The sequence below is a fragment of the Ranitomeya imitator genome, chromosome 3, assembly GCF_032444005.1.
Source record: "Ranitomeya imitator isolate aRanImi1 chromosome 3, aRanImi1.pri, whole genome shotgun sequence".
In the NCBI taxonomy this organism is placed as follows: Eukaryota; Metazoa; Chordata; class Amphibia; order Anura; family Dendrobatidae; genus Ranitomeya; species Ranitomeya imitator.
This window is the reverse complement of record NC_091284.1, coordinates 666779241-666923419: the sequence shown is the minus strand read 5'-3', so window position 1 is coordinate 666923419 and position 144179 is coordinate 666779241. Positions and strand designations below refer to the sequence as shown.

At 44.6% G+C, this 144179-nt stretch overlaps 1 protein-coding gene across 2 annotated transcripts; it reads right to left on the bottom strand.

The window, feature by feature from the left end:
* Window positions 1–45039: 45039 nt before the first annotated feature.
* NR4A1 (nuclear receptor subfamily 4 group A member 1) lies at window positions 45040–133057 on the bottom strand. 2 transcript variants are annotated; one of them, XM_069758308.1, is made up of 7 exons: window positions 132818–133057; window positions 53008–53822; window positions 51558–51687; window positions 50789–50940; window positions 50463–50665; window positions 49891–50069; window positions 45040–45977 (listed from the first exon to the last, which is right to left on the bottom strand). In XM_069758308.1, the coding sequence occupies exons 2-7, from the start codon at window positions 53818–53820 to the stop codon at window positions 45721–45723; spliced, it is 1734 nt and encodes a 577-aa protein (XP_069614409.1). In that variant the 5' UTR covers window positions 53821–53822; window positions 132818–133057; the 3' UTR covers window positions 45040–45720. The 2 variants fall into 2 exon arrangements, with proteins under 2 accessions (XP_069614409.1, XP_069614408.1); XM_069758307.1 differs by lacking the exon at window positions 132818–133057 and adding an exon at window positions 55374–55504.
* Window positions 133058–144179: the final 11122 nt, after the last annotated feature.

The window sequence follows — 144179 nt, the reverse complement described above, 5'->3', positions numbered from 1 at the left end:
GCACCCCATGATCCTGTTTGCATTGGCAGCTGCTGCCTGGCACTGGCTGCTCCAGGTAAGTTTATCATTAACTAGGATCCCCAAGTCCTTCTCCCTGTCAGATTTACCCAGTGGTTTCCCGTTCAGTGTGTAATGGTGATATTGATTCCCTCTTCCCATGTGTATAACCTTACATTTATCATTGTTAAACCTCATCTGCCACCTTTCAGCCCAAGTTTCCAACTTATCCAGATCCATCTGTAGCAGAATACTATCTTCTCTTGTATTAACGGCTTTACATAGTTTTGTATCATCTGCAAATATCGATATTTTACTGTGTAAACCTTCTACCAGATCATTAATGAATATGTTGAAGAGAACAGGTCCTAATACCGACCCCTGCGGTACCCCACTGGTCACAGCGACCCAGTTAGAGACTATACCATTTATAACCACCCTCTGCTTTCTATCACTAAGCCAGTTACTAACCCATTTACACACATTTTCCCCCAGACCAAGCATTCTTATTTTGTGTACAAACCTCTTGTGCGGTACGGTATCAAACGCTTTGGAAAAATCGAGATATACCACGTCCAATGACTCACCGTGGTCCAGTCTATAGCTTACCTCTTCATAAAAACTGATTACCATAGATTGGTTTGACAGGAGCGATTTCTCATAAACCCATGCTGATATGGAGTTAAACAGTTATTCTCATTGAGATAATCCAGAATAACATCCTTCAGAAACCCTTCAAATATTTTACCAACAATAGAGGTTAGACTTACTGGCCTATAATTTCCAGGTTCACTTTTAGAGCCCTTTTTAAATATTGGCACCACATTTGCTATGCGCCAGTCCTGCGGAACAGACCCCGTCGCTATAGAGTCCCTAAAAATAAGAAATAATGGTTTATCTATTACATTACTTAGTTCTCTTAGTACTCGTGGGTGTATGCCATCTGGACCCGGATATTTATCTATTTTAATCTTATTTAGCCGGTTTCGCACCTCTTCTTGGGTTAGATTGGTGACCCTTAATATAGGGTTTTCATTGTTTCTTGGGATTTCACCTAGCATTTCATTTTCCACCGTGAATACCGTGGAGAAGAAGGTGTTTAATATGTTAGCTTTTTCCTCGTCATCTACAACCATTCTTTCCTCACAATTTTTTAAGGGGCCTACATTTTCAGTTTTTATTCTTTTACTATTGATATAGTTGAAGAACAGTTTGGGATTAGTTTTACTCTCCTTAGCAATGTGCTTCTCTGTTTCCTTTTTGGCAGCTTTAATTAGTTTTTTAGATAAAGTATTTTTCTCCCTATAGTTTTTTAGAGCTTCAATGGTGCCATCCTGCTTTAGTAGTGCAAATGCTTTCTTTTTACTGTTAATTGCCTGTCTTACTTCTTTGTTTAGCCACATTGGGTTTTTCCTATTTCTAGTCCTTTTATTCCCACAAGGTATAAACCGCTTACACTGCCTATTTAGGATGTTCTTAAACATTTTCCATTTATTATCTGTATTCTTATTTCTGAGGATATTGTCCCAGTCTACCAGATTAAGGGCATCTCTAAGCTGGTCAAACTTTGCCTTCCTAAAGTTCAGTGTTTTTGTGACTCCCTGACAAGTCCCCCTAGTGAAAGAAAGGTGAAACTGTACAATATTGTGGTCGCTATTTCCTAGGTCTATTAGATAGTATTCGGTCTAAAAGTGCTGCTCCTCTGGTTGGATTCTGCACCAATTGTGAAAGATAACTTTTCTTGGTTATTAGCAGAAACCTGTTGCCTTTATGGGTTTCACAGGTTTCTGTTTCCCAGTTAATATCCTGGTAGTTAAAGTCCCCCATAACCAGGACCTCATTATGGGTTGCAGCATCATCTATTTGTTTTAGAAGTAGACTTTCCATGATTTCTGTTATATTCACCTGCTTTTTCTTGCAGGTCCGGTACATACAAGTTACCCTGTGTACAGGGTGGGCCATTTACATGGATACACCTAAATAAAATGTGAATGGTTGGTGATATCAACTTCCTGTTTGTGGCACATTAGTATATGGGAGGGGGAAAACTTTTCAAGATGGATGATGACCATGGTGGCTATTTTAAAGTCGGCCATTTTGGATCCAACTTTATTTTCTTCAATGGGAAGAAGCTCATGTGACACATCAAACTTATTGAGAATTTCACAAGAAAAACAATGGTGCACCACCACATTATGGGTGTCAGTGTAAGGACTGGCGGAATGCACCGAGTTAATATAGATGTTATAATTGGTGCGTTCGCAGTGCGGGGTCCACCGTGCAGGAGAGAACCTGCTGCTAGAAGATGGCGGCACTATATTGCAGTATAACTGAACTCAGTTACTTCACAGAGTCGCACTGCAAAGAACACGCTGTGCCCTGTTAGCGTCACAGAGGAACACAGCTAACTGCTGAGCTGATGGCAGTCAGTGGTCACGCACACAGAAAAGCACACAAACACTCCTCTCCGGTGGAACCGGAATTCTAGTGGCTATTAGCCAGCCCTGAATACATTCATATAAACTCCTCACCAGAGGTGCCGGTATTCTACGGGTTTATTTCCACCAAACCCTATCCCCATACAGGCGCGAACACAAATAGCAAGCTCATAACATGAAGTGATACTAGCGCATGCGGCCATGCGAACCTTTTATAGCTGCAGCAGCTTCAGGACCTTCCTAGAGGACCAATGAGAGCTGCAGCAGTACCTGAGCATGTGATCCCTGACCTCCATTGAGAGGCCTTACCTTGGGCATGCTCAGAAGGGAAAAAGCAGGACAGTCCCAGAGACGTCTGCTCGCTACTGACCGGTACTGGCTACAATGGCTGAGCCTGGGAAGGCAGCAGAAACCATCCGCACAGTATCAGGCTGAGCCAGACGCTGGGACTGACGTCTCCACTGAGCAAGCTCCACTGCGGCTGGAGAAGAATGGGAGACCGCAGCGGAGATGGCTTGAGATTCCCCCTGTGCAGAGGCGGGAACTCGACCCCTAACAGTCAGGTCCGAGCATTCCTACATGAACAGTTTCCTGGAAAGTGCAGGACCACACATGTGGTGATGTGTTTCTATTATACTTTTCCTCTGATTGTTCTACTGCTGGTTTTGGCATACAAATAATGAGGTAAAATACGGATCAAATACTGAACGTGTGAACGTGGCCATAGGCATAGGTTTGCGATTCACACTCTTACCCCTTGCTCTGAATGGAAAAATGTACCCCCTTCCATGAAGCGATTTAGCTAGTTTTGTTGGTATATCAATAAGATGGTGTATAGCAGGGGTGTCAAACTGCATTCCTCGAGGGCTACAAACAGGTCATGTTTTCAGGATTTCCTTGCATTGCACAGGTGATAATTTAATCACCTGCAGGGAATGTTTCCAGCACCTTGTGCAATGCTAAGGAAATCTTGAAAACACGCATGGTTTGAGGCCCTCGAGGAATGCAGTTTGACACCCCTGGTGTATAGCAAAGCAGCGTATGACCTTATTGTTCCATTACGGTTTTTATATAACACATGACATGGGATTGCAGGTTTGACCATAAACATAAAATTATCTTTTCAAATTTAAAAGGGATCCCTTTTAGGTTTGAATTGTTGCTATGTTCTTCTGACAAGTATTTGGGGAAATTAATAGGTGTTTATAAATTAAATTATTTCTTGTCGATCATGTCAATTCTGTAATTATCTAATAGGAGTTATTATTTTTTATTATACCAATGTAACATGAATACACAACAACTCAGATATTAATATACAGTAATATGTTAAAATGGTTATCTGCGAGATTTTATTAATATAAGCTTTGGTATAATTTCCATTCTGTTAAAATTAATATCAGTTTTACGTCATGTTTTAAGAACAATGTGGTGATAAAAAACATAGTGCTCGTTCCATATCAGGGAGGCTGTACGGCACCTTTGAGACATGATAGTGCCTGGAAAGTTGCTCAGCGTTAGGTGAAAGTATCAGGATCATGCAGGCGCTAGCCTCAGAGTTGCCAGGTGACATATTCCGCTGGGGACATAAGTCTCTATGTGTGTGACGGGTTTATGTCAGTGAATACAAAGTTTCTTGCCCCCTGTGGTGCAGTTGAGATCCATCTGAGTAAATGTCACTCATCACTCACCATGTGGATGGTGACATGGTCAAGAATCCTCCAGGCTAGAAACTTTTGAGATTTGATACATCTGTGGGCATGATTGCATACCAACCTATCATACATTTCAGTTTTTTTCATTGAAAAATATTTTAATCTTTTAGCTTTCTATTACAAAAAGCTCATAATTATATTTCTTATGTGATGTGTGATTTTTACATAGGATTCTAGTCAATTTGTCTAGTTGTCATGATGCCAGTAGCGTAGGTGGGTGTTTCTCGAGGCTGCACGCGTTCTATTTTTTGAACTGTATTTATTTGTGTGGGTTGTGATTATTTTTCCGCCCATTTTTTGTGATTGTATATTGTTTATTTTGTAGTGGTTTGTGGCACGGTTGCTATGGATTGGGAGGCTCGTGAGGCGGCATGGCGGGCGCAGTCCCAGAATGTTTTTTCTTCAGGGGAATCCACCACTCCTGATTCCGACTTTAATAAACTTTCATCTGAGATAACGGCAGCGCATCGGGCAGGCATCAGACTCTGGTGGAATATTCGGAGCTTGGAGGAGTATGTTAAGATGAATATTGCACCTCGAGCTTTAAGAGTATCTATATTTCCGGCTTGGGAACCTTCCCCTGGTTTTCGGACTACCTGGGAGCAAGGACTACTTAAATGTTCGGGCATCATTATGCATATGCTTTTGGAACACGATAGAGAACTCCTCTCAAACACTAAAGTCAGAATAAAGGAGTTGGAATCCAAATTGACTAAATTTGACGATATCACCCAGGTTCAGCCTTTTAAGGTCAAGTTGAAGGGGACCATGAGATAATGCTGAGGAAGAAATCCAAATTTCTTAGAGATCGAAATGATTTTGAGGCACAGAATGCGTTTAAATGGAAACATCAGGGCAATCCAAGGCAGGGCCCTAAGACTCGGAATATTGGAGACACTGCACAAGCGGCTTTAAGAGGAACGGATGGCACTTCGGAGAGTGATTTTTTATCCTCAGCAGACAGCGAGCCCGACGTCAGGTCAGAAGGGGGCGGAAACGCGGCATTCGTGCCAGCACGGACAACCCGGTTTGGGGGCCGTCGGCCGACAGTACACAAATCGTACAGAAGTTATCACAAATAGACGTTCTCCAAGGAGCCGGAAATCAGCCTTCGGCTGACCAGGTAGTCTCTGATGTGGTACAGGTGGTTAATCTGTCTGACTATGTGCTTTCTCCTATTGAACTCTCTGTGCTGCAGCAGGGTCTTACGTTTTCCCCAGTGCATCCGTTAGACAAGTTTACACTTGTCAAGGATCTCTACTTATTTTGCCGATGCCTTGTATTGCAGGTCCTTCACAACAGACCACATATGATGGAAGGTTTTGATCAAACAGAACAAATGGTATTCCGTGATCTTTTGCAGCTTTTACAGGAGAATGAGCCGGATGGTGGTAAGAGTCCTTTCCCTTTTAAAAATAAATCTAATGTGGCACCTCCATTCTCGCTTGTACCTGCTATTAGGGTCTTTTTTGAACTTACAAAAAAAGATATCATGGCTCTACGCCCTTGTCCTTCCACCATGGGTAATTTGAATAGTGAGGAGAAACGGGCCCTTAATGGACTTAGATCCAACACTGCTTTCCTCGTTAAGGAGGCGGATAAGGGCGGCAATGTGGTACTGTGGCCCCATGTGCTCTATCTGGAAGAGTCCCAGCGCCAACTTGGTAACAGTCGTTTTTATAAGAGGCTTCCTTCGGATCCAACGGGGGTGTTTGCCACTAAGTTCAGACGTCTCCTAGAAAGAGCTAAGGATTTGAATATTATTGGGCATCAAGAGTTCAAGTTCCTGTGGGTTGAAGTTCCGATTACGGCGACATTTTATATGTTGCCGAAAATCCACAAGAACCTACACAAGCCACCAGGATGGCCTATTGTGGCAAGTATAGGTAGCTTGTGTGAGAAAGCTGGTGTCTATGTGGATTATTTTCTTCAACCATTGGTTAAGAGCTTACCCTCATTCGTTCAGGACTCGTCGCATTTTATTCGCATTTGTCGGGAGGTTTCGTTGCCGTCTCAATTTTTGTTGGTGACTTGTGATGTCGAGTTTCTATACTCGAACATATGTCATGAGGATGGTGTTACGGCTGCCCTGTAATTTTTTGACGAACTTGGACAATCAGATTGTATGCATGACTCCTTGGTGGTGGATCTTCTGGAATTCATTATGAGGCATAACTATTTTTTGTTTGACCGTACTTACTATCTTCAGACCTCGGGGGTGGCCATGGGTGCTAGATGTGCCCCGGCCATTGCTAATCTTTTTTTAGGCTGGTGGGAGGCCACCATGGTTTACCCCCTCGAGGATTTCAGGGACCATGTACACTTTTGGAGTCGTTATATCGACAATGTGTTTTTTATTTGGGAGGGGGATGAACAAGGGTGTTGTAAGTTTATAGATTCTTTAAATAGGAATGTACATAATATCATTCTTACTTACTCTTTCTCCCCCATGACAGTCACCTTCTTGGATCTGCAGGTTCTGGTCAGTGGCAATGGGCTGTCTACCAAATTGTTTTGTAAGCCCACTGCGACCAACAGTCTACTAGACTATAGAAACTTTCATCCTAAGCACACCAAGGATGGCGTCCCCATAGGGCAGTTCCTGAGGACCAGAAGGAACTGTACCTCTGATGAGGACTTTCGGATGGAGGCTCGTGGGTTGACGGACCGATTTAGACAGCGGCATTATCCAAAGAAGAGTATTTCTATGGCCTTTCAGCGTGCGGCGGCCCATACGCAAGAATCATTACTAGAGCCTCGGAACAAGGTACGGGACGGAAAATCTAGGTTTATTACCAACTACAACGATAAATGGCCACAAATCCGACGTATCCTCCAGAAACATTGGGGTATTTTGGCCACTGACTTGCACACGTCTTTGGTGGTAGGAGATCGGCCTCTGCTTACAGCCAGGAGGGCCCCTAATTTTAGGGACCTTCTGACAAAGAGTCATTATAAGAGGCAGACCACTAGGTTACATCGGGGTGTGTTGTTGCATGGGTCTTTTGCCTGTGGCAATTGTAACATCTGTCCACATATGGCTCCGACCAGAGACTTTTTCATCAGCCCCAGGGATGGTAGTAAACACAGGCTACGCTCTTATATCAATTGCAAAACGGCATACGTCATTTAGGCTTTGGTTTGTCCCTGTCAATACATCTATGTGGGCCAAATCTCTCAAGAGTTGCACCGCAGGGCCCAAAAGCATTTTTCTACCATAAATTTGGTGGCCGCGGATTCCCTTAAGGGCAAGGTGTTGACCCCGGTGGCTGCTCACTATTTAGTCCACCATGGTGGCCGGGTGCTGAACACAAAAGTAATAGGTCTGGAAAGCCTCCAACTATCTAATAGGGGGGGTGCTTATAAACGGTCCCTCTTACAAATGGAAGCTCGTTGGATCTTTAATCTGGGTTCTGTTGCTCCCGCAGGTTTAAATGAAGAGCTGCTTTTTACTGGATTTCTGGGTTAATATGTTGCCGGATGTCAGCCCTTGGATCTCGGGAGTCGGATATGGAGGATGCCTTCTTTGTTTTCCATTGAAGTTTGTGATGGGACCTTTGAGTACCTATGGATTACGGATTACCTCATGGGAGTGGCCTTTTTGTGGTCTCTATGCACTTGTTGTACTGTTTGATCTGGCTTTCTCTTCCCTATTAGGTTGGATTGGGGTGGTTGAAGGGATGTCTTTTGTTGTGTTTGATACAGGTTTGCCTTGGCCCTATTTATGGTTTTCCATGGGCTTATAGATATTTGGGTCTTATTATTATACTAGTTTCTAGGACTGGCTCATTAGGCAGGCTGACTGGCCATTTAGGTCCTATTATAGCATTAGCCCTTAGTACTGGCTCATTAGGCAGGTGGATAGTCTTCTATTCTCATTATAGGAGTACCTCTTCTTTCCCTTCTGGCTTATGCATGTGTATTGCTTCCTCGAGTCCGTGTTGCCCTTCTTTACTTCAGGACGTATCTGCTGTTATAGGTTATCATGCCTTATAATGTTTGTAAATGTTTAATAATCTTTTATAAATGTCTTGGTATTATATTATATTGCAGGTTTTTGCTATATTGAATAAAATATGTTTTGGGCAGTATGGGCTTGTGTAGGACTCATCTATGTTTGTGTGACTTTTGTATGTGGCTGCCTATGATGGACTATAAAAAGACACCTGTGCACACCCTCAAACAGTCTGACTCCAAACTCCACTATGGTGAAGACTAAAGAGCTGTCAAAGGACACCCTAAACAAAATTGTAGCCCTGCACCAGGCTGGGAAGACTGAATCTGCAATAGCCAACCAGCTTGGAGTGAAGAAATCAACAGTGGGAGCAATAATTAGAAAATGGAAGACATACAAGACCACTGATAATCTCCCTCGATCTGGGGCTCCACGCAAAATCCCACCCCGTGGGGTCAGAATGATCACAAGAACAGTGAGCAAAAATCCCAGAACCACGCGGGGGGACCTAGTGAATGAACTGCAGAGAGCTTGGACCAATGTAACAAGGCCTACCATAAGTAACACACTACGCCACCATGGACTCAGATCCTGCAGTGCTAGACGTGTACCACTGCTTAAGCCAGTACATGTCCGGGCCCGTCTGAAGTTTGCTAGAGAGCATTTGGATGATCCAGAGGAGTTTTGGGAGAATGTCCTATGGTCTGATGAAACCAAACTGGAACTGTTTGGTAGAAACACAACTTGTGTTTGGAGGAAAAAGAATACTGAGTTGCATCCATCAAACACCATACCTACTGTAAAGCATGGTGGTGGAAACATCATGCTTTGGGGCTGTTTCTCTGCAAAGGGGCCAGGACGACTGATCCAGGTACATGAAAGAATGAATGGGGCCATGTATCGTGAGATTTTGAGTGCAAACCTCCTTCCATCAGCAAGGGCATTGAAGATGAAATGTGGCCAGGTCTGTTAGGAGTCGAGTTTCCTCTGCTGCACAGGGGGAATCTCGATCCGTGTCTGCTGCGGTCTCCCATTCGGTATCGGCCGCAGTGGGCTCTGCTCAGCGGAGACGTCGCTCCCAGCGTCTCGCTGAGGCTGATTCGGTGCATAGGGTCACTACTGCCTTTTCTGGCTTTCCTATGGTACCCTGCACTGATCTGCGGCGAGCGAGCCTCTCTGGGACTAAGTCCTTGTTTACTCACACTGAGCATGCCCAGGGCAGGGTCTCCCATTGGAGGTCGAGGGCCACATGTTCGGTCACATGCTCAGGTGCTGCAGTACATTCCATTGGTCCTCCTGGAAGGTCCTGAAAGGGCAAAACATGCTCAGGTACTGCAGCACTTTCCATTGGTCCTTCTGGAAGGTCCTGAAAGGGCAAAAACTTCAGTAGCAGCTTCCTGTGCTGCAACTATATAAACTGCGCATGACCGCACGGCCATGCGCTAGTATTGACTTGTAAATATGTGTGTGTGTTGTGAGTGAAAGTCGCTCTTTAAATAACCCTCCCTATTGAATGTCTGTTCGCGGAAGGTGTATGTTTGCTATCTAGCGCCTGACTTATCCAACAGCACGTAACACACATCACAGCGTCCAGTTGCTGTGTCCGCCAGTACGGCGCCGTGCGCTTCCTCTGCGCTTTCCTTACCCAAGCCTGGGTGGTTAGTGGCGTCCGTCAGTGCGGCACCGCACGCACTCTCGTGCCTTTATTTACTATTTCAATAGTTTCCTTACACACCCAGTTGCGGTGTTGTGCCAGCAGTGGTCTAATCGGACTTCAATCCTAGTTGGGGTTGTGTTCGCTGACTTATTGCTCGCGCTCTATGTGCGGTACCGCGGTCCTGTGACGCAACAGGATCGCTTCCTTCACGCAGGGTGAAGTTAACCCTTGTATGTATACTTATAGTACCGCCATATAGTCCGTCTTACTTAGCAGCAGGTACTTTCCTGCACGGTGGATCCCGGGTTGCGAACGCACCAATTCCATCTAATAAACTATATATTTGGTGCGTTCCGCCAACCCTAACAGGGTCTTTCAACATGACAATGATCCAAAGCACACCGCCAGGGCAACGAAGGAGTGGATTCGTAAGAAGCATTTCAAGGTCCTGGAGTGGCCTAGCCAGTCTCCAGATCTCAACCCTATAGAAAACCTTTGGAGGGAGTTGAAAGTCCGTGTTGCCAAGCGAAAAGCCAAAAACATCACTGCTCTAGAGGAGATCTGCATGGAGGAATGGGCCAACATACCAACAACAGTGTGTGGCAACCTTGTGAAGACTTACAGAAAACGTTTGACCTCTGTCATTGCCAACAAAGGATATATTACAAAGTATTGAGATGAAATTTTGTTTCTGACCAAATACTTATTTTCCACCATAATATGCAAATAAAATGTTAAAAAAACAGACAATGTGATTTTCTGGATTTTTTTTTCTCAGTTTGTCTCCCATAGTTGAGGTCTACCTATGATGTAAATTACAGACGCCTCTCATCTTTTTAAGTGGTGGAACTTGCACTATTGCTGACTGACTAAATACTTTTTTGCCCCACTGTACACTTTTGTATATACTTTTTGTGTATACTTTTTTGGCCATCTTGACCGCTGGTTGCGGTTTATAGTGGTGGGCTGTTTCATTCCGGGTACACTGGGGTGTCCCTGCGGAGGTACTACTATCACTATCTAAATTATCTCCCCCATGCATCCTTGCACGGGCGGCTTGTTCTCCGTTCTTTGAATGGGAGGCGGAGTTTTGCTTGCGTATACCTATTTCATTTTCTATGGGCACACCATGTCTGTTTTATTTCCGGGTCGCCGGGTGGTTTCCATGGGGTTGGTATTAGTATTCTTGTAGTTTCTATCTGCGCTTTTGCGCAGGCGCACACTTTCTCGGTCCTCGCGATGGGGGATGGAGTTGTATTCATGTGCGCTGTCTCCACCCCTCTTCCTATTAGCGCTTACTATGCTCTGCGGCTGCGTGAGCCTCCTGCTCCTTCCGGTTGGCCGTGCCCTCCCACACCGGTATGTTATTCATGATCATATCGCTTTATATATAAGTGTGATGCACACGTCTTGCAGCACATTCCCTGACGAAGCCCGGTTCGCCGGGCGATACGCATGGGATATCTGCTTGCACCAGGTTGTATGCTAATTGGGATTTTGTTATGAGCTTATTGTGTGCCGTCCTTATGGCAGAGTGCCTTTACCTCATGTCCAGCCTATAATTAGGATTTTGATTACAACTCTGGCTATGGTCGTCTACTTGTGGGGATGTATTCATTTATTTATTTTTTTTCTTCTCCCCCCTTTTTTGACCTATACAAGTGGCTGGTTAGTCCGATTATGGATACATGGGACGTTATAATATGAGCCAGTTAGGTTTAGGTATTGTTCTGGCCTTATTGTATACGGCTATTCAACCTGTGTTGTATTGTTTTTGGTGTTTTAAGTATGTTTTAATTGTTAGTGTGTTTTAAGATGTGTCAATAAATTATTTTTTGTTATTCTCATTATATTCGTTATCATTTGGATGGTGTGCATGTGGTGCAGTGATGCTTTTCCTTATATATTTTTTCAGTGGCCGACTGCAGTCTCCCTCCTGCAGTGAATGGTATTGCCTGTCTGACCTGATGATGAAGCTTAAAGGGACTCTGTCACCTGAATTTGGAGGGAACAATCTTCAGCCACAGGGGCGGGGTTTTCGGGTGTTTGATTCACCCTTACCTTACCCGTCGGCTGCATGCTGGCTGCAATATTGGATTGAAGTTCATTCTCTGTCCTCCATAGTACAAGCCTGCACAAGGCAAGGCAAACACCCAAAAACCCCGCCCCTATGGCTGAAGATTGTTCCCTCCAAATTCAGGTGACAGAGTCCCTTTAAGCTTTTCCTGGGCTGCAGTTCTGAATCTTGACTCTGTGCAGTGTGCACGCTGGGTCCTAGTGCCATTTCACTGACACATAGACACTTCCTGGTCCTGCCTGCAAACTTCATCAGTAAGTGGGGATGGAACTTATTAGGTTTACTAAATTCAGGTATGTCTCTGTCAGGTGAATGTGAGACCATTGGGGTATTGTGGGGGATGAAAGTGGGTGAGGGAGGACAGGGTACTTGGGGGGTGGATGTGAGACCATGGGGGTATTGTGGGAGAGGGGAGACAGGGCACTGAGGGGTGAATGTGAGGCAATGGGGGTATTGTGGGGGAGGGGAGACAGGGCACTGGAGGGTGAATGTGAGGCCATGGGGGTATTGTGGGGGAGGGGAGACAGGGTACTGAGGGGTGAATGTGAGGCAATGGGGGTATTGTGGGGGAGGGGAGACAGGGCACTGGAGGGTGAATGTGAGGCCATGGGGGTATTGTGGGGGAGGGGAGACAGGGCACTGGAGGGTGAATGTGAGACCATGGAGGTGTTGTGGGTGAGGTGTGGACAGGGCACTGAGGGGGTGGATGTGAGATGATGGGGGTATTGTTGGGGCTGAAATGGGGGAGGGGGACAGGGCACTGGGGGCTGAATATTATGTTTTGTTATGTTATTTTATTATATGTACTCCATCACATGTAATATTTGCTGTCTGGGGGGGTAAGGGGCTTTTGATACGTACCACTTGGGTCTTTTATGAGTCTTAGTATAAGAAGCCCCATACAGTAACCAAGAGCTGCATCACATTTACAGCACCACTCTAGTATTTTTTTTTTTATTTCACTGCTGCAGCGGAGCTGAAAATCCAAGTCCCCTACCCTCTGTCTAAGGCTAAGTTCACACTGCGTTAGTGCAGTCCGTTCAACACATCCGTTAAACGGACTGCACTAGCGCAAGTGCCGACGTTTGCACAGCGCTAGCGCAGATGGAGCATCTGCTAGCTCCATCTGCGTTAGCAGTCACGGACCCGGAAACGCTGCAGCCTGCGTCTCGGGTCTGTCACTCAATGTGGGTATGTGCTAGCGATGCGTCCGCCATTGAAAGTAATGGCGGCGTTAACGGACTACGTTACACCGTGTTATGCTGCGGTGTAACGTAGTCTGTTAAACGGGTCACACTAACGCAGTGTGAACCCAGCCAAATACTCACCTTCAGGGGATTTCATTGGTTTTCACCTCGGCTCCGTCTCCTGCATTATTTCATGGAGCGGTGCAGAGGTCACTAATCATGTAAGTCTATGGGAGCCTCGTTCTGGCCTGTTCCTCGCTCTCATAGTCTTACATTGAGCGCTTGTGACATAGCTTCTCACTTCTGGCCAGTTAGAAGCTGCGCTCACAAGTTTGAGCCGCCGCACTGCAGCAGTGCCACAAAATAGTGCGCTTAAAGCACCATTCCAGCGGTACAAAAAAAACCCTGCCAGAGAGGTGCTTTAATAATAAGCAATTTTTTACTATAAAGTTGATAAAGGTTTGGAATAAATGTCTGCAGTCACTTTATATGACTGCAGACTGCCAAATCATGATCGGGAGCTGCGGGCCCATCATACTGTGTATAAGGGGGCTGCGGGCCCATCATACTGTGTATAAGGGAGCTGCAGGCCCATCATGCTGTGTATAAGGGAGCTGCGGGCCCATCATACTGTGTATAAGGGAGCTGCGGGCCCATCACACTGTGTATAAGGGAGCTGTGGACCAATCATACTGTATATAAGGGAGCTGCGGGCCAATCATACTGTGTATAAGAGAGCTGCGGGCCAATCATACTGTGTATAAGGGAGCTGTGGGCCAATCATACTGTGTATAAGAGAGCTGCGGGCCAATCATACTATGTATAAGGAAGCTGTGGGCCAATCATACTGTGTAAAAGAGAGCTGCGGGCTATCATACTGTGTATAAGGGAGCTGTGGGCCAATCATACTGTGTATAAGGGAGCTGCGGGCCCATCATACTGTGTATAAGGGAGCTGTGGGCCAATCATACTGTGTATACGGGAGCTGCTGGCCAATCATACTGTGTATAAGGGAGCTGCTGGCCAATCATACTGTGTATAAGGGAGCTGTGGGCCCACCATACTTTGTATAGTGAACTGTGAAGGCATTAAATTGTACATATGGGAGCTGTTGGCCCATTACTCTGTATATAGTGGGGCTCTGGGGGTCATTATACTTTCTATAGTGGAGCTCTGTCAGCATTATACTGTGTAAAGGGGAGCATTGGGCTTATACTTTCTATAGGGGAGCAGTGGAAACATCATACTGTGTAAAGGGGAGCAGTGGGAACATCATACGGTGTATAGGGGAGTTGTAGAATCAGCATAATGTGCATAGGGGAGCTGTGGGTGTCTTATACTGTGTATATGGAAGCTTTGAGCTCACCATACTGTGTATAATGGAGCAGTACATGGGGAACTTAGGGGACATTATTAAATGTTAAGTGGGCACTTAAGCATCATTGTTATAGGGGCACTCAGAGTATTGTGACCATCAAAGTTGCATATGGGGTATTATTACTTTCTAGGTCAAAAATGTGGAGGGCACTACCAAAGGGCATTAATATTTTCTAGGAGGCAATTTTACTCTCTAGAGAGCACAAAGGAGTCATTATTAGTATGACTATGTAAGGGGCACACAGTGGTGGCATTATTATGTGGGGCAGTAAGACAAGCCGTTATTGTACCATACAGTAGGTGCAGTAATAGGGAGACATATGGCAGCAGCGGCTCAGTATTGGGATATCAGCAGGATGAGGAGTTTGTGCAGCATGGGGAAAGATGGGGACAGTGCAGGAAATGTGAGGAGTCAGATGGAAAAGATGGGAAAGTGAATGACTCCATCAGAGAAAACGTCAGCTGTAAGTCATCATCTATGACTGTAGTGTAATCTCTTATATGGTCTGCAGAACTGGTATCTACCACTATATGGTCACAATATGGCGGTAAAATCAATGTTCGTTTTTGTATATAGATTTATTTTCAATAACAGAGCGGTCATATTCTGAGTTTCCACTATATTCACAATTAGAGTGCGCAACCATAACTGTAATTAGGGTTAGCTGGTTAGGGGCCCACTCAGGTGTTTCGCCCCCCCTAAGTTGAAACCCTAGCTACGCCTCTGCATGATACATTATAATATTGCATAATAAAATTTAACAGCTGATAGTCACACAATGCAGTAATGGAAGAGATAATAAAAAAAGAGGTGCTCCCTGTGTAAAACCGCAGGATGATTGTGAGAGTGTTGGGATGAGACCCGCTCACCTGGGTTAGTTGAGTGCAGCAAACACTGCTGTTCTGGCCGCTGCACTCACTGCTCCCTGGGTGGAGAGGAAATTACAGAGTGTAGGAGAGGGATTGGTGATGGTGTCTGGGTGCTGTCAAGGATCAGCCTGCAAAAAAATAATAGTGCCATAGTGGTACAAAGCAAAAAAGTTATGATTTTTTTATTCTGCCTCGCAAAGATCACAGTAAGGCTAGGCGCACATTCATCCTGCACTCTGCACTGAGCGCTTGCACCCGGTTTTCCGTGTAAATCTCTGAAATACGTGAATTAGACAGAACCTCTGGCAGAAGATTCCTTATAATGGAGCAGATGGAAGCACTGTAGATGCTGTCCGTCATTTTAGGATTTCATAATCTTCTGAAAAGTACACCGCTAAACAGAGGCCAGACTGAGTCCAGAGTAACTCTGTTGCCTCACTATAGTGAATGGATCCCTTGGGGGTTTCATCTGAATCATGTCACTCAAAGATTTAGATGGAAACCCCAAAGTAAGTGCTCAGCGTAGAGCGTCGGATAAATGTGATCCCAAACGTTATGTAAAATGTTCACAATAAAAGCTTCAACTCAATCCACAAAAAAAGCAAGTCCCCACTCAGGTCCATCACCTGTTAATGGAAATATTGGGGGCTTCCACGTTACTGGTAGTACAAAAGCTCTGGAAAAGTGAAATGGCTTCTCCCCTGCCAGAAGAAATTCAGCAAATTCTCCACTCCCAAATCCAAATGCCTTCTGAACCCCACAGTGTACCTAAACCACATATTGTGTCCACGTTTGGCATTTCTGAAGCGATGAGAGCCCGCCTAACTTACGGGAGCATGCCTCCAAAAGCACTGGCTGGGCATAGTGTACTGGTGACAACATACTGGTCACTACAGCGTACTGGTAACTATGACAGTTTGCAATTTTCACTCAGCAACATTCATTGCTGCTTGTTTCTGGAAAATACCCATGGAGTCAAAATCGTCACTACGCTGTAGATAAATTCCCCCACGGGTATAGTTTCCAATATGGGGTCACTTGATGGGGGATTCTGCTCTTCTAGCAATTAGGGTTTCTGTATATGGAGTCTGCACACTGTTCTAGGAACATCTGCGCTCCAGGAGGCAAATATCACTCCGTTCCTCCCGAGTCTCTCCGTATAGCCAAGTAGCACTGTACAGGCACATATTATGAGGTATTGCCACGTTCAGTAGAAATTTTGGGACAAATTATGGTGCCATTTTTACCACCTTGTGTTAAAATGTAAAATCTGGGGCTAAAACTAAATTTTGGTGGTAAAAATGTAGTTATTTTTTCTTCACTGCCCAATGGTATAAAATTCTGTGACACACCCGTGGTGTCAATTTGATCACTGCACCCCTAGATAAATTCATTGAGAGGTATAGTTTGTAAAATGGGGTCACTTATGGAGGGTTCTGCTATTCTGAGACCTCATGGATTCTCCTAGTGGGTCATGGCACCTGCAAACTTTTACAGTAAAATCTGGCGCTCCTTGCCTTCTGAGATTTGCACTGTGCCTGAAAAATATTTCCCGATATAGGGTATTGGCGCACTCACCAAAAAATGGACCTCAGTTTGTTGTAAAAAAAATTCCTATTAATACTTAGAAAACGTGAAAACTTGGGGCTAAACAACATTTTAGTGATAAAAATGTAATTTATTCTTTCTTCACCGCTCAGTGGTATAAAAATCTGTGAGGCACATGTGGTGCTAATATGATCACTGGACCCCTAGTTTTATTCATTAGGGAGTGTAGATTGTAAAATGAATTCACTTATAGGGGGTTTCTGTTGTTCTGGCACCTCAGGGGCACTGCCAATGTGACATGGCACCCTCAAACCATTCCAGCAAAATCTGAACTCCAATATGGCGCCTCTTCCCTTCTGTGCTTTGCACTGTGCCTCAAACGTAGTATTCCCTCACATATGGGGTACGTCAGCAAACTTAGGAGAAATTGTTCAACAAATTATATGGTGCAATTTCTCCTGTTACCCTTATGAAAATGCTAAATTTGAGGCCAAAATAACATTTTTGAGGGGAAAATGTGATTGTTTTATTTTTACTGCTCAACGTTACAAACTTCTGTGAAGCACCTGGGGGTTCAAATTGCTCACCATGAATCTAAATACATTTCCAAAATGGTGTCACTTGTGGGGGATTTTCAGTGTTTAGGCACATCAGAGGCTCTCCATACGTGACATGGCATCCGCCAATTGTTCCAGCAAATTTTGCATTCAAAAAGTCAAATGGTGCTCCTTCCCTTCCAAGCTCTGCCGTGCGTCAAACAGTGGTTTTATCCCTCATATGGGCTATTAGCATGCTCAGGAAAAATTAAATGTTCTTTTTTTTCAACATTCGAAAAATTCCTGTGAAGCACCTGGAGGGTTAATAAATTTATTGAATGTGGTTTTGACCACCTTGAGGGGTGCAGTTTTTAGAATGGTGTCATTCTTGGGTATTTTCTGTCATATAGATACCTCAAAGTGACTTCAAAAAAATGGTTTTGTAAATTTTGTTGGAAAAATGAAAAATCGCTGGTCAATTTTTAACCCTTATAACTTCCTAACAAAAAAAAAGTTGGTTCCAAAATTGTGCTGATGTAAAGTAGACATATCGGAAATGTCACTTATTAACTATTTTGTGTGACATATCTCTGTGATTTAAGGGTATGAAAATTCAAAGTTGGAAAATTGCGAAATTTTCACCAAATTTCCTTTTTTTTTTTTACACATAAACTCAAGTAATACTGGAGAAGTTTTACCACTAATATGAAGTATACAAGTAACATTCTCAGAATCAGTGGGATCTGTTGAGGCATTCCAGAGCTATTACCTCATAAAGTGACAGTGGTCAGAATTGTAAAAATTGGCCCGGTCATTAACGTGCAAACCACCTTCTAACTCCTCTGCTCCTCTTAACCAAATAAAGTTAAGGGGGGAAAAATTGTCTCCGCTCTTGTAATCTCTCTACATGCTCCTCTAACCTCTTCACATCTCCTCCCTGTTGTGAATTCTGTTTTCGGGCTCCCTCCTGTGGTCATGAATGGTACTTCGGCTGGTTCTGTCCATGGACTTTCTCTGATGCCTGTGGGTGTTTCTGAGTTGCCTTCCACAGGTGACGAGGCTAATTCGTTAGTGGGCTGCTCTATTTAACTCCACTTAGATCTTTGCCCCATGCCAGCTGTCAATGTTGTAGCATTGGTCTAGTTCGCTCCTGGATCTTTCTGGTTACCTGTTTCCTCCAGCAGAAGCTAAGTTTTGCTTTGCTTTTTTCTTGTTTGCTATTTTTTCTGTCCAGCATGCTTATGTGAATTTTGCCTTGCTTGCTGGAAGCTCTGGGACGCAGAGGGGCGCCTCCGCTCCGTTAGTCGGTGCGGAAGGTTTTTTTCCCTGCACTCTCTGTGTGGCTTTTGTAGGGTTTTGTGCTGACTGCAAAGTGACCTTTCCTATCTTCTGTCTGTTTAGTAAGTCGGGCCTCTCTTTGCTAAATCTATTTCATCTCTGTGTTTGTGATTTCATCTTACTCACTGTCAATATATGTGGGGGGCTGCCTTTTCCTTTGGGGAATTTTCTCTGAGGCAAGATAGGCTTATTTTTCCTATCTCTAGGGTTAGCTAGTTCTGAGGCTGTGACGAGGCGCCTAGGTCATGATAGGAGCGCTCCACGGCTATTTCTAGTGTGCGTGATAGGATTAGGGATTGCGGTCAGCAGAGGTTCCACTTCCCAGAGCTTGTCCTATGTTAATGTACTATCAGGTCTTTCCTGGTGCTCTAACTACCAGGTCCACTATTTGTCCTAACCACCAGATCATAACACCTCCCCTCATCAAACATGCCCCCCCCCCCTGAATTTTGATGACTAAAAATGTTTGTGAAAGCGAACACGAATCCGAAAGTACTACATTTGTGCCGAATTTGAGATTGGCAAATGTTTTTTGAACACGTTAGCTCATCTCTAGTAATATACAGTTTTTTCAGTACATACCTAATATAAGAATATTTATTTCAGATGACAAGTGAAATATATTACTGAAATTTAGCAGCTAATGTGGAAAGAAGAAATATTTTGAATGCATAAGTGGTATTAATACAAGTACTGTGCGAAGTCTTCCACAATATGTAGAGTCCATTATATGCATTGGGTTTCAAGTTGAGAAGTTCTTTGGCTTAATGCATATAGTTTTATAATAGCAATTTATGGTCTACAAACTTAAAACTCTGTTGACAAAAGAGGTGTTAAGGTTAAAATAGTTACCCCATTGGTTAGTGGTCTGGGAGGAATCTATCCTTTCCTGGGATCAGGTTTGTCACTTCACATTGGAGCATTGCAGCTGTTAGGAAATCTTTGCTGGGACGTTCACAACTTATTACTGTCAGATACAAGACATAAGGCTTGGTCGATATAGCATTAGCAGATCCTATATCTTATATATGATTGCCTAGAATACTACTTCCTGCAATTTGTGCCAACTTCCGTGGCTTTGTCCGGAGCTAATGTCCGGAGCTAATGTTCGGAGCTAATGTCCGGAGCTAATGTCCGGAGATAAGTGACGTCAACAGTGTCCAGTGTCTGATTGGTTGCCGCCTGCTGCGAGCGACCAATCAGAAACGTGCCGTACTGTGACACACTCCGCCCGCCATTTTGGTGTGATTTTTGAATTTTTACCTCACAGCAAGTTTCTACTGCGTGGAGGCGGGCCCAGTGACGTTGCTCTTCAAGCTCCTGCCGAATTTCAAGTATATATGGATTCTAGACTCCCGATTCTTTAGAATCGGGCTGCCATCTAGTTATACATATAAATGAGATAATTTAACCTTTGTGCACCAAACTATATTGGCATTCCAATGTCTCTTAAAATTTTCAAAATCTTTTTTGCACACTGTATCGAACACCTATTTCAAATCTGACATTTATATGGCTGTTTAGTGGTTATATTAGATGAACTGTAGTTCTAATATTATAGTAGTGATATAACATTATTTAGAATATGTAAAAAAGAAGGACAACACTCGGTGTAGGGGAGGTAAGAAAATATCATATAAAGTTACAGTATAGCACTGTCATATGCGTCTTGTGTTTTTCTTATTAAATCCAAAGAAACATTGTGAATCAAACGTGAAACAAAAATATTAATATCAACTGTAGCTTCTCTGAAAGTGTTCAACTGTGACTTTTCAAATTTATAATGTTTCGGCTCATCCCAAGCCTTGTTCACATACGGTCACTAAAATAGAGATAAATTAGGATCAGTATATACAGGTGCTTCCCACAAAACTAGAATATCATCAAAAAGTTAATTTATTTCAGTTCTTCAATACAAAAAGTGAAATAAACACTTGAAATAGATCATTCTGTTTGTAATGACTCTAAATAATATATGAGTTTCACTTTTTGTATTGAAGAACTGAAACAAACTAACTTTTTTATGATATCCTAATTTTGTGAGAAGCACCTGTATAGTGATTATGGAAAATGTCGAGATCCATTTTTGGATTTGTGGCAGCTCTGGTTCCACTATAATTTAAATGTAGCTTTTTTTCCTTTCAGGCTAGTGGGGGTTAGTGTCAGTTTTCCTTGCTAGCAGCGTGCTGCAGCTGCTGAATTGCTAGGTCAGCTTATGTGGGTGGTGACCACTCCCACCATCCTTTAAATAGTCACCTGATGCATCAGCTGAGTGTTGGTGCTAGAGTAATGCAGACCAGCCCTGGAGTGTGAAACTTTCTGGTGTTAGCACTGTATTAGCTACTTCTGGAGTTCAGGGTCCTGTTTCCATGTCTTCCATGGTGTGGAGCTTGGCAGTGGTACCTGGAGTTAAGTTTTGTGTTTTTTACCTTGTCTGTCTCGTGCTTGTCACTACCCCCTGTATTTCTACCATCTGCAGTGGTGAGGCTAACACCTTTGCCGGCCAGTGCCCTAGCCAGGGCAGTATGAGGTGACAGCAAGGGATGAGGTTTGTGATGGGGGAAGGACCCGCTTAGGGCATTAGGGGAGGGCAGGGCCAGGCTCAGGTTGAAGCTCAGGAGGTGTCCTCATTCCCTCTTTGTTAATGCTTTCCTCTCCCCTTTACCATCCTGTTGAGTGTGCGTTGTCGTGTCTGCTGACCGACAACCCTTGTGGTTGTGACAGAAAATTAGCAAATGGTTCACAATACTTATAATATGTAATTTCTAAAATATAATAATCTCCATATATAGGATTACAAAGTTTGATTCATAATCTTTCTTTGGAATTAGTAATAAAAACAAAAGAAGCATATGAGAGTTCTGTATTTTGACTTTCTATAACATTATTTAGACTTTAACAACACAAAAATTTCTAAATACACTAAATTGACCAACATATTTTGTACACCTACACATTACACCTACTGGAGCTTTTATGACATCCCTTTCCAAATCCATAGGTATTAATATGCAGTTGTTCATCGCTTTGCAACTAAAACAGCATCCACTCTTCTGTGAAGGCTTTCTATAAGATTTTGCAATGTGTTTGTTTGAAATTTTGCTGACTCATCAATAAAATTATTTGTGGTGTCAGACTTTGGTGTTGGTGGAGAGGGCCTGGCTCGTATTATATATTCTAGTTGATACCAAAATTGTTCAATCTGATTGGGTAGAGGTCAGGACTCTGTGTCACCAGTCAAGTTTTTCCACATAAAACTCACCCTACCATGCCTTTCTGGACCTTGCTTTGTGTTCTGCTTTACTGTCAATACTGAACAGAAAAGGGCCTTACATAAACTGTTTCCACAAACTTGGAAGCATACAATTGTCGTCTAAAATGTCTTGGTATGCTAAAACCTAAGATTTCCCTTCACTGGAACTAAGGAACCTAGGCCATCACCTGAAAAACAACTCCATATCCCTTCTTCACCAAACTGTGGTCAGTCAGTTAATGTTCACTTGACATTCACCAAACCTAGACACATCCATCACACTAGCAGGTGGGGAACTATGATTTGTCACTGCACAGATGATGTTTCCACTTTTCCAGGGTCTAGTAGTGTCTTGCTTTACATCACTCCATCTGACACTTGACATTTTTCTTAGTGATGTAATGCTGGCTTGCAGCTGCTCAGCCATGAAAACCTATGCCATGAAGCTCTTGGAGCACAATTTTTGTGCTGATGTTAATGTCAAAAAGTGTTTGGGTAGACTGGTCAGGGGGCGTGGCCTGGATCCGAAGCCGAGCGGATGCATCTGACACGAGCTCCTCCGGGCATCTCCAAAAAAGCCCCGGATTGGACACCAAATCCCCCCACAATATCACCCAAATAGGTGATTAGAGGCCCCCTTACCTCACACCACCTGGGCGCTGTGCCAGGAGAAGCTCAGTGACGGAGGGGTGCGGGACGGCGCCTGAAGCTTCAGGGAGGAGAGACGCCATTGCCTCCTACCTGTGGAGCGCGGGAGGAGAGCTCACCAGCTGCAGCAGCGGACGGGATTGCGAAGTCGGTGCTGGGACGTGAGGCAGGGAGGGAGACCGCGACGCAGCACAGAGAGACGCCGGTGAGTGTGGGAGCGCCAGCGGTGCAGGGAGAGGACGCATGTTACTGCGGCGGCCATTTTACATCAGAAGCCACTAGGAGCAGACAGGCTCGCGGTGCAGGCCGCATATAGCGCACCCCTGTCATCTCCATTGTCCCCTCACATCCCACTGCTCCATACAGTGCACACCTTGCCTGGCAAGAGGACGTGGAGCTGCCTGGGGCTGTGGTGACTCTGTCCTGGATCTCCCCACCTCTTTTTGCGCCAAGAGCGGCAGCTGCACAGCATACCAATACTAATAGTAACGCTGCTCCTACAGCCCCACTCAGAGCTCATAAGGCACCAGGCTATTTCCCTACACACACTGGAAATCATAATAGGGGAGAGGCAGTTGCTGTTGAGGGAGCTGGCTGTCTAATGTAGCTCGCCTCACTGATCCCCCCCACAACCATATTCTAACTACCAAACCTACTGGGGTATATGGGAAAATCCAAAAGACGGTCTGGTTTATACCCGGATTCTGAATCCCACTCTGATAACATGGATCGCTTTTTAAATACAAATAGCCAACATAGGAATACAATAACCAAGTAACATAGTAACATAGTTAGTAAGGCCGAAAAAAGACATTTGTCCATCCAGTTCAGCCTATATTCCGTCATAATAAATCCCCAGATCTACGTCCTTTTACAGAACCTAATAATTGTATGATACAATATTGTTCTGCTCCAGGAAGACATCCAGGCCTCTCTTGAACCCCTCGACTGAGTTCGCCATCACCACCTCCTCAGGCAAGCAATTCCAGATTCTCACTGCCCTAACAGTAAAGAATCCTCTTCTATGTTGGTGGAAAAACCTTCTCTCCTCCAGACGCAAAGAATGCCCCCTTGTGCCCGTCACCTTTCTTGGTATAAACAGATCCTCAGCGAGATATTTGTATTGTCCCCTTATATACTTATACATGGTTATTAGATCGCCCCTCAGTCGTCTTTTTTCTAGACTAAATAATCCTAATTTCGCTAATCTATCTGGGTATTGTAGTTCTCCCATCCCCAAGTCTTCCACTAAGGGCTTGAGTGACAGCTCCTTTTTATGTGATTCGTCGGCTTCTCGGAGCTCCCCTGACAGAATGACAGATGAGGGGGAAGACAGCAATGACTTCTTAGATGACGTGACTGTCCGTGATCTTAGCAAATTTATTAGAACACCAAAAAAGACTTGGAAGTTTTTGCCTGCCGTATAGAAAACTCCTATAAAAAAGAGCTCCATGCCCTAAAATCGGAATTCACGTCCCAAGTGGAGGACATAGAAAAGTCTCAGGAGGCCATTTTGCAGGAACTGCAAACCCACAGAGAGGTCATTACCAGCCACACTCTGCGACTGGAGGAGATGGCGACCGGAATGGAGGACTTGGAAAACCGTAATAGACAAAACAACATCAGAATACGTGGTCTTCCTGAGTCTGTGGGCCCATCTGATCTAGATTCCACGGTACAAAAACTGTTCCTTGAATTATTAAATGATGAGGAAGCAGGGTCCGTAGAGTTTGACCGTATACATAGATCACTTGGACCTAAACCATCTTCTGAATCGAGACCCAGAGATGTCATTTGCAGGATACACTATTATAAAATCAAAGAGGCCATCATGATGGCCGCTAGACAGAGGGACACCATCACCTATTGTGGAACTCAGATTTTATTGCTATCAGATCTATCTAGGCGCACTCTGCAGCTCAGAAAAGCGCTACGGCCCCTGCTATCCCTCCTTAAGGAAAAAGACATCACTTATAGATGGGGATTCCCATTTCAACTGATAGCCTTTAAAGGGGGGAAGACGGCCATCTTTCGTAACTTAGGTGATCTAACTAACTTTTTGGGCACCACCTGCGAACTACCAATGACTGATCTCCCCGAGTGGCCTCATTCTCCCCAACTTCCAGATATCCCTCCTAGATGGCTGAAAGCACAGCGCACCAAGCAACATAAGAAGAACGGCTCCCCCGCATGTGGAACACACTCTTTGCTGACTTGTGGACCCAGTACCCACTACTAGGATAATCCTGAAGAATAGTTGGTTTGCCTATCTGCCTAACTGTTTATACTGTTAAATTTAAATCTGAATCTAGTCCAGACAAAACCGGATATTAGTTAACAAAGTTTGGTTTAATATTTTATTGTTTAGGTTGTGGGGGTGACGAACAGGGGCCAGTTTTCGTCTTCGGCTTCTTTCCACCCTGATTGTTGTTCTTGGTGGCCTCCCACCAAGTGACCACACAATGATTTCTCATTCTCATTCTCGGTGTTTATTCACCATGCATTTAGTCTCTCTCTACTACTTTCAATTCACTTGTCTCTTCTTTTTTTCACCCTTCGTTCCTCATCCCTTTGCCTCGCTCCCATCCCAACGAACACACAGAATTCTCCTCAGGTTCTGGTCCGGATGTCCACACTACCAACTCATTGAAATAAACACTAGTCATGACTGGAATTAAATTTTGCTCCCATAATGTTAAAGGGTTGAACGTGCCCGAGAAAAGGAGACAGATTTTGTACTCTAATCATAAACAACATATCTCAATTCTGATGTTCCAGCCGGGGTGACTCCTAATAATTACTACCCAAAATGGTTCCATAGTACCAATCCTTGCTCCAAATCTAAGGGAGTGTCTATAGGCATCCATAAATCTTTTCAACCTGAGATCCTTGACTCATTAATAGCCATGGAGGGTAGATATATTTTCTTGAAGGTGGCCTTGGGAACACGCACCATTATCCTAGCAAACGTCTATTTCCCCAACCAGGGCCAACAGAAATTTAGTTATACATGTAAACGACTCTTGGAAAAATTTGCAGGCGCACTGACGATAATCCTTGGAGGTGATTTCAATCTCCCAATGGATCCCCTAGTGGATGTCTCATCAGGTAGAACCTCTTACCCTTTGGCTTCTATTAAAAAAGTGAGGAAACAGTTGCACGACTTGCGTCTGGTGGATGTGTGGAGGGTTCTCCATCCGGGCACGAAAGACTATAGTTTTTATTCTCAAGTACACTCTACATACAGTAGAATTGATTACTTTTTCATATCCCATAGCCTGTTAGACTCTGGGGTGAGGGCAGATGTGGGATCTGTGCTATGGTCCGACCACGCGCCCATTTATTTTTCGATTCAACTGGACCCCTCTGCAAGATCTGGGTTCTCACGGCGGTTAAATGAAGGCCTACTGCAGGACCAGACCTGTGTAGCGGCGGTGAAGCACTCAATTGAGGGTATTGTGGCGGACCATGCTGGGGACCCAACTTCCCCCTCCATGGAATGGGAGCCACTGAAGAGCGTCCTACGGGGTGTGTTTATTTCACAAGGAGCACGTCTTAAGAGGGAGCGCCTGACAGACATTGCCGTCCTCTCTTCACAGATACATAAACTGGAGATGCAACATAAAAAAGATCTTTTCCCACATACCTTATCAAACCTGTCCACAGCTAGACAGAAGCTTCTCACAATCCTAGACCAGAAGTCCCGATGTTTTAGAGAAAGAATTAGAAGTCGTTTTTACCACCTAGGGAACAAAAGTGGCAAACTCCTAGCGAGGGCCTTACACCCACGGGGCCCACAAACATATATCTCACACATCAAAAACGGCGAGGGCAAAAAAGTTCACAGCCCTAAAGACATTCTATCTAGTTTCTATGACTACTATAAGTCCCTTTACAATATAAATGGCCAATTTAGGGATCTTCCCACCCATACCTTACAGGGGAAAATCAAATCCTATATTCAACAAAATAAACTACCCACGATTTCTGAGGAGACCTTGGCTGATCTAGAAAATGATTTTTCTTTAGAGGAGATCTCCTCCATGGTCCGGGACCTAAAAATGGGCAAAAGCCCAGGTCCTGACGAATATACAGCAGTTTTCTCTAAACAGTTCTTAGATCTATTGGGCCCTCCATTTCTCACAACATGCAACTTTGTTTCCTCAGGGGGCTCCTTCCCTCCACAGGCCCTAACCGCTCACATCACAGTCATCCCAAAACCGGGAAAAGATCCATCCCTCTGTAGCAATTACCGTCCTATCTCCCTTATAAACGTAGATGTAAAAATTTACGCTAAAATGATCTCAAAGAGACTTAGTAGTATCTTGCCCTACTTAATTAATCAAGACCAGGTGGGTTTTGTACCCGGAAGGGAGGCAAGGGACAACACTATCAGATCCATTTCCCTGATTGACAATGCAAACCGAAGAGGTGATCCGTTATGTATCTTATCGATTGACGCAGAAAAAGCATTCGATAGAGTGGGATGGGATTTCATGTATCAAACATTGGAGGGAATTGGCTTACAGAGGAGGGCATTGTGGAGTGTCAAGGCCCTCTATGAATTTCCTTCTGCTCAGGTAAAGGTGAATGGCTCGTTGTCAGACCCTTTCCATATACGAAACGGCACAAGGCAGGGATGCCCTCTGTCCCCCCTGCTATATGTACTAACCATGGAACACCTGGCAATCACCATTCGTAACAATCCATCTATAGCAGGAATGAGGAGCCAATCAGAAGAGCATAAATTGGCATTATTTGCTGACGACGTATTTATGTATGTTACCTCTCCCATTACTAGTTTGCCTAATATCTTATTAGAATTACACAGATTTGGTGCACTAAGTAATTTTAAAATAAACTCGCATAAGTCCGAAATACTAAATGTTTCATTGCCATCCTCTTTAGTCTCCCAGTTAAGCTCTTCCTTTCCATTTAGATGGCGGTCTGACTCCCTCGCCTACCTGGGTATAAGATTGACTGCTAAGTCACTACAATTATACGACGCCAATTACAAAATAGCCCTGAACAAGGCGGAACTTGATCTGGAGAAATGGAACAAATTAAATCTATCATGGCTGGGAAGAATTAACGCTATTAAAATGGACTTACTGCCACGCCTTCTTTACTTCTTACTACTTTTTTCTACAGACTTAAGGCAGCAATAACGAGATTTATTTGGTCAGGAAGGCGTCCACGCTTAGCATATCATCTCCTGAGCAGAACTAAACAAACCGGGGGGTTGGGTCTCCCAGACTTTTCACTCTACAAAAGCGCATCCCTTGGGACCTGTATTCTAGATCTATTTCACCACAAACTCAGTAAAAAATGGGTTGACTTAGAGATGAAGCTCTCGGACCATAACCCTATAGCTCAAATCTGGAGGGAGGGAACCACGAACGCCCAACGAAATGATCTACCCTTTATCACAAGAAATCTAATATTATTCATTAAATACGGTAATCATAAGCTTAACACTTCTTCTATACCAGGACCCCTAACTCCACTCTCTGACAAGCTAGACTTTCCAGCAGGTCTTGACAAGGCCAATTTTCTACACAAACATAAAGACAACTATCCAATAGTCTATGACTACACGGATCAGGCCTCGATAAAATCCCTACAGACGATTTTCGCAGGAACTGAACCCCCACCGGGCTCCTGGTTCTTCCATAAACAAATTAAAAGCTATCTCACCAAGCTGTCTAGACAAACTGACATTTACAGACAGCTTACCCCCTTTGAGTCTGCGTGCCTGAGTGGGGACCCTCTGCCTCATACGGTATCATTATTATATAGAATGTTCCAGAGTCACCAAATAACCTCAACTGATTCCACTATATTTTTCTCTAAATGTGAAAGTGAAATAGGCAAACCACTGACACTGGAGGACCGTTGCAAAAGTCTCCTCTTCACTTTTAGATCTTCATTGTGCTCAGATTATCAGGAAAGAAGCTATAGGCTTTTGTCTAGGTGGTACAAATGCCCATCAAATATTCATATTATATTCCCCACCACCCCTGACATTTGCTGGAGGTGCTGGGGGGACAAGGGGACATACTCACACATCTGGTGGTCCTGCCCGCCTATTTACAGCTTCTGGGAAAGGGTCTTTGAGCTTCACAATAAAATGTCTTTCCACAAAATACAACCTACAATGGAATTGGCCTTACTATCTATATGTGACCTTTCCATCGCCAAATTCAAGAAAAGTCTGCTACGGCACTTCCTAACGGCAGCGCGTAACCTGATTCTCCGTTATTGGAAGCAATCAAAATCTCCTTCATGCGCTGATTTTGTCACAGAGCTCAACCACATTTTTAGAATGGAGCAACTGATTGGTCACGACACAAGAACCTCGGATAAAGTATTAAATTCTTGGTCTCCCTGGATTACCTTTAGAGAGACTGAAGAGCTGAACAATTGGTTACGCTAGTTAGCTCAATCGGAACCATTAAAACCTGTACCTATCACTTTCCTCGAAAATGGGACAAATAATATAATACCACGAAACTACAGACCCAAGTTTATCCGGACCGGATTCCAGACTCCTATCCCTTGTTCCCTAACCCCACCTCCCTATCCTCCTTTCCCCTCCCCCCCCCCCTTTTTTTTTTTCTTCTTCTCTCTTATTTCTCCTTTCCTCTCTTTCTCTTTTTCTTTTCTTCTCTCTCTTACTTCTCTTCTTTTCTCCTCATGACCTAGGTTATAATCAGATTTCCTTAGGTGTCAAGTGTTATAGAGTGCCTAGACATCATCACTCCCATTTGATAACTAAATAACTTTTCCGAATTATATGGAAACAGTATAATGGGAGGTCAGGAGACGTAATATCAGTAAAAATTTTATTTAAAAATTAATGAATCTTTAAAGTAGTTAAAAGTAACATGTTCACAGGACTGAAAATACAATCATCAGTTTTCAACACTCCAACTCTCTTTAGGAGTCAGTTATATTTGCATTTTAATAACACAAGAGAGACAAATATTGATTACAAGCAAAGTTGTTCATTTATTACATTCACCTTATACCTTTGTATGTGAGTATAATTGCAAATTATTATTTTGAATCTTATGTATGTTCATATGCAACTTAATAAACTTGATTTACACAAAAAAAGTGTTTGGGTAGTTGTTGAGTCAGCAGTGTGTTGGTGATTATGCCCTACAGAGTTCAACACTCAGTGATCTTGCTCGGTAACTTTATTTGGTATTTCGCTTTGTGCTTGTATTTTTGTGGCTCCACTTTTAAAGAGGGTCTTTCACCATTTTTTTTCATGTTAAACTGGACACACAATATAATGGTGGCTCTGAGCAGATAAAAACACTTTTTTTTCATTTCGCCTCTTCATTATGTCCCACCTTATAAGTTAATTTTCATTAAGTCCAAGTGTGCGTTATCAGAGAGATTTTACTGGGGTGTGTACTTGAAATTGCTGTTTGACAAGGTCAATTCTTGAGCAGTCAGAAACACAGAGGAGAAAAAAAATCATGCCCTACAAAAGTTCAGAACAGGTTTTTCCTGTGTGAGATATAATGACCTCATAATCAATTCTCAATGCACAGGGATGAGCAAAACTGGCATAAATGAAATTACTGAAACCCCTTTAAATGGAATCTGTCACCCCTGAACGATTTTAAGCTATTACTATGGACATAAAGTTAATAAAATTGTTAAAATAGTCTTACCTTACCTATAGCTGCAGTCTGGATGTTGAGAAATGCACTTTCAATGTTTTATGTTAATGATTTCTTCTAGGTTCCGCAATCCCTCGCATGTGCCGTTATGGGTTATGGGTGCCTAATCCTCCCTTCTATGGGCAGTGTCTTCATTCTGCTTCTGCGCAGGCAAGTCTCTGTTACTGTGCCTAGCCACAAACCCCCCAAACAAAACAAAACACAATGCCTGAATTGCTGGTTTTAGTTAATTATGCGCTGCAAAAATCAGAATAGAAAGCGATAAAAAATTAATGTCCCACTAAAAAAGCCATCACATGACTCTGTTGGCAGAAATATGGAAAAATTGTAGCTCTCAAAATATGGCGATGCAAATTCTAGGTTTTGCAAGAAACAAAAAAAGCGTTTTTAGTGTGTGACAGCAGCCAAGCAAAAAAAGATATAAACTGGTATCGCTGTAATCACACCAACCCAAAGAATAAAGTCGTATAATCACTTACACCGCATGAGGAATGGCGTAAAAAAAGTAAAACCAATTCTTCACCTGCTGTTGATTTGTTCATTCGGTCTCCCAAAAATCGCAGTAAGGCTCGGCTCACATTTATCCTGTGCTCAATACTGAGCGCTTACACCAGGGTTTCTGTGTAAATGTCTGAAATATGTGATTCAGATGGAATCCACAGTGGAAGATTCCCTCTAATGAGGCAGATGGAGGCACTGTGGACGAAGTCTGACCTATGATCCGGCTGTATCCATCTTTTTAGGAGTGCATAAAACCACGGTCAACCACAGGTTTGTGCATTTCTGAAAAGAAAGACACCGCTGAACAGGGGCCAGACGGAGTCCAGAGTAACTTGGCTGCCTCATTATAGTGAATGGATCCCTAGGGGGTTTCATTACATCATTTGGAGATTTAGATGGAAACACTGATGTAAGTGGTCAGTGTAGAGTGCAGGATAAATGTGATGCCAAACGTTATGTAAAATATTCCAAGTAAAAGCTTCAACTCAATCTACAAAAAAAATGCAAGTCCCCACTCAAGTCTGTCATCTGTCAATGGAAATATAGGGGGCTTTCACACTACTAGTAGCACAAAGGTTCTGGAAAAATGCTATGCCCCCCTCCTGCTAAAAGAAATCCAGCAAATTCTGTACTCCCAAATCCAAATGCTCCCTCCCTTTTAAGCCCCACAGTGTGCCTAAACCACATTTAACCCCTTCACGACCTCCGCCATACTATTACTGCGGAGGTCGGATCCTCTGCTTTGATGTGGGCTCCGGCGCTGAGCCCACCTCAAAGCCGGGACATGTCAGCTGTTTTGAACAGGTGACATGTGCCCGCAATATTAACTACGGTAGTTAAATGCCGCTGTCAAATGCTGGCAGCGGCATTTAACCAGCGCTTCCGGCCATCGGGCCGGAAATGAGGGCATCGCTGACCCTGTCACATGATCAGAGGTCAGCAATACGTCAGCATAGTAACCAGAGGTCTCGAGGCTTGCTGATGCAAGCCTGCAATTCAGCTACATAGCAGCAATCTGATGATCGCTGCTATGTAGCTGTGCCGATCCAGTGGTGCCAGCTTCTAGCCTCCCATGGAGGCTATTGAAGCATGGCAAAAGTAAAAAAAAGTTTAAAAAAATATGAAAAAAATAAAAAAATATAAAAGTTTAAATCACCCCCCTTTCGCCCCATTCAAAATAAAACAATAAAAAAAAATCAAACTTACACATATTTGGTATTGCCGCGTTCAGAATCGCCCGATCTATCAAAGAAAAGGATTAACCTGATCGCTAAACAGCGTAGCGAGAAAAAAATTTGAAATGCCAGAATTACAATTTTTTTTAGTCACCGCGACATTGCATTAAAATGCAATAACGGGCGATCAACAGAAACTATCTGCACCAAAATGGTATCATTAAAAAGTCAGCTCGGCACGCAAAAAATAAGCCCTCACTTGACCCCAGATCACAAAAAATGGAGACGCTACAGGTATTGGAAATTGCGCAATTGTTTTTTTTAGCAAAGTTTGGATTTTTTTTAAATTACTTAGAAAAAACGTAACCTAAACATGTTTGGTGTTTATGAACTCGTAATGACCTGGAGAATAAAAATGGCAGGTCACTTTTAGCATTTAGTGAACCTAGCAAAAAAGCCAAACAAAAAACAAGTGTGGGATTGCACTTTTTTTGCAATTTCACCGCACTTGGAATTCTTTTTCCCGTTATCTAGTACATAACATGCTAAAACCAATGATGTCGTTCAAAAGTGCAACTTGTCCCACAAAAAACAAGCCCTCCCATGGCCATATTTACGGAAAAATAAAAAAGTAATGGCTCTGGGAAGGAGGGGAGCGAAAAACGAGAACACAAAAACGGAAAAGGGCAAGGTCGTGAAGGGGTTAAGCATCCACATGTTTGGCAGGGGTAGAATTTCTAAAATGCGGTCACTTGAGGTCTTGAGGGGGGTATTCTGCTCTTCTAGCTCTTAGGGGTTCTGTAAATGTACACCAGGAGGCAAATAGTGCTCCGTCCCTCTCGAGTCTTGCAGTGTGGCTAAACAGTACTGTACAGTATTGCCACGTTCAGCAGAAATTATGTGACAAATTGTGGTGCTATTTTTACCCATTTCCCAGTGTGAAAATGTAAAAACTGGGGCTAAAACAACATTTTTGTGGTAACAATTAAATTATTTTTTCTTCACAGCCCAATAATATAAAATTCTGTGACACAACCGCAGTGTCAATATGATCCCTGCACCCCTAGATTAATTCATTGAGAGATGTAGTTTGTAAAATGGGTTCACTTATGGGGGGAGGGGAGACTGCTGTTCTGGTACCTCAGGGGCACTCTCAGTGGGTCATGACATGCACAAACCATAAAAGTGATATCTGCACTATATTATGGCGCTCCTTCCCTTCTGAGTTTTGCACTGTGCTTGAAAAGCAGTTCGCGATTGCATGTAGGATATTGCCCCAATCAGGAGAAATTGCACAAGAAACTTAGAGGTCCATTTTTTCCTATTAGCCTTATATAAATATAAAATTTGTGGCTAAAACAACATTTTAGCAGTAAAAATGTAATTATTCCTTCTTCACCTTCCAATGGTATAAATTTTGGCGAGGCACAGGTGTTGTCAACATGCTCACAACTTCCCTAGAAGGTTTAAAATGGTGTCACTTATGAGGGGTTTCTGCTGTTCTGGTACCTCAGGGACTCTGCCAATGTGACATTGCACCCTCAAACCATTTCAGCAAAATCGGAATCCAATATGGCACTTATTTCCTTCTGAGCGTTGCACTGTGCCTCAAAAGTAGTTTTTGAAAACTTCTGAGGTATTTGTGAACTAAGGAGAAATTGCACAAAACATTGTGAAAATAAAAAAATTGGGGCTAAAAGAACATTTTTGTGGTAAAAATGTGATTTTTTTATTTCCGCAGCTCTAGGTTATAAACTTCTGTGAAGCACCTAGGGGATCAAGGTGCTCCCCACACATCTAGATACATTCTTTGAGGGGTCTAGTTTCCAAAATGGGGTCACTTGTGGGGGTGTTTCCACTGTTTAGGTACATCAAGGGCTCTCCAAATGCGACATGGTGTCCGCTCTCGATTTAATCCGTTTTTGCGTTCAAAAAGTCAAATGGTGCTCCTTCCCTTCCGAGCCCTGCCATGCGCCCAAACAGCATTTTCCCCCACATATAGGGCATCAGCGTACTCAGGAGAAATTACACAACATATTTTGAGGTTCAATTTCTCCTGTTATCCTTGTGAAAAAACAATTGGGGCTAAAGTAAAATTTTTGTGAAAAAAAGTAAAATGTTCTTTTTTCCTTCCACATTGCATTACTTCCTTTGAAGCACCTAAAGGGTTAATAAACTTCTTAAATGTGGTTTTAAGGACTTTAAGATTATGTGCACACGCTGCGGATCCGCAGCGTTTCCGCAGCAGTTTCCCATGAGTTTACATTACAATGTATGGGAAACAGAAAACGCTGTGCACATGCTGCATAAAAAAACGTGCGGAAACACAGTGCTTTACATTCTGCAGCATGTCACTTCTTTCTGTGGATTCCGCAGCGGTTTTACACCTGCTCCATTAGAAAACCGCAGGTGTAAAACCGCAGTGAAATCCGCGGTAAATATGCAATAAATCTGCAGCAAAAACGCAGCGTTTTTGCACTGCAGATTTATCAAATCCGCTGCGGAAAAATCCGCAGAGGACCATTCTACGTGTGCACATACGCTAAAGGGTATAGTTTTTAGAATGGTGTCATGTTTGGATATTTTCTGTCATATAGGTCCCCCAAAGTCACTTTAAAAAATGGTTTTGTAAATTTTTGTTGGAAAAATTAGAAATGGCTAATCAACTGTTAACCCTTCTAACTTCCTAACAAAAAAAATTATGTTTAAAAAATTGTGCTGATGTAAACTTGGCATGGGGTAAATGTTATTTATTAACTATTTTGTGTGACATAGCTGGTTTAAGGGCATAAGAATTACAAGTTTGAAAATTGTGAAATTTTCCAAATTTTCACCAAATTTCCGTTATTTTCACAAATAAAGGCAAGTCATATTGAACAAATGTTACCACTATCATGAAGAACTATATGTCATGAGAACATTTTCAGAATCACTGGGACTCATTGGAGCATTCCAGATTTATTACTTCATAAAGTAGCACCATTCAGATTTGAAAAAATGAGGCCCGGTAATTAACCTACAAAGTGGTTTGGTCCTTAAAGGGTTAAATAATATAACCACTCAAAATTGATTGTGGAAGTGCTTCCCTAGCCACAGAAGTTTGATCCAATTATCCCTGCTGTGCTCTGCTCCATGTTCAACTTAGCGAAAGGTGCTCAGCTAATAGCATGTTACATAATGTTGTGTCCATTAGTACTGATGAAACATTCAATAATAAAAATAAAAGGAATAAAAAAAAATTAAGTTAAAGGTTTGTTTCTTAGTTTTCTACTGAGTTTTCCCCTCAATTATTATTGTCATACAATGATCAATTATTACTTCTATACAGTTATCATTCTTACAATGCTTAATCCCTTCATGACATATGACGTATATTTACATCATATGTCGTGTACCTGCTTTTGATGTGGGCTCAAACGCTGAGGCCGCATCTTTCCTCCCACATGACAGCTGATTTATTCAGCCATCATCTGCCTTTAACAGCTGTGGGAGGAGTGAATATTACCAGGCGCATAACTTTTAATGAATTTGGTGCATTTAACTCTAGCTTTCTTTTCATTAAAACTATTGTTAAAAACCAGAATTATTGAATCGGGGCCATAGTGTTTTAAAGTAAATTGGGAGACAAGCATTGGGTTTTAATTCAGTCTAAAGCTATGTGCACATGTCTTTATTAGTGTTGAGCCACCCCCCTAGTGTTTGAGTTCACTTCGGTTCGGTTCGTCGAACTGGGGCGTGTTCGACGAATGTTCGACGAACACCGTCGAACCCCATTGAAACCAATGGCAGGCAAACACAAACACATACAAACACATGGAAAACACATAGAAAACACCTTAAAAGGTGTCCAAAAGCTGACAAAGAAAAGTCACAACTACATATAGTCATGCGAAAAGAAAAGAGGTGGAGGAGTAAAAGGAGGAGGAGAAACAGATATAGGCATTTCATGCCCTTCTAAAATCAAGAAAGGCTGGAGTAAAAATCTTACATCACCCTACCAACACCCAGACGTCGTGACAAAAAAATAAAAAAATAAATATCTTTAGGTAGAATGGCGGCAGGTCCATTCAGAACACTTTCCTTAGAAGACATAGTGGTACCCCCATTGGGAGTTGTGCCAAAAAAGGAACCCAATACATTCAGACTAATCCACCATTTGTCATATCCAAGGGGCAGGTCAGTAAACGACAACATCGATGCAGAACCAAGTACAGTACTATGTACTGTACCTCCTTTGACGAGGCAATCAGGCAGGACAAGAAGTTGGGAAGGGGCACCCTAATGGCCAAAACAGACATTGAGGGGGCGTTCCGGTTACTACCTGTGCCTCCGAATAGTGTCCTCCCATTGGGCTGCTTCTGTGAAGGAGCATACTACATAGATCGCTGTTTGCCCATGGGGTGCTCCATATCCTGCTCACTATTTGAGGCGTTTAGTTGCTTTCTCGAATGTGTCGTCATGGACGTTTCTGAGGCGGCACATATTATCCATTACCTCAATGCCTTCTTATGCCTGGGCCCAAAAGATTCGCCACAGTGTGAATACATGCGGTAGTCCACCTGTGAGGAGAGAGCTGGAGGGAGAGTGGACACTCCAGAGTCGAGGGGTTAGATTGAGAAAGGAAGAAGGCGGTGTAGCGTGCTGCATGGGTGGGGTACTCTGCTAAGTAGCAGAAATTGCTACTAGGCCCAAAGTATTGCCTGGGCTAGATGCAGTTAAAAATTAGTAATTAGATAAACAGGCGGTGCAGCTTGCTTCATGGGTGGGGTACTCTGCTGAGTAGCACAAAATTCTACTAGGCCCAAAAGGATTTCCTGGGCTAGATGCCGTTAAAAAATAGTACTTAGGCCAGTCTCACACGTCCAGATAATTCCGGTACCGGAAAAATCGGTACCGGAATTATCCGTGTCCGTGTGCCGGTGCGTTTCTGTGGCACATCAGTGTGGCACACGTGCGGCACACGTGCGGCACACGTGCGGCACACGTGTGCCGCCCGTGTGCCCACTGTGTACCACACACACCGTGCGGGAGACAGCGCTAAAGTTTAGCGCTGTCCCCTGCATCTGGTGCTGAAGCCGCGATTCATATCTTCCCATTACAGTAATGAATATGCGGCTCCACCCCTATGGGAGGTGGAGTCGCATATTCATGATTGTAATGGGCGGCCCCACGTGACCGCTCATACAGTAGAAGGTGCGGCCAGGACAGGAAGCAGCGCCAGCCAGCGAGGGAGCCGGGTGAGTATTTTAATACCAGCGGGTGGGAAGGGGGGGGCGCACAGGGGGTGGGAGGGGGGTGGGCACATGGAGCTTTATTTTAAACACGATTATTCATATCTTCTCTACAGCAAACGCTGCTGCAGGGAAGATATGAATCGCGGCTTCAGCACCAGTGGGGGGACAGCGCTTACAGTAGCGTTGTCTCCTGCACGGCACACGGACTGCACACGGACAACGTCCGTGTGCGGTACGTGTTTTACACGGACGCATTGACTTTAATGGGTCCGTGTAATCCGTGCGCTCCCACGAACACTGACATGTCTCCGTGTTTGGCACACGGAGATACGGTTCGCAAAAAAAATCAATGACATTTGCACAGATGCATTGATTTAACTGTGTCTACGTGTGTCAGTGGCTCCGGTATGTGAGGAAACTGTCACCTCACGTACCGGAGCCACTGACGTGTGAAACCGGCCTTAGGTAAACAGGCGGTGTAGCTTGCTTCTTGGGTGGGGTACTCTGCTGAGTAGCACAAAATTCTACTAAGCCCAAAAGGATTTCCTGGGCTAGATGTCGTTAAAAAATAGTACTTAGGTAAACAGGCGGTGTAGCTTGCTTCATGGGTGGGGTACTCTGCTGAGTAGCACAACATTCTACTAGGCCCAAAAGGATTTCCTGGGCTAGATGCCGTTAAAAAATAGTACTTAGGTAAACAGGCGGTATAGCTTGCTTCATGGGTGGGGTACGCTGCTGAGTATCACTAAATTCTATTAGGCCCAAAAGGATTTCCTGGGCTTGATGCAGTTAAAAATTAGTAATTAGATAAACAATCGGTGTAGCTTGCTCAGGGGTGGATTAAGGGTAGCCAGGGACGGGGGTCATGTGACGGGGGTCATGATATACCCGAACCAGATTATTCCAGAAAAATGGCCGGGCCCTACTCTACTGTAACCTATTAAATATTTGTTAAAATCTGCAATACAATTTAGGTATATCTTGACCAATAATATCACATACAAGGAACAAATACCACCGCACCATGTCAAGACCACAAATTACAACCACAGTGATCGAATAATATCACATACAAGGAACAAATACCACCGCACCATGACCAGACCACACATTACCACTTGGTGACCAAATAGCACATACAAGGGACAAATACCACAACACCATTTCCAGACCAGATATTACCACCATATAGTGACTGAATACTACAATACTGATCAGTAATAAAAAAAAACAAAAAAACACAATACTATCACCATAAGTGCCAGTATTCACAGGAGATCTGTACTTAGTATGCAGTGTCTGTGTAGAGGTAATACAGAGATCACTGGTGACATTGTACACAGGACCTCTGTATATAGTATACAGTGTATAGTGTCAGTGTATAGGTAACTCTGACTCACCAGTGACGTCTCTAGGTGAAGTCCTTCATCTTTCATCCAGCACAGACCACCATCATTTCTTCCAGCCAGGACTCGTTTCTGCAGGAAATAACACAGTTATCTCGAGCTCCGCTTGCAGAACACATTACTTAATTTTTCACAACTTCTAAATTACACCACATGAAGAAAAAAGGGCGATATAGTGTCACTCTGCACAGTAACAGGACCGCCCCCCCATTTAAAACAGTATACTCAAAAAATAAAATAAATACATCACTGCAGTAATAATATCCCTTAATTAGCCCCTATGGTAATAATATTCCCCATCCTAGCCCCCGTGTATCTCATTACTGGCTCCAGCCATATGTTCTCCCATCCTGCACTCATGAGTATCCATTCTACACCATATGATCTCCCCATCCTGCCCCATCTGTCTCCATCGTATCCATCCTGCCCCATGATCCAATCCTGCCCCATCTGTGTCCAGCACTCTGCCCCATGTCTTTCATTCTACCCTGTGTCTCCATTCTGCCCATGCCTCCAGTCCTGCCCCCAGTGTGTCCAGCATATTACCCCCAGTGTGTCCAGCATATTACCCTCAGTGTGTCCAGCATATTACCCCCATTGTGTCCAGCATATTACCCCCAGTGTGTTCAGCATATTACCCCCAGTGTGTCCTGCAATCTGCCCCCAGTATGTCCAGCATATTGCCCCCAGACAGTGTGTCCAGCAATCTGCCCCAGTGTGTCCAGCATATTACCCCCAGTGTGTCCAGCAATCTGCCCCAGTGTCTCCAGCATTGTCCCAGTGTCTCCAGCATTGCCCCACTGTCTCCAGCATTGCCCCACTGTCTCCAGCATTGCCCCAGTGTCTCCAGCAATCTGCCCCACTGTCTCCAGCAATCTGCCCCACTGTCTCCAGCAATCTACCCCACTGTCTCCAGCATTGCCCCCAGTGTGTCCTCCAGCAATCTTCCCCACTGTCTCCAGCATTGCCCCCAGTGTGTCCTCCAGCAATCTGCCCCACTGTCTCCAGCATTGCCCCACTGTCTCCAGCATTGCCCCACTGTCTCCAACAATCTGCCCCAGTGTCTCCAGCAATCTGCCCCAGTGTCTCCAGCATTGCCCCCAGTGTGTCCTCCAGCAATCTGACCCACTGTCTCCAGCATTGCCCCACTATCTCCAGCATTGCCCCACTGTCTCCAGCATTGCCCCACTATCTCCAGCATTGCCCCACTATCTCCAGCATTGCCCCACTGTCTCCAACAATCTGCCCCAGTGTCTCTAGCAATCTGCCCCAGTGTCTCCAGCATTGCCCCCCAGTGTGTCCTCCAGAAATCTGCCCCACTGTCTCCAGCATTGCCCCACTGTCTCCAGCATTGCCCCACTATCTCCATCATTGCCCCACTGTCTCCAACAATTTGCCCCAGTGTCTCTAGCAATCTGCCCCAGTGTCTCCAGCATTGCCCCCAGTGTGTCCTCCAGCAATCTTCCCCACTGTCTCCAGCATTGCCCCACTGTCTCCAGCAATCTGCCCTAGTGTCTCCAGCATTGCCCCCAGTGTGTCCTCCAGCAATCTGCCCCACTGTCTCCAGCATTGCCCCACTGTCTCCAACAATCTGCCCCAGTGTCTCTAGCAATCTGCCCCAGTGTCTCCAGCATTGCCCCCAGTGTGTCCTCCAGCAATCTGCCCCAGTGTCTCCAGCATTGCCCCCCAGTGTGTCCACCATTAACTGATAAAAAAACAAACAAACAGTCTCCTCACCTGTCTGCGCTCCAGGCGGCGAGCTCCCTTCAGCAGCGCACACTCGCCGGCGACTGACAATGACGTCAGACGCCGGCGACGTGTGCGCTGCGGCCGACATCAGCTGCCAGCCTCCAATTGGCTGGCGGCTGTTGTTGTTAACTATTGACGTGCGGGCACGCTCTCTCTGCCCACCGGGTCCGGGGGCACACAAATGCCGGCGGGCATTCAGACGATTAGCGGAGGGTCAATCTGTGCGGTAGCCCAGGGCCCCCGCAGACCACTGGGCCCTGGGCTACCGCCCATATTGACCCTCTGATAATCCGCCCCTGAGCTTGCTTCATGGGTGGGGTACGCTGCTGAGTAGCAGAAATTGCTACTAGGCCTAAAAGGATTTCCTGGGTTAAATGCAGTAAACCTTTAGATACACAGGCAGTGTAGCTAGCTTCACAGGCGGGCTACTCCAGTGACGTGCAAATAGTGCTACTAAGCCCAAAAAGATTTACTGGGTTAGATGCAGTAAAAATTTAGATACACAGGCGGTGAAGTTAGCTTCACAGGCGGGCTACTCCGCTGATGTGCAGACACTGCTCCTAGGCCCAAAACAATTTACTGGGTTAGATGCAGTAAAAATTTAGATACACAGGTGGTGTAGATAGCTTCACAGGTGGGCTACTCCGCTGACGTGCAGACACTGCTCCTAGGCCCTAAACAATTTCCTGGGTTAGATGCAGTAAAAATTTAGATACACAGGTGGTGTAGATAGCTTCACAGGCGGGCTACTCAGATGACTACCAGACAATGCTACTAGCCCAAAAGGATTGGCTGAGCTAGATTACACCAAATGCAGTGACAAACACTTGCACAGCACTGGCACAGACCTGCCTGGCAAAAGTGCTAGGAACTGCTGTAACCTACCCTGAAAAGGGCTGATATTACAACTTGTCCCGACTCCCTAAACCTATCTCTCTGAAAATTCTCTCCCAAAAAAGACTCTTAGTCTGTATAGCGCCCACAGAAGCAGCGGTGCTGTCTAACACTAAGCTGCAGCAGTGAGGAAATGGTGGCGATGGGGCAAATGGCTGGTTCTTATAGGGCAAGGACATGTGACATACACAGCCAATGACATATGCCCTTGCTTGTGTGCACCAAGCGGGAAAGAAAAAAAATGGAGATCGGCATTATTTCAGCACAGATCTATTCCCCGCCCACTATACACTGAAACAGTCTATTAACAATGATAAACCGTTTTAATGTGCAAATCAAGCGAGGCTTTTGGTGAATGAACAGTTATCGAACAGAAACTCGAACAGCCGAATTTTAAGCAAATTGTTCGAGTTCGACGAACGACTTGAACACCTCCAAAAACAGCTCGAATTTGAAATTGGCGAACAGTTCGACTCGAACACCGCTCATCTCTAGTCTTTATCAGGTGGGGTATCCTGCCTAGTATTTCAAGAGGAAGATGCCTCAGCCAGTGCTTTTTTTTCATAACCATTTTTATGGGGTCGTTCTCTGAGCGCATTTCAGCTATTTTGACTATCAGTGTTCTTTTGAGCTTTCTTCCAGCGTTTTTGTGTCAGCTGTTTATATTGGCGTTTTACAAACTTTTTTAAAACTCCATTCAACAATAAAGAAACGGTTATTAGTTTTTCAAGCAAAATGTTGAAAAAGATGATCATGGTGTCTTCCCAGGATGGAATGAAAGAAGCGTTCCCAGTGTGATATCGCTATTAGTGTAATTGTAAGAGACCTGACATAAAACCGCTCACCTGGACAACTTGTGCGCGACACAACGCCGATTTGTGCAATAGTAGATCTGAATGAAGACTGCTGCTCCAGCACATAGGATTGGTGCCTGAAGGAGTTAAATCCACTGCGAAACGTATGTACACATGAATTAACTTGTTATAACTCAAGATGCGTGATACCTTTGGTAGTGCCAAAACAGCGCTTCACCTTTTTTTCTTGCATGGTGTCTTCAGGGCATCAATTGAGTCTTCCCTCTGGCTATGGTAAAGTAAAGAGCGTCTTCAGAGCAGAAAACGTAATATATTTTAAAAAAAAGTGCACATAGTTTAAAAAATCTTAAATATAACCATTTAAATGTATTCAAAACGTTAAAGTAAAAAAAAAAAGTAATTAGTTTGTATCTGTAATATGCTATTGTGCTCCCAGACTTTGTTGTAGGCATTTACATATAGTTTTAAGGATGATCCAAAGATAAAAAATATTCTATTTGTAACATGGGAACTTTGCCACAGCTTTGTTGTATATTTCATCATTTTAATTTTTATTCTTTTTTAAGACTTTGTTGCTCAGCAAGTTCAAAGGTGTCCATCACAAGGAGCAGATGATGCAGCAGAATCCCGAGTGGTTCCTCCTATTTCTTTTCTTCCCCCAGCAGTGCAGAGATGAGATGGGAAATGATGTGTATGGCATTTTTTAACTACAATGGGGTGGTGGTGAGAATGTGTTTGGGGTAAACCCCTCTCTCCTGTTAATCACCAACTTCAACTCTAGTTTGGTCAAAACATAAACTTCAAACTTTTAGGCAATCTGCTGGTATTTCGTAAAATGAAAACGATAGGTCTTATTTAACATGCCTACATCATGACAAAGCTGTCACCAACGGTGGTGTGAATGTCACGGAGAGTCACATGCGCAGTTGTAAAGTTATAAAAGTCATCGTATTACTGAAAAGGTTAAGGGTTATCCAGCTTTCTAAAAAGTGGTGGCCTTTGCTAGTGTAGACCATCAATGAGATCAGTGGGGCCCGTCTCTCGGCCCCTTCAAACAGTTGAATGATTGAGATGCAAAGATTTGGCCACCTACTGTTCTAATATTGAGGAGCTATGCCAAGGAAGGGACAATCAGTTTTTTTCCCAGGTTCCCTCAGTGTACAAATGCAGTTTACTGCACGTAAGAATTGCAATATTTTACAGTCCCCAATACTCTTCTATTTGCTTACAGCAACGTGTCCTTCAGCTAGAACAGGGAAACTAAATTCTCTGAAGTTTCCCTGCATCCCATCAACCGGTTCCAGATTGTTTTGCTGTAGTCCAGAGGCTGCTGGCCAAAGACAAGCTGCAGACAGCTGTAAACTGAAATTTATAGGTAGTGTTCAATGGGTTCCTAGGGCAACCACAGTGAATTTGTTTTCCCTGCGGCTGCTCATTTAGAGTTTGAGAATTGCAAATAATTATTTGCTTATTTACAGCTGAACAGTTAAAGGCTAGGCCTCCCCAGAAAAGATACTTTATTTATCTCCATAACGGCATGCAGACGTATCTAACTTAAGGTCTAGTTTTAAATAGCGGTAAAGCCTAAATGGTAGTTCTTTTGACAACAGCCTCAGATAACACGTCTACTTCTGATATAGCATCGTTTGATTCTCTATGACTTTAGCCTGATGCATTTCACAGTGAATGCTATGTAGACCGGTATAACTGTTTGCAGATTCCTGTCCAGTGGGAAAAGGCGATTCATAGGACAGGGCAAAAATGAGAATCCAATGCTATTAACTTCATTTACGTTCAGTTGAAATGTTTGGTTTCTAACATAAGAGGACACTATTATTACCATAAATTTATGGTCCCATATACAAGTTATCAGCTGTCAAGCAAATACAAATAAACTCATGAATATTAAAAAGTAAACTAAAAAAGGAAGTCAGTAGGATCAACCCTCCAAAATGGGCATGTATGACATAATAAGACATTGAATTGAAGCTTTTTAAGAAAAATATGGATTTCTGGAATATGAAAAGGATCTGAATTCAGAGCTCATATTAATGAAAGGGAGTTACCAGTGTGAGGCAAGTAGTATTAAAAATACTATAAAATTAAAACAATTCTATAAGCTTCATACAGCTACTAATTTTACACGACTTTTTGGGAATGGGTAGAGGATCTGCCAATTTAATGGTATCTCTGCGGGTATGTGCCCACGATGGGGAATAGCAGCGCTTTGGACACAGCTCACCTGCGCTGCGTGTAAAATGCTGCATTGTACATTAGAAGCACAGTGGAGGGGATTTATAGAAATCCCATATCGGCTGTGATTCTATTCACCACCGCATAAATGGAGCCGCGTTGTGGGTTTACGAGCAGCAGCACGTCAATCTCTGTTGCGGAGACGCTGTATTGGATATAATAAACACATGCGGATTTACCGGATTGATTAAAACGCAGGGAAGAAGAAAACAAAAAACAAAAGGGGGCCATTCTGTTGAAAATCTGTCCGCACTCAAATATCATCCAAGTGCAGTCCGAGGGTTTCCATGAACTCAATGACTTGCATGGCTGAGCGCGATCAAACTTGGGCATGCAGCAATTTTTTTTTTTTTCCCCCCTTCGGACTGCCACAGTCAGAAGATAAAAAAAAAAAAAACCTGCCAGGTGCACGGCTTCATAGGTCATTGGTCCGAGTGTCATCTGATGTTTTGTCGGATCACACTCAGATCAAAAATACGCCTGTCTGCACCTGGTCTTATAAGTATACATTGCAGTCAACAGTGTACATTAACCACAAGTAGGGTCCATCATCAGACAGACCCTCTCTGTGAGCCATTAAACGGTACCATCGGTATAGGCATGACAAGGAGTACATCATTTCTACGAGTGTCTTTATACAAGCTTCCAGCTACTAAAAATATATATAGGAGCCCCAATTGATTTATATGTAGAAAAGCAATTAATAAGGGATGGCTTAATACTATTACAGCGTTTTTTATTCAATATATTAAATATATATTAATCAGAAAAACACATACTGTAAATCCAGTAGGATACACAAATATAAAGGTTTCTATTCAAAAATTACACATATTTACACACAGTCCAGAACACTGTGAAAACCATAGTGACCATAACAAGGGGTAGCTTTGTATTTAATACTATGTACAGTTCACGCTTCATTTATGTACAAGACTTTACAAAGTGGCTGTGACTGAAATGGGGTCCATCCCTCTCGGCCTGTCGCAAGGTAGATGGGATAACAGAGAGGGGAGGTGGCGCCTGTTTCTCCCCTCTAGATTTTGAAATGACGTCTTTTACAAAGGACTGGTCCAGTCCCGGAGTGCTGTAAGAAAGGCAGTGTAGGAGTCCAATGAATTCTGCAAGTATTTAAAAAAAAATACTTTTACAAGTGAAACAAAAGATGAACACAAAAAGTCTGTTTTTTTTAAGCCAAAGGCACATCTGGATATTATAGAATAATAAAAATGAAGTCTTCAGATAAGACCCGGAAAATCCCAAAGACAAAAAGGATAAACTGGGTTAGGCACCTAAAATCAAAGAAAAAGGTCCCACAAGTTTGTAACAGGATCCTCTGCTGTCCACACGTGGGTTTCCTTCTCTCTGTACGTGTAAGAACAAAAAAGTGCAGTGCTGGTTTAGAAGGGCAGTGTGTCCATGAAGATCTTCTCCACAATAGGAGGAGGTGGTACAAGGTCCTCTAACTTCAGGTAAAAAATACGCTGGAGACCCTGCGTACACAAGGTGCGGAGCTCAGGAAGTTTGCCCAGTAACTTGGACAGACAGTTGGATCGGTTCTGCTCAATCAGGCTTGATGGTACATGCTCTTTAAGGCAATTAATAATCCTGCTTTGCAGCTCTTCTACTTTCTTGGATTCTTTCAGGCCATGTCTGTCTGTAATAGAAGAAAGAATCGAACTTAATAATAATAATAATAATAATAATAATAATAATAATAATAATAATAATAAGCTTTATTTTTATATAGCGCTAACATATTCCGCAGCGCTTTACAGGTTGCACACATCATCATCACTGTCCCCGTTGGGGCTCACAATCTAAATTCCCTATCAGTATGTCTTTGGAATGTGGGAGGAAACCGGAGTACCCGGAGGAAACCCACGCAAACACGGAATATTGGTAGATGCCACATTTACAATGTGTGCAGTAGAGATTTATTGCAGTCCATCTACTCTGCGTTTGCCTTCAATGGAGTAGTACATATAAGTGAGAAGGGCTGTCATAGTAAAATTCAGATACACAATATTAAAGGTTCCTCTCTCTGCACTGGCCTCCTACTATACGGAAGCTCTAGTGAAGGCCCATTTCCAGTGCGAATAACTGAAACTCAACATGCCTGATCCTCCTCTCCCGTAATAGAGAAAATCAAAGATTTCTGCCTATAAACAGCAGCAGAAGCGCCTGAAGTCACTAAAATATGCATCGTCCATTTCCAGCTGCCAAGATACCATCTTCAGTGTAGCAGTAAGCGTCATAGGGTCTTCGAGCACTCGCTCCTGCACTGAAGATGGTAGCCAAGGACACTGGATATTTTAGTGCAGCCCGCAACATAACATTTGGGTAGTCCGTACAGTCGGTTAGCGGCAGAAATTGCTAAAAGTCACTTAGAAATATTATACTGCAGTGTCCTGCACTACAGTCAATTTCTTGTGAAAGTGGAGGAACACTTTAAAGGTCCCTCTAGAGCCAGTAGTACTATAATATGGTAGTATGGAACAAACACCTTGAGGGCACACCAAAATAAGATGTCGAGGTTGCAGAGCAGATGGAAGAATTATTGAAGAGACTGCTATGTAGTAAAATATTCACTGTTTCCGGTAGTAAATACACCCTGAAATGAGTCACAAACTCCAAAATAAAACGACAATATTTTACTGCACAGGCATGTTTTTTATCCTGTTCGACACGGCAATTTTCTGTTTTGGTTTTTTTCCCCTCTCCTTCCTCCAAAATCCCAAACCTTTTTTTTATTGTTCTGTCGACATAACAGTATGAGGACAAGGTGTACTTTGGAATGACACCACCTATTTTATCATGTAATTGACTGGAAAGCAGCAACAAAATTCCACATACAGTGATATAGCAGAAAAGTACAATTCCGCAGTTGTTTTTTGGGTAATTTATTTACTGCTCTCATTATACGGTAACAATCACCTGAAGAAATATACTGTAATTCTCCAGGTCAGTACTATTACAGGTATACCAAACATGCATAGGCTCTAATATATTTGGTGAAAAAAAAAATAAATCTGAAGATAAAAATTATAATTTAAGTTTTTAATTTTCCGTGTGAGAGTTTGTTTTTTTAGTTCCATGAGCCAATGTTTTAAGTGATACCATTTGAGGGTAGATAAAATGTTTTGATCTCCTCAATGCATTACTTTGCCCCGTTGCAGTGGACGAAAAAAAATTTGTAATTTTGATTTTTTTTTTCCGATACGCCATTCACTAATATTATAGATCGGACTGTTACGAAGTGAATTTAAAAAAAAAAATTCTTAATATTTAGTGGGGGAAAACGGGGTGCTTTGAACTTAATTTTATGAAATCATTTATTTTTACTGAATTAGTTAGTCTCCTTAGGGAACTGAACTTGTCATTCTCTGATCGCTTGTGTGAGAGATAGATATATATACAGGTCCTTCTCAAAAAATTAGCATATAGTGTTAAATTTCATTATTTACTATAATGTAATGATTACAATTAAACTTTCATATATTATAGATTCATTATCCACCAACTGAAATTTGTCAGGTCTTTTATTGTTTTAATACTGATGATTTTGGCATACAACTCCTGATAACCCAAAAAACCTGTCTCAATAAATTAGCATATCAAGAAAAGGTTCTCTAAACGACCTATTACCCTAATCTTCTGAATCAACTAATTAACTCTAAACACATGCAAAAGATACCTGAGGCTTTTATAAACTCCCTGCCTGGTTCATTACTCAAAACCCCCATCATGGGTAAGACTAGCGACCTGACAGATGTCAAGAAGGCCATCATTGACACCCTCAAGCAAGAGGGTAAGACCCAGAAAGAAATTTCTCAACAAATAGGCTGTTCCCAGAGTGCTGTATCAAGGCACCTCAATGGTAAGTCTGTTGGAAGGAAACAATGTGGCAGAAAACGCTGTACAACGAGAAGAGGATACCGGACCCTGAGGAAGATTGTGGAGAAGGACCGATTCCAGACCTTGGGGAACCTGAGGAAGCAGTGGACTGAGTCTGGTGTGGAAACATCCAGAGCCACCGTGCACAGGCGTGTGCAGGAAATGGGCTACAGGTGCCGCATTCCCCAGGTAAAGCCACTTTTGAACCATAAACAGCGGCAGAGGTGCCTGACCTGGGCTACAGAGAAGCAGCACTGGACTGTTGCTAAGTGGTCCCAAGTACTTTTTTCTGATGAAAGCAAATTTTGCATGTCATTCGGAAATCAAGGTGCCAGAGTCTGGAGGAAGACTGGGGAGAAGGAAATGCCAAAATGCCTGAAGTCCAGTGTCAAGTACCCACAGTCAGTGATGGTGTGGGGTGCCATGTCAGCTGCTGGTGTTGGTCCACTGTGTTTTATCAAGGGCAGGGTCAATGCAGCTAGCTATCAGGAGATTTTGGAGCACTTCATGCTTCCATCGGCTGAAATGCTTTATGGAGATGAAGATTTCATTTTTCAGCACGACCTGGCACCTGCTCAGTGCCAAAACCACTGGTAAATGGTTTACTGACCATGGTATTACTGTGCTCAATTGGCCTGCCAACTCTCCTGACCTGAACCCCATAGAGAATCTTTGGGATATTGTGAAGAGAAAGTTGAGAGACGCAAGACCCAACACTCTGGATGAGCTTAAGGCCGCTATTGAAGCATCCTGGGCCTCCATAACATCTCAGCAGTGTCACAGGCTGATTGCCTCCATGCCACGCCGCATTGAAGCAGTCATTTCTGCCAAAGGATTCCCGACCAAGTATTGAGTGCATAACTGAACATTATTATTTGATGTTTTTTTTGTTTGTTATTAAAAAACACTTTTATTTGATTGGATGGGTGAAATATGCTAATTTATTGAGACAGGTTTTTTGGGTTATCAGGAGTTGTATGCCAAAATCATCAGTATTAAAACAATAAAAGACCTGACAAATTTCAGTTGGTGGATAATGAATCTATAATATATGAAAGTTTAATTGTAATCATTACATTATAGTAAATAATGAAATTTAACACTATATGCTAATTTTTTGAGAAGGACCTGTATATATATATATATATATCTCAAGCAATACCACCGTATTGCTGTAAATAGCACAAATCACGGTCTGCTATGAATGCAAGCAAAGGGATGGCTATGGGGTCTTCAGTAGACCCTTGGCTGTCACAGCAACCATCGACACCCTGCAATCGCTTTGTAGGGATGTCGTGGCCCTCTGGATGTGTCCTGTAAATGCTGCAGCACGTACCAATACGTCATATGTCAGTAAAGTGTTAATGAATCTTCCATTTGCTCGGACATCTCATCTCAGTATCTAGAAGCGCCCTCATAGTGTTTTTTTCTCCATACCAAAGTAAATATGGTCTCTCCCCCAACATCAACTGTCAGGGAAGAGTCTAGAAGACTCCAGGGAAGAGTCTTAGATTTGTAGTTTGGGTAATCTGTAGGAATAGGGAAATTGGAACCAGAGATTTGTACCGTAAAGATCATCAATATCTTTGCCAATAGAAGGAGGATAAAAATTGTAGTTCCAAGTTGAAGCACTTGTCTAAGTAGAAATGCTCTAGTATAAGCTTAGGACTTACCTGTGATGATAACAAGAGCCGAGAGACAGGAAAATGATGGGACGTCGATGTTCATACGCTGGAGGCTGTGTGAGAAGTCAATGATAGAGTCTATCCACTCGCCAAACCCTCTGACACACTGCATGCGATGAAGCACCACGCCATTACAGAAGATCAGCTTCCCCTCCTCAGGTTTCGAGCTGTTGGTAGAAAATAAAGTCAAGATTAAACAGGGAGTACTACATTTTTCCTACCAAATAATCTACCTATATAGCAAGACTGGTGTTAAAATCAAAAGAAAACAATTTAAAGTGATCTGGTCCAAAGTGCTTAAAAATTACTTCTACCTTTTGTTTATTACTTTAAAAGAATATAATTAGGTAAATTGCTTTTTTTTTTTAACAAACAAATCAGTCACTACAAATTGGACCCCATAAATCTATATATAACCTTGTAACATGTCTTCAAGGAGATTGTAATTTCTCCATTATGCAGGAAGTTACATTTTTTAATGCATTTATTTCTTCAATGTTCAGAACATGATTAGCAGCTCAAAAGGAGCTAGGTTTTCTAGCACATGACACCTGCTTTACCTGTAAGCAAGTCGAAGGATGAAAAGTTCCAGGAAAGAAGACTCTAGAAGAAGATACTGGTCTTCTTTCGGAAGCTCTGCAAAGCCCTGGATTTTCTCTGCCCATTTGCGGATGACTTCCAAAGAACCAGAGAGAAGGTCGTAGAACTGCTGCACATCAACAGGATTCTCCTTCTCCAGCAGAACGGGGACATTCTCTTGGTACTAAAATGAATAATATTAAAATGTTATTGGACTAAAAAAAAAAAAAAAATAATGATAATTATACTGCATATTACCCAAGTAAATATGGGTTATTCCACTTTGGAAACCTTAATAATGACTTACCTGGGAGTAATCGAGATTGCTAGAATTGGGGATGGTGTCTATGTGCGCTCTCACCAGGGAGTTGATGAGACTAACTGGAGAAGAGTCTGAAACTTGTCTTGGTTTTGATGGAAGGCGACCCCTCCTGCCCTTCAAACTGTCTGTACGTACAACTAAAAGCCAAAAAAGTAATATAGTCCTGGTTAGTACAATCTGGGAAAGAAGAGGATCAGAAGTTTCGTAAGATTTTATGAAAAACCAATGCAAAACTATCAAAACATCTATACAAAAGGACTAAAGTTTTTATTTTAGGTACAAATTCTATAATAATCGTCAGTCAGTGAGAGGTGGCATCTACTGGAAAATAAAGGGGTTGCTTGACCGATTTTTTTTTTTTTTTTTAAACAGGCTCCCCACCAAAAAAGGAAATTTCACTGCCGATCCTTGGTTGACATGCAGGAGTTGCTGCTCAGCAGATGAGGTGGGCTACCTCTGGCCAGTGGTTGGCCATTTTCAACATGTCAACTGGGACCAGGAAGAATCAAAACAGAAGTGGTGGGAGCTCAGAAGAGATGTTACTCAAACTTTTTAAAATGACTAGCCAACTTTTTTAAAGATGTAATAATTTTCCATCTATTAACATTTCACATTCCTCCCCCCCATTTTTCTAAACTCTCACTCCCAAGTGGGACTAAATTCTGCAATTTGTACACAAGCATATTTTCGTTACAAGTCAAAGCTAAAATGGAAATTTATTATGAACACATGACAAAATATATTAAGTACATACCTTCCTTTACCATTCCCACTGCTAAGCATTTTTGAAACCGACAGAACTGGCAGCGATTCCTGCGCCTTTTGTCCACGGGACAGTCCTTGTTAGCCAAGCAGATGTACTTGGCATTTTTCTGTACAGTCCTCTGTGGGGAGAAAAGGGAACAATTGTCAGGGGAAGCAAGATGCCAGACCAACACAAAGCCCCGTCTGTTCCTATTTATTTTTGTAACATTTCTCTAGTGTCGGACTGTTCCTAATATCAAGTTGACATTTGGCTCCAAGCAAAAGGGAGTAATTCACCTATCTTAATTACCAGAGCATCTCTTCTAAAGCACTCGATTTGCTTCTCAGAAGTCACTTGTAGCAAATAGTATTTGTAGAATTTTACTACACTGGCCAGAAAGCAATAAATTTGGACTATTTGACTTGGGGCGCAATCAGATATCCATATAAATTGATCCGAGATCAGACTGGCTGTGGGTCTCCCTACCCGAGCGTGACAACTTCATATGTCTCTATGAAGCTCTCACACACAGGTCACGGGACCCATGGCCAATCCATGCACTGCGATCGGTTCTCGGACGTGTGAATACACCACAACTGAATGACAATTTTGAACTCCAGAAACAATGATCCTCTCAGACTGAAGTCAACGTACTTAGGGAATCATCTACATTACTTGCAGACAATCACTACCAACTAGTTTCCTTTACGAAGAAGTATTGACTGCTTAGCAGTTCTAGATGGATATGTCCATTTCCCCTCCATAAAGGACTGATTGGCACTGTATCACTATGAGACGTGTGATAATTTATGGATGTATGCATAATTCATATTAACATCATAGAATTTTAAGACTCTCCATGCCCACATTTTTCCTATAATAAAGTAGGCTACTAAAGACTTCCTTCCTGTACGCAGTGGATCATTCCCACTAAATTCAACGAGTACAAAGTACACAAGAATAGACAGACACACCAAAACTCATTGTGTACGATTAATGTAGACTACAGGATTCTAGTTCTCAGATCTGGAGGGCAGTCTATTTCACACCGTGCCAACACCTGCTGCCTAATGGAAACTTCTACTCTTCTATCTGCTGTATAATTGGTGTTGGGTTCCTCCTCTTATCCCCCATTTGCCCGAGAGCAATCCTTTCAGTTGACGTTAGGTAAAGGCAGCAGGGATGATCAACTGCTGTAAAAGCGGGCCAAGAAACTGTACACGGGTAGGACAGCTGGTTTTTAACACCATAGGACAGTTTTGGGACGAGCCCCTTTTCTTCATCCCTAGGAACGCGTATCAGCTGTAGTGCAAAGACAGGGTGGCTCAGAACCAAAATTTATGTGCCAAGACTACCCGCCAAGTCTGCAGGGCAATGAGCACACTGGGAGACGACGAGGTGAGGCAATCAAAGTTTGATGACAATCAATAAATGCAGAGACCAAAGGGAAAATGCTTACCTTAAAAAAACCTTTGCATCCTTCACAGGTTCGTACACCGTAATGTTGACATGAAGCATTATCTCCACAGACAGCACAGCGCCCCTCATTTGAGCTGGGGCTCCGTGCTTTAGAGGGAGAAAGTGGACTGTCCAATATAACGGAGCTATCCAGTACCACGGGCCCCTGACCAATAGGGATAGTGGGAAATCCGGCAGAAGAGCTCTGTGCTAGTGCAAACACATCGGGATCCAAAACCTGCTGTTCAAGTCTATGTGGACCTTGGTTCATCTTTAATAAATTAGGAGCCATGCTTGGGCTGTGAGATGGTGTTCCAAACGAGAAAAAAGAAGACTGTGGAATGCTGCTTTTCTGTTGATCAGTCCATGGCCTCATGCTGTCGAAATTCTGAGTTGGGGAGTAGGCTCCGTAAGAGCTCTCCCACGTAGGAACTTGAGGATTCTGGAAACCTGGCGTAGATGGAGATGGGATGGAGCAAGGGCTTCCGTAATAATCTGATCCACTTGATGACATGGTTTCATCCACCTGATGTGTGAAAGAACCTGGGTAACAGCCGAACACTTGAAACTCCTCCACCTTTGGTGATGACTGGGGTGTTGAAGAAGGGATCTGGTACAGAAAAGCATCAAATTCTCCTGTGTAACCGTCCATGAAGGTGCTGAAGCTGGGCAATGAAGTTGAAGCTGCAATTTCACTGTTAACAAGGTCCATGGTGAACTTACTGAACTCAGAGTTTAAGATCTCTTGAACGTAACAGTCAGTGGGGCCTGCACACTGAGACAGACTTCCATACTGAGCTTGAATACAGGGCATTTCTGGGAAAATATGAAAGACAGGAAAAAGTTCACATTAGTCTTGAGATAGATAGTATATAAAATACACACACATTAAAGGGACAGTCTTATCACTGTTGGAGTTAGTAAGAGTTTCCCCCATGTGTCAGACGTCCCACTGTTGTACTTAAAAAACCCAAATACTGTAGATCACTAAATGACACTATTGCACTTGCCTTCATGGTAAGGTATATCTGAAGATCTCCCCTACATCATGGTAACCTACAACCAGATCTACGACAGAAGTAATGTTGGCAGCGTGGCAGTGGCTCATTAGTATGGTTTCAGTAGGAAGCAGGGGATCGAATTCTGCTGCAACCGCTCTCGTACACCAGGCTCCTTTGACATTACGAAGCATCAGTCAGTTCTTTTTTGAGCACAAAGTGCCATAAATTTCCTTGTCAACACTGCTAATAATTGGGTGTAAGCCGGCCAGGCTCCGGTTATGACTGCTGTCTGAGACGTATGGCCATTACATGCAGCAACGCTAAACAAACGGTAACGAGATGTCATGTTTCCAACCTAAGACACTTGAATAATAAACGCTACAAGAAGAATCTCGTGAGAAAACTAATATTTCATTTATTTATTATAGTCAGGGACATTTCTAGTTGCAAAGAAAGTAATAGAATGTCCATTTTAGCATGAATTCACTACAACTCCCAGCATTCCTCCAGAGAGAATTTAATACAATAATAAATAGCCGAGTATTAGGCCACAGCGTAGCTGTCAGTATTCTCACTAGATTTATAGAGCAAGCGAGGATCTGCCAGGGGAACGGACTTCTGACTGCTCAGACCTAAGACCTGTAATGAGCTTACTGCTGCTTTACATCACAGTAATCAAGCACAGCACAGACGCCTCAAGAGGCTCTGCAGCAGCTGCACGAGCCATAGCCCCGGGGGCTTATTGCAATAAAGCCAGAGCGTCTTCTGAATCTCCACCATAGCATTCAGCAATGCCCACAGGTCTGGGGCCATTACAGTGAAACCGCTGCTGACAAACACCATTGTGATCCGCACAATAAAACCGTTTTATAGGATAGACTTTTCCCCTGAGGAAGTGCGGCCAGGACAGAGATAGGAGGCTGCGGAGCCAAGAAAGCACTTTGCACTGGGAAACAAAGGCCGAGCAAGAGATGAGCTCCTGATAGTCCACAGATACAGAAGGCACACAGCACCCAATACATCGCATTAGAGGATGCAAGAATTCCCATCAATCCAGATCAGCCTGGTGCAGGCAACCTACAGAAACCCAGATTACAAGAATGACTGAGACTGACCCCTACCCTGATGGGGCTGAGTGGGGGCAGCGCAGAAACCTGCCCCCCCAGCAGCACGAAGCAGACACAGGGGCTACAGTAGGTGCAGGTGCACAGGGCGAAAGCTGCATCTCTCCGGCTCTAATGGCTCCTGCAGCCACATCTGCACCTGTTGCCACAAACATCTGCACCACCGCCAAGTGCAGTGCGAGGACCCCAGCACAGGTGCCCTGAAGCCCCCCGATGCGTGCCAGTCACTGGGCATGACATACCAGAGGTGTCAGCTGGAGGTCCCGGGCTGTCCGCAGGGTGCGCTGCCGCGGTCCAGCTCCTCCAGCACGGGCTGCGTCTCCCAGAGCCTGCGCTGCTCACTGTGCTCCACTCCTGCAAGCTACATTCTATTAAAGCCTCTGTGACGCATGGGAGGAGGCGTGGCCTCGGGCAGGGGGCGTATGACGCACATGGGTGATTCTTCTCCGCTCTCCATAGAAGGCGGCAGGGGGCGTGGCCTTTCCGGCACGTCGCTGGAATGTATCTGGTGACGCACGCCGTTTCCTATGACGCAGGCCACATTGTTTGATCTATTAATAGCTTACGCTCTATTAATAGGCAGGCGGCTGGAGGGACGCGGCCCTGAAATAGCAGCCAGGGGAGGGGAGACCCCAAAGAACGTCATCACCCGGCGGATATAGCACGGGCAGGAGGCTTCCCTGGGATTCTCGGCATATTCACGGCACGAGGGATTCCATAGGCTGCGACAGTGTTTATACGGATGAGACCGGGACACAGCGCAGGACTGGCATGTGCTTGTGACGGCAGGTGACACCACGAGACCTGTGACTGTCACCCTGCACCTGACCCTGGACAGCTACTGCTCCAACAGTGTGATCATATAAGTGTGACCCCGGAGACACTACTACTGCTCCACCACCAGTGTGATCATATAAGTGTGACCCCGGAGACACTACTACTGCTCCACCACCAGTGTGATCATATAATAATGTGACCCCGGAGACACTACTACTGCTCCACCACCAGTGTGATCATATAATAATGTGACCCCAGAGACACTACTACTGCTCCACCACCAGTGTGATCATATAATAATGTGACCCCGGAGACACTACTACTGCTCCACCACCAGTGTGATCATATAAGTGTGACCCCGGAGACACTACTACTGCTCCACCACCAGTGTGATCATATAATAATGTGACCCCGGAGACACTACTACTGCTCCACCACCAGTGTGATCATATAATAATGTGACACCTGAGACACTACTACTGCTCCACCAGTGTGATCATATAAGTGTGACCCCGGAGACACTACTACTGCTCCAACAGTGTGATCATATAAGTGTGACCCCCGAGACACTACTACTGCTCCACCACCAGTGTGATCATATAATAATGTGACCCCGGAGACACTACTACTGCTCCACCACCAGTGTGATCATATAATAATGTGACCCCGGAGACACTACTACTGCTCCACCACCAGTGTGATCATATAATAATGTGACCCAGGAGACACTACTACTGCTCCACCACCAGTGTGATCATATAATAATGTGACCCCGGAGACACTACTACTGCTCCACCACCAGTGTGATCATATAATAATGTGACCCCCGAGACACTACTACTGCTCCACCACCAGTGTGATCATATAATAATGTGACCCCGGAGACACTACTACTGCTCCACCACCAGTGTGATCATATAATAATGTGACCCCGGAGACACTACTACTGCTCCACCACCAGTGTGATCATATAATAATGTGACCCCAGAGACACTACTACTGCTCCAACAGTGTGATCATATAAGTGTGACCCCGGAGACACTACTACTGCTCCACCACCAGTGTGATCATATAATAATGTGACCCCGGAGACACTACTACTGCTCCACCACCAGTGTGATCATATAATAATGTGACCCCCGAGACACTACTACTGCTCCACCACCAGTGTGATCATATAAGTGTGACCCTGGAGACACTACTACTGCTCCACCACCAGTGTGATCATATAATAATGTGACCCCGGAGACACTACTACTGCTCCACCACCAGTGTGATCATATAATAATGTGACCCCCGAGACACTACTACTGCTCCACCACCAGTGTGATCATATAATAATGTGACCCCCGAGACACTACTACTGCTCCACCACCAGTGTGATCATATAATAATGTGACCCCCGAGACACTACTACTGCTCCACCACCAGTGTGATCATATAATAATGTGACCCCCGGAGACACTACTACTGCTCCACCACCAGTGTGATCATATAAGTGTGACCCCGGAGACACTACTACTGCTCCACCACCAGTGTGATCATATAATAATGTGACCCCGGAGACACTACTACTGCTCCACCACCAGTGTGATCATATAATAATGTGACCCCCGAGACACTACTACTGCTCCACCACCAGTGTGATCATATAATAATGTGACCCCCGGAGACACTACTACTGCTCCACCACCAGTGTGATCATATAAGTGTGACCCCGGAGACACTACTACTGCTCCACCACCAGTGTGATCATATAGTAATGTGACCCCGGAGACACTACTACTGCTCCACCACCAGTGTGATCATATAATAATGTGACCCCGGAGACACTACTACTGCTCCAACAGTGTGATCATATAAGTGTGACCCCGGAGACACTACTACTGCTCCACCACCAGTGTGATCATATAAGTGTGACCCCCGAGACACTACTACTGCTCCACCACCAGTGTGATCATATAAGTGTGACCCCGGAGACACTACTACTGCTCCAACAGTGTGATCATATAAGTGTGATCCCGGAGACACTACTACTGCTCCACCACCAGTGTGATCATATAATAATGTGACCCCGGAGACACTACTACTGCTCCACCACCAGTGTGATCATATAAGTGTGACCCCGGAGACACTACTACTGCTCCACCACCAGTGTGATCATATAATAATGTGACCCCGGAGACACTACTACTGCTCCACCACCAGTGTGATCATATAATCATGTGACCCCGGAGACACTACTACTGCTCCAACAGTGTGATCATATAAGTGTGACCCCGGAGACACTACTACTGCTCCACCACCAGTGTGATCATATAAGTGTGACCCCGGAGACACTACTACTGCTCCACCACCAGTGTGATCATATAATAATGTGACCCCGGAGACACTACTACTGCTCCACCACCAGTGTGATCATATAATAATGTGACCCCGGAGACACTACTACTGCTCCAACAGTGTGATCATATAAGTGTGACCCCGGAGACACTACTACTGCTCCACCACCAGTGTGATCATATAATAATGTGACCCCGGAGACACTACTACTGCTCCACCACCAGTGTGATCATATAATAATGTGACCCCCGAGACACTACTACTGCTCCACCACCAGTGTGATCATATAAGTGTGACCCCGGAGACACTACTACTGCTCCACCACCAGTGTGATCATATAAGTGTGACCCCGGAGACACTACTACTGCTCCACCACCAGTATGATCATATAAGTGTGACCCCGGAGACACTACTACTGCTCCACCACCAGTGTGATCATATAATAATGTGACCCCGGAGACACTACTACTGCTCCACCACCAGTGTGATCATATAATAATGTGACCCCGGAGACACTACTACTGCTCCACCACCAGTGTGATCATATAATAATGTGACCCTGGAGACACTACTACTGCTCCACCACCAGTGTGATCATATAATAATGTGACCCCGGAGACACTACTACTGCTCCACCACCAGTGTGATCATATAAGTGTGACCCCGGAGACACTACTACTGCTCCACCACCAGTGTGATCATATAATAATGTGACCCCGGAGACACTACTACTGCTCCAACAGTGTGATCATATAAGTGTGACCCCGGAGACACTACTACTGCTCCACCACCAGTGTGATCATATAATAATGTGACCCCGGAGACACTACTACTGCTCCACCACCAGTGTGATCATATAATAATGTGACCCCGGAGACACTACTACTGCTCCACCACCAGTGTGATCACATAAGTGTGACCCCGGAGACACTACTACTGCTCCACCACCAGTGTGATCATATAATAATATAACCCCGGAGACACTACTACTGCTCCACCACCAGTGTGATCATATAAGTGTGACCCCGGACACACTACTACTGCTCCACCACCAGTGTGATCATATAAGTGTGACCCCGGAGACACTACTACTGCTCCAACAGTGTGATCATATAAGTATGACCCCGGAGACACTACTACTGCTCCACCACCAGTGTGATCATATAATAATGTGACCCCGGAGACACTACTACTGCTCCACCACCAGTGTGATCATATAAGTGTGACCCCGGAGACACTACTACTGCTCCACCACCAGTGTGATCATATAATAATGTGACCCCGGAGACACTACTACTGCTCCAACAGTGTGATCATATAAGTGTGACCCCGGAGACACTACTACTGCTCCACCACCAGTGTGATCATATAATAATGTGACCCCGGAGACACTACTACTGCTCCACCACCAGTGTGATCATATAATAATGTGACCCCGGAGACACTACTATTGCTCCACCACCAGTGTGATCACATAAGTGTGACCCCAGAGACACTACTATTGCTCCACCACCAGTGTGATCACATAAGTGTGACCCCAGAGACACTACTACTGCTCCACCACCAGTGTGATCATATAATAATATAACCCCGGAGACACAACTACTGCTCCACCACCAGTGTGATCATATAAGTGTGACCCCGGAGACACTACTACTGCTCCACCACCAGTGTGATCATATAAGTGTGACCCCGGAGACACTACTACTGCTCCAACAGTGTGATCATATAAGTGTGACCCCGGAGACACTACTACTGCTCCACCACCAGTGTGATCATATAATAATGTGACCCCGGAGACACTACTACTGCTCCACCACCAGTGTGATCATATAATAATGTGACCCCGGAGACACTACTACTGCTCCACCACCAGTGTGATCATATAATAATGTGACCCCGGAGACACTACTACTGCTCCACCACCAGTGTGATCATATAATAATGTGACCCCGGAGACACTACTACTGCTCCACCACCAGTGTGATCATATAATAATGTGACCCCGGAGACACTACTACTGCTCCACCACCAGTGTGATAATATAATAATGTGACCCCGGAGACACTACTACTGCTCCACCACCAGTGTGATCATATAATAATGTGACCCCGGAGACACTACTACTGCTCCACCACCAGTGTGATCATATAATAATTTGACCCCGGAGACACTACTACTGCTCCACCACCAGTGTGATCATATAATAATGTGACCCCGGAGACACTACTACTGCTCCACCACCAGTGTGATCATATAATAATGTGACCCCGGAGACACTACTACTGCTCCACCACCAGTGTGATCATATAATAATGTGACCCCGGAGACACTACTACTGCTCCACCACCAGTGTGATCATATAATAATGTGACCCCGGAGACACTACTACTGCTCCACCACCAGTGTGATCATATAATAATGTGACCCCGGAGACACTACTACTGCTCCACCACCAGTGTGATCATATAATAATGTGACCCCGGAGACACTACTACTGCTCCACCACCAGTGTGATCATATAATAATGTGACCCCGGAGACACTACTACTGCTCCACCACCAGTGTGATCATATAATAATGTGACCCCGGAGACACTACTACTGCTCCACCACCAGTGTGATCATATAATAATGTGACCCCGGAGACACTACTACTGCTCCACCACCAGTGTGATCATATAATAATGTGACCCCGGAGACACTACTGCTCCACCACCAGTGTGATCATATAATAATGTGACCCCGGAGACACTACTACTGCTCCACCACCAGTGTGATCATATAATAATGTGACCCCGGAGACACTACTACTGCTCCACCACCAGTGTGATCATATAATAATGTGACCCCGGAGACACTACTACTGCTCCACCACCAGTGTGATCATATAATAATGTGACCCCGGAGACACTACTACTGCTCCACCACCAGTGTGATCATATAATAATGTGACCCCGGAGACACTACTACTGCTCCACCACCAGTGTGATCATATAATAATGTGACCCCGGAGACACTACTACTGCTCCACCACCAGTGTGATCATATAATAATGTGACCCCGGAGACACTACTACTGCTCCACCACCAGTGTGATCATATAATAATGTGACCCCGGAGACACTACTACTGCTCCACCACCAGTGTGATCATATAATAATGTGACCCCGGAGACACTACTACTGCTCCACCACCAGTGTGATCATATAATAATGTGACCCCGGAGACACTACTACTGCTCCACCACCAGTGTGATCATATAATAATGTGACCCCGGAGACACTACTACTGCTCCACCACCAGTGTGATCATATAATAATGTGACCCCGGAGACACTACTACTGCTCCACCACCAGTGTGATCATATAATAATGTGACCCCGGAGACACTACTACTGCTCCACCACCAGTGTGATCATATAATAATGTGACCCTGGAGACACTACTACTGCTCCACCACCAGTGTGATCATATAATAATGTGACCCCGGAGACACTACTACTGCTCCACCACCAGTGTGATCATATAATAATGTGACCCAGGAGACACTACTACTGCTCCACCACCAGTGTGATCATATAAGTGTGACCCCGGAGACACTACTACTGCTCCACCACCAGTGTGATCATATAATAATGTGACCCCGGAGACACTACTACTGCTCCACCACCAGTGTGATCATATAATAATGTGACCCCGGAGACACTACTACTGCTCCACCACCAGTGTGATCATATAAGTGTGACCCCGGAGACACTACTACTGCTCCACCACCAGTATGATCATATAAGTGTGACCCCGGAGACACTACTACTGCTCCACCACCAGTGTGATCATATAATAATGTGACCCCGGAGACACTACTACTGCTCCACCACCAGTGTGATCATATAATAATGTGACCCCGGAGACACTACTACTGCTCCACCACCAGTGTGATCATATAATAATGTGACCCCGGAGACACTACTACTGCTCCACCACCAGTGTGATCATATAATAATGTGACCCCGGAGACACTACTACTGCTCCACCACCAGTGTGATCATATAATAATGTGACCCCGGAGACACTACTACTGCTCCACCACCAGTGTGATCATATAATAATGTGACCCCGGAGACACTACTACTGCTCCACCACCAGTGTGATCATATAATAATGTGACCCCGGAGACACTACTACTGCTCCACCACCAGTGTGATCATATAATAATGTGACCCCGGAGACACTACTACTGCTCCACCACCAGTGTGATCATATAATAATGTGACCCCGGAGACACTACTACTGCTCCACCACCAGTGTGATCATATAAGTGTGACCCCGGAGACACTACTACTGCTCCACCACCAGTATGATCATATAAGTGTGACCCCGGAGACACTACTACTGCTCCACCACCAGTGTGATCATATAATAATGTGACCCCGGAGACACTACTACTGCTCCACCACCAGTGTGATCATATAATAATGTGACCCCGGAGACACTACTACTGCTCCACCACCAGTGTGATCATATAATAATGTGACCCCGGAGACACTACTACTGCTCCACCACCAGTGTGATCATATAATAATGTGACCCCGGAGACACTACTACTGCTCCACCACCAGTGTGATCATATAATAATGTGACCCCGGAGACACTACTACTGCTCCACCACCAGTGTGATCATATAATAATGTGACCCTGGAGACACTACTACTGCTCCACCACCAGTGTGATCATATAATAATGTGACCCCGGAGACACTACTACTGCTCCACCACCAGTGTGATCATATAATAATGTGACCCAGGAGACACTACTACTGCTCCACCACCAGTGTGATCATATAAGTGTGACCCCGGAGACACTACTACTGCTCCACCACCAGTGTGATCATATAATAATGTGACCCCGGAGACACTACTACTGCTCCACCACCAGTGTGATCATATAATAATGTGACCCCGGAGACACTACTACTGCTCCACCACCAGTGTGATCATATAAGTGTGACCCCGGAGACACTACTACTGCTCCACCACCAGTATGATCATATAAGTGTGACCCCGGAGACACTACTACTGCTCCACCACCAGTGTGATCATATAATAATGTGACCCCGGAGACACTACTACTGCTCCACCACCAGTGTGATCATATAAGTGTGACCCCGGAGACACTACTACTGCTCCACCACCAGTGTGATCATATAAGTGTGACCCCGGAGACACTACTACTGCTCCACCACCAGTATGATCATATAAGTGTGACCCCGGAGACACTACTACTGCTCCACCACCAGTGTGATCATATAATAATGTGACCCCGGAGACACTACTACTGCTCCAACAGTGTGATCATATAAGTGTGACCCCGGAGACACTACTACTGCTCCACCACCAGTGTGATCATATAATAATGTGACCCCGGAGACACTACTACTGCTCCACCACCAGTGTGATCATATAATAATGTGACCCCGGAGACACTACTACTGCTCCACCACCACCAGTGTGATCACATAAGTGTGACCCCGGAGACACTACTACTGCTCCACCACCAGTGTGATCATATAATAATATAACCCCGGAGACACAACTACTGCTCCACCACCAGTGTGATCATATAAGTGTGACCCCGGAGACACTACTACTGCTCCACCACCAGTGTGATCATATAAGTGTGACCCCGGAGACACTACTACTGCTCCAACAGTGTGATCATATAAGTGTGACCCCGGAGACACTACTACTGCTCCACCACCAGTGTGATCATATAATAATATAACCCCGGAGACACAACTACTGCTCCACCACCAGTGTGATCATATAATAATGTGACCCCGGAGACACTACTACTGCTCCACCACCAGTGTGATCATATAATAATATAACCCCGGAGACACAACTACTGCTCCACCACCAGTGTGATCATATAAGTGTGACCCCGGAGACACTACTACTGCTCCACCACCAGTGTGATCATATAAGTGTGACCCCGGAGACACTACTACTGCTCCAACAGTGTGATCATATAAGTGTGACCCCGGAGACACTACTACTGCTCCACCACCAGTGAGATCATATAATAATATAACCCCGGAGACACAACTACTGCTCCACCACCAGTGTGATCATATAATAATGTGACCCCGGAGACACTACTACTGCTCCACCACCAGTGTGATCATATAATAATGTGACCCCGGAGACACTACTACTGCTCCACCACCAGTGTGATCATATAATAATGTGACCCCGGAGACACTACTACTGCTCCACCACCAGTGTGATCATATAATAATGTGACCCCGGAGACACTACTACTGCTCCACCACCAGTGTGATCATATAATAATGTGACCCAGGAGACACTACTACTGCTCCACCACCAGTGTGATCATATAAGTGTGACCCCGGAGACACTACTACTGCTCCACCACCAGTGTGATCATATAATAATATAACCCCGGAGACACAACTACTGCTCCACCACCAGTGTGATCATATAATAATGTGACCCCGGAGACACTACTACTGCTCCACCACCAGTGTGATCATATAATAATATAACCCCGGAGACACAACTACTGCTCCACCACCAGTGTGATCATATAAGTGTGACCCCGGAGACACTACTACTGCTCCACCACCAGTGTGATCATATAAGTGTGACCCCGGAGACACTACTACTGCTCCAACAGTGTGATCATATAAGTGTGACCCAGGAGACACTACTACTACTGCTCCACCACCAGTGTGATCATATAATAATGTGACCCTGGAGACACTACTACTGCTCCACCACCAGTGTGATCATATAATAATGTGACCCCAGAGACACTACTACTGCTCCACCACCAGTGTGATCATATAATAATGTGACCCCAGAGACACTACTACTGCTCCACCACCAGTGTGATCATATAATAATGTGACCCCCGAGACACTACTACTGCTCCACCACCAGTGTGATCATATAATAATGTGACCCCCGAGACACTACTACTGCTCCACCACCAGTGTGATCATATAATAATGTGACCCCGGAGACACTACTACTGCTCCACCACCAGTGTGATCATATAATAATGTGACCCCGGAGACACTACTACTGCTCCACCACCAGTGTGATCATATAATAATGTGACCCCGGAGACACTACTACTGCTCCACCACCAGTGTGATCATATAATAATGTGACCCCAGAGACACTACTACTGCTCCACCACCAGTGTGATCATATAATAATGTGACCCCAGAGACACTACTACTGCTCCACCACCAGTGTGATCATATAATAATGTGACCCCAGAGACACTACTACTGCTCCACCACCAGTGTGATTATATAATAATGTGGCCCCGGAGACACTACTACTGCTCCACCACCAGTGTGACCATATAATAATGTGACCCCAGAGACACTACTACTGCTCCACCACCAGTGTGATCATATAATAATGTGACCCCAGAGACACTACTACTGCTCCACCACCAGTGTGATCATATAATAATGTGACCCCAGAGACACTACTACTGCTCCACCACCAGTGTGATCATATAATAATGTGACCCCGGAGACACTACTACTGCTCCACCACCAGTGTGATCATATAATAATGTGACCCCGGAGACACTACTACTGCTCCACCACCAGTGTGATCATATAATAATGTGACCCCGGAGACACTACTACTGCTCCACCACCAGTGTGATCATATAATAATGTGACCCCGGAGACACTACTACTGCTCCACCAGTGTGACCATATAATAATGTGACCCTGTGACCCCGGAGACACTACTACTGCTCCACCAGTGTGATCATATAATAATGTGACCCCGGAGACACTACTACTGCTCCACCACCAGTGTGATCATATAATAAAGTGACCCCGGAGACACTACTACTGCTCCACCACCAGTGTGATCATATAATAATGTGACCCCGGAGACACTACTACTGCTCCACCACCAGTGTGATCATATAATAATGTGACCCCGGAGACACTACTACTGCTCCACCACCAGTGTGATCATATAATAATGTGACCCCGGAGACACTACTACTGCTCCACCACCAGTGTGATCATATAATAATGTGACCCCGGAGACACTACTACTGCTCCACCACCAGTGTGATCATATAATAATGTGACCCCGGAGACACTACTACTGCTCCACCACCAGTGTGATCATATAATAATGTGACCCCGGAGACACTACTACTGCTCCACCACCAGTGTGATCATATAATAATGTGACCCCGGAGACACTACTACTGCTCCACCACCAGTGTGATCATATAAGTGTGACCCCGGAGACACTACTACTGCTCCACCACCAGTGTGATCATATAATATTGTGACCCCGGAGACACTACTACTGCTCCAACAGTGTGATCATATAAGTGTGACCCCGGAGACACTACTACTGCTCCACCACCAGTGTGATCATATAATAATGTGACCCCGGAGACACTACTACTGCTCCACCACCAGTGTGATCATATAATAATGTGACCCCGGAGACACTACTACTGCTCCACCACCAGTGTGATCACATAAGTGTGACCCCGGAGACACTACTACTGCTCCACCACCAGTGTGATCATATAATAATATAACCCCGGAGACACAACTACTGCTCCACCACCAGTGTGATCATATAAGTGTGACCCCGGAGACACTACTACTGCTCAACCACCAGTGTGATCATATAAGTGTGACCCCGGAGACACTACTACTGCTCCAACAGTGTGATCATATAAGTGTGACCCCGGAGACACTACTACTGCTCCACCACCAGTGTGATCATATAATAATATAACCCCGGAGACACAACTACTGCTCCACCACCAGTGTGATCATATAATAATGTGACCCCGGAGACACTACTACTGCTCCACCACCAGTGTGATCATATAATAATATAACCCCGGAGACACAACTACTGCTCCACCACCAGTGTGATCATATAAGTGTGACCCCGGAGACACTACTACTGCTCCACCACCAGTGTGATCATATAAGTGTGACCCCGGAGACACTACTACTGCTCCACCACCAGTGTGATCATATAATAATGTGACCCCGGAGACACTACTACTGCTCCACCACCAGTGTGATCATATAATAATGTGACCCCGGAGACACTACTACTGCTCCACCACCAGTGTGATCATATAATAATGTGACCCCGGAGACACTACTACTGCTCCACCACCAGTGTGATCATATAATAATGTGACCCAGGAGACACTACTACTGCTCCACCACCAGTGTGATCATATAATAATGTGACCCTGGAGACACTACTACTGCTCCACCACCAGTGTGATCATATAATAATGTGACCCCGGAGACACTACTACTGCTCCACCACCAGTGTGATCATATAATAATGTGACCCAGGAGACACTACTACTGCTCCACCACCAGTGTGATCATATAAGTGTGACCCCGGAGACACTACTACTGCTCCACCACCAGTGTGATCATATAATAATATAACCCCGGAGACACAACTACTGCTCCACCACCAGTGTGATCATATAATAATGTGACCCCGGAGACACTACTACTGCTCCACCACCAGTGTGATCATATAATAATGTGACCCCGGAGACACTACTACTGCTCCACCACCAGTGTGATCATATAATAATGTGACCCCGGAGACACTACTACTGCTCCACCACCAGTGTGATCATATAATAATGTGACCCCGGAGACACTACTACTGCTCCACCACCAGTGTGATCATATAATAATGTGACCCTGGAGACACTACTACTGCTCCACCACCAGTGTGATCATATAATAATGTGACCCCGGAGACACTACTACTGCTCCACCACCAGTGTGATCATATAATAATGTGACCCAGGAGACACTACTACTGCTCCACCACCAGTGTGATCATATAAGTGTGACCCCGGAGACACTACTACTGCTCCACCACCAGTGTGATCATATAATAATGTGACCCCGGAGACACTACTACTGCTCCACCACCAGTGTGATCATATAATAATGTGACCCCGGAGACACTACTACTGCTCCACCACCAGTGTGATCATATAAGTGTGACCCCGGAGACACTACTACTGCTCCACCACCAGTATGATCATATAAGTGTGACCCCGGAGACACTACTACTGCTCCACCACCAGTGTGATCATATAATAATGTGACCCCGGAGACACTACTACTGCTCCACCACCAGTGTGATCATATAAGTGTGACCCCGGAGACACTACTACTGCTCCACCACCAGTGTGATCATATAAGTGTGACCCCGGAGACACTACTACTGCTCCACCACCAGTATGATCATATAAGTGTGACCCCGGAGACACTACTACTGCTCCACCACCAGTGTGATCATATAATAATGTGACCCCGGAGACACTACTACTGCTCCAACAGTGTGATCATATAAGTGTGACCCCGGAGACACTACTACTGCTCCACCACCAGTGTGATCATATAATAATGTGACCCCGGAGACACTACTACTGCTCCACCACCAGTGTGATCATATAATAATGTGACCCCGGAGACACTACTACTGCTCCACCACCACCAGTGTGATCACATAAGTGTGACCCCGGAGACACTACTACTGCTCCACCACCAGTGTGATCATATAATAATATAACCCCGGAGACACAACTACTGCTCCACCACCAGTGTGATCATATAAGTGTGACCCCGGAGACACTACTACTGCTCCACCACCAGTGTGATCATATAAGTGTGACCCCGGAGACACTACTACTGCTCCAACAGTGTGATCATATAAGTGTGACCCCGGAGACACTACTACTGCTCCACCACCAGTGTGATCATATAATAATATAACCCCGGAGACACAACTACTGCTCCACCACCAGTGTGATCATATAATAATGTGACCCCGGAGACACTACTACTGCTCCACCACCAGTGTGATCATATAATAATATAACCCCGGAGACACAACTACTGCTCCACCACCAGTGTGATCATATAAGTGTGACCCCGGAGACACTACTACTGCTCCACCACCAGTGTGATCATATAAGTGTGACCCCGGAGACACTACTACTGCTCCAACAGTGTGATCATATAAGTGTGACCCCGGAGACACTACTACTGCTCCACCACCAGTGAGATCATATAATAATATAACCCCGGAGACACAACTACTGCTCCACCACCAGTGTGATCATATAATAATGTGACCCCGGAGACACTACTACTGCTCCACCACCAGTGTGATCATATAATAATGTGACCCCGGAGACACTACTACTGCTCCACCACCAGTGTGATCATATAATAATGTGACCCCGGAGACACTACTACTGCTCCACCACCAGTGTGATCATATAATAATGTGACCCCGGAGACACTACTACTGCTCCACCACCAGTGTGATCATATAATAATGTGACCCAGGAGACACTACTACTGCTCCACCACCAGTGTGATCATATAAGTGTGACCCCGGAGACACTACTACTGCTCCACCACCAGTGTGATCATATAATAATATAACCCCGGAGACACAACTACTGCTCCACCACCAGTGTGATCATATAATAATGTGACCCCGGAGACACTACTACTGCTCCACCACCAGTGTGATCATATAATAATATAACCCCGGAGACACAACTACTGCTCCACCACCAGTGTGATCATATAAGTGTGACCCCGGAGACACTACTACTGCTCCACCACCAGTGTGATCATATAAGTGTGACCCCGGAGACACTACTACTGCTCCAACAGTGTGATCATATAAGTGTGACCCAGGAGACACTACTACTACTGCTCCACCACCAGTGTGATCATATAATAATGTGACCCTGGAGACACTACTACTGCTCCACCACCAGTGTGATCATATAATAATGTGACCCCAGAGACACTACTACTGCTCCACCACCAGTGTGATCATATAATAATGTGACCCCAGAGACACTACTACTGCTCCACCACCAGTGTGATCATATAATAATGTGACCCCCGAGACACTACTACTGCTCCACCACCAGTGTGATCATATAATAATGTGACCCCCGAGACACTACTACTGCTCCACCACCAGTGTGATCATATAATAATGTGACCCCGGAGACACTACTACTGCTCCACCACCAGTGTGATCATATAATAATGTGACCCCGGAGACACTACTACTGCTCCACCACCAGTGTGATCATATAATAATGTGACCCCGGAGACACTACTACTGCTCCACCACCAGTGTGATCATATAATAATGTGACCCCAGAGACACTACTACTGCTCCACCACCAGTGTGATCATATAATAATGTGACCCCAGAGACACTACTACTGCTCCACCACCAGTGTGATCATATAATAATGTGACCCCAGAGACACTACTACTGCTCCACCACCAGTGTGATTATATAATAATGTGGCCCCGGAGACACTACTACTGCTCCACCACCAGTGTGACCATATAATAATGTGACCCCAGAGACACTACTACTGCTCCACCACCAGTGTGATCATATAATAATGTGACCCCAGAGACACTACTACTGCTCCACCACCAGTGTGATCATATAATAATGTGACCCCAGAGACACTACTACTGCTCCACCACCAGTGTGATCATATAATAATGTGACCCCGGAGACACTACTACTGCTCCACCACCAGTGTGATCATATAATAATGTGACCCCGGAGACACTACTACTGCTCCACCACCAGTGTGATCATATAATAATGTGACCCCGGAGACACTACTACTGCTCCACCACCAGTGTGATCATATAATAATGTGACCCCGGAGACACTACTACTGCTCCACCAGTGTGACCATATAATAATGTGACCCTGTGACCCCGGAGACACTACTACTGCTCCACCAGTGTGATCATATAATAATGTGACCCCGGAGACACTACTACTGCTCCACCACCAGTGTGATCATATAATAAAGTGACCCCGGAGACACTACTACTGCTCCACCACCAGTGTGATCATATAATAATGTGACCCCGGAGACACTACTACTGCTCCACCACCAGTGTGATCATATAATAATGTGACCCCGGAGACACTACTACTGCTCCACCACCAGTGTGATCATATAATAATGTGACCCCGGAGACACTACTACTGCTCCACCACCAGTGTGATCATATAATAATGTGACCCCGGAGACACTACTACTGCTCCACCACCAGTGTGATCATATAATAATGTGACCCCGGAGACACTACTACTGCTCCACCACCAGTGTGATCATATAATAATGTGACCCCGGAGACACTACTACTGCTCCACCACCAGTGTGATCATATAATAATGTGACCCCGGAGACACTACTACTGCTCCACCACCAGTGTGATCATATAAGTGTGACCCCGGAGACACTACTACTGCTCCACCACCAGTGTGATCATATAATATTGTGACCCCGGAGACACTACTACTGCTCCAACAGTGTGATCATATAAGTGTGACCCCGGAGACACTACTACTGCTCCACCACCAGTGTGATCATATAATAATGTGACCCCGGAGACACTACTACTGCTCCACCACCAGTGTGATCATATAATAATGTGACCCCGGAGACACTACTACTGCTCCACCACCAGTGTGATCACATAAGTGTGACCCCGGAGACACTACTACTGCTCCACCACCAGTGTGATCATATAATAATATAACCCCGGAGACACAACTACTGCTCCACCACCAGTGTGATCATATAAGTGTGACCCCGGAGACACTACTACTGCTCAACCACCAGTGTGATCATATAAGTGTGACCCCGGAGACACTACTACTGCTCCAACAGTGTGATCATATAAGTGTGACCCCGGAGACACTACTACTGCTCCACCACCAGTGTGATCATATAATAATATAACCCCGGAGACACAACTACTGCTCCACCACCAGTGTGATCATATAATAATGTGACCCCGGAGACACTACTACTGCTCCACCACCAGTGTGATCATATAATAATATAACCCCGGAGACACAACTACTGCTCCACCACCAGTGTGATCATATAAGTGTGACCCCGGAGACACTACTACTGCTCCACCACCAGTGTGATCATATAAGTGTGACCCCGGAGACACTACTACTGCTCCACCACCAGTGTGATCATATAATAATGTGACCCCGGAGACACTACTACTGCTCCACCACCAGTGTGATCATATAATAATGTGACCCCGGAGACACTACTACTGCTCCACCACCAGTGTGATCATATAATAATGTGACCCCGGAGACACTACTACTGCTCCACCACCAGTGTGATCATATAATAATGTGACCCAGGAGACACTACTACTGCTCCACCACCAGTGTGATCATATAATAATGTGACCCTGGAGACACTACTACTGCTCCACCACCAGTGTGATCATATAATAATGTGACCCCGGAGACACTACTACTGCTCCACCACCAGTGTGATCATATAATAATGTGACCCAGGAGACACTACTACTGCTCCACCACCAGTGTGATCATATAAGTGTGACCCCGGAGACACTACTACTGCTCCACCACCAGTGTGATCATATAATAATATAACCCCGGAGACACAACTACTGCTCCACCACCAGTGTGATCATATAATAATGTGACCCCGGAGACACTACTACTGCTCCACCACCAGTGTGATCATATAATAATATAACCCCGGAGACACAACTACTGCTCCACCACCAGTGTGATCATATAAGTGTGACCCCGGAGACACTACTACTGCTCCACCACCAGTGTGATCATATAAGTGTGACCCCGGAGACACTACTACTGCTCCAACAGTGTGATCATATAAGTGTGACCCCGGAGACACTACTACTGCTCCACCACCAGTGTGATCATATAATAATATAACCCCGGAGACACAACTACTGCTCCACCACCAGTGTGATCATATAATAATGTGACCCCGGAGACACTACTACTGCTCCACCACCAGTGTGATCATATAATAATGTGACCCCGGAGACACTACTACTGCTCCACCACCAGTGTGATCATATAATAATGTGACCCTGGAGACACTACTACTGCTCCACCACCAGTGTGATCATATAATAATGTGACCCCGGAGACACTACTACTGCTCCACCACCAGTGTGATCATATAATAATGTGACCCCGGAGACACTACTACTGCTCCACCACCAGTGTGATCATATAAGTGTGACCCCGGAGACACTACTACTGCTCCACCACCAGTGTGATCATATAATATTGTGACCCCGGAGACACTACTACTGCTCCAACAGTGTGATCATATAAGTGTGACCCCGGAGACACTACTACTGCTCCACCACCAGTGTGATCATATAATAATGTGACCCCGGAGACACTACTACTGCTCCACCACCAGTGTGATCATATAATAATGTGACCCCGGAGACACTACTACTGCTCCACCACCAGTGTGATCACATAAGTGTGACCCCGGAGACACTACTACTGCTCCACCACCAGTGTGATCATATAATAATATAACCCCGGAGACACAACTACTGCTCCACCACCAGTGTGATCATATAAGTGTGACCCCGGAGACACTACTACTGCTCCACCACCAGTGTGATCATATAAGTGTGACCCCGGAGACACTACTACTGCTCCAACAGTGTGATCATATAAGTGTGACCCCGGAGACACTACTACTGCTCCACCACCAGTGTGATCATATAATAATATAACCCCGGAGACACAACTACTGCTCCACCACCAGTGTGATCATATAATAATGTGACCCCGGAGACACTACTACTGCTCCACCACCAGTGTGATCATATAATAATATAACCCCGGAGACACAACTACTGCTCCACCACCAGTGTGATCATATAAGTGTGACCCCGGAGACACTACTACTGCTCCACCACCAGTGTGATCATATAAGTGTGACCCCGGAGACACTACTACTGCTCCACCACCAGTGTGATCATATAATAATGTGACCCCGGAGACACTACTACTGCTCCACCACCAGTGTGATCATATAATAATGTGACCCCGGAGACACTACTACTGCTCCACCACCAGTGTGATCATATAATAATGTGACCCCGGAGACACTACTACTGCTCCACCACCAGTGTGATCATATAATAATGTGACCCAGGAGACACTACTACTGCTCCACCACCAGTGTGATCATATAATAATGTGACCCTGGAGACACTACTACTGCTCCACCACCAGTGTGATCATATAATAATGTGACCCCGGAGACACTACTACTGCTCCACCACCAGTGTGATCATATAATAATGTGACCCAGGAGACACTACTACTGCTCCACCACCAGTGTGATCATATAAGTGTGACCCCGGAGACACTACTACTGCTCCACCACCAGTGTGATCATATAATAATATAACCCCGGAGACACAACTACTGCTCCACCACCAGTGTGATCATATAATAATGTGACCCCGGAGACACTACTACTGCTCCACCACCAGTGTGATCATATAATAATATAACCCCGGAGACACAACTACTGCTCCACCACCAGTGTGATCATGTAAGTGTGACCCCGGAGACACTACTACTGCTCCACCACCAGTGTGATCATATAAGTGTGACCCCGGAGACACTACTACTGCTCCAACAGTGTGATCATATAAGTGTGACCCCGGAGACACTACTACTGCTCCACCACCAGTGTGATCATATAATAATATAACCCCGGAGACACAACTACTGCTCCACCACCAGTGTGATCATATAATAATGTGACCCCGGAGACACTACTACTGCTCCACCACCAGTGTGATCATATAATAATGTGACCCCGGAGACACTACTACTGCTCCACCACCAGTGTGATCATATAATAATGTGACCCCGGAGACACTACTACTGCTCCACCACCAGTGTGATCATATAATAATGTGACCCCGGAGACACTACTACTGCTCCACCACCAGTGTGATCATATAATAATGTGACCCAGGAGACACTACTACTGCTCCACCACCAGTGTGATCATATAATAATGTGACCCCGGAGACACTACTACTGCTCCACCACCAGTGTGATCATATAATAATGTGACCCCAGAGACACTACTACTGCTCCACCACCAGTGTGATCATATAATAATGTGACCCCAGAGACACTACTACTGCTCCACCACCAGTGTGATCATATAATAATGTGACCCCCGAGACACTACTACTGCTCCACCACCAGTGTGATCATATAATAATGTGACCCCCGAGACACTACTACTGCTCCACCACCAGTGTGATCATATAATAATGTGACCCCGGAGACACTACTACTGCTCCACCACCAGTGTGATCATATAATAATGTGACCCCGGAGACACTACTACTGCTCCACCACCAGTGTGATCATATAATAATGTGACCCCAGAGACACTACTACTGCTCCACCACCAGTGTGATCATATAATAATGTGACCCCAGAGACACTACTACTGCTCCACCACCAGTGTGATCATATAATAATGTGACCCCAGAGACACTACTACTGCTCCACCACCAGTGTGATCATATAATAATGTGACCCCAGAGACACTACTACTGCTCCACCACCAGTGTGATTATATAATAATGTGGCCCCGGAGACACTACTACTGCTCCACCACCAGTGTGACCATATCCCGCGTCGCTGATTGGACTCGCCAGCTGCCTGCCGCGACCAATCAGCGACCGGGCACAGTCCGATTAGTCCCTCCCTACTCCCTTGCAGTCAGTGCCCGCCCGCACGCTCCTCTCCAGTCACCGCTCACACAGGGTTAATGCCAGCGGTAACGGACCGGGTTATGCCGCGGGTAACGCACTCCGTAACCGCTGCTATTAACCCTGTGTGACCAAGTTATTACTATTGATGCTGCCAATGCAGCATCAATAGTAAAAAGATCTAATGTTAAAAATAATAAAAAAAACAAAAAACCTGCTATTCTCACCTTCCGTATTCAGACAATGCGCTCGCGCCTCCCGCCAGCTTCCGTTCCCAGAGATGCATTGCGAAATTACCCAGAAGACTTAGCGGTTTTGCGAGACCGCTAAGTCATCTGGGTAAGTTCGCAATGCATCCCGGGAACGAAAGATGGCGGCAGCCGTGCTTGCATCGCCAGAGCTTCGCTAGATCCCGCCGGCGGGTGAGTTTATAACTATTTTTTATTTTAATTATTTTTTTTTAACAGGGATATGATGCCCACACTGCTATATACTATGTGGGCTGTGTTAGATACCGCGTGGCTGCTATATATTACCTGGCCAGTGTTAGATACTATGTGGGCTGTGTTCTATACTGCGTGGGCTGCATTATATACTACGTGGCTGTGCTATATACTACGTGGGCTGTGTTCTATACTGCGTGCTATATACTACGTGGCCACTGTTAGATACTATGTGGGCTGTGCTATATATTACGTGGGCTGTTATATATTACGTGGCCAGTGTTACATACTACGTGGGCTGTTATATACTGTGTGGCTGCTATATACTGTGTGGGCTGTGTTATATACTACGTGGGCAGTGCTATTTACTGCGTGGCCTATATTCATGCATCGGGTATTCTACAATATGTATGTATGTATGTATATAGCAGCCACATGGTATATACCACAGGCCACGTAGTACTCCTATATACTACGTGGCCTGTGCTATATACTATGTGGCTGCTATATACATATATACATACATATTCTAGAATACCCGATGCGTTAGGCTAGGTTCACATTGCGTTAGGGCAATCCGTTTAGCGCATAGCGCTAGCGGATTGCGCTAACGCAATGTCTTTATAGGGGTCGCGTTTGTAGTTCCCGCTAGCCGTCACAAAATAACGGCACATCGCTAGCGCGTGTCGAAAATGGCATGTGCTAGCGATGCGCTACAGAGAAAAATCACATTGCTGTCAATGGGTGCGCTAACGGACCCGTTGAACGGCGTTAATTGCGACAATTTCGCCGTGCAACGCAGTCCATTAGCGTTAACCCATTAACGTAATGTGAACCTAGCCTAAGAATCAGGCTACCATCTAGTTATATAATAATGTGACACCCAAGACACTACTACTGCTCCACCACCAGTGTAATCATATAATATTGTGTCCCCGGAGACATTACTACTGCTCTACCACCAGTGTGATCATATAATAATATAACCCCAGAGACACACTACTACTGCTCCACCAATGTGATCATATAATAATGTGACCCCAGAGAAACTACTACTGCTCCACCAGTGTGATCATATAATAATGTGACACCTGAGACACTACTACTGCTCCACCACCAGTGTGATCATATAATAATGTGACCCAGGAGACACTACTACTGCTCCACCACCAGTGTGATCATATAATAATGTGACACCTGAGAAACTACTACTGCTCCAGTGTGATCATATAATAATGTGACCCCAGTGAGACACTACTACTGCTCCACCAGTGTCATCATATAATAATATGACCCCGGTGGTGGAATGGGCAATGATGGTGGTAGTGGGAGAGAAGGCAATGATGGAGGTGGTGAAAAGGACAATGATGTTGGTGAAAAGGACAATGATGTTGGTGGTCGAAAGGGCAATGGGGTGGTGGGGAGGAGGAAATAATGAAGGTGGTGGAACGGGGTGGTGGGGGAGAAGGCAATGATGGTGGCAGTGGAAAGGACAATGATGGGGGGTGGAGGGCGCTGAAAGTTACATTTTGCGGCATTGCAGGGAGACACGATCTCCCTGCTCTGCCGCCTGGCCGCTGTGCGGCCCCTGAGGAGTTGGTGGGGGCCCTTTGCCAGCAGTGGGCCCCCTGCCTGTCATCGCAGGGTCAGCTGTATTGGCTATATGCCAATACAGATGACCTCATTGATGAGAGAGGGAGCGTTACACTCCCTCTCCATCATCCCGTCAGCATCTGACGTCACCGATGCCGACACTGACAGGTAGTTGCAATGATGTCAGTACTCGGTGCCCGTTGTCTGGAGAAGGTGCATTATACTGTACTGGCTGCCTAATGGGGGTGCATTATACTATACAGGCTGCCTAATGGGGGTGTATTATACTATACTGTCTGCCTTATGGGGGTGCGCTATACTGTACTGGCTGCCTAATGGGGGTGCATTATACTATACTAGATGCCTAATGGGGGTGCGCTATACTGTACTGACTGCCTTATGGGGGTGCATTATACTGTACTGGCTGCCTAATGGGGGTGTATTATACTATACAGACTGCCTAATGGGGGTGCATTACACTATACAGACTGCCTAATGGGGGTGCATTATACTATACAGACTGCCTAATGGGGGTGCATCATACTATACAGGCTGCCTAATGGGGTGCATTACACTATACAGACTGCCTAATGGGGGTGCATTATACTATACAGACTGCCTAATGGGGGTGCATTACACTATACAGACTGCCTAATGGGGGTGCATTATACTATACAGACTGCCTAATGGGGGTGCATCATACTATACAGGCTGCCTAATGGGGTGCATTATACTGTACTGGCTGCCTAATGGGGGTGCATTATACTGTACTGCCTGCCTAATATTGGTGCACTATACTGTACTGGCTGCCTAATGGGGGTGTATTATACTATACAGACTGCCTAATGGGGGTGCATTACACTATACAGACTGCCTAATGGGGGTGCATTATACTATACACACTGCCTAATGGGGGTACATTATACTATACAGACTGCCTAATGGGGGTGCATTATACTATACAGACTGCCTAATGGGGGTGCATTATACTATACAGGCTGCCTAATGGGGGTGCATTATACTATACAGACTGCCTAATGGGGGTGCATTATACTATACAGACTGCCTAATGGGGGTGCATTATACTATACATACTGCCTAATGGGGGTGCATTATACTATACTGGCTGCCTATGGGGGTGCATTATATTATGCAGGCTGCCTATGGAGGTGCATTATATTGTACTGGCTGCCTATGCGGGTGCACTATAGTGTACTGGCTGCCAAATGGGAGTGCATTATATTGCAATGGCTGCCTAATGGGGGACATTATATTGTACTGGCTGCCTCATGGGGGTGCATTATATTATGCAGGCTGCCTATGGAGGTGCATTATATTGTACTGGCTGCCTATGCGTGTGCACTATAGTGTACTGGCTGCCTAATGGGGGTGCATTATACTGTTCTGGCTGCATATGGGGGTGCATTATATGGTACTGGCCTATAGGGAGTGCATTATACTATATAGGCCTATGGGGAGAGCATTATACTACACAGGCCTTTGGGGAGTGTATTATGCTATACAGGCCTATGGTGACTGCATTATACTATACTGGCCTATGCTGAGTGCATTATACTATAGAGGCCTATGGGGATTGCATTATACTATACAGGCCTATGGGGAGTATATTATGTTATACAGGCATATGGGGAATGAATTATACTATACAGGCCTATGGGGAGTGCATTATACTATACAGGCCTATGGGGAATGCATTATACTATACAGGCCTATGGGGAGTGCATTATACTATACAGGCCTATGGGGAGTATATTATGTTATACAGGCATATGGGGAATGAATTATACAATACAGGCCTATGGGGAGTGCATTATACTATACAGGCCTATGGGGAGTATATTATGTTATACAGGCATATGGGGAATGAATTATACAATACAGGCCTATGGGGAGTGCATTATACTATACAGGCCTATGGGGAGTATATTATGTTATACAGGCATATGGGGAATGAATTATACAATACAGGCCTATGGGGAGTGCATTATACTATACAGGCCTATGGGGAATGCATTATACTATACAGGCCTATGGGGAGTGCATTATACTATACAGGCCTATGGGGAGTGCATTATACTATACAGGCCTATGGGGAGTGCATTATACTATACAGGCCTATGGGGAGTTCATTATACTATACAGGCCTATGGGGAGTGCATTATACTATACAGGCCTATGGGGAGTGTATTATACTATATAGGCCTATGTGGAGTGCATTATACTATACAGGCCTATGGGGAGTGCATTATACTATACAGGCCTATGGGGAATGCATTATACTATACAGAACCAAAAACACATGGGCTACTTGCACAGTGAACAAGTCTATAGAAACCTGTTCACACCACCAAGAAACTTGAAGACACAAAAAGAGCACAGCGAGGTCAAAAATACTCTGCTGTACAGAAGTCACAGTAAATGAGCAAGTGCTAGTCAAAAAATGAAAAAAATGCAGGGTATTTAGTTAATACGTTTTTTTGCAAGAAAATGTATATTAAGCTGCTCCACCAATCGCCAAGGTATACCCATAATAGAGCAGTCCTATCTAATGTATATAATCCCTATCTGATGTATTTAAAAACCTGATCATCTGTATAGTACCTGTATAAGCAGGGTTCAGAGAGAAAATATCCATGTGGATATGCAGGATGGAACAGCTTTAGTGCAAATGGCCCACAGAGGAGTGGTGGACTCCCCAGTCTTGTAGAAACAAGAGAACAATTATAGAACCAAAAACACATGGGCTATTTGCACAGTGAACACTATATTAAGGACTATCTGGCACATTATAGTATATGGAGGCTATCTAGGGGGCCATCATACAGTGTGGGGATTACAGTGAATGGGCCATCAAGCAGTTTGGGGGCTACTAAGGGGTCAGTATACTGTGGGGGTACATTAGAGTGAGGAGGCATCATGTTATGTATAAGAGAGCATCATGCTGTGTATAGAGGAGCTGTACAGGGGGGGGAGACTCTGGACATTATTCAATGTTAAATTGTCACTTATTGTTATAGGGGAACTCAGGTTACTGTGACTATCAAAGGGGCACACAGGGCACTATTACTTTCTAGGGGGTAAAATGTGGGCACTGTTTTCTAAGGCACTTGCACCCGGCATTATTATATTCTAGAGGGATGCTTTAGAATTTAGAAGGCACAGAGAACCACACAGCAGGTGCAGTAATAGGGACACATATGGCAGCAGCGGCTCAGTATTGGGGTACCAGTAGGATGAGGAGTTTGTGCAGGTTGGGAATAGATGGCGATGTGCTGAAAATATGAGAAGTGAAATGTGTCTTTGTTGTATTCTCTGCAAACGAGTCCTGGGTGGAAGAAGTCGCCATGTCGGTCTGGGCCAGATGGAAAAGACGGAAATGTGAACGACTCCATCAGAAAGAACATCAGCGGTAAGCCATTATCTGTAACTGTACTCTGATCTGTTATATGTTTTGCAGGGTTGGTATTTACCACTGACCATATGGTGGTAATATCAGTGCTGCTCTTTGTATAGACATTATTTTCAGCAACAGCGCTGTCATCTGCTGAGGTTCGTTTGGATTTGCATAAGGACGCCACGCCTCCTGGCTCTTACATAGCTTTCCAGCCAGAGAGATCAGTGTATGCTGGGCCTGGCCGGAAGTAGCTGCACATGTGAGGGCGGCTACCGGCTGTTGGAGGAGCTGAGGTTGTGTGGAGACGCAAGACGGTGAACTGGGCTCAGCAGTGAATTTTCTTTTTTTGGGGGGGCATTCAGACTTTTGCTATAGTGCCCCATGATTTCTAGTGTGTGAGCCCATCAACCATCGTCAAGGTGGTCTCATTAAACTGATGGGTCCCTGACCTCCCTGTCCAAATGTGAACACTTACCGAAGGCCAATGTCTGTATGCCTAGGTGAATGTGGACACCTCTGTCAGCAAAAGCCTACATATGGGTTAGGCAGGAGTCACACTAGCGAGTTTTACGGACGTATGAGCGCATAAAATACGTCCGTAAAACTCGCCTAACAAACGTCCCAGTTATTCTCTATGCCCCTGCTCCTATCTGCCGTATTTTACTGATCAGTATTATACGGCTTTCTACGGCCGTAGAAAATCGCAGCATGCTGCGTTTGTCACCGTATTGCGCAAAAAAAACGCCAATGAAAGTCTATGGAAGCCCCAAAAATACGGATTACACACGGACCAGCAGTGTGACTTGCGAGAAATACGCAGCGGTGTTAGAGAGAAAAGCCGGCAATTCAGTGCGGTGTACAGTAAAATCACACTGACGGCTTACAATAGAATAGGTAGAATAAATGTGAACACATAGAATAGGTATATATATATATATATATATATATATATATATATATATATATATATATATATATATATATATATATATATATATATATATATATATGTATATATATATACTGTATATACTCGAGTATAAGCCGACCCGAGTATAAGCCGACCCCCCTAATTTTGCTACAAAAAACTGGGAAAACTTATTGACTCGAGTATAAGTATATACCATATAAGGTGGAAAATGCAGCATTTACCGGTGAATTTCAATAATAAAAATAGATAATTATTTCCCCATAGCTGTGCCATATAGTGCTCTGCACCGTTCATTACTTCCCCATAGCTGTGCCATATAGTGCTCTGCGCCGTTCATTATTGCCCTATAGCTGTGCCCCATATAGTGCTCTGCACCGTTCATTATTGCCCTATAGCTGTGCCCCATATAGTGCTCTGCACCGTTCATTATTGCCCTATAGCTGTGCCCCATATAGTGCTCTGCACCGTTCATATTTCCCCATAGAAAGCTCTGCCATTGTCGTCGCTGCTGCTGCTGCAGTAAAAAAAAAAAAAAACACATACTCACCTCTCTTGCTTGCAGCTCCCAGCGTCCGGTCCCGGCGTCTCTCCGCTCTGACTGATCAGGCAGAGGGCGCCGCGCACACTATATGCGTCATCGCGCCCTCTGACCTGAACAGTCAGAGCGCAGAGACGCCGGGAAGATGGAGCGGCGCCCGGCGGCTCGAACGTGGACAGGTGACTATGCGATACTCACCTAGTCCCGGCGTCCGGCTCCTTCCCCCGTACAGCCGTCTTCGGTGCCGCAGCTTCTTCCTCTATCAGCGGTCACCGTTACCGCTGATTAGAGAAATGAGGTGGAGCCGCCTATTCATTTCTCTAATGAGCGGTCCCACGTGACCGCTGAAGAGGGGAAGAGCTGCAGCACCGAAGACCGTGGGACGGCAGGGGGAGCGCCAGGATCGCCGGGACTAGGTGAGTATGCCTCAGCGCCCTCTCACGCCGACCCTGCCACCCACCTTAACTCGAGTATAAGCCGAGAGGGGCACTTTCAGCCCAAAAATTTGGGCTGAAAATCTCGGCTTATACTTGAGTATATACGGTATATTATATATATATATATATATATATATATATATATATATATATATATATATATATATATATATATATATATATATATCAGTAGACACATATATGTATATATATTATTATTTCATAGAGCGCTAGATAGCTTTAAAGCCGGTAATTCAATTACCGGCTTTTGCTATCTCCTTTCTAAACCCGACACGATATGAGACATGGTTTACATACAGTAAACCATCTCATATCACCATTTTTTTGCATATTCCAAACTACTAATGTTAGTAGTGTGTATGTGCAAAATTTGGCCGTTCTAGCTATTAAATTAAAGGGTTAAATGGCGGAAAAAATTGGCGTGGGCTCCCGCGCAATTTTCTCCGCCAGATAGTAAAGCCAGTGACTGAGGGCAGATATTAATAGCCTGGAGAGGGTCCATGGTTATTGGACCCCCCCTGGCTAAAAACATCTGCCCCCAGCCACCCCAGAAAAGGCACATCTGGAAGATGCGCCTATTCTGGCACTTGGCCACTCTCTTCCCATTCCCGTGTAGTGGTGGGATATGGGGTAATGAAGGGTTAATGTCACCTTGCTATTGTAAGGTGACATTAAGCCAAATTAATAATGGAGAGGCGTCAATTATGACACCTATCCATTATTAATCCAATACTAGTAAAGGGTTAAAAAAAACACACATTAATAAAAATTATTTTAATGAAATAAAAACAAAGTTGTAATAATTTATTCTACGCTCAATCCTTCTGAAGACCCTCGCTCTGTAACAAAGTAAAAATAATAAACCAACAATATACATACCTTCCGAAGATCTGTAACGTCCCACGATGTAAATCCATTAAAATATTTTGCAGCCAGGAGCTCTGCTAATGCAGCTGCTCCTGGCTGCAAAACCCCAGGGAATGAAGGTAATGTAGGTCAATGACCTATATTTACCTTATTTGCGGGGAGGGCGCCCTCTGCTGGCTGTTCCTGGAGCGTGGGAACTTTCCTAGAAAGCTCCCAGGCTCGAGTTCATATGAGGACAACCAGCTGAAGCAGAGTTCGCAGATTTAGATCTCGGCTTCCGGAAAATGGCCGCCGTGATCTCCATCTGCGCACACGCACGGCCTCCCGCGGCCATTTTCCTGAAGCCCCGGGAAGCAGAGCACTCCATCTGCGCTCGCGCGGCCTCAGGAAGATGGCCACCGCCACCGATAAACCGGTAATTAACCCGGCTCTGCTGCTCACATTAGAATGGATACCAGGCCGCTGCATCACTACACCTGTGGAAGGGAGCCTGCTCACACCATACCGCTCATTATCCCCGCACCTCTGCCGTCGCCACACCACTGCTGCAACCCCCCCATGGACACCAGGCCGTGGCATCGCCCACCTAAGCAGGAAGGGACGCCGTACCGCATCACCCCACCTCTGCTGACACCATGCCTCCTGTGACCCTGCTCTGCCACCGCCAGCCCTCAGGTAAGATACTGTAAATTCGGAAAATAAGACAGACCCCCATCTTATAAAAAAATCTTTTTTTCTGCAATTTTCACCCCAAATTTGGGGTGCGTCTTAGGCTGGGTTCACATTGCGTTTGTGGGTGTCCGCTAACGGAATCCGTTACATGGCGAAATTGGCGCAATTAACGCTATGTAACGGATCCGTTAGCGCACCCTTTGACCGCAATGTGCTAATGGATTTTTGGCATGCGTCAGTGATGTCCCGTTATTTTTGGACGGACCTCGAACACTGCTTGCAGTGTTCAGGGTCCGTTCTTTGCTAGCGCAGATCGGGCATCTTCACTAGCGGGATTGCCAAACGCAATCCCTTTTTGGACATTGCGTTAGCGCATTCCGTTAGCGTATCTGCTAAACGGATTACACTAACTCAATGTGAAGCTAGCCTTATGGTCCGGTGCGTCTTATAGTCCGAAAAATACGGTACTTATGGCAAAGTCAAAAGTTGACATATATTTCACTAGCATTTGGTACCATTGCCCTTAAACTGAATGACTTGGGTCAAATGTTTGGAATATCTTTGCACAAGCTTCTCACAATAGTTGGTTGGAATTTCAGCCCATTCCTCCTGCAAAACTGGATTAATTGATCCAAGTTTGTAGGTCCCCTTGCTCGCACCTGCCTTTTCAACTTTGCCCATAAATTTTCAATAGGATTGAGATCAGGGCTTTGTGATGGTCACTCCAAAACATTGACTTAGTTATCCTTAAGCCACTTTGTTACCATTTTGGCAGTATGCTTCGGGTCATTGTCCACTTGGAAGACCCATTTCCGCCCAAGCTTTAACTTCATGGCTGATGTCTTGAAATGTTCCTTCAGTATTGCCACATAATCTTCTTTTCTCATGATGCCATCTATTTTGTGAAGTGCATCAGTCCCTCCTGCAGCAAAACAACCCCCAACATGATGTTGCCACCCCCATGTTTCACAGTTGGGATGGTGTTCTTAGGCTTCCAAGCTTCTCCCTTTTTCCTCCAAACGTAACAAAGTTCATTATGCCCAAAAAGTTCAGTTTTAGTTTCATCAGACCACAGATCATGTCTCCAAAAATTAAGGTTTTTGTTCCTGGGTGCATTTGCAAACATTAATCTGGCTTTTTATGTTGCTTTTGGAGTAATGGCTTCTTCCTGGCCGAGAGGCCTTTCAGCCCATGTTGATACAGCACTAGTTTCACTGTGGATATTGACACAATCTTACCACCTTCCGCCATCATCTTCACAGAGTCTTTTTCTTTTGTCCTTGGGTTGATATGCACATGTGGAACCAAAGCACGTTCATATCTGGGACACAGAACCCATCTCCTTCCTGAACGATATGATGGCTGGACATTCCCATCTTGTTTGTACTCGCATATAATTATTTGTAAATAAGTAGATAAACAAGATGAGCACCTTCAGGTATCTTGAAATTGTACCCAAGGATGAGCCAGGCTTGTGCAATCCAAAATTCTCTTCCTGATATCTTGGTTGATTTCTTGAGACTTTCTCATGATGCTACACAAAGAAGCAGTGTGTTTCAGGTGTGCAAAATACATCCACAAGTGTGTCTCAAATATATCAGAAGCTTCCAAACACATGATATCATCATATGGGCAGTCCAGAATTGTTTAAAGGCATAGTAATCTTAGTGTATGCAAACTTCTGGATTCAACTGTATAATAACATAACCCTGTACCTGATCCCGGAGAGGTATTACTACTACTCCACCACCAGTGTGATCACAGGATAATGTGACCCTGCACCTGACCCCTGGCAGACACTACAACTACTCCAGCAATATGATCATAAACTGGCACCTGACCCATGGCACATATTACCGCTCCGCCAGTGTGATCACAGGATAATGCAATCATGCACCTGACCCTAGAAGGATATTACTACTATTCCACCAGTGTAATCTATAATATAATGCTGGGAGCGTCACTCTGCCCGAAGCCTTTATAGACTGCGCAAGCGCAGTCTGGGCCTCACAGAGTGACGCTCCCGGGAGATCGCGGTATGCGTTCACACTGAACGCACACCGCGATCTCCAACAGAGAAGCAGGGACCGCCAGGAGGGTGAGTATCGGCTATATTCACCTGTCCCGTTCCACCGCTGCGCGCCGCCATCTTCCCGGTCCTCGGCCTGTGACCTTCAGTTCAGAGGGCGCGATGACGCGCTTAATGCGCGCCGGCGCCGCCCTCTGACTGAACAGTCACAGCCAGAGGACCGGGAAGATGGCGGCGCGCAGAGGTGGAATGGAGGACAGGTGAATATAGTAAGTGGTGGGGGGCCTGAGCTGGCGGCAATACCGGCACCTGACCCCCACAGCTCGCCGGTGTCCCCGCCTGCTCAGGCCCCCAGCACTCGGCGCCGAGCGGGTCAGAGGCAGCGGGGCCGAGCGGGTCAGAGGCAGCGGGGCCGAGCGGGTCAGAGGCAGCGGGGCCGAGCGGGTCAGAGGCAGCGGGGCCGAGCGGGTCAGAGGCAGCGGGGCCGAGCGGGTCAGAGGCAGCGGGGCCGAGCGGGTCAGAGCAGAGTGTGGCAGATGTAGCAGGCAGGGTGTGGCAGATGTAGCAGAGCAGAGTGTGGCAAACGTAGCAGAGCAGAGTGTGGCAAACGTAGCAGAGCAGAGTGTGGCAGATGTAGCAGAACAGAATGTGGCAGATATAGCAGAGCTGAGTGTGGCAGATGTAACAAAGCTGAGTGTGGCAGAAGTAGTAGAGCAGAGTGTGGCAGAAGTAGTAGAGCAGAGTGTGGCAGAAGTAGTAGAGCAGAGTGTGGCAGAAGTAGTAGAGCAGAGTGTGGCAGAAGTAGTAGAGCAGAGTGTGGCAGATGTAGCAGAGCTGAGTGTGGCAGGATGGGAGCAGCCCATGTCAGAATGGGGATGCAGGATGGAGCAGCGCATGACAGGATGGGGACGCTGGATGGGAGCAGCGCATGACAGGATGGGGAAGCAGGATGGGAGCAGCGCATGACAGGATGGGGGCGCAGGATGGGAGCAGCCCATGACAGGATGGGGACGCAGGATGGGAGCAGCACATACCAGGATGGGGACGCAGGATGGGAGCAGCACATGACAGGATGGAGACGCAGGATGGGAGCAGCACATGACAGGATGGGGATGCAGGATGGAGCAGCACATGACAGGATGGGGGCACAGGATGGAGCAGCACATACCAGGATGGAGACCATATACCAATATAAATGTTCGCCACCCGGGCGTAGAACGGGTTCAATAGCTAGTCATATAATAATGTGACTATGCACCTGACCCCAGGGAGATAATACTACTCCACCAGCAGTGCGATCATAGCATATTGTAGCCCTGCACCTGACCCCGGGCAAATCCTACTACTATTCCACCAGTACGAACATAGAATAACGTAGCCCTGCACCTGACCCTGGAGAGATATTACAACTCCGCCAGTGTGATCAGAAGATAATGTAAGCCTGGCCTGTACCTGGTTAGATGTTTGGGTAAGTGAACATCTTTTTCAGGCTGCTTCTACCTGCTGCTGCAAGAAAATGAACATAATATAAAGGCACCATTGCTGTGCACATATTTAGTCTTTTGACGCTTCTTTTAACTGCCTCGGAAACTGAGAAGTGGTTCAAAGAAATAACATGTTCATTCATTGAGTGACCTCATTTGGAAGCCGTGCACTCTTTACAGTTAAAAGCACATGGAAAAAACGCTGACAGCAGAAAAAAAAATGTCGCCGCCGTTTCGGGAAAACACTGAAGGTCTTTTTTCCCGAAGCAGCTTAGTCTAAAAAAATCCTTAGTTGCTCCACTGTTGGAATTAAGACTTCGTTTGCACATACCCGTAGCAAGTTTTATCAAACTTAAAAAAAATCTGGTGCACATCAAAAGTAAGTTTCGATTGTCATCAATCCACACACCGCACTTTAGTAAAATGTGTCTCGTAATACACGTTCATCTTTTTGATCACTTTTTCTAATCAAATAAAAAATAAATTTGTCCAAATAAATTTGTCGCCCCAAAAATAAAACTGCACGACTTACAGCAGATTTCTTTGGCAACAATAGTAAATATCAGTGCTTTTACTCCTCTTTCCGGCTTGATTGACATGCCAAAGTTACACTGTTAAGCTAAGTTAACATCCATATTGCATTCTGTTGTTTCTACCAGTCGACACCCGCCATTGGACACCATATTCTCCCCATAAATGCCTTTAGAGCCTAAATAGCGCTCTTGCATATTATGAATTCACATGTTACATCTATCTTCTACATCTGCCCTTACACATCTGCATTGTTATGTAATATTTGCCCATTGTGTCCGTCATAAATGGAAACCATGACGCAGTGCGGATCTGCTGCGCAGCAGACACAGAGACCAATAGGCCCTATCGACTTGTTATAGGGTTGTTTTACTGAAGAGAAAAATGTTTTTTCCCTTATCAAATGGCTGGAACGTCAGCATAACCTTAAGACAAAATGATCAGCCTTTTGTGGCAGCACTTATTTCTACAAGTGCGAAAAATGTCTTCAGACTACCATTTAGTCAACCACTTATTGCTGCTCGATTGCCTATTTTTGAGGCACCAAAGAAAGACAGACATCTGCCAAATGATGGAAGTGGACCATAGTCTAGGTTAGAGGTCAAGGCAGATGTCCAGCCCAGGTCATAGTTCAAGGCAGAAATCTATTGGTGACTTGTAGTAATTTATGGTGCTGTCCTCCAAAATGACAGCCTTCACAGACCATGAATCAGAAGACATCTTTTGAGGTTCTAAAAATAGTGTTTTTTTTGTCTTAAAAAGGGTTCCCCAAGACATACTGATAGGGAATTTAGATTGTGAGCCCCATCGGGGACAGCAATGAAAATGTGTGCAAAACTGTAAAGCGCTGCGGAATATGTTAGCGCTATATAAAAATAAAGATTATTATTATTATTCTCCAGCGACTGTGATGGAAAGTCTAATTTCGCCACAAAAACTACGACGTTCCAACCAAACATGTGTTGTATGCTATGGTTTAACTAAACATTATTCCAGCTGCGCTGTGGACTGAGAGCTAGCTTCTGTAATGGCTTTTGGGTTTATGGATGGAACTTCCCTGTCCTGTTCTCTCCTTGGTCACTTCATGACCAGAAGGGATGGTGTGGTCGCTAAGACCAGTAGTGATGTCATCTAACTGAAAGATGCAGAATGTAAGACATATTTTGTGGCAAAATGTAACATCACAAAGTAAAATTAATGACATGAGCTACCAGTTTCATACGTCACATGTTCTTTTTTCACTGAAGTTGGGCCATAAGGACCCTTACCTTAAAACAGATTTAACAATCTGATTTAACAATGCAATATGTTATCTCTTACACATGATGAGGATGGTGTACTTACATGAAAAATTCATGTCAGTATGGCTATATAATTTTGATATTTAAATGAACATTCTGAGGCCCCCTACATAGTGAGAGAGCTCATAAGCCCAAGTGTATTCGATCTTTGCCCACGCTGCCTGACAGCTGCAGCTTGTACAGAGCAATGTGAGATCTCAGCAGGGAGGAGGGACACTGAGGAGCTATAAATCAAGCTAGGAGGGTAGAAAATGAGTGTAAATTTTTAAAAAAGATTAGAGAATTTTTTTTAAAGGAGTATGCAGTGTTTGTAGTGTGATATCTGGCGACAGATACGGTTTAAATAACATGCAATAGTTTTCTACATCTGCCAAAGGACAAACACTGAAAATATATTCGCAGATCCTTGGATGGCATAGAGTGGATTGATAGCCAATGAGTAGCATAAAAGAACATGTCCATGACACTGCATATGTCAGGCCTTCCCAACCAACGCTTCTATAAAATGTCCATTTGTCATGTATGTGTTCTATCTGTGCCTTTCATTTATTAAAAACATGTACCCATCATTGACTGTATGGCTATTCAAATATTCATGTTTTTTTCATGATTCTTGTGTCGTGACTCGTGACAAAATCATGGTGACACATCTTTCATCTATAAGCCACAGATCAAATCATCCATACAAGGCTATATGAAGATGAAAATGAAAGTCATCAATACCATCAGTGTGCAGTCCGTTTTTAACATTTTAATGGGTAGGAGAAGCTTTGCAAAATTTTCATTTTCTTATTTGCATATGACAAAATCACTGATAAAACACAGATGATAAAAACTGACAACTGACCAAATACTGATGAAAATCTGATCCAAAAACACTGATGAAAATTATAACGTGTTTTTCACTAAAGAAAGTGAAAAAAAAGGAACAAAACCAGTGTTTAAATAAGGCCTCAAAGCTTCTATGGCAGGTATAGGTTTCCATATGTCTTCTCCTTATTGTGGTGCTGATTGATGACATAACTGCACAGCAGGTTGAGTAAATGCAGACATGAACGTAACAAAACTTCTAAGTGATCCAGCTATAGTCCTATACTACTAAAATGAGCAATGGAAATATATAGTATAGAACATGTTTCAATGTATTCTCAGTCATTATTCTCAGTCTTTGGCCTCAGTGTGCTGAGAATCATGCAAAAAAAAAAAATACAAAGGATCCATCAATGGCAGCCTTTTGATGCTTTCCAAAGAGTAGGAGCTACCGTACTTTATACATTTCACACAAAAAAATAGATGGCTAGAATAATGCAGAAAAAGTTTATAAATTGCTAGATTTATAATTTTGATGACTTTATTAACATTGTTATGTAAAAAATGTCTTTGCCATTGCTTTTCTTATAGAGGTTGTCCACTACTAGGACAACCCCATCTCAATCGGAATGTTTGCCCCGTTGAAATAAAAACACCTATACTCACCTCCCGTCGCAGTGCCGTTCCAGTGGTGTCGGCCCCCATGTTCCCGGGGCTCACGTGCAGTTGTTATGTCATGTAAGCCCTGCGCCCAATCAGCGCTGCCGGCACTCTCTCGGCCTTCAGACATATAAGTAATCAAAAGGAAATGACAGCTTCGGATGCCGGCAGCTCTCACTTTCTCTGATACTTATTTTAGAGAAAAAAATTACTTTACAAGCTACTAGGGACCGAGCTGCACTAGAGACTAGTCAGACAGGTGGGTCCTTGGCATCTTCTCCCCGCCTGCTCCCCGGTGTGACGGATCTCTCACTGTGTGTGTATATAGGCAGAAACCCGTCAGTCACTGGCAGTGGGTGAGGAAAAGCAGCCAAGGGCCGAGCCACACGGGAGACTAGGGGTACAGCTTTAAAGTATGGTTTTCTCTGAAACACTGCATTTCAGAGTGAAACATACGGTACATGGTTGAATCCAAGCATCCAGTGTATCATACATGCCACCCATGGGCCTGTCAGGATCCCTTTAAATGACTGGAAGTTAAGTTGTGGCTACGTCACAATATAAGAAGCTGTGCTGTTCCAACTCCATCAAAGTCCAGCTCACCATGATCGACATCCTTGGAAACTCGGAGCACGGAACCTCTGTGTCAGGGCGTGGAAGAATCCAACTCCATACATCATACATACATACGGTACATACATCAATATCAAAGACCTGCCATCTTCAATTGATTTTTTTTTTACTTTTGTACTAAGGTGAACATAAAATGGAAGATTTTGTATTCGCTGTGTTATGTGCAAAATGATATATTTCTGGCTTTGGTAATTATAACTCAGACTCATTGTTTTAAGTCAATCTGCATCTCGTACGTCAGTCTTTTCAGAAGAAGTGAATTTCTTTCCCACCTATTCTATTTAGCACGTAATCTTCTGTCATACAATTTATTTTCCACCTCTGCCCCCTCACAGTCTGGTACAAAACCTAACGGCTAAATATCTGCTCTACTCTCAATAAATCAGCTACTGTATGAAATATCTAAATTCCCGATTTGTTCTTAGACTTGATGACACAAGAATCTTGTTCTTCGAGAAAGTAATGTTTGCACTGGGTATTGATGTGGTAATGAGGGGCAGAATGCAGGGTTACTAGGCTGCGTTCACACATAGCGTATAAAATACCCTGCCCAACAAGCCATACCATTGTCAGTTTTCACTTTTATCAAGTTTTTGATGAAAGTGTGGCAAGTGTGAGGCGGTGAGGGAAATCATATACGAGGGCCGTTATGTGTCCCACAGGATGCGCATATTAAACCCACTAGAGAGCATTGTGATTACAGCCACAGTAAGAGAGTGTGGACTCAGTCAAGCTATTAGACCAAGTCAGAGTTTGGAAAACCTGACATGGGCTTTTATTTTTGGAGATATCTGTAGGATGGTAGTGGGATGAATCTTTCCCTCCACTCTGGATCTTGAGAGTGGCCCATGTCCACAATTCCCATTTAAAGGGAACCTGTCACCTCAAATTGGCGGGATATGTAAATGCCTTTTTTCCGGTCCGATGGGCGGCGTTTCGTCTTCATTTCTCCACCCCATCCGTCCCTTTTGTCCGCAATTCGTGAATTAGAGTACTTGTCCTTCATAGTTCGCGTGTGCGCAATGCAATCTTCGCTCGCGCACGTGCAATATGCTTTGCCCAACTGCGGGCAAAGCCGAAAAGCATTACTGCGCATGCGCCCGCGCACTATGTCCCGGAAGTATTTTGCGGTGTTCTGGGACATAGTGCGCGGGCGCATGCGCAGTAATGCTTTTCGGCTTTGCCTTCAGCTGGGCAAAGCATACTGCGCGTGCGCGAGCGAAACTTGCATTGAGCACGCGCCAACTATGGAGGGCAAGTACTCTAATTCACGAACATATTGCGGACAACAGGGACGGATGGGGTGGAGAAATGAAGACGAAACGTCGCCCATCGGACAGGAAAAAAGGCATTTACATATCCCGCCAATCTGAGGTGACAAATTCCCTTTAAACTTTCAGTTAAGGTTTGGGTGTTTCAGTGTTTGGAGGTTGTATGCAGGACAGGTCTGTGTTAGTCTGAACACACGCCACAGAAGGGAAAGTCATTGACTGTGTGTGATACGGCGGTGAAGTCGCCCACAGCAACATATTTGATACGGATTATTATGGATGATCCGGCTGCGAACCGGAGGATAAAGTTTGAGTCATTCTTGTGAACTGACAAAATAAAGACATTAAAGTTAGACTAACCTGGGTCACTACCTCTTTACCGCACTGTCATGAAAACCGCTGCATTACATAAGGGATTTAAACGCAAAATGTTCAACAAACATGACATTCTGCATACTACTGGTGAATAATCTCCCTTACATTGTGCACCCCTGACGAAGCTGTGATGATTTGCCAATGCTGGAAGCAGGTGGTCATGTGACCACCAGTATGCAATTTGCACATGTCCAGCCACATTTCAACTAGACTTTTTCTGACCTGTGCCCATCTAGTCGGCATGTGACCGCACGTATGAAAATCACATACTGGTGATCACAGGCCCGAAGTTTTTGTCAAATTTAGGCACTATAGGTTCTGATTATTTTGAGTAAATAGCCATTATGAGCTGCCCATAAAAAATAAAAAAAATTGTAATTTGCAGATCATATAATAAAACTTGGTCCATGAGACGCGCTGAAGTCAGATGTGAACAACAGACGTATTGGAGTAGTAACAATGTCACACATGCTGAGGACATATGGTTTTGGGGAGAGCAGAAGAACGCTCCATGTCAGCAGACCACAGAATACAATTGTGGTTACACTTCCTCTGTAGGAACTCTCTGTCTGCGCTTAGTATGTCATACAACAAAAAAAAATGAAGCAAATGGCTACAAGAAGCAATAAACACTGTGAGACGGCATTTCTTGGCTTTGTAATAAATGTTAGCCATGGCAGCGCTCATGGTCAGCAGGATAGAGGCCTCTCACATAGCACCACAGTAACCTACCCTGCCTGGAACTATTGACCCAGGCATTTTTAGCAACGTACTCACGCTTGTTGCCATGACAGCCGCCAAGAAGGGGAGCAAGCTGAGCAATAAACTATACCGGTACTGAGGGAAAAATACACCATTAATACAGTGCACAGCCCTGCCTCGCTCTCCATAATACACTCCTTCTTTTATCCATTTGCTTTTTAACATTTTGACGTCTGAAATAAAAAATAAATCCAAAAATGTAAATATTAAAATGTCTTTTTTTCTTTCGGCATCATTGTTAACATTTTATCTGGATATTTCTGAGCAACATATTTATAACTGGGGACATTGGCAGCAACTCACTCGGCCATTACAATACACACAGCTTTTCCAGGCTCCTGCCGGATCATAACTTTATACCTCACTTAAAAGGAATCGATCACCAGATTTTTGATCTGAGAGCAGAATAATTTAGAGAGACCCTGATTCCAACGATGTGTCACTTACTGGGGTGCTTGCTGTAATTTTAACAAAATCACAGTTTTATCAGCAGGATATTATCATTAGAGAACTAGCAAATCTGCTGCCAGGCAGTCCTCCATATTCATGAGCTCTGTATAACTGCGCCTCATCACTGATTGCAGTTTTCTGCCTATACACAGTGTACACAGAAATCTGCCAATCAGTGGTGTGGGCGGGGTTATACAAAGCTCAGCATTCAGAGAACTGCTAGATCAGCAGCAGATGAAACAGTGATTTTATCAAAACTGCAGTAAGCAGCCAAGTAAGCGATATATCACTGGAATCAGGGTCTCTGCCCCTACATCATGCTGCTTCCAGATGGGGTAGCAAATACCTAGTGACAGATTTACTTTAAAAAGGTGTGACTATCAAGACATATCCCCTGGGATATACTGTAAATGGCTCATAGATGCAAGAATGCCTATCAGTTTTTGGAAGTTCATTCCTAGGAAAGTCAGGGGACAATCCTTTTGTGTTTCATGGTAGCCATACTGGTTTCTGACAAAATAAAAGCTAAGAAAGGATTAATTAGAATTTTAAGCTTCCTCAATAAACTCGCTGCACCCTGAAACGACGTGCACTTTTCTGCTTTGTCACTGTGGCTGGAAGCATGAAATACATGTACAATGTTGTATGTTTTATGTCTATATAATGGCCTCATTGGCCTCTTGTACTGCTGGCTGTGTCGATTATGGGTCATTAGCCAGCTTAAATGTGTAAAGAAAACCCATATCATACTTACTTAGTAATTACTCTCTATGCTGCATATGGTCAAGCAGTCATGCATAAGAGTAGTAATCACCAGAGATAACAGCCGCTTACGTCAGTAGGAAAACGCGACATGGGGAAGCGAGAGATACAGAGATGCAATGTTTCTGTCTGTTTTCCCCGAGTTTATCTCTAGTTATGGGTTAGAAAGATGCCAAGACAGATAAACCCTCGGTCACATTCAAGTCCCCAAGAAACCGACCCACCACATTCCGCACAACAGAATTATCTACATGCGTTTTTATCTTGACAATGTCAGCTCGTAGTTCCGTGGCCAACAGAAATGAGCTTTCATGTATCAGGAACAGAAAAATGTATAATTTATTTATTGTCAAAAGTTTGCCAAGAATTTTGATATTGTGGGGTAACCGCTGTGCCCCCCACCAATCTCGAGAATGGGGCTCTTTAATGCACTGAATGGTCTGTGAGCCCAACATGCAAGTAACAGCTGAATTCATCCTCTAAGGGTAAAGCAAGTAATGTGATGATACAGAACTGACGTCCCTACAGTACGAGCCAAATAAACAGAGCAGTTTGCGTGGTCTCCAAATGCATAGATATGAGAAGCCCCCAGTATGTTTAAAGGCAGATTTTGCTATTCAAGCTATTTAAAAAAAACACCTGTACTATAACATTTTTTCTAAATAACTGGAGGTACACTTTAACTGTCAGTGGAAATGTTTAACACAAGCAGTCATTCCATTAAAAGGCTGTTCTTACAGTTGTGGCCAAAAGTATTGACACCCCTGCAATTCTGTCAGATAATACTGTTTCTTTCTGAAAATGATTGCAAATTCTTTGGTATTATTATCTTCATTTAATTTGTCTTAAATGAAAAAACACAAAAGAGAATGAAGCAAAAACCAAAGCATTGATCATTTCACAGAAAACTCCAAAACTGGGCCAGACAAAAGTATTGGCACCCTCAGCCTAATACTTGGTTGCACAACCTTTAGCCAAAATAACTGCGACCAACCGCTTCCGGAAACCATCAATGAGTTTCTTACAATGCTCTGCTGGAATTTTAGACCATTCTTCTTTGGCAAACTGCTCCAGGTCCCTGATAATTGAAGGGTGCCTTCTCCAAAATGCCATTTTTAGATCTCTCCACAGGTGTTCTATGGGATTCAGGTCTGGACTCATTGCTGGCCACCTTAGAAGTCTCCAGTGCTTTCTCTCAAACCATTTTCTAGTGCTTTTTGAAGTGTGTTTTGGGTCATTGTCCTGCTGGAAGACCCATGACCTCTGAGGGAGACCCAGCTTTCTTACACTGGGCCCTACATTATGCTGCAAAATTTGTTGGTAGTCTTCAGACTTCATAATGCCATGCACACGGTCAAGCAGTCCAGTGCCAGAGGCAGCAAAGCAACCCCAAAACATCAGGGAACCTCCGCCATGTTTGACTGTAGGGACCATGCTCTTTTCTTTGAATGCCTCTTTCTTTCTTCTGTAAACTCTATGTTGATGCCTTTGCCCAAAAAGCTCTACTTTTGTCTCATCTGACCAGAGAACATTCTTCCTAAACGTTTTAGGCTTTTTCAGGAAAGTTTTGGCAGCATGGCTTTTTATGTCTCGGGTAAGAAGTGGGGTCTTCCTGGGTCTCCTACCATACAGTCCCTTTTCATTCAGACGCCGACGGATAGTACGGGTTGACACTGCTGTACCCTCGGACTGCAGGGCAGCTTGAACTTGTTGGGACGTTAGTCGAGGTTCTTTATCCAACATCCGCACAATCTTGCGCTGTAATCTCTTGTCAATTTTTCTTTTCCGTCCACATCTAGGGAGGTTAGCCACAGTGCCATGGGCTTTTAACTTCTTGATGACACTGCGCACGGTAGACACAGGAACATTCAGGTCTTTGGAGATGGACTTGTAGCCTTGAGATTGCTCATGCTTCCTCACAATTTGGTTTCTCAAGTCCTCAGACAGTTCTTTGGTCTTCTTTCTTTTCTCCATGCTCAATGTGGTACACACAAGGACACAGGACAGAGGTTGAGTCAACTTTAATCCATGTCAACTGGCTGCAAGTGTGATTTAGTTATTGCCAACACCTGTACCAGGTACCACAGGTAAGTTACAGGTGCTGTTAATTACACAAATTAGAGAAGCATCACATGATTTTTCGAACAGTGCCAATACTTTTGTCCACCCCCTTTTCTATGTTTGGTGTGGAATTATATCCAATTTGGCTTTAGGACAATTCTTTTTGTGTTTTTTTCATTTAAGACAAATTAAATGAAGATAATAATAACAAAGAATTTGTGTTTGCAATCATTTTCAGGAAGAAACTGAGTATTATCTGACAGAATTGCAGGGGTGTCAATACTTTTGGCCACAACTGTATGTTATTTTCAGAACTACACTGATCCCTTATTATATTCAAAAAGTGGACTTAGATCAACTTTGCCGCAAGAAGAGAACCATAAATAAAGTTACCAATCTTTATTTCTATTATGTAGGTAAAATTCACAAGACAAAGGAATATCACAAAAACAGAGTGTGCAGAAGGACGGAAAATTTGTACTACTACACATATATATCACTATGACATTTCGTTATCTATATCTATGTGCATCATTCCTCAGCCACATGTGGTAGTATAATACCATACAATACAAGGCTTAAGCACCTTTAGGGGTTAACTAAAATAGTTTATGGTTATAAATATACCACGGTGTAAATACACCACATCAAATTCCCCTTATCCCTAAATAGAGAAATGCTATCAAGAATCAAACACAATATACAATACATATGTAGATGCTGTCTAATACCTTAAACCAATTGTCACCAAGGCAGGCCGAGAAAAGTGCAGAGTGCAAGCTGATCAGTCCTCTCTCGTGCGCCCCGACACGTGTTTTGCCCTGAGCTTCTTCCGGGGGCGTGATCCCTTATGGACAGATTGGTCCAGGCATCGCTGGACCATACGTAGAGGTGGCGCAGTCCTGAAGATTGACAGACTGAACTAGGCACCGCTCGTCCATCGAGGCGGTGCACATCTGAAGATTGACAGATTGGATGAGGTATCACTGGTCGGTAGAGGTGGTGGAGTCCTGAAGATTGACAGATTTGACAAGGCATCGCTGGTCCATATGGCGGTGCACTTATTGAGATTAACAGATTGGACGAGGCACCACTGGTCCATAGAGGCGGTGCACTCCTGAAGACTGACAGATTGGACCAGGCACCGCTCATCCGTAGAGGTGGTGCACTCCTGAATATTGACAGATTGGACGAGGCATCACTGGTCCGTAGAGGTGGTGGAGTCCTGAAGAATGACAGATTGGACCAGACACTGCTGGTCTGTAGATTCGGTGCACTCCTGAAAACTGACAGATTGGTCCAGGCATCGCTGGTCCATATGGGCGGTGCACTCCTTGAGATTAACAGATTGGAGGAGGCACCCCTGTCCGTAGAGGCGATGCAGTCCTGAAAATTGACAGATAGGGCCAGGCACCGCTGGTCCGTAGGGGGTGCATTCTTGAAGATTGACAGATTGGACCAGGCACCACAAGTCCGAACTAAGCGCTCCTTAAGGCTACTAGCACAGGCAGTGGCATGGGAGAAATGCAGGGGGACTAAATATAGTTGGATCCAGCCAGCTTTTTGTGGCACAAGTAGGATCTAAAAGCCTAGAGCCTGCAAGCATCATATGCCCCTTTCCTAGGTAACTGGCCACTGTGAGACTACAGGATGGCCGTTTACCCAGGCAATGAGCTGTACACTATAAAATTAAAATTCTCCTATTCTGGAGAACAGAGAAGAATTTTTAATAGGAAGTAATTGCAAAGTTACTTGTTTTTGCAAGCACTTTGCAATTGTGTAACAACCTCTTTAACACGCACCATCATTTTCTAGGTTGTGCTGGGGGGGTCTGCCATAGTCCTCAGGTTGGGTTCCTCGCTGATGAAAAACAACATGGTTAGTCAAGAAAAATGCATCATGTGAAAACCTCCACAGTTCATATCTTTTCAAAAATATGAACCAGTACGTTATATTTGTTACTTCTCCTAGTCACCATATAATCAAGACACCCGTTTGCATACTAAGCTTTGTTCCAGATAAAGAACCAAGCTCTGCACTTGAAACCTACCCGTATGCTGTCACAAGCTGGCAATGGAAATGGTTGGTATGGAAATCCACTGCTGCATAGGGAAGTGCTAACAGAAATAGGTTATGCACTTTTCCAATTGTTAAATTCTATTTTGGGAGTCCTCTCTGGGTTCTGTTAAGCAGGTCCACACACATGCGTAATTAATACAACTTTACGGCATGTTTGCGTCGGATTCTTGGAAAAAGGCCCAGGGCTGCTGCTTTTTGGAATGTGATGGTGGTTATTATTATGGAATGCTTTGCCAACAACCTTCTGGGATCCTAGCCACTGCCTAAAAACACTTTAAATTACATGCATTCATCATGCTTCAATAAGTTAAGGAAAGGCAAAGTCTGCACAGATGGCATTCTAGAAATTGAGAGATTATGTTTATTTCATTGCGTTTTGTAATTTCAGCTTTTTGTCTCTTATTTTGCTTAAATGTATATTTCACCTTCATGTAACTGCATTAATATAGTAATTTGCAATGGATTCTAATATACAGCTAAACAAAAAAATTTGTGGATGTAAAAGCCAATTAGGATCCAGTTTTAGTCATATTTTTATACACATAAAAGAAAATAACCCAAAATGTTTTTTGTGGGGTGCATTTTTGGTTTGTGGGATTTAACTAGCTCTGATTATCTACATGTTAAACGTTCATTAATTACATAACCAAGAGCAACGCTGGAACACACAGTTGTTAGAAGTGACATAACGACAGAGCAGAAGTACAGAGAACGTTCACTTTGTGTTTCTGTATGACGTATACACCGGTAATACAAACGTAATCACTCAGCATATGGAACTGTCTCTACTATATAATTGTCTAAGGGTCACTTCCGTCTGTCTGTCTGTCTGTCCTTCTGTCACGGTTATTCATTCGCTGATTGGTCTCGGCAGCTGCCTGTCATGGCTGCCAGGACCAATCAGCGACGGGCACAGTCTGATTAGTCTCTCCCCTACTCCCCTGCACTCACTGCCCGGCGCCCGCTCCGTAATCCCCTCCACTCACAGCTCACACAGGGTTAATGGCAGCAGTAACGGCCCGTAACGCACTCCGTTACCGCTGCTATTAACCCTGTGTGTCCCCAACTATTTACTATTGATGCTGCCTATGCAGCATCAATAGTAAAAATATGTCATGTTAAAAATAATAAAAAAAACAAAAAAACTGCTATACTCACCATCCGCCGCCTTTCCCGCTCCTCGCCACGCTCCCTAGACCGCTCCATTGCAAGCGGCAGCTTCCGCTCCCAGGGCTGGTGTGCGACAAGGACCTGCCGTAACGTCACGGTCATGTGACCGTGACGTCATCATAGGTCCTGCTCACACCAGCCCTGGGACCGGAAGCTGCCGCTTGCAATGGAGCGGTCCAGGGAGCGTGGCGAGGAGCGGGAAAGGCGGCGGATGGTGAGTATAGCAGGACTACAACGGGCCTTCGGAAGGTGAGTATATGTTTTTTTTTTTTTTTAAGTCTCTATACTACGTGGCTCTGTGCTGGGCAATATACTACGTGGCTGGACAATATACTACGTAACTGGGCAATATACTACGTGGCTGGGCAATATACTACGTGGTTGGGCAATATACTACGTGGCTGGGCAATATACTACGTGGCTGGGCAATATACTACGTGGACATGCATATTCTAGAATACCCGATGCATTAGAATCGGGCCACCATCTAGTATAAGTATAAGACACCAAGTTAAAATGAAAGTACCGAGTGTGGGATACACTTTTGTTTGCCCTATATATTAAAAATAAAATGGAAATTGTTGTATATCTGCACACTGGATGACAAAAGATGGCCAGTTATGGGGCTCTATTGACACCCAACAAGTGGGACCCCCACCAATTACTAAGAATGAGTCTCCTTCACTAATAATGAGTCCTTAATAATCCTCCATAGTCAATGGCTATGGGCTGATGACAAGAACGAGTGCTGTATTCAGCTGCATGTGTCAATCCCATAATCGCTAACCAAACTTTACCGCTCCTCCATTCAAAGTTCTTCTCATTGAGATCATACAGTGAGGTGCTTAAGGAGCTCATACACATTAGATAGCTGTTAGCCGACAATTATCGCTCCAGACTCCCCCATACTCAGGAAGGCCAAGCTCTCGGGGTAGTGGCTTCTCTACCCATCAGCCCCCCCAAAATCATCTGCTATAATTCAACAGGCTGGTCTCTTCCCCCTCGTCATCTGTTGGGGGACAGAGAAGTCCCCATATGTATTAGATTGCCTGACAATTGTGCCAATACTGGTGGGTTCAGACAACCTTAGTCTAATGTGTATGGGAACCTTTAGACACCAGTTCTTGTGATCGGTCCCAGTGTAAGCCCCCATAGATCAGACTCTTAACCTGTAAATAGATGAGAAACATATATTGTGGGAAAACCCCTCTCCCCACCAGGCCAAAGAACTGGCTGCTATAATTCTATAGGTTCTATCCTTTTCTCCTACATCATCATCTGTCGGGGGAGAGATGAGAAGTTCCCACACACATTAGGGCAGTCTCACACGTCCAGATAATTCCGGTACCGGAATTATCCGTGTCCGTGTGCCGGTGCGTTTCTGTGGCACATCAGTGTGGCACACGTGCGGCACACGTGTGCCGCCCGTGTGCCCACTGGGTACCACACGCACCATGCAGGAGACAGCGCTAAAGTTTAGCGCTGTCCCCTGCATCTGGTGCTGAAGCCGCCATTCATATCTTCTTTGCAGCAGCGTTTGCTGTAGAGAAGATATGAATAATCGTGTTTAAAATAAAAGATCTATGTGCCCAACCCCCTCCCACCCCCTGTGCGCCCGCCCGCTGTTCTTAAAATACTCACCCGGCTCCCTCGCTGGCTGGCGCTGCTTCCTGTCCTGGCCGCACCTTCTACTATATGAGCGGTCACGTGGGGCCGCTCATTTACAGTAATGAATATGCGGCTCCACCCCTATGGGAGGTGGAGCCGCATATTTATGACTGTAATCGGCGGCCCCACCTGACCACTCATACAGTAGAAGATGCGGCCAGGACAGGAAGCAGCGCCAGCCAGCGAGGGAGCCGGGTGAGTATTTTAAGAACAGCGGGGGGGAGGGCGCGCAGGGTATGGGAGGGGGGTGGGCACATAGCTCTTTATTGTAAACACGATCATTCATATCTTCTCTACAGCAAACGCTGCTGCAAAGAAGATATGAATGGCGGCTTCAGCACCAGTGGGGGGGGGGGGGGGACAGCGCTTACTGTAGCGCTGTCTCCTGCACGGCACACGGACTGCACACGGACAACGTCCGTGTGCAGTACGTGTTTTACACGAACCCATTGACTTTAATGGGTCCGTGTACTCCCACAAACACTGACATGTCTCCGTGTCTGGCACACGGAGACACGGTCCGCAAAAAATCAATCACATCTGCACAGATGCATTGATTTTAATGTGTCTACGTGTGTCAGCGGCTCCGGTACGTGAGGAAACTGTCACCTCACGTACCGGAGCCACTGACGTGTGAAACCGGCCTTAGATTGCGAGCTGATCGTGCCAATATTGGTGGGTTCAGACAACTTTAGTCCAACGAGTGTGGGAACCTTTAGACACCAGTTATTGTGATCTTTGAGGGTCCCTGTGGGGAGCCCCCATAGAGCAGACACATCCTGCAGATTGATGAGAAATGTATATTGTGGAAAAACCACTTTAACGTAGCCTGAGTCTGTTTTCTTAGACCAGAAATATCTGACTTTACAATGAATAGGAAGATTCCCGCTTTATAACCAGTGTACTAGTGTTAGATAACTGTCTCAGAAGAGTATCCAGGATGATTCACATATTTCCACATTTTCTGTTCGTGCTGTTGAACTGTGGAAAATTGAAGCACAGTACTGACAGAAACATGATGTGAGGGGGCCCCTGCTGACGACAATTTACAACTTTTGGTGTTTTCCCTAACCTCAGTGATAATACACGCAGATTCTATACATTCCTTCCATACAATAAAACCAGCACCGGAATAGGAATCAATATACAGTCAGAAAGAAAACCGCTTACACTAAAAAAAGGAAATAAAATCCTTCCGGACATGGAGTTTTTACGGAACTTTTATTGCTTGTCATTCGTGCCTTAGTTATTGAGACTACAGGGTGGGCCATTTATATGGATACACCTAAATAAAATGGGAATGGTTGGAGATATCAACTTCCTATTTGTGGCACATTAGTATATGGGAGGGGGGAAACTTTTCAAAATGGGTGGTGACCATGGCGGCCATTTTGAAGTCAGCCATTTTGGATCAAACTTTATTTTTTCCAGTGAGAAGAGGGTCATGTGACGCATCAAACTTATTGAGAACTTCACAAGAAAAACAATGGTGTGCTTGGTTTTAGCATAACTTTATTCTTTCATGAGTTATTTACAAGTTTATGACCACTTATAAAATGTGTTCAAAGTGCTGCCCATTGTGTTGGATTTTCAATGCAACCCTCTTTTCCTACTCTTGACACACTGATAGCAACACCGCAGAAGAAATGCTAGCACAGGCTTCCAGTATCAGTTTTTTCAAATGCTGCACATCTTGTATCTTGACAGCATAGAAAATGTGAAGCATGTGAAGATACGAGATGTGCAGCATCTGAAACAACAGATACTGGAAGCCTGTGCTAGCATTTCTTCTGCGGTGTTGCGATCAGTGTGTGAAGAGTGGGAGAAGAGGGTGGCATTGACAATCAACACAATGGGCAGCACTTTGAACACATTTTATAAGTGGTCATAAACTTGCAAATAACTCATGAAAGAATAATGCTACGTTAAAACCAAGCACACCAATGCTTTTCTAGTAAAATTCTCAATAAGTTTGATGTGTCACATGACCCTCTTCCCATTGGAAAAAATAAAGTTGGATCCATAATGGCCGACTTCAAAATGGCCGCCATGGTCACCACCCATCTTGAAAAGTTTCCCCCCTCCCATATACTAATGTGCCACAAACAGGAAGTTGATATCACCAACCATACCATTCCCATTTTATTTAGGTGTATCCATATACACTGTGTTCCAAATTATTATGCAAATTGGATTTAAGTGTCATAAAGATCTAATTGTTTTGTTTTTCAAATAAACTCATGGATGGTATGGCGTCTCAGGGCTCAATGGATCACTGAAATCAATCTTAAACACGTGATAATTAGTTTTCCAGGTGATTCTAATTAATGGAAAACTACTTAAAATTTATGTTCCACATTATTAAGCAGGTTTCACAGGTTTCAAGTAATATGGGAACTAAAAAGGCTCGCTCTGCTGCTGAAAAGCGTTAAATAGTTCAATGGCTTAGACAAGGTATGAAAACATTAGATATTCCACGAAAACTTAAGAGTGGTCATCATACTGTGAAGAGATTTGTGACTGAAACAGAGCACAGACAGAGTTCATGCAGATAAAGGTATAATGAGGAAGGTTTCTGCCAGACAAATTCATGGGATTAAGAGAGCAGCTGCCAAAATACCATTACAAAGCAGCAAACAGTTATTTGAAACTGCTGGTGCCTCTGGAGTCCCTCGAACCTCAAGGTGTAGGATACTTCAAAGGCTTGCTGTGGTGCATAAACCTAATGTTCAGCCACCCTTAAACAGTGTTCACAAGCAGAAATGGTTAAAGTGGGCCCAGACATACATGAACACTAATTTCCAAATAGTCTTGTTTACTGATGAGTGTCAAGCAACCCTGGATGGTCCACATGGATGGAGTAGTGGATGGTTGGTGGAGGCCACTATGTCCCAACAAGGCTGCGACGTCACCAAGGAGGTGGAGGAGTCACATTTTGGGCCAGAATCACGGGGAAACAGCTAGTAGGACGCTTTAAGGTTCCTGAAGGTGTGAAAATTACCTCTGCAAAGTATTTAGAGTTTCTGACTGACAACTTTCTTCCATGGTCTAAAAAGCAGAAACGTGTCTCCAGGAGCAAAATCATCTTCATGCATGACAATGCCCCATCTCATGCTGCAAAGAATACCTCTGAGTCATTGGCTGCTATGGGCATAAAAGGAGATAAACTCATGGTGTGGCCACTATCTTCCCCTGACCTCAACCCTATAGAGAACCTTTGGAGTATCATCAAGCAAAAGATCTATGAGGGTGGGAGGCAGTTCACATCAAAACAGCAGCTCTGGGAGGCGATTCTGACTTCATGCAAAGAAATACAAGCAGAAACTCTCCAAAAACTCACAAGTTCAATGGATGCAAGAATTGTGAATGTGACCTCTTAATGCTGCAAATTCCACAAATGAGCATTTTCAGTTCTTTAAAACATATCAAATGTATAGAAATTCTACTGTGCCTAATAATTTGGAACAGTGCATTTTGAGGTTTTATTCATTTTGGAGATTATACTGTTATCATTGGGCGGTTTCTTCAATAAAATTCGATGTATAATCTAACGGGTGATGACTTATTAGACTGACTGTCATTTGCACCGACCATTTAGGAAAATCCAAGAAAAATATCATTTGCATAATAATTTGGAACACAGTGTAAATGGTCCACCATGTATAATAGGTCTTCATAGTTCTCTATGAAACCGACACGAAAAACAGAACTAGGATCACAACTAACTCACTAAATATATCTGCAACATATAGGATGTAAATAAAACACCACCTCAGGGTTAATATAGCTGTGGATCCTAAAAAAAAGTCTGCTCAATGTGTAGTGCCAAGTTACTAAAGTTTTAATTATTTTTGCCTGCCTGATTTATTACAGAATCAAGCCATTTAGGCTATGTGCACACGTTGCGGATTTTGCTGCGGATCCGCAGCGGATTTGAAGCTGTGGATCTGCAACTGTTTTCCATGCGTTGTACAGCACCATGTAAACGTATGGAAAACAAAATCCGCAGTGCACATGCTGCGGAAAAAAACACGCGGAAACGTAGCGTTGTTTATTTCGCAACATGTCAATTCTTTTTTTTTGCGGATTCCGCAGCGGTTTACACCTGCTACTCAATAGGAATCCGCAGGTGTAAAACCGCATGTGGAATCCGCACAAAAACCGCAGTAAAACCGTGGTAAATCCGCAGTGTGGTTTACCTGCGCATTTTCCAAAACAGTGCGGAAAAATCCGCACACCAATCCGCAACGTGTGCACATAGCCTTATGCTTTATGCAACCAGCCACAGCATTGCTAGATAAGCCAGCGTACGAAGGTAGTATAAATGTTGTGTTACAGAAAATCATATGCTAATAACGCAGTAATGCCAAAGCAAACCGTGAAAGTCATGAAGTCTGACATAAAACATGAGGTTTAATATAGCACGGTATGGCTGCAGGTACTGACGTCAACATACCAACAATCAGATCATGGTGGAGGAATGGCTCATTACAACTTGCTACGTCACAGCCTTCATCTGCCAGCCTGCCTTAGGCCAAGTTCACACACCTGTCACCATGCTTCTAGTTCTGTTTCCTACTGAAAAATGCAGGTGTGGTACGGCACGTAAAAATATGTGGTTGTACTTCATTGAAGTCAATGGAAAAAACACACAAAAGGCTAAGGCTGGGGTCACATTGCGTTTTGGTCAGAGCGCTAACGGACAGCGTTGCACGGCGAAATTAACGCCATGCAACGCGTCCGTTAGCGCTCCCATTGCCCGCAATGTACCAGCGCATTGCTAGCGCGTGTCATTTTCGGCACGCGCTAGCGACGCGCCGGTCTTTTGTAGCGCGCCTCGGACGCTGCTTGCAGCGTCCGCGGCGCGCCCGAGGTCCGTTCCCCGCTCTCGCAGATCGGGGATCTGCGAGAGCGGGGACGTTAACACGACCCCGAAACGCGACCCTTTAAAAACATTGCGTTAGCGCAATCCGCTAGCGCTAGCGCTAAACGGATTGCACTAACGCAATGTGACCCTAGCCTTAGAGAGAAGTGTATGGTATTATGTAGAACCAGACATACAATTTTTTATGCTACATTTTCCCCTCGAAGGTCATTCATAGCGGTCACACACAGACTACTGTTAATGGGATAGCTTTCACTGGTGCAGCCATGATGTCCTAGCTGTGCTGTAACGTGTCACCCGCGACCTCAGCACTGTCATTACCAGAACTGTTGGCGAACACGTAGCTAGTCTGATAGTATTTCCACTGTAGCAGACACTACAACTACTTTTTTTTGTAACCACAAAGCGGTACATCTTCAAAATAAGCATCAACCGCAGGCGGAGACATCATTCTACATGTAAAGGAAACCTGTCACCTTGCGAAACGCTATGTGACTGCAGATATAAAGGTAATCTGCAAGTAAACTTTGTCTAAATCACAGTAGGCTGGTTTACTGGAAACACGGAGGGAGGAAATGAAGCTTGATTCTTCCTACTGCCACTCGCGTTCAGTCATTGGGGCAGTATAGGGACCGGTTATGTTAACTGCAGCTGTAATTACTAAGCGGCACATTGACCAACAGCCCCTCTGTAGTGCGTGCAGAACATGCTGTCAATCACAGTGCCGGGGAGTAAGTGCTGCTGTAAGGCCATGTTCACACGGACAGTATTTTACCTCAGTATTTGTAAGCCAAAACCAGGAGTGGGTGATAAATACAGAAGTGGTGCATATGTTTCTATTATACTTTTCCTCTGTTCCACTCCTGGTTTTGGCTTACAAATACTGAGGTAAAATACTGACCAAATACTAAATGTAAGGGCAGTCTCACACGTCCAGGTAATTCCGGTACCGGAAAAATCGGTACCAGAATTATCCGTGTCCGTGTGCCGGTGCGTTTCTGTGGCACACGTGTGCCGCCCGTGTGCCCACTGGGTACCACACGCACCGTGCAGGAGACAGCGCTAAAGTTTAGCGCTGTCCCCTGCATCTGGTGCTGAAGCCGCGATTCATATCTTCCCTGCAGCAGCGTTTGCTGTAGAGAAGATATGAATAATCGTGTTTAAAATAAAGCTCCACGTGCCCCCCCGCTGTTATTAAAATACTCACCCGGCTCCCTCGCTGACTGGCGCTGCTTCCTGTCCTGGCCGCACCTTCTACTGTATGAGCGGTCATGTGGGGCCGCTCATTTACAGTAATGAATATGCGGCTCCACCCTCATGGATCTTTATTTTAAACATGATTATTCATATCTTCTCTACAGCAAACACTGCTGCAGGGAAGATATGAATCGCGGCTTCAGCACCACGTGGGGGGGACAGCGCTTACAGTAGCGCTGTCTCCTGCACGGCACACGGACTGCACACGGACAACGTCCGTGTGCGGTACGTGTTTTACACAGACCCATTGACTTTAATGGGTCCGTGTAATCCGTGCACTCCCACGAACACTGACATGTCTCCGTGTTTGGCACACGGAGACACGGTCCGCAAAAAATCAATGACATCTGCACAGATGCATTGATTTTAATGTGTCTACGTGTGTCAGTGGCTCCGGTACGTGAGGAAACTGTCACCTCACGTACCGGAGCCACTAACGTGTGAAACCGGCCTAAGAACGTGGCCTAATATTTGGTCCAATGACTTCAAGCAAGTGGCTGCTGAGAGATTTTAGGCTATGCTAACACGTTGCGGATTAGGCTTAGGAATTTCTGGTGCAGATTCTGCCTCTCCTGGCAGAAAACGCGCCTGCAGTTTTGTCGCGTTTCTTGTGCAGTTCCGCAGCGTTTTTTGCTGCGGTTTTCTTGCGAATTTGCTGCATTTTTTACCCCTGCGGTTTTCTATAACGGAATGGGTACAAAAACGCTGCAGATTCACAAAAAAGAAGTGACATGCTACTTCTTTTAAACCGCAACGTTTCCACGGTGGATTTTCTGCAAAGTGTGCACAGCATTTTTTTTTCTCATTGATTTACATTGTACTGTAAATAAATTGCAGATCTGCAGCGTTTCTGCACCTCAAAAAACGCTGCGGATCCGCAGAGAATCTGCAACGTGTGCACGTACCCTCAACCTTGTTTTCTACGCTTTGGCCCCCTTCACACGTCTGTGTTTAAACACACACGTGAAAGAACGATATGGGTGTCATCAAGGTTTTGGATCCTTGTGGCATCCGTGTGTCCGTTTTTACCATCAGTGTGGCATCAGTGGTTGTCCGGTATGGCTAAATACATGAATTATACAAAGCTTCTCCTGTACTTTGCATTGTTAAACATTAGTGATGAGCGAATATACTCGTTACTCGAGATTTCTCGAGCACGCTCGGGTGTCCTCCGAGTATTTTTTAGTGCTTGGAGATTTAGTTTTTAGCGCCTCAGCTCAATGATTTACATCTGATAGCCAGCATAAGTACATGTGGGGGTTGCCTGGTTGCTAGGGAATCCTCACATGTAATCAAGCTACAAATACTTGGAGGACACTGAGCATGCTCGGGAAATCTCGAGTAACGAGTATATTCGCTCATCACTATTAAACATGCTTAAAGGTGGCACATGGATTGTCATTTGTGCTACTAGAAAAAAAAAAAAAAAAAAGGACGTGTGGTTTGCACGGGGCCACGGACCGTGTAATAATACAGACATGTGAGCAACCCCATAGGTGATAATGGCTACGTGTTGAATCAATGAAAAAATAAATATGATACACATGCTGGAAACATGGACATGTGAATGCGGCCTTAGCTGTACTTCTGCTAAGCCATCCATATAGAATTTAAATACTATTTATATGCAGATAATCCCTATATCTGCAGATAAATAACATTTTTCAAGGTGACATGTTCCCTTTTTATATATAAAAATTAGTGATGAGCGGAATCATGTTAGGCTACTTTCACACTTCCGTCAGTACGGGCCCGTCGCAATGCATCGGGCCGACGTACCGACAGACGTTGTGAAATAACTGCAAGACGTGGGCAGTGGATGCAGTTTTTCAACGCATCCGCTGCCCATTCTGCAGTCCGTGGAGGAGAGGGCGGAGTTTTGGCCACGCATGCGCGGTCGAAAATGGCGGACACGTCGCACTAAAAAAGTTACATTGAACTTTTTTTTTGTGCGTCGCATCTGCCAAAACACGATGGATCCGTCGCACGACGGATGCGACGTGTGCCCATCCGTCGCGATCCATCGCTAATACAAGTCTATGGGCAAAAAACGCATCATGCAAGCACATTTGCACGATCCGTTTTTTTGCCCAAACCGACGGATTGCGACGGAGAACAAAAGATGGAAGTGTGAAAGTAGCCTTATCCGGTCATGCTCTGGTGTTATCCGAGTACCTTGTAATGCTCGAATAGTATGTTCGAGTCCCTGCAGCTGCATGCTGTTAGACAGCCACAACACATGTGGGGATTATCTACTCTAACGGCCGGAAAACATGCAGCTGCAGGGACTCGAACATGTTATTCAAGCACGCCCAAGATACTCGAATAACACCCAAGCATGGTCGTATAACGTGTTCGCTCATCAGTAACTAACATCTTACCATGCTAGGTATAGTAAATGCTGAGTTTTTGCATTAGCTGTGAGACTATCTGCACATGTTGCAGATTGGTGTGCGGATTTTTCCTCACTGTTTTTGCAAAATCCGCAGGTAAACCGCACTGCGGATTACCCGTGGATTTACCGCGTTTTTTGTGCGGATTCCACCTTCGGTTTTACACCTGCGGATTCCTATTGAGGAGCAGGTGTAAACCGCTGCGGAATCCGCACAAAGAGTTGACATGCTGCAAAAAAAACACAGCTGCATTTCTGCGTGTTTTTTTCCACAGCATGTGCACTGTGGATTTTGTTTTCCATACGTTTACATGGTACTGTACAACACATGGAAAACAGCTGCAGATCCGCAGCAAAATCCGCAACGTGTGCACATAGCCTAAGAACTTATGAAATGTATGGACTAATACATAAAAGAATATTTTCCTTTAAGTGGATCCCATCATTTCATATAGCTCTTTATTCTGGGTCCACCTGTCAGCAGATTGTATGACTAGATGCAGCTTGGCGGCCCCCAGTGATAACGGCTGATCCCCAGGGGATGGGAGAAGTACCAGCTTTTTTCAAAGGGACGTTCTTTACGAGAGAACCCTCAATGAACAGAGAAAAAGAACACTTTTCGTGCTAGTTTACGGTAATTGCAATAAAAAAAATATGACACGGCAAGCGATGCAGTTATATGAAGTGATTTTTGATATTTTAAACAGAAAACATTGAAGTGAGAATGATGAAAGCCAGGATTTCAGAATAAGAAAAGCTAAGGAAAAAGAGTCCGGTGCGGTACCGTAGATGACAGATCTGCCACACAGCCTCATTATTAGGTTATTTCGTGTAACACAATTAGCAGATGTACGCTGCTCAATAACAAAGCAAGGTTGAGCGTACATCAGCAGTTTGGAAGACTGGCTCATGACAGATGGTCTGTCAATCACAATGTGTGGAGGAGAACAAATTAAATTAGTGTATAAAATAGTGCCACTGATGTATGCAAAATGAGATGTGACGGGGCTGAGCCATACTCCGTGTCTGTGAAGTCTGTCCTCATTCTCCTTGTGCCATACACATCGCCGCTAGTTTTCTAATGTCAGCAAAGAGCATTAGCCCCTGTGATGAACGTCCATATGATGGAGACCATCACAACGCTGCTGTAACCCTGCAATCTTACACATGCATACCTGGTTTATACCAGACAGACACATTAACCGTTGCAGTTGTGTTTCTGCCTTATTAGGGTACGGCCAGTCAGTGCAGCGGGCGACCGGCAGCAGCGTGGTTGAAGCTCTGCAGGCCCGATTGTGAATCAAACTCATGCGGCTACCGTCAAGTGTTGTCCACATGTTGTCAGCAGCACTGTCTGGCCTTATACTTTTGAAAAATGGCTGTGAACCCATTAAAGGTGGACCAGAACCCACACTATATTGTGTAAAACATTGCGGTTGCTTACCTTTGGCTGGAGAAATGTAGCCGATGATGGTGATGGGACGCTCAGTTGTTTCTGGGTTGTCTATGACAAGGCCGCCGTCACACTAGCAGTATTTGGTCAGTATTTTACCTCAGTATTTGTAATCCAAAACCAGGAGTGGAACAATCAGAGGAAAAGTATAATAGAAACATATGCACCACTTCTGTATTTATCACCCACTCCTGGTTTTGGCTTACAAATACTGAGGTAAAATACTGACCAAATACTGATAGTGTGACGGCAACCTTAAAGAGGAGGAAGCGATTCCCAAGTATCTTATCTCCCAAGGAAAAAAAAAAGAACAAAAAGATTGGGCATTGAAATTTCACATGCTTCAGCCTTTCTTCCCCATGGCAGTCTAGGAAGAGTGAGGAGGTTCATTCCACTGAAATTAGTGGGATCGCCTGACATTAATCTAACTTGCATGGGGACCAAAAGTTTTAATATTTTATATTACTAATATTTATATACAAGAAACTGTACCACTATCCCCTCTCCAATAGCTTCTCTTTCTCACGGTAAGGGCTCATACCCACCTGCGAGAAACAAGGGTGAGTCTCACACGTCAATGCCCGCAACTGGACCCGGCACTCAGGAGCGGAGCGTGCGGCTGCATGTATTGCTACGCGCCGCACGCTCCGCTCCGAGTGCCGGCAGCAGCGCCGGGTATTAACATGCGAGACCCATCCGAGTTTCTCGCAGGTGAGTATGAGCCCTAAGGCTGGGCTCACGGGTGAGTGAATCGGGCCAATTATCCTAAGAACACTTGGCTCAAACACTGGTAGAATTTGATCCTAGTGTGAACAAATTATCATGGTACAGGTACAAAGACGGAGAAATTAATTTCTCCATGTTCTCCATTTTCTCTGTGCACATACATTGGACTGCACTCAGATGACATCTGAGTGCAGTCCGATGTTTCACACGCACCTGTAGACTTGAATGGCTAAGTGCAGTACAATGACCTCGCAGAATGCTGTGTTAGTTTTCTCATGCTGAAATGGCATAAGCAATAATCACTGATCTGCTCTGCCCCATAGTATCACAGGGAAGAGTGCTAGCTGATAAAACATTGGATAGCACTCGGTTCTGTTATATGGCAGTGTAAGCAAGCCCTAAGCCGACATTCACAATCTGAGCATGGACTACGATGTCCACATCGGCTGTGGCTCTCCTGATCCAGCCTCATGAAGCTGTGGAGCTCAGGTCAGAAGAGCCCCTGTTGGTCCAGACATTGCAGACCATTCATATCAGATGAGTAAAACTGGCCTTGGTGTCCATATACTAAGGCTACCGATTCATGAATACTGGCATTGTGCTCGTTGTGGGCCACTGGAGTAACATTAGGAGGACCGAGGCCGTCTTAAAAGCAGTTTTCTACTATCAATTACCGTAAATTGCACGTGAGAACATAATAAACGTCATAGCTTACATTTGCTGGTGGATTCTTAGAGAAAAAGATTGAGGTGCTCTACTGTAATCCAGTTCTCTCGGATAAGAAAATGGTAACACAGGTGAGAAGATGGAGAACTTATTTTCCCCCTCTTCTCCATTGTCTGAGTCCGCTGATGTCTGACTGCACTCGGATGTCATCTGAGTGCAGTATGGTGTTTTCCATGCTCCCATAGACTTGAATGGAGCAGCACACTGCTATTTTTTCCACAGATGTGGTCTGTCGGCACTGTCCCATTATATAACATTATTGCTATCCAGGGGCGGATTATCAGAGGGTCAATATGGGCGGTAGCTGTTGTGAATTCTGTGGCAGAGCTCCCTCCTGTGGTCACAAGTGGTACTTCGGCTGATTCTCTCTGGGAGCTTCCGTTTGTGGAGGAAACTGGTACTGCTGCTTCTGAGTTTCCTCCCTCAGGTGATCTGGTGAGGTCGTTAGGTGCTTCTCTACTTAACCCCACCTAATGCTTTGATTCATGCTTCCTGTCAATGTTCCAGTGTTGGACTTGTGTTTCTCTGGATCATTCCTGTGGCCTGCTGCTCTGCATAGCTAAGTGCTTCTTTGCTATTTGTTGCTATTTTTTCTGTCCAGCTTGTCTATTTGTTTTGCTGGAAGCTCTGGGACGCAAAGGGTGTACCTCTGTGCCGTTAGTTCGGTACGGAGGGTCTTTTTGCCCCTTTGCGTGGTTTTCTTTAGGGTTTTGTGTAGACCGCAAAGTTATCTTTCCTATCCTCGTTCTGTCTAGAATATCGGGCCTCACTTTGCTGAATCTATTTCATCCCTACGTTTGTCTTTTCATCTTACTCACAGTCATTATATGTGGGGGGCTGCCTTTTCCTTTGGGGTATTTCTCTGAGGCAAGGTAGGCTTATTTTTTCTTTCTTCAGGCTAGTTAGTTTCTCAGGCCTCAGTGCCGAGTTGCATAGGGAGCGTTAGGCGCAATCCACGGCTGCCTCTAGTTGTGTTTGGAGAGGATCAGGGATTGCGGTCTGCAGAGTTCCCACGTCTCAGAGCTCGTTCTATTATTTTGGGTTATTGTCAGATCACTGTATGTGCTCTGACCTCCATGTCCATAGTGATACTGAATTGCCTATCATAACAGGTAGCCCAGGGCCCAGTGGTGTGGGGGGCCCTGGGCTACCGCACAGATTGCCCGCCGCCGCCGGCATTTGTGTGCCCCCGACCCGGTGGGCAGAGAGAGGGGGTCCTCATCTGCTCACCAAAGGAAAAGGCAGCCCCCCACATATAATGACTGTGAGTAAAGATGAAAATACAAACACAGAGATGAAATAGATTTAGCAAAGTGAGGCCCGACTTACTGAATAGACCGAGGATAGGAAAGATAGCTTTGCGGTCAACACAAAAACCTACAAACAACCACGCAGAGGGGCAAAAAGACCCTCCGCACCGACTAACGGTACGGAGGTGCTCCCTCTGCGTCTCAGAGCTTCCAGCAAGCAAGAAAAACCAATATAGCAAGCTGGACAGAAAATATAGCAAACAAAAGTAACATAAGCAGAACTTAGCTTATGCAGGATAGACAGGCCACAGGAACGATCCAGGAGGAAGCAAGACCAATACTAGAACATTGACTGGAGGCCAGGATCAAAGCACCAGGTGGAGTTAAATTGAGCAGCACCTAACGACTTAACCTCATCACCTGAGGAAGGAAACTCAGAAGCCGCAGTACCACTCTCATCCACCAAAGGAAGCTCATAGACAGAACCAGCCGAAGTACCACTCACGACCACAGGAGGGAGCTTGGCCACAGAATTCACAACAGGTGTAATGTCGAAGTTGTGAGAAATTAAGTAATGTGTTCTGCAAGCGGAGCTCGAGATAACTGTGTTATTTCCTGCAGAAACGAGTCCTGGCTGGAAGAAATGATGGCGGTCTGTGCTGGATGAAAGATGAAGGACTTCACCTAGAGACGTCACTGGTGAGTCAGTGTTACCTATACACTGACACTAGACACTGTATACTATATACAGAGGTCCTGTGTACAATGTCACCAGTGATCACTATTACCTATACATTATATACAGAGCTCCTGTGTATAATACCACCAGTGATCTCTGTATTACCTCTACACAGACACTGCATACAAAGTACAGATCTCCTGTGAATACTGGAACTTATGGTGATAGTATTGTGTTTTTTTTGTTTTTTTATTACTGATCAGTATTGTAGTATCCAGTCACTATGTGGTGGTAATATGTGGTCTGGAAATGGTGTTGTGGTATTTGTCCCTTGTATGTGCTATTTGGTCACCAAGTGGTGGTAATATGTGGTCTTGACATGGTGCGGTGGTATTTGTTCCTTGTATGTGATATTATTCGATCACTGTGGTTGTAATTTGTGGTCTGGTCATGGCGCGGTGGTATTTGTTCCTTGTATGTGATATTATTGGTCAAAATATACCTAAATTGTATTGCAGATTTTAACAAATATTTAATAGGTTACAGTAGAGTAGGGCCCGGCCATTTTTCTGGAATAATCTGGTTCGGGTATATCATGACCCCCGTCACATGACCCCCATCACATGACCGGGGGGGCCCACAGTGTCTGAAGAGCCCGGGGCCCTGGCTACCCTGTTGCTATCCGATAAATCATCCGAGTTATACGCTCGTGTGAGCGAGTCCTCAAAGAGACGCACTTCAACCTCCCAATCTAATGCCGTAGTGTAGTTTAGACCAGAAAATGCCGGCCACGTTAGGATTTTATTTCTGAGGCTTTATCATTGTTGTAACGTCTGATTTTCGTGTCATTGTAAGTGGGGTGGGTTTTTCTATGCATGCGGGCTCATTGTGTGTGATGGCGTGGAGCAGGCAGCGGTCTTACATGCAGTTACCATGACAATGAGGCAGATGGTGCCTCGCTGCCTCTGAAATAGCGGTGTAAAGTCTGCCCCTGCCACTGCGCTTCCTGCCTGATAAATTCTGCTTTGTTACAAAAAAATAACACCAGAAGCTGCACCCAGAGCGCCGGCACTGAGACACGCGGAATATTAGGCCACATAGCACAACCAGCTTAGATTTCAATCAATATGTAGATCTGATGAATTACTAATCACTCCCATCTGCACCATACAAGTGTCCCTGCGCTATGTATAATGTCATTTCTGCTCCTAAACCCTTACAAATTAACCCCTCATTTTCCTTTTTAACGTTTGCATTTCTCCCCCCGATTCGTCCAAGAGCCATGATTTTTTTATTTTAAATTTTTCTAGTCAAAGTAACCAAATGAGGGCTTGTTTTTTGCAGGACGAGCTGCAGCTTTGAATGACACCACTCATTTTACCATACAACGTACTGAAAAAAAGTTTTGTTTCTACAGCCTTCATGGTATGGTAACGATAACATGGAAACAGGATCCTCCAGGTCAATACAATGACGGCAATACCAAAACTTGTGGAAATACGTTTTTGTTTATTTAAGTAATGGAAAACATAGAAATTCAGATGTTTGGAAAAAAAAAACTTTTGTTATAATGACATTTCTCAACACCTGTAACATTTTTACTGTTTGGTCGACGGAGGCGTGCGAGGGCTTGTTTTTGTGTGTGGAGAGCTGATGGTTTTCATTGATCCCATTTTGGAGTACATGTAATGTTTGGACTTATTTTTACATATTTTTTTAGGGCAGTGGGATAAGGATAACCGAAAAACCTTAAGGGTATGTGCACACGTATTTTGGAGCTCTGCGGAATTTTCCGCAGCGGATTTGAGAAATCCGCAGGTAAAAGGCACTGCGTTTTACCTGCAGATTTACCGTGGATTTTGTGCGGATTCCACCTGCGGTTTTACACCTGTGGATTCCTATTGTGGAGCAGGTGTAAACCGCAGCGGAATCCGCACAAAGAATTGACACACTGCGGAATGTAACCCGCAGCGTTTCCACGCGGTTTTGATTTCCGCAGCATGGGCACAGCAGATTGCGGTTTCCATTGTACTGTAAACGCATGGAAAGCGGATCCGCAGCAAAAATCCGCAACGTGTGCACATAGCCTAAAGCTGGTGTTTTACTTTTTTTTTCTCCTTACCATAGGCATTGATCAATTTTATATTTTGATAGATCGAACTTTTTTAGGCATTCCAAATATGTTAATTTTTTATGAAGGAAAAGGGGTCTGATTCATATCTAGCTGTCGATATACATATATACCGTGTATAGTGAAAATCATGGTCTCCTGTGAAGCTCAGTCCATGGCTGAGCAGCATTGGAGTACTAAGATGGCAATAACAGCAGCCACGGTACCTCATTGGTGCTCTGTTTTTGTGTTACGTGGGGCCTATGGAAGTACTCCATTTAAATGACACTGTTACAGATTGACAACAGCATCTAAGGCCAGTCTCACACGTCCAGATAATTCCGGTACCGGAAAAATCGGTACTGGAATTATCCGTGTCCGTGTGCCGGTGCGTTTCTGTAGCACATCAGTGTGGCGTTTGCTGTAGAGAAGATATGAATAATTGTGTGTAAAATCAAGATCCAGGTCCCCACCCCCTGTGCGCCCCGCCCCGCCCGCTGTGATGAAAATACTCACCCAGCTCCCTCGCTGGCTGCCGCTGCTTCCTGTCCTGGCCGCACCTTCTACTGTATGAGCGGTCACGTGGGGTCGCCGATTACAGTCATGAATATGCGGCTCCACCTCCCATAGGGGTGGAGCCACATATTCATTACTGTAAATGAGCGGCCTCACGTGACCGCTCATACAGTAGAAGGTGCGGCCAGGACAGGATGCTGCGAGGGAGCCGGGTGAGTATTTTAATCACAGCGGGAGCGGGGGCGGGGGGGCGCACAGGGGGTGGGGACCTGGATCTTGATTTTACACACAATTATTCATATCTTCTCTACAGCAAACGCTGCTGCAGGGAAGATATGAATGGCGGCTTCAGCACCAGTGGGGGGGACAGCGCTTAATGTAGGGCTGTCTCCTGCACGGCACATGGACTGCACACGGACAACATCCGTGTGCGGTACGTGTTTTACACGGACCCATTGACTTTAATGGGTCCGTGTAATCCGTGCGCTCCCACGAACACTGACATGTCTCCGTGTTTGGCACACGGAGATACGGTCCGCAAAAAATCAATGACATCTGCACAGATGCATTGATTTTAATGTGTCTACGTGTGTCAGTGTCTCCAGTACGTGAGGAAGCTGTCACCTCACGTACCGGAGCCACTGACGTGTGAAACCGACCTAAATCAGTGTTTCCACACTCTGGTCCTCGCAGCCCCCCACAGGTCATGCTTTCAGGATTTCTATAGTATTGCACAGGTGAAAGAAGTATTATCACGGCATCAGTTCTATCACCTGTGCAATACTAAGGAAAATCCCGAAAACAAGAGCTGTGGGGGGCCGTGAAGACTGGAGTTTGTAAATGGTTAACAGCAGTAATCAGAGCTGAACTCAGTGACAGATGTAGGCAATGTAACATAGCTACTGAGCCCCCTCCATAGACGGTGACCCTGGTGCTGACATAAATATATGTAATTTTGAGGTTAACGACACACAGTCATTATGTACAGTTAGACCTCTTTCACGCATCATATGTGAAAAACTGATTCTCTCTACTCCCTTCAGTGTGCAGGGTCCATTTTTGGTCTGTGCTTTAGTTTTTAAAATCTGTGTATCATCCGTTTTTCTCGGGTGAAAAATAAAAATTACAGAAGTCATAAAAAGCTTCTCCTATATCAACTACTGAGTGAAAAAATGGACAGCGCCTCTTAAAATGTTGCCAGTCTGATGATTTGGCTTAGCGCACAAGTGGAGCTTTTTTGCCCAAATGAATTCTCTAATTTTAGGACCTAAATAAACAGACTGTAGCTACTTGTGTAGGACTGTAAGGAGGGAGGACAATGCAGGAGTGCCGTTTCTGAGAACTCTGTGTTTTTGTTTTGCCTCTGTTGTTCCTCCTGGAAATATATGAATGAAATTGGAGTTGGTATTCAACTTAACTAACACCGTCGGTACTGATAGGATACATCCCTTTGGTATTTGGAAAGGTAAAAACCAGTTATCAATTTTTTCATGCATTTCCAGGAAGAGAAACAGAGGAGCGTCACAACACAAAATACAAAGAAAAGGTGCTACAGAATTGTAATTTAATGAGGAATATGTCAGAATGGATAATATTAGCCCACAAATACATATTCTGCTTGTCTACTATAGGAGAGCCGGAGGAGTACACTTTGCTGGTCATTATCTAATCAGTCGCTGTTGTTGAGTCTCCGCAGAGGCTTCTATCACTGTATCTGAAACACACTGTCTTACAAGCAGGGTCATTAGATCATCAAGTGACATAAGCTATGTGAAGTCAGACTGATATAATTATTAAATCTAGACATCTGTCTACAGCACAGGGGGATAGGGAATTTGCTTATTTAACACAGGGCTAAAAATGTGTAAAAAGGGCAGATCAGGACAACTAGACTTGTATGAATGTTGGTTAAATAGGAATAATCCATGGTAAGTATATATAGAAAATATTCCATACTTCAACCATAGACTTACATTGTTATCATGCAGTATTTATTTATTTTATTCACTTCAGTAATACCCCTACAGTGCTTTACAGACATCATCACTCTCACAATCTAACTTCCGTATCGATATAATACCGTAATAATACATTTTATTTATATGGCGCCAACATGTTCCGCAGCACTTTACAATTAATATGGGACTTGTACAGACAATAAAGACATCACAAAGTAACACCTAGTTCAATAGTTACAGGAGCAGTGAGCGTCCTGCTCCCCAGCTTAAAATCTATAAGGAAATAATGGGGACACAATCGGTAGAAAGTGCTTGTCATGTATGCTCCAGCCATCATTATAATAAATAGGGCATTTCACATAAAGCTGCATGTGCCGTCATCAGCCAGTATGTGTCTAAGTACAGTCACCAAGTCATATTGGGGGCATGGAGGATGTGGAGGCAGATGAGTAGAAAGGGGGGAACTTAGATTAGTGAAGTAAAGTTACAGGCCAATCTAAAAAGAAGTGTTTTTAAAGCACACCTAAAAATGTGAGTGCTACGTATTAGTCGGATCGTTCGGGACAGCGCATTCCAGAAAACTGGCACAGCATGATAGAAGTCTTGGAGACGGAGGTGCGAGGTTCACATTATGGAGGATGTTAGTCTTATATCAGTTGCAGAACAGAGGACACGGGAGGGGTGATAGACAAAGATGACCAAAGAAATGTATGGTGGTGCAGAACTGTCTAGAGCTTTGTGGGTGAGAAAGATAAGTTTGTATCGAATGGACAACCAGTGTAATGACTGGCACAAGGTGGAGGCATCGGTGAAGCGGCTGGACAGAAATACAACCAGTCTGCCACATTCAGAAGGGATTGAAGAGGATAAAGTTTGGTTAGAGTGAGACCGATCAGTAGAAAGTTGCAGATGAGAATGAATGAGTTACAGTAAGAGTTTTTACAGTTTCAAAGGTGAGAAAAGCTCAGATTCTGGACATGTTTTGAAGATGCAGATATCATGAGCGAGTGAGCAAATATCACCCAAGACAGCAAGTGTGCTGCTTGGGAGTTATGGATGAACCACCCAAAGCAATTGGAATAGCGGGTATAGGTAGGTTAGTAAAAGGACCAAACACGAGAAGCTCAGTTTTGGAGAGATTCATTGCGGTATGTTTTTAGAGGGTGGGAGGAAACTGGAGTACCTGGAGGAAAACCACGAAAACACGAGGAGAGCATACAACCTCCTTACATATACAGTCTTTGTTTGTTTTTTGCTGGACCCATTATATTGTAAGGAAAGGCCTTTTAATTCATATAATGTAAGTCCTCCCCCGTCCATAATATCAGAATTATAGGGGGGGGTCTCATGGCTTGACAGGCCCTAAATATGAAGAATATTGCTTTTAATGCTATGAAGGGGTTAATGTGGTTTTGTAAAAGTTAGCTCTGGCAGTGTGCCAGCTGGTTTTATCCAGTTTGTTTGGAGTTTGAATTAACGGCTTTTTATTGGCCGTTGGGTTTTTGGCGGGCTTTTTAGAAGGTTATAAAAAGCCCAGCAGTTTGAATTTTTACCTCAGTCGGAGCTGAAGAAACAGAAGATCTCACCCTCCCTCCCCTATTTTATGGTTGTTATCCTGTCGTGATCATTTGTTTTGCGAGGAAAATTGCCCTTATGGGTGGATTGGTTTATAAGGTGTTTTAAACTTCCGGTTAATTTAAGAGTTTAATTTTAAGGTCAAAATGTTTGTTATGAAATTTAAGTAACTCAAAAATAAATGACACGGCCATTAATTCCACCTTTTGTTTGTTGTGTCTATTTATTGTATGAATGGGCCTTGTGAAGCCATGTATGCTGGGACAGAGGTTTAGGCACATGATAAAATAAAAGGTTTGCCATTTATTTGGATTTTTCCGTTGCAACAAAATGTGAGTAAAAACCTAGGCCCTCATTCACATGGGTTAATTCAAAAAGATTAAATACAGATGTGAGGCTATGTGCACACGTAGAATGTAAGCCCCCCCCCGCTTAAGCCATAAAGCAGTATAGCGGGGGTCTCATGTCCTCATAGACCCTGCTCTGTCCATTTTATTGGGAACTATTTTATGCATTTTTATGATGTTATTGTAATGTCAGAATCTGTGGTAGATTCGTGACAATCTGGTTTCAACCAGTTTTTGAGCGGCAAGTTTGCTGAATTCTCATTGGTGGAGAGCATTTTTGGCGGTCTTTTTTCAAATATTTAACCTGACTGGCGGTTCTGAGCGCCTCAGTTGCTGACGCAAGATCAAAGAAGAGCCCACCCTCCCTCCCTCTATATCGTCATTCATCCTGTCGTGTGGTTTTAATTGTGGGGAAAAATCACCCATGTATGGGTGGATTTGGACATTTGGAAATTTGGAGAATTTGAATTTATTTTATGGAAGTTTATTTATTGGAAATATTTAAGGTATTTTATGTAACCCTGAATAAAACCGCACGGCCAATTTTATGCCACTGTGATATCTGTGTCCTGTGTATTTATTTGGGTATGGGTTTTATGGGGACATGATCCACTGCGGATTTTTCCTCAGCGGATTTGATAAATCTGCAGGGCAAAAACGCTGCATTTTTGCTGCAGATTTATTGCGGATTAACCACGGTTTTCTTGCAGATTTCACTGCGGTTTTACAACTGCGGTTTTCTATTGGAGCAGGTGTAAAACCGCTGCGGAATCCGCAGAAAGAAGTGACATGCTGTGGAATGTAATCCGCTGCGTTTCCGCGCTTTTTTTTCCGCAGCATGTGCACAGCGTTTTCTGTTTCCCATAGGTTTACATTGAACTGTAAACTCATGGGAAATGCTGCGGATCCGCAGCAAAATACGCATCATGTGCACATAGCCTGAATGTGGACACATAGCATAGACGTGCCTGATGTTTATTTATGTTCTTGCGGTGTCGCTTTGTGCTGTCTCCGTGTTTGGTTTTTTTCCATCTATTTTGACTTTTTTGAAACTGTAGATACTAATACAAGCTTTTGTAGGGAAAAAATATCAATACTGACAATAGGAATATGCCTTGTGTTTTATATATCCTTGAGAAAGGATATTACATCCAAAGAGTTTTCAATTTTTTTTTGTGCGATTTTCCCTTTTTTACTTTATTATTGGAAACCATTGGATTGCTGGTTGGGAAAGCTTTGCATGTCATCTAAGGTAACATTTGATGCTGTTCCAATTTCTCTCTCTATATAACTAAATATATATAAATAACCATATATATATGCACTGCTCCAAAAAGTAAAGGAAACACTTAACACATTGTAACGTGAAATCAATCACACTTCTATGAAATCAACTTGTCCAGTTATGAAACAACTCCAATTGTGACTCAATTTCTCCTGCTGTTGTGCAAATGGAACAGACAACAGGTAGAAATGATAGGCAATTAGCAAGACAACCCCCATAAAGGAGTGGTTCTGCAGGGAGTGACCATTTCTCTGTTGTTGTTTTTTTTTCACTTTTGCATTTTGTCATTCCTCTCACCCCAAGAGCTACAATAGCATGAGGCGGTGTCTACGGTACAACCCAGAGAAGTTGCTCAGGTAGTGCAGTTCATCCAGGAAGGCCCATCAATGTAAGCTGTGGCAAGAATGGTAGCTGTGTCTGTCAACACAGTGTCCAGAGCATGGAGCAGATACCAGGAGAATGGCCAATACACCTGGAGACATGGAGAGGGCCATAGAAGGGAAACAACCCAGCAGCAGGACCGCTACCTCCTCTTTTGTGCAAGGAGGAACAGGAGGAGCAGTGCCAGAACCCTGCAAAATGACTTCCATCAGACCACTAACATCCATGTGTCTGCTCAAATTGTATTCTAATTGTCAGAAACGAACTCCATAAGGGTGGTATGAGGACACGACGTCCAGAAATTGGTGTTGTGCTTACAGCCAAACACTGTGCAGGCCGATTGGCTGCACAGCCCTCCATGTGCCAGCCAGAGGTACCCTGACTGCACTTAGGTACCAGGATGAGATCCTCAGACCTATTGTGAGATCATATGCAGGTGCAGTGGGCCCTGGGTTCCTTCTGATACATGACAATGCTAGGCCTCATGTGGGCGCGCGCTAGCGATGCATCCGACATAGGACTTAATGGCGGCATTAACGGACTGCGTTACACCGTGTTATGCCGCGGTGTAACGTAGTCTGTCTAACGGACGCCACAGACGCAGTGTGAGCCCAGCCTTACATCTGATCACACAAAAAAAACCTATTTTCTAAACACCCTTCACCTGCAATCCAACTTTACCACAAACCAGCATGAACGTGTGGCCTAAATTTCAGTTATGAGGGTGGAATAAGCTATTGGTAGACATATCTGGTAACAGCTTATCTTATAGCATAAATATAGGTATTGGCCTGCACTCTATATTGGGTCGGGGTGCTGGTGCGACAGACCATAAGGTCTAATATCAATATAATGTACAATCCACCGCACTCCCTATGTGGAATATCTTTGAGCAGAAATGTAATCTTTTTGAAATTTGCTAATTTATTCAAATAAAGAAATCAATAACATCGGATCAAAACACAAGGCAATTGTTACAAATTGTGTATGCGACTCAGAATGGTGACGTTTCGACCCTCCCGGGTCTTAATTTAGGGTCGCACTAGATCCAGGTTTTAGTAGGAAATAATAGAAAGGACGTTGTCCCTGTGGTGTCACAGATGCGCCTCCATTATTCCTTATTAAGGCTATATCCATAAACGATTTACCCCGTGGACCGTATCCACCATCAGATTATCAGCCTGACGCTGTCGTGCCGCTGTTATTTTTCTTTAAGGTTGCACCTAAAGACGAATCTCTCACTAGGCTACACTCATTAAAAAGCAATACCTGCCCCTGGACACCACAGGGACAACGTCCTTTCTATTATTTGCTACTAAAACCTGGATTTAGTGCGACCCTAGATTAAGACCCGGGAGGGTCGAAACGTCACCATTCTGAGTCGCATACACAATTTGTAACAATTGCCTTGTGTTTTGATCCGATGTTATTGATTTCTTTATTTGAATAAATTAGCAAATTTCAAAAAGATTACATTTCTGCTCAAAGATATTCCACATAGGGAGTGCGGTGGATTGTACATTATATCTTATAGCATAAATCAAGCATGTTTAATTGATTCAGAAGACCCCCTTTAGCTCATTTGCCTTTCATTAATGACACACTTCGAGATGTTGCCACGGCCTAGTGACTAGGCCTTAGGCGATGTGGTTCCAGTGGAGGACCAGACTGGACATCGGATCGGGGCAATGCAAATCTTTTGCTGAACTCTAGTAATCTTTGGGAATATAGTTTCAAGATTGAAATACGCCAATTTAAAATCTATTCCAAAATGTATTAAGAGGAGCACAACAATTAACAAGTAAAGCAGATTTAGACGTTTGAAAATAAAATCTATTCCTCCGATGAGCTGGTGCAGATTTGGGTCAGACTCTGCGACATTTTCTTCTGTAAAGTTTAATAAATCTGTTTAAAAGATGTACAGCACTCGCCCTTTTCAACATGGTGCAAAAATAAAAATTTTTAGCAACTTTTCATGCAAATTGTGACTCTGGGACTTTGTTTACTGGAAAAAAAATGGCTTAATTTGCTTGATAAATACGATCATGTGTTTTATTGGTCATATTGAAGAATTACAGCAAGGGCAACAATTTGACCAAAATATGTGATTATACCCCAGCAATCCAAATTAACACGCGTAACACGATAAATGGAAAATAGGAGAAAGGGTGTGTAATATTGGTTCCTGTTATAGGATAAAAGCAAACTTTCAATGCCTAAAAGAGTTATTTTGTGCACCTCAGCTGACGGCGGCCATTTTGAGAACACAGGGAGCTGTGTAGTCTCTGAGGAAGGCTGTAATACCTATTAGTGATGAGCGAATGTGCTCAGATAAGGTGTTATCCGAGCATGATCGTGTGCTAACTGGATGTTTTTGGTGTGCTCAAAACATGTTCGAGTTCCTGCAGCTGCATGTCTCGCGGTTGTTCGACATCCACAACACATGCAGCCATTACTTGTCTGTTAGGTAATCCCTGCATGTGTTGCAGATGTTGAACAACTGTGACACATGCAGCCGCAGGGACTAGGACATATTATTCTGGCACACCGAAGTCACTCGGTCACCACCTGAGCATGCTCAGATAACACTTTATCTGAGCATGTTCTCACATCATTAATAGCTATATATTAGTAAGTGTACAAAATCACATCCCAAAAACATTGGTTACACATATGGCTCACAGAAATTCTACTTATATCTACAGCTGTACATACTGCCTGGCTACTAGAAGCAAAATCCAAGTGGTCCCTATAGCGTCTAACAGCTTATTTTCCAAGTGGGCTATAATTCTTTTCAGGAAATCAGAGGGGTCAATGGCTGCACTGGTTCTTTGCCTTACATGATCTGTAATGACCACACCAGTCTACAGAATAGTAAGACACTGCGGCATACGTAACCAGATATGTAAGGCTATGTTCACATTTCCGGCAAAAGGAATCTACGGTATATGCAAAACAGACCTATTGTGTTAATAATGCAAAAAGAGAGCCCAGCCCCTCACTCATTATTATGGGGTCCATTTGGGTTCTGTTTTGTGTCAGTTTTTAGAATGGAAGAAGAATCGCAGCATGAAGAACCACATTCTTCCATTGGCTGACATAAAACGGACTGCAGGGTCTCGCAGCTTCTCTGTGCATTAGTTATGCAGCGGATCTGTCATGCGCATGAATTTCATGCGTCTGTTCTGTCATACAGAAAACATGTGTTTTCTATGTTTTTATGTATTATACAGGTCCTTCTCAAAAAATTAGCATATAGTGTTAAATTTCATTATTTACCATAATGTAATGATTACAATTAAACTTTCATATATTATAGATTCATTATCCACCAACTGAAATTTGTCAGGTCTTTTATTGTTTTAATACTGATGATTTTGGCATACAACTCCTGATAACCCAAAAAACCTGTCTCAATAAATTAGCATATCAAGAAAAGGTTCTCTAAACGACCTATTACCCTAATCTTCTGAATCAACTAATTAACTCTAAACACATGCAAAAGATACCTGAGGCTTTTATAAACTCCCTGCCTGGTTCATTACTCAAAACCCCCATCATGGGTAAGACTAGTGACCTGACAGATGTCAAGAAGGCCATCATTGACACCCTCAAGCAAGAGGGTAAGACCCAGAAAGAAATTTCTCAACAAATAGGCTGTTCCCAGAGTGCTGTATCAAGGCACCTCAATGGTAAGTTTGTTGGAAGGAAACAATGTGGCAGAAAACGCTGTACAACGAGAAGAGGAGACCGGACCCTGAGGAAGATTGTGGAGAAGGACCGATTCCAGACCTTGGGGAACCTGAGGAAGCAGTGGACTGAGTCTGGTGTGGAAACATCCAGAGCCACCGTGCACAGGCGTGTGCAGGAAATGGGCTACAGGTGCCGCATTCCCCAGGTAAAGCCACTTTTGAACCATAAACAGCGGCAGAGGCGCCTGACCTGGGCTACAGAGAAGCAGCACTGGACTGTTGCTAAGTGGTCCCAAGTACTTTTTTCTGATGAAAGCAAATTTTGCATGTCATTCGGAAATCAAGGTGCCAGAGTCTGGAGGAAGACTGGGGAGAAGGAAATGCCAAAATGCCTGAAGTCCAGTGTCAAGTACCCACAGTCAGTGATGGTGTGGGGTGCCATGTCAGCTACTGGTGTTGGTCCACTGTGTTTCATCAAGGGCAGGGTCAATGCAGCTAGCTATCAGGAGATTTTGGAGCACTTCATGCTTCCATCGGCTGAAATGCTTTATGGAGATGAAGATTTCATTTTTCAGCACGACCTGGCACCTGCTCACAGTGCCAAAACCACTGGTAAATGGTTTACTGACCATGGTATTACTGTGCTCAATTGGCCTGCCAACTCTCCTGACCTGAACCCCATAGAGAATCTGTGGGATATTGTGAAGAGAAAGTTGAGAGACGCAAGACCCAACACTCTGGATGAGCTTAAGGCCGCTATTGAAGCATCCTGGGCCTCCATAACATCTCAGCAGTGTCACAGGCTGATTGCCTCCATGCCACGCCGCATTGAAGCAGTCATTTCTGCCAAAGGATTCCCGACCAAGTATTGAGTGCATAACTGAACATTATTATTTGATGGATTTTTTGTTTGTTATTAAAAAACACTTTTATTTGATTGGATGGGTGAAATATGCTAATTTATTGAGACAGGTTTTTTGGGTTATCAGGAGTTGTATGCCAAAATCATCAGTATTAAAACAATAAAAGACGTGACAAATTTCAGTTGGTGGATAATGAATCTATAATATATGAAAGTTTAATTGTAATCATTACATTACGGTAAATAATGAAATTTAACACTATATGCTAATTTTTTGAGAAGGACCTGTATATCATAGATTGTAAGCTTGTGAGCAGCGCCATCACTCCTCTTGCAATCTGTTACTTATTTGATTTTTGTTATTCTGCAATGTCTTTTATTGTCTCTACAAGTCGCCGCTAAAATGTAAAGTTGGCGCTATAAAAATAAAAAATTATTATTATATGTGCAAGCAGAAATATGAATGCACCCTTACCATGGATCTTATAATAAAAAATATCAGTTTAAAATATACCATTGGCTTTATACCATCATATTATTTATGTGTTTTGCAACATTTTTAATAGGAACCTGTCAGCAAAGATGTGGTCATTACTACTGCCAGGACCCTGCAGGACTCACTGACGTCCCACTCTGTACAGCCAGCAATGATTTCACATGCCAGGTGGAAGGACAATGAGGGCTCGTACACCAGACCGATCTTCTAGTATGAGTGCTACCCATGGTTGCCACTGATAGAACGTATACCTATGATAGTCTATAGACATCCAATTTTGATCCAAGTGTTGGCGTGCAAGTCTATGTCCAAGAAAAAAAAATAACATACAAGTCCAGTCTGATTTTCACGGACTGACAGAATGGAGTAGGTGAAGAATATTTTTTTTTTCTCTCCATGTCCGAGAAAACTGATGCCAGTCTGATCAAACTCTGATCAGATTGTTTTTCTCGGATGTAGAGACATCGGTCGTGTGAATCTACCCTAAGGCAAAGTTAACAAGGAGGGGATCAATGAGAGCGTAGCAAGGCCCTTTCATAATTTTTCCTTAAGGGGAACATCTAGGGAACAGTGAACGTTTTGCTCTGACATGTTTCATGTACTTTGGAAAGCCGGCTGGGAACTATGAGTTTCAGATGACGATTCCAATGCAGATCCATGGCGGCCTCTCCTCGCCCCGGTCCCCTTGACTGACAGAACTTGCCCTATGAGTGTACATAGAGAGGCCTGTCAGTCATGGGGATTGAGGCCAGGAGAAGCTGCCGGGGACCGGACTTCCGACTTTTCAAATGCTGCAGCGTTTCAGAGTACAAGACATACAGTACAGACCAAAAGTTTGGACACAACTTCCCATTTAAAGATTTTTCTGTATTTTCATGACTGTGAAAATTGAACATTCACACGGAAGGAATCAAAAGTATGAATTAACACATGTGGAATTATATACTTAACAAAAAAGTGTGAAACAACTGAAAATATGTCTTATATTCTAGGTTCTTCAAAGTAGCCACCTTTTGCTTTGATGACTGCTTTGCACACTTTTGGCATTCTCTTGATGAGCTTCAAGAGGTAGTCACCGGGAATGGTCTTCCAACAATCTTGAAGGAGTTCCCAGAGATGCTTAGCACTTGATGGCCCTTTTGCCTTCACTATGCGGTCCAGCTCACCCCAAACCATCACGATTGGGTTCAGGTCTGGTGACTGTGGAGGTCAGGTCAACTGGCGTAGCACCCCATCACTCTCCTTCTTGGTCAAATAGCCCTTACACAGCCTGGAGGTGTGTTTGGGGTCATTGTCCTGTTGAAAAATAAATGATGGTCCAACTAAATACAAACCAGATGGAATAGCATGCCGCTGCCAGATGCTGTGGTAGCCATGCTGGTTCAGTATGCCTTCAATTTTTAATAAATCCCCAACAGTGTCTCCAGCAAAACAACCCCACACCATGACACCTCCTCCTCCATGCTTCACGGTGGGAACCAGGCATGTAGAGTCCATCCGTTCACCTTTTCTGCGTCGCACAAAGACACGGTGGTTGGAACCAAAGATCTCAAATTTGGACTCATCAGACCAAAGCACAGATTTCCACTGGTCTAATGTCCATTCCTTGTGTTCTTTAGCCCAAACAAGTCTCTTCTGCTTGTTGCCTGTCCTTAGTAGTGGTTTCCTAGCAGCTATTTTACCATGAAGGCCTGCTGCACAAAGTCTCCTCTTAACAGTTGTTGTAGAGATGTGTCTGCTGCTAGAACTCTGTGTGGCATTGACCTGGTCTCTAATCTGAGCTGCTGTTAACCTGCGATTTCTGAGGCTGGTGACTCTGATAAACTTATCCTCAGAAGCAGAGGTGACTCTTGGTCTTCCTTTCCTGGGGCAGTCCTCATGTGAGCCAGTTTTTTTGTAGCGCTTGATGGTTTTTGCCACTGCACTTGGGGACACTTTCAAAGTTTTCCCAATTTTTCTGACTGACTGACCTTCATTTCTTAAAGTAATGATGGCCACTCGTTTTTTCTTTACTTAGCTGCTTTTTTTCTGACCATAATACAAATTCTAACAGTCTATTCAGTAGGACTATCAGCTGTCTATCTACCAGACTTCTGCACAACAGAACTGATGGTCCCAACCCCATTTATAAGGCAAGAAATCCCACTTATTAAACCTGACAGGGCACACCTGTGAATTGAAAACCATTCCCGGTGACTACCTCTTGAAGCTCATCAAGAGAATGCCAAGAGTCAGAAAGCAGTCATCAAAGCAAAAGGTGGCTACTTTGAAGAACCTAGAATATAAGACATAATTTCAGTTGTTTCACACTTTTTTGTTAAGTATATAATTCCACATGTGTTAATTCATAGTTTTGATGCCTTCAGTGTGTATGTACAATTTTCATAGTCATGAAAATAGAGAAAAATCTTTAAATGGGAAGATGTGTCCAAACGTTTGGTCTGTACTGTATGGCTATAAGATCACAGACAGCGTCCAATTCGGTAAAGCCCACAGCCCCCTAGTGTGGCCTAAAGTGGTGTTCCAGTGTAAGCAAGTTATGTACCCACTATGTGATAACTGGTACATCAGTGGGAGTCACCGATCTCTAATCCCCTGGAGAGAAAGGCCGTAGCCAGGAGTAGAATGGGACGGCAAGTCGTACATGAGACCTGTTAGTCCATTATTAGTCTATGGCACCTAGGACAGTGGAGTGTGTGCGCCCTGGCCACTATGTTCATCCCGTCCTGGCCGCAGTCGGGGAAGAACAGGCGTCACAAGTCCCCGGTTCTGACATTCGTCAGGGGTCCGGTGTACGGGTATTGACTTGCTCAGACCAGAATACCCCTTTAATAACCTTAACATTGCGGAGCGGCTCCACAAACTAAGTACAACAGTGGCCTTCCACAATAGAGGCCGCCCAGAGGATACATGTGTGGTGCGTATAGTGGCCAGACACTACGGTAAGTCAGGTACCTAGCAGATAAGCCACGGCTGCTGCTCTAACGCCATTCTCCACCATTTCCGCCCACCTTGGTGCCCACGGGCTGAGATCTCCATGTGACTCTCAAGTCTCCTGCCCCACCAATGCCAGGAGGGAACAGACATGGAGAATTCCTTTAAGACTCATGTGTTTTTGGACCCTACTAGGTAACACCAGGAGAGACTGTCAAAAAGTTTCTTACACTGCAAAACCAGAAACAACAGACACAGAATGACATGGAGAAGAATAGTCCCGGGCATGAGGAGCCATGCGGGCATGAGGAGCCATGCGGGCACAGAAGCCTCTGTACTTACACTCGCTGTGTCTGTTCTCAGGTTTCAGGGGTCGGGCACGTCCACCTGCTGCTGGGGGAGAGGAGCGGGGATCCCTGGGTGACTGACTGCCCTCTCCCCCTCCCTGAGCCTCCCCTGTGCTGCTGGGCGAGCTCCTGCTCGGCTGCAGCCGGCTGCCCATTGCCCAGGCGGGGAGACCGGCACGGAAATATGATGCCCCTTTGTTTGCGCACAGCACACAGCCTCGCCCGCATTCTCTCTGCCAGGTTCTTCCTTCTCCTGACCGGGGGAGGAGGGCCGGTGACGTCAGCGCCGCGCTCCATTGACGTCAGTGGAATCCCTGTATCTGCATCAATGAGCTAAATATAGCCGAGCAGAAGAAAGGACCGAAATAACTCTCATGCCTTTTGTGTCACAAGCTCCAGCAGTTCTTCCACAGACAACAATGGGGGCAGCTTGTATTTATAGGCTCATCCTGCACAAGGGGAGCTAATTCCAGACACTAACTGCATGCCAAGTCCTTATCTTCTGAAATAGACGACTCAAGACGTCAGCTCACATAACACAGAGTCTTCTGCGGGTCGCCTCCACTCCTGGCGCTTACAGATATGGCTCCTGCTGGACCAGAAAGGGTTAAGAGGAGCCTATGACAAATGCTGCGTATCAACAGAACCAGGGGCGTAACTATTGTGGGGGTACCCGGGCCCTGGAGCCTGTGGTAGAAGGGTGGGAAGTAGGAGATCTCTTTGGCCCTCAGGAGAAGAATATTAAGCACTACCAGGCTCGGACTGACCCACAGGAGAACAGGAGAATCCTCCGGCGGGCCCCCGTGTCAGAGTGGGCCACCACCAGGGGTGTAACTTCAATAGGTGCAGAGTGTTCTGTTTGATGAATCCTGTCATAAATCACACTCTGTGAGTATCTCCAGGCTCTTTATTCACATCATGTCTCAACCTCCATTACATGAATTTCGAGTACAACAACATCCAACAAGTTCCAAACAAAGAATATAGAACACACAATAAAGTAGTGAGACCCCTAGAGGCCACATGAACATATAACATATTGCTACATCCTTTCTCGTTTAACTAGAGGAACAATTAAAGATACTAAACTAATGTATACTATGACAAAGTTAGAAATTAACCTAGTACGTCCAGTTAGATATAATCTTTGAGGTGCGCCGGCTTTTTGCTAATTCTGCCAGCTCTGGTAATATAAGATGTGTCACTTTCTACATCTGGTACATCTGGTAGTTCTTCTGATATTGTCTGTCTCTGGCCAGAGTCCTCACCCTGATGGTCAGCTGTCAATGTTGGTGCCTGACTTGTACTTGCTGCCTCGTTGTCTTGGGTGTCTGGATACTGTTCAAAAGGCCATGAATCATCTCTTTCTTGCGTTTTCCTCAAATATCTTCGATTCCTCCTTAGTCTTCTTCCGTCGTCTGTTAGAATTTCGTAAGACCGAGGTCCCAGTTTCTGGACAACCTTTGCCTTTTGCCAGTGTTTGTCAAATATGGTGCTTGGCTGCAGCCGAATGTTGTCATTTCTCTGGAGCTCAGGCAGATCCTTTGCAGATTTATTGTAATAGAAAGCTTGCCTAGCTTGATTCTTCTGTAATTTAGCTTCGATATTTCCCAGCAGCTTTGGCTCTAACAGATGACACGCAGTTGGTACAAGTGTCTTTGTATGCCTACTCATGAGCCTCTGTGCCGGACTGCTGTCTAGGCCTTGGGTGGGTGTGTTTCTATGATCCAGTATAGACAGATATACATCAGCACCCGCCTGGTTTGCCTTCTGCATGAGTCTTTTGGCCGTTTTTACTGCTGACTCTGCTTTCCCATTACTCTGAGGATATCTTGGAGAAGACGTCTGGTGTTCAAATTCCCATTTCTTACTGAAAGTTTTGAATTCTTCCGACGTAAACTGTGCCGCATTGTCAGAGAAAACGATATCTGGAATGCCGTACCTGGCAAAATGGGCCTTGAGTTTTTTAATCACTGTTCTCGCCCTTGTGTCCTGCACCAAATCAACCTCCCAGAAGTTAGAGAAATAGTCCACTGTAATCAGGTATTCTTTGTCATTCCATGTGAACAAGTCTGTTCCTATTTTTGACCAAGGCCTATGTGGAATTTCATGAGGTTGCAATGTCTCCTTTGGTTGCTTATCATTGCAGGATGCACATATTTCACATTGTGCTATGTAATTTTTTATGTGGTCATTCATTCCTGGCCAATAAACTGATTCTCGTGCACGACGTAGGCATCCTTCCATGCCTAAGTGAGAAGAGTGCAATGTCTTCAATATGCCTCTTCTGAGAACTTCAGGTATAACAGCCCTGTCTCCTTTAAAGATGATTCCTTGCTGCACTGACAATTCATCTCTTATGTGGAAGAATGGTGAGACTTCCCTCGGAGCATGCTGCTTGTATTTTGGCCAGCCCTGCAAGATGACAGTCTTTAAACTCTGGAGACTTTTATCCTTCTCTGTAAAAGTCTGGATTTGCTTGACCTTTTCTTTTGACACTGCAAGGTAGTTACACATATTGATGGTTTCAATGTCTTCCTCCTCATCATTTGTGATAGGAAGGTAAGCTCTGCTTAGCGAATCTGCAATCAGTAAGTCTCTTCCTGGACAGTACCCGATGTCAACATCATATTTCTGAAGTCGCAACAGCATGCGCTGTAGTCTCTTTGGGGCATTTAGTAATGGTTTCTTTGTAATGCTCTCCAATGGTTTGTGATCCGACTGCACTGTTACCCGTCGACCGTAGGTGTACTGGTGAAACTTCTCCATCCCAAATACCACAGCCAGTAGTTCCTTCTCAATCTGCGCATATCCCTGCTCTGTTGTTGTAAGGGCTCTGCTTGCAAATGTAATTGGCTGTTTGTTCTGCATTAATGTGGCTCCAAGGCCTTTTTCCGAAGCATCACATTGTACCACCACTTCTCGATCTGGATCGAAATACTTTAGGGTTGCTGTATCTGCAATGGCATTCTTTACTGCTCGGAAAGCAGTCTCCTGGCTTTCTGTCCATTCCCAGCACACATATTTGTGGGTTAGCTGTCTCAGTGGCTCACACATGTCTGACAGATGTCTGCAAAATTTTGAGAGATAATTCACCATGCCCAAAAATCGTTGTACTCCAGAAACATCAGTAGGGGTAGGCAAATCTTGTATTGCTCTCACCTTTTCAGGATCCACTTTGACCCCAGTTGAAGTCAGTCGATGACCAATATAGGCCACTTCTGTCATTTTCAATTTGAATTTGTCCAAATTCAGCTTTATGTTTTTTTCTCTGCATCTGTCCAAAAATTGTATCATCTTCTGATCGTGATCCTTGATTGCAGATTCCATATTTTCACCTTCTCCCACTACTAGGATATCATCCGCTATTGTCTTCACTCCAGTAAGTCCTTCCAAAGCCTGCATCAATTTCTGCTGGAATATCTCTGGAGCAGGTTTTAGTCCCATGGGCATTTTCAGCCATTTAAAGCGTCCAAATGGTGAAGAAAATGTTGTCAATAAACTTGAATCTTCAGTCAGGGCCACATGCCAGAATCCATTTTTTACATCACATACAGAAAATATTTTAGCCTTTGATAAATCTGGTAGAACATCATCTAATGTTGGCATTGGGTAATGATTTCGTTTCAGCGCCTCATTGAGTGGCTTAGGATCAATACATATTCTTAACTTGCCCGATGGTTTCTGCACTATGACCAAACTGCTGATCCAATCTGTGCTCTTATGGACTGGTGCTATCATGCCTCTTCTCTGTAGATCTTGCAGTTCTACTTTCAGTGGTTGCATTAACGCTACAGGCACTCTTCTTGTAGGTAATCTGGTGGGCTGCACTGTGTTGTCAATTTCTAGCCTATATTTACCTTCAAAGCATCCATCACCTTCAAATACATCAGCATGCTCTGCTTTTATTTTCTGCATGTCCAAGTTGTGCTCTGCATTTAGTTTTGGATTTTTTATATCCTGGGCAACTTCAACAGACATAATGTTCTGAGACTGTACTTTTATTAAGTCCATTGCCTGAACTGCTTTTACTCCCAGTAATGGTACATGGTTACCACCCCGTAACACAGTAAATTCAACTCTATAACTCTTTCTGTTACATGGGTTTCGTATTTTTAGCTTACATGTCCCCATTGGTTTCAGAACACTTTTGTTGTACATCACCAGTACCTTGTCAGTTGGCTCAATAGAAACCTGTTTGTTTAGCAGATCAAATGAAATTACATTGCAGCTTGCTCCACAATCCAGCTGAAATCTAATGGGCTTCTCATCCAACAAGAATGTTGCATAAAGCTGCTTGGCATCCTTCACTACTGACTGCCCGACTACATTGACTTTCTCTGTTGTAGACTGCATTTGTAGCCATGTAATGTCCTCTGCACTGTCAGTGTCTGGTGTCACAGTGCGGAGCTGTCTGTACTGTTTGCCTCTTCCTTGCCTGCAGACAGCAGAGGAATGATTCTTCTTGCCACATGACCTGCAGGTTTCCCCATATGCTAGACACTTGGTTTTGTCTCTCTCATGTCTTTTCCCACAATACTTGCAGTGGACAGTGTTTATAAGGTAGTCTGGTCCTGTCTTTCCTTTCATAGATACTGCATGTACCTTGTCATCATCATTCTCACTGGTGCCTGCTATCATCTTCAGGCTGTGCTTTGTGAGCTCAGCAGCCCTGCAGATTTGCATACATTTCTCTAAAGTCATGCCTTCCTCTCTCAGTAATCTTTCTTTGAGATGACTGTCCTTTATGCCACACACCATTCTGTCCTTGATTAGACTGTCCCTGATCTCTCCAAAGCCACATGTTTCTGCAAGTCTCCTCAGCTCTGTCAGATATCTGTCCACATTTTCACCATCCTCCTGATGTCTTGTGAAAAACATATCTTTCCACTGTCTCATTCTTCTTTGGGTCACAGTGTTTATCAAATGCCTGCACAATGTCTGCTAGGAGGAGGTTGTCTGTGTCTGGGAGCAAGGTGTGGGCTAATTCTCTGCCATTTTCCCCAATTAGGTAATAAAACAGCTTTACTTTCCGTTTGTCATCAGTGGGGCCCACAGTCAGATCCACATACAGTATAAACTCTTCCTTCCAATGTCTCCAAGTCTGGGACAGATTACATGAAGTGACATCCAGTCTCTGAGGGGGCTTCAGACCAGTCTCCATTTTTCTGTACTGTCAGGGAATCTGTACTTACAGTTGCAGTGATCTGTGCAGTTCCAGCCTCATATAAGCTCTAAGAATTTGCAGGTTCTGTGCCCGGCTGCCACCATGTTCTGTTTGATGAATCCTGTCATAAATCACACTCTGTGAGTATCTCCAGGCTCTTTATTCACATCATGTCTCAACCTCCATTACATGAATTCCGAGTACAACAACATCCAACAAGTTCCAAACAAAGAATATAGAACACACAATAAAGTAGTGAGACCCCTAGAGGCCACATGAACATATAACATATTGCTACACAGAGGTTGCAATCACACCCCGGCCCTGGAGCCTAACGCCATGTGGCTTATAGACAAAGATCAATACTAATAAAAACTAGCAATAATTGGGGGCCCAGTTGGAGCTTTTTGCTTTGGGACCCCTGAGCTTCAAGTTACGCCAGTGACCACCATCCTCTTATATGAGCAGTACTTGGCAATAAATACTTGAATTACTATGTACAGACAATGCCGGCACCTTATTCATTTAGCTATCTACCCGGATCATTGTTATATAAATTTGTGATTGAGACTAATATCATATTTGCATGTAGCTGAAAAGTGGGGCCCTGGAATTGGTTACAGGTGGGCCCTTGGCAACCCAGTCCGACACTGAACACCACTCCAGCATTTTTTTTTTATTTTACCCCTGGATTGGTGCAACTAATCTAAGTTCCCTGCGCTTGGTCTTATACCAGCCGCCATCTTTTTCTGTTATTGGTTCCTCTCCGGTTGGTCTCTAGCAGTTTGTGACCCGCCAGATCGCTCCAGTGTTTTCTGGGCAATCCAGAATCACAACTCAATGTATGTCAGAGCCAGAACAAGGTTCTCATAGACTTACATCGTGTGACCGTTACCTTTGACCTATGGTCGGGTCAGAAGTTGTGTCACAGGATGGCAGCACAGGACCGGAATGGCGTCAGGAACATCTGAAGACAGTGGCTGGTAAGTACAATTCTGGTGTCAGGGAACTTACATTAGTGACCACTCCAGTGCTGAAATAAAAAAATAAAAAGCTTTACAGACACATGATAGTTTGGGGCCCTGTTAGAGATTTCACATTGGGGCCCATGAGCATCAAAGTACGCCACTTCTCAGAACTGGACACTTTAATTGACCCACATGGTACACACAGGGGTGGATTAAGGGTAGCCAGGGCCCCGGGCTGTTCAGACACTGTGGGCCCCCCGGTCATGTGATGAGGTCATGTGATGGGGTCATGTGATGGGGTCATGTGACGGGGTCATCATATACCTGAACCAGATTATTCCAGAAAAATAGTTGCTGTGTGAAACTATAACCTGTCAAACATCCATTGATCTAGTCAATTTACCCTTCAGTTCAGTATATAGTATACAGTGTATAGTGTCAGTGTATAGGTAACACTGACTCACCAGTGATGTCGCTAGGTGAAGTGCTTCATCTTTCATCCAGCACAGACCGCCATCACTTCATCCAGCCAGGACTCATCTCTGCAGGAAATAACACAGTTATCACGAGCTCCGCTTGCAGAACACATTACTTAATTTTTCCCAACTTCTACATTACACCACATGAAGAAAAAGAGGCGACATAGTGTCACTCTACATAGTAACAGAACCGCCCCCCCCCCCCCCATTTAAAACAGTGTCCTCAAAAAATAAAATAAATACATCACTGCAGTAATAATATCCCTTAATTAGCCCCTATGGTAATAATAATATCCCCCATCCTGGCCCGTGTATCTCATTCCTGGCTCCAGCCATATGTTCGCCCATCCTGCCCTCATGAGTATCCATCCTGCCCCAAATGATCTCTCGATCCTGCCCCATATGAACTCCCCATCCTGCCCCATCAGTCTCCATCATATCCATCCTGCCCCATGATCCTGCACGATCTGTCCCCAATCATGCCCCGTATCTACATTCTGCCCATGTCTCCAGCATCTCTGCCCCCAGTGTCCAGCATCTGTGCCCCCAATGTCCAGCATCTCTGCCCCCAATGTCCAGCATCTCTGCCCCCAATGCCCAGCATCTCTGCCCCCAATGTGTCCAGAATCCATCCCCCAATGTGTCCGGCATCCTGCCCCCAGTGTCCAGCATCTCTGCCCCGGGCCCCCCGGATTGCCGTTCGCAATAAAAAAATAAAAAAAACGAGTTCTCCTCACCTGTCCGTGCTCCAGCAGGGAAGCTCCCTCCAGCAGCGCGCACTCGCCGGCGACTGACAATGACATCAGACGCTGGCGACGTGCGCGCTGCTGCTGATGTCAGCTGCCGTCCTCCGATTGGCTGGCGGCTGTTAACTATTGACTTGCGTCAATAGCATGCTGCAGCGCTGGAAGGGGCCCAGTGAGGAGATGAGACGGGGCCCGATGCGGGCCCCCTCTGCCCACCAGGTCCATACGCCCGGTCAATGGCGGCGGTCAATCTGAGCGGTTGCCCAGGGCCCCCCACACCACTGGGCCCTGGGCTACTGCCCAGATTGACCTCATTATAATCCGCCGCTGGGTACACGTGACTGTAGTTATAATGTACAGTTCCCTGTAAATTATAGTCACTCATTAATTCTGTGACCATATAATAGCACAAGGCTACAGGTGATGGAACTACAGGGTGATTTCTAATATTCCTAATAATGTGTAGTAAAAGGTTCAGGATTCCTTATACTATAGGAGGAGAGTATTTTAAATACTAATTGAATAACAGAATCATGAGAGCAGGGCTGGAATACCATCAGTGCCAACTGAGCAGTCGCACAGTGGCCCAAGTGGTAAGGGGGCTAATTTCTATCCCTAAATCAGCAAAAGCTTTTATCATTTCATCTAAAATGGTGGATTATTATTATTTATTTTTAGAGGACGATTGATCCATGCTGCTGTACATGAGAAAGGGTTACTGTCACAATCCAATTTTGGATGCGTGGCAGCTCTGGTTCCTCTATAAATTAAATGTAGTTTTTTTCCTTTCAGGCCAGGGGGTTAATATCAGTTTCCCTCACTATAACTGCAAAGTTGCTAGGTCAGCTGATGTGGGTGGTAACCACTCCCACCATCCTTTAAATGGTCACCTGATGCATCAGCTGACTGTTGGTGATAGAGTTTCTCTATGGAGACCAGCAGTGCAGTTGCAGCTCCTTCTGCGGTGTGGAGCTTGGCAGCGGAGCCTGGAAGCTAAGTGTTGTATTTATACCTTTTCTATCTTATGTTTGTCACTGCCCTCTGTGTGGTACCATCTGTAGGTTGGTGAGGTTGGTGTGGTGAGGTTAGCGCACTTGCCGGCCAGTGGGATGGCGGTGGGAGGAAGAACCCACTTAGGGCGTTAAAGGACTGCAGGGACAGGCTCTGGTTTGAGCTTAGGGGGTGTCCATCTCTTATTTCCCTATTGGTAGGGCCTTCCTCTCCCCTTTTCCATCCCGTTATGTGTTTGTCGTTGTGTGTTTGTTGTGCCATCCGCTGACTGACCCCCCCGTTGGGTCGTTGTACATATCGTGACATTATCAACAACCCATACTTTTTTTTTCTGGTGAACCGATGGCTCGAGCACAGGCTTTTGCTCAGCTGATCCAGACCCTCACTAATGAGGTTAAGGAGCTGCGGTGTCAGGTGGTGCAGCAGCTTCAGCAGGTGTTGGGGTTCTGGGTCACCGCTCTTGTGCAGGCTCAACCGGAACCCAAGATGTCTCTCCCTGACAGGTTCTCTGGAGGGAGAGATACATTTTTGGCTTTTAAGAAGGCCTGTAAGTTATATTTCAGGCTCCGCCCTTGTTCTTCAGGGAGTGAGGAACAGTGTGTGGGGATTATAGTCTCCCTTCTCAAGGGTGATCCCCCAATCCTGGGCCTTCTCTCTGCCGACCGATTCACCATCTTTGCAGTCAGTGGGCTAGTTTTTGTGGTATTGGCGCTTGTGTATGGGGATCCTGATGGCGTCTCCCTGGCTGAGTCTAGACTACGTGAAATCAAGCAGGGGGGCCGGCTGGCTGAGGAGTACTGCTCAGAGTTTAGGAGATGGGCCACTGACATGCAGAGGAACGACCCTGCCCTTTGGAGTCATTTCTGTCAGGGTTTGCCAGCTAGATAACAGGATACTCTGGTACAGTATGCTACTCCTGGGTCGTTGGAAGCCTCCATGGCTTTTGCTATCCGGGTTGATAGTCACCTCAGGGAGAGACATACACCAAATCTACCCCCTGTGGTTCTTGCTAGAGAGGAGGACACACTGGTGCAGACGGATGAACCCATTCAGGTTTGAGGAGTCTCTTCTCAGACTAGGTTGCATTTGGTTCACAGTGGGATGGGGGCAGGTTTCTACTGTGGTCTTACAGGTCATTACATCAATGTCTGCACCAAAGTATGTTCACCATCTCATCTCAAAAGCCGCGTCCCCCTGGTTGTGTGGAGGGAGGCGACCAGGGTGTGTATATTTCCTCCATCTTTTCGTCTCAGTGTACCATTCCTGCTGAAGCAGTGGTTGGCGGGGTTACTCATACTGTATCAGTGCTTGTGGGTAGTGGAGCGTGAGTCAATTTGGTGGATTGTCGCTTTGTCCCAACCCATGGTCTGATGGGTAGGACGCTGGCGAGACCCATTAGTGTTCAGGCAATTGACTCTGTCCCACTCAGCCAGGGGAGGGTGACCCAAGTCATAGATTTTATTAACCTGTGTATAAGTAGCCTTCATCAAGAGTTCCTGTCATGCTACGTCTAGGAGGGTATGCCAACTCCCATCGTCTTAGGCCTATCTTGGTTGAAGAAACACAAACCGGTCATAAATTGGTGGTCCAGGGAAGTAGTAAGCTAGGACCAGTCGTGTAAGGACTGCTGCCTGGGAGCTATGATCTCTGCTGTCCTTCTCCAACTTACCCCTTCATCTCTGGTGGAGCAGCTGAGGTGCTGCCAGGGAGTAGGGACTAGACTCAACCCACACCACTAGGGTAGAGCGACTTTTCTTTTTATAGTCGGGTCGAAAGTCGGGTCGAGTGAAATCGGCCGATCCTATAGAAAAGTCGGGGTCGGGGTCGGCCGAAACACGAAACCCAATGCAGTGCATTGGCTTTCTAATGGTTCCCAGGGTCTGAAGGAGAGGAAACTCTCCTTCAGGCCCTGGGATCCATATTTAAGTGTAAAATAAAGAATCAAAATAAAAAATATTGATATACTTACCCTCGGACGCGCCCTGGTTCTCACCGGCAGCCTTCCTTCCTAAGAATCAGCGCCTGAAGGACCTTCGATGACGTCGCGGCTTGTGATTGGTCGCGTGAGCGGTCACATGAGCGTCACGCGACCAATCACAAGCCGCGACATCATCTAAGGTCCTTCAGGCGCTGATTCTTAGGAAGGAAGGCTGCGGGTTAGAACCAGGGCACGTCCGAGGGTGAATATATACCTATTAGGAATATACTCACCCTCGGATGCGCCCTCGGACCCTTCCTTCCTAAGAATTAGCGCCTGAAGGACCTTAGATGACGTCGCGGCTTGTGATTGGTCGCGTGACGCCCATGTGAACGCTCACGCGACCAATCACAAGCCGCGACGTCATCGAAGGCCCTTCAGGCGCTCATTCTTAGGAAGGAAGGCTGCCAGTGAGAACCAGGGCGCGTCCGAGGGTGAGTATATCAATATTTTTTTTTTTTTATTCTTTATTTTACACTTAAATATGAATTCCGATACCGATTCCCGATATCTTAAACATATCGGAACTCGGTATCGGAATTCCGATTCCAGATCAGAAGATCGCCGACCTCATGGCCGACCCCACACAGGGGTCGGGTCGGGTTTCATGAAACCCGACTTTGCCAAAAGTCGGCGACTTCTGAATCTGGCCGACCCGTTTCGCTCAACCCTACTCACCACAAGTAAATCTTGAGTCTCGAAGTCCTTTATGGAAGAGGGGTCAGGGGAGGGTGGTGGTTCCCTCTATATGTAGTGAGGGTAAGAGTTTGGCGACATAGGGGGATGCCTCTGCTCCTCTGCTGTCGGTTCCTCAAAGAGTTCACTATCCTGTGGTAAACGCATGCGTGGAAATAAAAGTTCTAGTCCGGACCTGTGTGTGAATGAGTACGTGTGAGCATCAGGTGGAAGTGTGCATCTGGGACTCAGAGTTCTAGAGTGATCGAGCCATATCGGGTGTCAGCCATTCTCAGCCCGGGGACTTTCCAGTTACCCCCAGTATGTCCACAG

Bases quoted from the DNA above. Each gene is read 5' to 3' on its own strand.
- NR4A1 (XM_069758308.1), bottom strand. From the start codon at position 53,820: ATGCCCTGTATTCAAGCTCAGTATGGAAGTCTGTCTCAGTGTGCAGGC. The intron at 50,666-50,788 runs GTAAGTCATTAT...TATTCATTTTAG, and splicing joins GCAATCTCGATTACTCCCAG to TACCAAGAGAATGTCCCCGT. The intron at 45,978-49,890 runs GTAAGTCCTAAG...CTTCTATTACAG, and splicing joins GGCTCTTGTTATCATCACAG to ACAGACATGGCCTGAAAGAA.